Source organism: Phyllobates terribilis, unplaced genomic scaffold (genome assembly GCF_046119375.1).
Source record: "Phyllobates terribilis strain yellow unplaced genomic scaffold, ASM4611937v1 Scaffold_7__3_contigs__length_470593459, whole genome shotgun sequence".
NCBI lineage: Eukaryota > Metazoa > Chordata > Amphibia > Anura > Dendrobatidae > Phyllobates > Phyllobates terribilis.
In genome coordinates this window covers 160,124,176-160,268,354 of record NW_027362767.1, presented here as the reverse complement: position 1 = coordinate 160,268,354, position 144,179 = coordinate 160,124,176, and the positions used below count along the sequence as shown (strand labels likewise).

General features: G+C 45.4%; 2 protein-coding genes and 1 long non-coding RNA gene across 4 annotated transcripts; 1 reads left to right on the top strand and 2 right to left on the bottom strand.

The window, feature by feature from the left end:
* Window positions 1–60,877: 60,877 nt before the first annotated feature.
* Window positions 60,878–73,090, bottom strand: LOC141153004 (uncharacterized). Its single transcript, XR_012247214.1, has 3 exons — window positions 72,999–73,090; window positions 61,801–61,873; window positions 60,878–60,947 (listed from the first exon to the last, which is right to left on the bottom strand). It is a non-coding gene; the product is annotated as an uncharacterized lncRNA (long non-coding RNA).
* Window positions 73,091–73,471: 381 nt separating this feature from the next.
* Window positions 73,472–100,899, bottom strand: LOC141155416 (SLAM family member 9-like). Its single transcript, XM_073642283.1, has 6 exons — window positions 100,837–100,899; window positions 80,433–80,599; window positions 75,293–75,607; window positions 74,307–74,621; window positions 73,691–73,762; window positions 73,472–73,482 (listed from the first exon to the last, which is right to left on the bottom strand). The coding sequence occupies exons 2-6, from the start codon at window positions 80,476–80,478 to the stop codon at window positions 73,472–73,474; spliced, it is 759 nt and encodes a 252-aa protein (XP_073498384.1). The 5' UTR covers window positions 80,479–80,599; window positions 100,837–100,899.
* Window positions 100,855–126,498, top strand: LOC141154082 (SLAM family member 5-like). 2 transcript variants are annotated; one of them, XM_073639520.1, is made up of 7 exons: window positions 100,855–101,017; window positions 106,748–106,886; window positions 107,227–107,311; window positions 108,911–109,234; window positions 110,777–111,079; window positions 113,231–113,300; window positions 118,093–126,498. In XM_073639520.1, the coding sequence occupies exons 3-7, from the start codon at window positions 107,263–107,265 to the stop codon at window positions 118,127–118,129; spliced, it is 783 nt and encodes a 260-aa protein (XP_073495621.1). In that variant the 5' UTR covers window positions 100,855–101,017; window positions 106,748–106,886; window positions 107,227–107,262; the 3' UTR covers window positions 118,130–126,498. The 2 variants fall into 2 exon arrangements, with proteins under 2 accessions (XP_073495621.1, XP_073495620.1); XM_073639519.1 differs by lacking the exon at window positions 106,748–106,886 and having other exon boundaries at window positions 100,858–101,017.
* Window positions 126,499–144,179: the final 17,681 nt, after the last annotated feature.

Genomic DNA, 144,179 nt, shown 5'->3' with positions numbered 1-144,179 from the left:
CAAGCCCCGTCGAAAGGCCTGCACCACCAAGTCCAGGAGCTGACCAGGAGCGTCGCGGCGTTGACCAGGACCGTCCAGGCGTTGCAAGTGGACCCGTCAAGACCCATCGAGCTGGCTTCAAGTCCGGAGGATGTCCCGTGGCGTCGACAGAGGAGGATCCCGTCGTTCCGAGGGAGGCCCACAGACCGCTACGCAGAGGATGGACAGCCCATTTGCCGTCGATGCAACCAGCCCGGACACATTTCCAGGTACTGTAATTTAAACGGGTCCAACCTGGGGCAGAGGGCCGACCCCCAGGCATAAGATCACCAGGCCCTTATAATTGGCGTGATAAGTACGTTGGGGGGCGCCCGGTTTTACCCGTGGTGCTGGACGGTATCCCCATGAGCGCCTTGCTGGATACTGGATCACAAGTAACCACAATCCCTTATGTACTTTTTAAGCAGTATTGGACTGATGCTGATATCACACGGTATCCAGACAGTAACTTGAGCATCATCGCCAGTAATGGCTTACCCGTGCCGCAGATGGGGTTCAAGGAGATGACCATTAAAATTGGTAAAGTTGAACTGCCGGCACAGGGAGTGATTATTGTGGACATTGACCGTCATGAAAGTCACCCTAAAATAACTGTGGGTACTAACATAATTGAAAATTGTCTTTCAGAGGTAATTGTAATCTTACAACAGGTGGCGGTGAATGCTAGTTCCAGCCAACAGAGAGTCCTCAACAAGGAGATAAAAGCCCTGATGAGACGGCAGCAGGTAGAACTGTCTGGTGGTGAGATCGGTAGCGTAAGACTCAGTGATCCATTCCCCATTTCCATGCCTCCCAAAAGTGAAATGATGACCTGGTGTCGGACTGCAATCGGGTTGAGAGGTAGAGACTACCAAGCCATGGTAGAACCCGTGTACTCAGACAGCAGGCCCACCATTTTGACAGCCCGGGGGGTGGTTGATGTCCGTCATGGGAGGGTGCCCGTCCGCATCCTCAACATTGGGGAGAGGGAAGTACACTTACCCAGGTACGCTACACTCGCCAAACTGTTTGTCGTCGAACACAAAGCTATCAGGGCCGTGGAACCCTTGCCTCCATCTCCTCAGGCGGAGGGTAATGGCTCCCAGAAACAAAAGGAGGACTGGTGCCAGAAACTCCACGTGGGTGCTGACTCCACTCCCCTGCACCAAAAACAAGGAGTCTACCGGGTGGTACGGGAGTACGAGAGAGTCTTTAGTAAGCACCCGCTAGACTTCGGCAGAGTAAAAGGGATAGAACACCACATCCCCACAGGGAGCCACCCACCAATAAAAGAGAGGCACAGACCTGTACCCCCTGCACATTATCAGAACGCCAAGGGTATGCTAAGGGAGATGAAAGAAGCTGGGGTCATTAGAGACAGCTGTAGCCCCTGGGCAGCCCCCTTGGTTCTGGTCAAAAAGAAAGACGGCACCATGAGAATGTGCGTGGACTATAGACAAATCAACCGTATCACCCACAAAGACGCATATCCGCTGCCTAGAATAGAAGAGTCTTTAGCCGCACTAAAATCTGCTAACTTCTTTTCTACTTTGGACCTTACTAGCGGGTACTGGCAGGTTCCTGTGGCAGAGGCTGACAAGGAGAAGACCGCCTTCACCACCCCGATGGGACTGAGCGAATTCAACTGCATGCCTTTCGGGCTCTGCAACGCACCAGGAACCTTCCAGCGGCTGATGGAATGCTGTCTAGGGCACCGAAACTTCGAGACGGTCCTCCTTTACCTGGACGACGTGATCGTCTATTCGAAGACCTACGAGGATCATCTGAAGCACCTGGCCGAGGTGTTCGAAGCCCTGGCAGGCTATGGCCTGAAGGTAAAACCATCGAAGTGCCACCTGCTGAAACCAAAGCTCCAGTACCTAGGGCACGTGGTAAGCGCGGAAGGAGTGGCCCCCGACCCTGACAAGGTCACGGCAATCAAGAGCTGGCCAAGCCCCTCGAACATCAAAGAGGTGAGACAGTTTCTCGGGTTGGTAGGCTACTACCGAAGGTTCATCCCCGGGTTCACTAAGATGGCAGCTCCTATGCAGGACCTCCTGATCGGACAGTCCAAGTCCAGAAGTCAAAAGCCACCCTTCAAGTGGGATAAACCGGAAGAGGAGTCCTTCCGCCAGCTAAAGATGGCCCTCACAGGGGACGAGATCCTGGCCTACCCTGATTATGGCCAGCCTTTCATTCTCCACACAGATGCCAGTAATGTGGGACTGGGAGCCGTACTGTCCCAAAACCAACAGGGCAGAGAACGGGTGATCGCATACGCCAGCCGGAAGCTGAGGCCCACCGAGAGTAACCCGGAGAATTACAGCTCCTTCAAGCTAGAATTCTTGGCGGTGGTGTGGGCCGTGACGGAACGCTTCAAGCATTACCTGGCCTCCGCAAAGTTCACCGTGTACACGGACAACAACCCGTTGACACACCTGGACAATGCAAGACTGGGTGCCCTGGAACAGCGGTGGATGGCCTGTCTCTCCAACTATGACTTCGTGATCAAGTACCGGGCAGGCAAAACCAGCGCCAACGCGGACGCCCTATCAAGAATGCCTCACTTACCTGAAGGTGACGAAGACCCAGAAGAGCTGGAAGAGGTAGAACTCCCCGCGTTTCACCGGTATGGAGCCGCTCAACACTCTCACCGCGTGAAGGAGGAGGATCTAACAACTGTGATGATGAATCCCCTACCTCACCACAGCTGGACCGAGACCCAAGATAGTGACCCTGCCATCCGCCTGGTGAAAGATCTGTTGACCCAGGAAGACGCCCGCCTAGATCCAGATGCCCCAGAGGAAGCCAAGCAGCTATGGAAGGAGAAGAGCAAGCTGTTCCTCTATGAAGGCAAGTTGTGCAGAAGGATTGTTAACCACCGGACGCACGAGCTGACCTGGCAAGTCGTGGTCCCAAGGCGAGATGCAGCTATGGTCCTGGGTGCTTACCATGACAGAGCAGGACACTTCGGTTGGAAGAAACTGGAGTTCCTACTAAGAGGAAGATTCTTTTGGGTCGGCATGAGAGGAGCTGTAGAAAAATGGTGCAGAGACTGTGGCCCTTGTCACCTGAGGAAGAAGGACCGCACCAGCCAGAAGACACCCTTGAGGCCCATCGTCACCACGCAGCCTCTTGAGCTGGTAGCTCTGGACCACGTCAAATTGGCTCCAAGCCGGTCTGGATACATCTATGCCCTGACAATCGTGGACCACTATTCCCGTTTTCTAGTGGTGGTCCCGGTAAAGGACTTGACAGCCCAAACAGCGGCCAGAGCCTTCCAGCAATATTTCTGCCGTCCACACGGGTATCCGGAACAGGTCCTGACAGACCAGGGTCCAGCGTTCGAGGCTGAAATCTTCCAGGAGTTCTGCAACCTCTATGGCTGTAAGAAGATTCGGACAACGCCTTACCACCCCCAAACCAACGGGATGTGTGAGAAGATGAACAATATAGTCATTGATCTCCTGAAGACGTTGCCCCTGGAGGAACGCAGCCTGTGGCCAGAAAAACTGCTGGACCTGGTAGACATGTACAACAATATCCCGGTGAACGCTACAAACTGCACCCCGGCTTACCTGATGCGAGCCAGACCGGGTAAGCTGCCCGTAGACCTGGAGATGGGAGTTCTAACACCTGAGGACACCTCCCCGGATGCGGACTGGGATACGGAAAGGCAACTGCAGTACAAGAAGGTACAGGAGAGTGTGGAGAAGAGCCTGGCCCAGGTGAGAGAGAAGCAAGAAAGACTCTTCAATCAACACGCCCCTGCTGGTCCCCTAGAACCTGGTGAGCAAGTCCTAAAGCGGAAGAGAAGGCTACATAAGTTGGACGACCAGTGGGAAAGGGAACCCTACACCGTACTGCAGTCTGACCACGACAACCCAAAGGTGTGCGTAATCACCAAGGACGGAGGAGAAACCACTAGTGTCGTCTCCAGAGACCACCTCAAAAGGTGCCCCGAGCAACTCCGTAGTGCAGAAGAAGATCAGAGTGACCTTGAACCCGCAGAGGACAAGGAAGGAATGATCAGCACCGTTCTCGGAGAGTTCCCTCAGTCCTGGACTCGCATAAATGATGCTATAGTGGTACCCGTCCTGCATTTCCTGCAACCGGCCCAGCAACAACCAACACCAGAGCCGGAAGGTGAAGAGGAGCAAGCGGTTCCAGAGGCAGAAGAGCCCGTACCAGCAGCCCAGGAGAGTCAACCCTCTGCTGACAGTGAGCCTGCCATGCCTGCGGTAAGCCAAAGGACCCGCAGACAGCTGCCTGCCTTACCTGTACACCCAGCTGGTAGCTGTACCCCTAACGCTAGTGGGGAAAACCAGGTTGGTCCACCACCAGACAGTGGGTTAAGGAGGTCAACCAGGAGCACAAAGGGACAGATACCCGCTCGCTGGAGAATATAGTGTGCAATAAGATTGTAAATAACCCTGTTTCCAAATGTTGAATTGTTTGCCAAGTTACATGCTTGTTTGCTAATTCTGTGTTTCAGTTTCTTGCAGCTACCGTAAGGATTCACAGGTTATGGACTTTTTATAACCGGGACCTTGTATGGACTGCGTTCGGAGCCTAACCCAGGAATGAACTAAGACTGTGAAGGACTTGGGGTAGGACAGACCCCCACCTGGTTAAGGCTCTCGTTGTGTTGGTGATATGGACACCCGGTCACAGACCACACTGTGACCTAAAGAACTCAATTTGTGCGTCGTCTGTCTATTAATGTTTTATTGTTGTGCATATTGTCTTTGTTTATTGTTTAGTCCCGGAGTACTAAATTTCACTAGGGGGGAATGTGTCACCCTACCTGGATGCCACAAGTGTAATAAAGCTGTGTCTGAGAGCAAGGGGGAGGTTCTCTGGTTAGGGGAACATTAGCATGCAATGCCTCCTGTCTCAGGCCAGTAGGGGGAGCAGGCTGCCCCTATAAAAGCTGGTACTGGGGACAGGGTTAGAGAGAACTGGATTGCCTGTCTCAGCTCTGAGACGTGTCCCAGAGTGGAGCAGGGACAGAAAGTTGCATTGTAACCTAAGAGGAAGTGTGGCAGTAGAAGAGCCACAAGCCAGAGACAAGAGGCGAAGAGAGCCTGTCTTGGCAGAGAAAGGACTTAACTTTACCAGACTTTGGTGTCTGAGGCTGGAAGGATTCCACATCCCCCAGCAGAGAACCAGCCCGCAAGGGACTGTACATTCCTTGGCCTAAGAAGCCTGGAGGCCCTGCCACAACCAAAGGGACCAGTAAAGCCGTACAAGGCTGGGAGCAGAAAGGAACCCCCGTCGCAGGCCATACAGGCGAGAAAGCACGGAAAGCTCGGAAACGTGGGCTGTTATCCTATCAGGAGGAGATAGTCAGAAGGAGTGCAGAAAGCACGGTAGGCCTACACCCTCACCCTGACCAGGGCCAATTTCCCCGTTGCTCTCAGACATCCAGGTCCCCTCCTAGCTGGGACTGTTTGTGGGTCAGTTTACCTGTTTAGTAAAGACCCTGGACTGCAACCTGTTGTCTGGTTGCTCCTTACTCCTCCAGCACTATCAGCACTGGGACTCTCACTACCATCACTCCCACCATCCACTATACTGCCCTGGGGCCGCACTCTTCCCGTGGGGAGTCACACTACCATAGCTGCACACCTCATCAGCCCCAGCGGTCTGCATGCAGCGGCGGTTCCTAATAACCGCAATCCACGGGTGGCGTAGTCGGACATAATCAATATAACGGACTACCATTGGCCTGACCACCCTGAGCCACGGAACCGGGTTGCCACTACTACTCCCATCGTTCCCCCTATTGCCCGGATCCGAGTGCCCCACGGCCCAGGGGGCGAGTCAAATACATTATAAATATCCCAGAGCAATGGGTTCACCCCACAGCCCATTTTTTTTGCTAAATTATTTATTGTAAGTTTTTTGATGAAACCACCATGTTTTCTACGGCTCATGTTTGCTGTCTGGAGAGAAGGACGATCTGGATTGTGAGACGTGAGAAGTTCTGCTCCAGGACAGGAGGAGAGCGGAGGTAACTTCATCTATGTGCCTATATTTATACCCGATCCTGATTCAGGGGATTTTGGTGCAGATTGAAGCAGATGAAAAATAGGGAAACCAGCGCCTGGAATATTGGTGACTGGTGGGAACTTGCCTCCTACAAGGAGTAAGGGCAGTAACTTTTATATCTGCTTTTTTTTCTTCTCTTTTTCCGCTCTGTCAGTGTACAGCTAGGTGGGTGTGAGCGATCCCGATAAGATTTCCTTTTTTTTCTTTACTTTGCATATATAGCCTATAGGTCATTAATTTTCAAAGTAAATACTCCAGTCTCATCAGGTCTTTGAGGTCTATTTAACTCCTTCATGACTATAACCTACATTTACATCATATGTCGTGTCCCTGCCTTTCATGCGGGCTCGCACGCTGAGCCTACAGTTTTCCCAGCACATGACAGCAGATGTAAATCAGCCATCATGTGCCTTTCACAGCAGCAGATGGAGCGGTGCTCTGCCGGCGGCTAGTCATCTGTTAAATCCCATGGTCAATCTCAGACAGCAGCATTTAATACGCGCCAGAAGTGAACGCGTCGTTCCTAGCTGCCATCAGCACGCCTGTGATGTAATTGTGCGGCGCCGCTGGTTATCCTGACAGCTGGGAGTCTGCTGATGACCCCTATGCCTGTCATTATGATCCTCCTGTGAACGCTGGCTCGTGGCCGGCGTTCATAGGAGTTTGTCATTTCCACTATACATGGCAGGGCTGAAGCATTGCTATGTGTAGCACAGGCTATCAGATGATCACAGATTCAAGTCTCCTTAAAGGATTATTAAATACAGAGTAAAGTAAAAAATAAGTTTTAAAAATATCGAAAAATAAAAAAACACAAAAGTTCAAATCGCCCCCTTTTGTCCCATTGAAAATAAAACAATTAAAAAAAATACACATATTTGGTATCGCTGAGTTCAGAAATGACCAATCTATCAAAATATAAAGTAAATTAATCTGATCGGTACACAACGTAATGAAAAAAAAATTAAAAACATCAGAATTAAGTTTTTTTGGCCGTTGCAACATTGCAATAAAATGTAATAAAAAGCGATCAAAACATTGTATCTACCCCAAAATGGCATCAATAAAAATGTCAGCGCAAGGCACAAAAACAATAAGCCCTCACCAGCCCAAGATCCCAAAAAATAAAAACGTTACGGGTCTCGAAAAAAAAATAAATTATTCTATAAACTGTATTTCCGATTTTTTTTTTCACCATTTAAATAAAAAAAACTATAGATGTTTGGTATCTGCGTACTCGTACTGACTTGGGAAATCATATTACCACGTCAGTTTTACAATATAGTGAACGTGGTGAATAAAAAATAAGAAACAATTGTAGATTTGCATAGTTTGAATGGTGCGTCCTACATATTGTAGACCGCTGGGACATTCAAGTAGATATATTACATAGGATGATTGACACGTTACATTCTGATGAATGGGAAAACTTTCCCCTGCAACACACCTAAATGTCTCTGCTGTACCTCTATCAAGCATGGTGCTTCCACTTTTATTTCCCAGACAACAGGGGAAAGTTTTCCCATTCATCAGACTGTAACATGTCAATCATCCTATGTAATATATCTACTTGAATGTCCCAGCGGTCTACAATATGTAGGACGCACCATCCAAACTCTGCATGCTAGATTAAACAAACACGGGCAGAACTTTCGCAATGGATTTTTATTGCAGAGCATTTCGAAACATTTCTTCAATGTGCACCAGAGGGACCCAAAATTTCTAAAATTAACCATTATAGATCATATTGAGGACACATCACAGGATAGGTTGAGTCGCTTAATAAATAGGGAAAGTTATTGGATTTTTAAATTGGGCACTCTTGCCCCGGAGGGATTGAATTTAACTTTAGAGCATGTGGTAAATTAGATTTTTATTGTATTTTTTAATTTTGGTTTTACAATTTTGTCATTGTGGTTTGTTACAATTCACATATTGTTAGGCTTTTGGACCCCCGTGGGTTAATTATATCTCCTTTTCTCTGTATTTGCCCTGGACCCTTTGGGGTTAATTTTATTCCCCCTCCGCTTGTAAATGTCTTCAGCTGTATAATACTGTGCCTCTGTAATATCGCTTAACACCTGATGAAGGCATTTTTTCCGCCGAAACGAGTTGTGATTAATAAATAAAAAATTTTAATCCCACTTATTTGCCTCATCCTAGCTATTTGGCGCTCCTTCCAAACCGCCTTTTCTTTTTCTTTTTCCTTGTTGCCTACTTCCCTCTTTGAGGGTTGCGATGGAGCTGCCTGTTGCTTGGAGATTTTCTAGGACCTTGCCTTTACCCCTTGTCTCTCCAGGACCTTGCTGATGCTTGGTCACATGACTGCTGGAATCCAACCCTCCAGTGGTGTGTGAGCTGCCAGCGGCATGCGATCGCTCCAGGACCTGTGTTGACGCTGGGACACGTGACTGCCGGTCTACAGCCGTCCTGCGGTATGCGAGCTGTGTCAGCATCTCCCTCTTGTCTTGTCCGAGGTTGTGCAGGGGTGCACTACCTAGTAAGGTGAGCCCCACCAGTTTATTTTAATCCCTTCACATCCAGGTTTCACCCATTTGCGCCCCTTTGTCCTTTCTTCTTTTCCTGGGATCCCATCTGTCTCTCTGGAGCCTTCCCTCTGCTCCCGTCCTCTCTCAGTCTGTCCTCCTGGGCCTCTCAGTCTAGGCCCGCTCCTTCCTCCTCTCCTCCTGAGCAGAGCTCCTTCTGAGCTCCTGCTCCCAGCTCTCTCTCTGACTCTCTCTTCAGACTGAACTGTCTCCCTCAAGATGGTTCCCTTCTTATACTCCTACTGAAGTTGTTCCCTTGAACTACTTCCTCCACCCACACACACTACATGGTTCCCCCTCTCTCGGTTCCCCCCACTTCCAACGAGGGACAGGGCTCAGCATTGTATTCATGCATCTTGCTCCGCCTGCTGGTTTGGAATGGTGTAGTGTTGGATGCAGGTGGGTGGGTCCCGGGCAGTACTCCATCCTTACCTGAGAGTGGGATACCACACCTCTGGGTGAGATGCAGTGCCTCTGTGGCGACTGAACCCGCAGGGGCGCCACGTACCCCCCTGGTAAAATACAGCATGTCCGCGGGCTGGGACAGAGTAAAAACAAGGTATTTTAGACATACAAAATTTTTAGATGCATCACTTAGATGAATAATAGTGTTGAGCGAGCACTAAAATGCTCGGGTGCTCGAAACTCGGGCCGAGCTTGCCGTGATACTCGGGTGCTCGACCCGAGCAACGAGCCCAATGTTAGTCTGTGGGAGACCCGAGCATTTTTGCGGCGGCACCCCCGGCAGTCTGTAGAAAGCCTAAAAAGTGCCCAAAAGGATAGTGACAGTGCTCAAAAAACATGGGGACAGCATGGGCATCGCCCCAGGAAGCATTTCTGACCCCCAGGTCACTGCTGTCAACAACGTGGTCAGAGGTATTAAGCCACTTTAACGGGCTCACAATAAAATGTTCAAAAACGAAACTGAAACGGTTTTCCTGTGAAATATGTTAAGGAACTTCCTTTCCAGGCTAAAGACTTGTGTATAAGGTAAAATAAATAACCAAAAACATAAATACTCCTCCACACCTTGGGCTATGTTCACAAGTAGCATTTTTTATGCGTTTTTGCACTTTTGTATTGCTTTCAACCGTGACAAATGCATTTGTAGGGCCCCGAGGTTTTGGCCGCTACAGGGGTATTGCACCTCTGCCAGAGGTGTGATATTCCACTCCCGGGTAAGGGTGGAGTATGGACCAGGGCTCAGTTAGCTGCATGCATCACACACACCCCATTTCCGGGGGACAACTCAACGGTGCTCCCATTTATACAGTAATGCAGGCACGACAGACCATGTCCCTGGCTGGAGTGGGGAGGGGGAGGAAAACCCAGTGATGTAGGAGCAGAAGCGGACAGTTTCTGTAGCATAGGAAGGAGCTGGTCACCTGAGCTCACACTCAGAGGGGAGGTATAAAAGGTGGGCACCATCTTAGGACAGGAGTCAGTTCAGACAGGGAGCGGAGGCTCTGTAGGAGCTCTGCTCAAAGGCAGGCCTAGGGTGAAGGCCGGAGCCTGGGAGTAGAAGGAGAAGTAGGCCTGGAGAAGAGGCCGAGGGAAGGAGGAGAAGAAGGAACAGGAAAGGAAGAGAAGTGACAGAGAAACAGAAGGGCTCAGAAACAAGAAGGCAGAAGGGACCCTAAGGACCAACGTGAAATCAAGTGACGGGTCAGGCAAGAAAAGGGTACTGGATTCCAAATTGGTGGAGGTAAATTATCCCTCAGCCAAGAACCGGAGGTCGTGATCATCACTTGGTGCGACCCCCTGCTAAACCTTGCTAGGAATATAGGATAGCGGGAAACAGGGCCCACGTTTACCCGCATAGATTCGCGGCAGCTGGACAAAAGCTTGGTCACTGGTGGGGCACGAGCCAGAGGAAGGATAGAAGGGAGTCCTCACCTGGTGGACGCAGCACGGCTCGGGCAGTCATTACCGGTGGAAGTGACTTGGAGTATACGAACTGTGAGTAAAAGACCCTGGACTGCAACACGTTGTCTTTGCATTTCTTGCCGCGCCAGCACTACCGGTGCTGGGACGCCCTGCACATCAATCCCCACCATCTGCGCTCACTGCCCTGAGGCTACACTCTTCCCGTGGGGGGTTATACTATCTCAGCTGCACACACCATCAGCCTCAGTGGACTGCCTTGCAGCCGCGGTTCATAATAGCCGCAATCCACGGGTGGTTTAGTTGGACATTACCTAAAACATATAAAAGATTGCCACTGGTCTGACCACCCTGAGCCACGGGACCGGGTCGCCACTACTACTCCCAGCATCGCATAGAAGCCCGGTTCCGGATGCCCCACTGCCCAGGGGGCGAGTCACATTCACCGGGAAATGTCATTTTAACATTTTATAATCTTATCTGGCCATGTGCTGTGTGACACATGCATACAGTGCTGAAAAGACATGGGAACAGCATGGGGAAGACCCCTGGAAGCATCTCTGACACCCAGGTCACTGCCTTAAAGTGTGCCCATCAGAAGTGATCCATTCCGCATCAGTAGATGCAGACTTGCAACTATCCCCGTGCAAGTCCTTGTCCCAGAGCAGTGTTCAATTGTACCTCCCCCATTCCTTGCAATGCAAGCGCAAGTATGCAGCCTGAAGGCTGCAATACCATACTGTTAGCTTGCTTGCACTTGAAATGGGGCCTTTTAGTTTGGAGGAGGCCGAAGCTGGCCACTACCTCATGGCTGCTTCAGCTGCGAGATATCCATACTCAGTCCCCAGCCGCCCGGCGGCCGCGTGTCCATGCTCGGTCCCCAGCCGCCAGGGGGCGGCCAGGTGTCCATACTCGGTCCCCAGCCGTCCCGCGGCCGGGTGTCCACACATGGTCCCCAGCCACCCCTATTTCTCCTTGAAACTTCCCCTACACTTTACTTAGCCTGGCCTGCTTTAGGGCAGCATTGGACGAGCCCACCAGAGAACCAGACTCCTCCGGTGGGCCCTGGCTTCTCCATCAGGAAAGTTGAGAGTGCCAAGGTGAGGAGCATGATGATGATGATGATAGAAGTTAGCATCTGCTTTGTTTTCTTGGATTGCAAGCGCATGTATGTAGTAGCGGCTAGGCCTGAGGTGGTCAGCTTTTTGGCGCATATACTACCTCCTCCGAGGATTGCTGGATGTTTTCCTGCTACTATCCCAGTTCTATGACTCCCTTTAAAACAAAGCTTCAGGTGATGAATGATGGATGAGGTGGTGGCAAAGGAGAAAGAGCAGGAGGAACAGGGACCATTCACATCAATATCAGGCCAGTCAACCACACATGTCTTGTAGGATATGTTTCTGTACCAAAAAGAGCGGTTCGGCTACACAGTTTAAGGGCATGCAGTGAGTGAAATGCCTAACAAAAATATCGAGGCACTCCAATGCCCCTTGGAAGTGACATGGAGGTCAGAGGGCCTTAACTAAACCGTTTTTTCCATTTATAGCAACTGGGTCTCCTGTGCACTGTTGGCCTAAGCAGTGAATGGAAGGCTTTCCAAAAATTATGAGGAACTGCAATGCCCCTTGAAACAGATGTGGATTACAGCATACTAAAAACCTTCTACCCATTATTGGGGAGTGGGTCTCCCTTAGTGTTCTCCTATGCATTGAAAAGCGAAAGCTGACTAAAATTAGGAGGAAATGCAATGCCCGTTGGAAGAATGGTGGAGGTCGCAGAGGAATAAAAAGACAATATCAATGTCCCTTGGAAAAGTGGTGGAGGTCGCAGTAACTTAACAAGACGGTTTTAATGCCCCTTGGGAGAATGGTAGAGGTCGCAGTGGAATAAAAAGACAATATCAATGCCCCTGGGAAAAGTGTTGGAGGTCGCAGTAGCTTAACAAGACGGTTTTAATGTCCCTTGGAAGAGACGTGGAGGTCGCAGTAGCTTAACAAGATGGTTTTAATGCCCCTTGGAAGAGAAGTGGAGGTTGCAGTAGCTTAACAAGACGGTTTTAATGCCCCTTGGAAGAGATGTGGAGGTCGTAGTAGCGTAACAAGACTGTTTTAATGCCCCTTGGAAGAATGGTGGAGGTTGCAGTAGCTTAACAAGACGGTTTTAATGCCCCTTGGAAGAGTGGTGGAGGTCACAGTAGCTGAAAAAGACGGTTTAAATGCCCCTTGGAAGAGACGTGGAGGTCACAGTGGAATAAAAAGACAATATCAATGCCCCTTGGAAGAGTGGTGGAGGTCGCAGTGGAATAAAAAGACAATATCAATTCCCCTTGGAAGAGTGGTGGAGGTCGCAGTAGCTTAACAAGACGGTTTTAATGCCCCTTGGAAGAGACGTGGAGGTTGCAGTAGCTTAACAAGACGCTTTTAATGCCCCTTGGAATAATGGTGGATGTCGCAGTAGCTTAACAACACGGTTTTAATGCCCCTTGGAAGAATGGTGGAGGTCGCAGTGGAATAAAAAGACAATATCAATGCCCCTTGGAAGAGTGGTGGAGGTCGCAGTGGAATAAAAAGACAATATCAATTCCCCTTGGAAGAGTGGTGGAGGTCGCAGTAGCTTAACAAGATGGTTTTAATGCCCCTTGGAAGAGACGTGGAGGTTGCAGTAGCTTAACAAGACGGTTTAAATGCCCCTTGGAAGAGCCATGCAGTACAGCATATTAAAAACATTATTCCCATTATTGGGGAGTGGGTCTCCCATCGTCTTTGCCTATGCCTTCCAAGCAAAAGCTGCCAAAAATTAGGACCGAGGAACTTGCAATGCTGGCGAACAAGAGCCATGCAGTACAGCATCTTAAAAACATTATTCCCATTATTGGGGAGTGGGTCTCCCATAGTCTTTGCCTATGCCTTCCAAGCAAAAGCTGCCAAAAATTAGTACAGAGGAACTTGCAATGCTGGCAGCACGGACCACGGTCACCCTGGTGGTATTGTGGTGGTGGAGGCTGAGGATAAGGAGAAGAGCAAAATACAGAGGAAGCGTATACCCATGTGTGGGTGTGAAGCGGTGCATGGGAATACACCTCCCGAAATAACACAGTGGATTTGACTTTGTTACTCTGCTGTCATTTGGTGGTGATGAGAAGTCTGGCCCAATCCAGCCCTTGTTCATTTTGATAAGGGTCAGCTTGTCAGCATTGTCAGTTGACAGGCGAGTGTGCTTATCTGTTATAATTCCCCCAGGGGCACTAAAAACACGTTCCGATAACACGCTAGCGGCAGGGCAGGCCAGGACCTCCAAAGCATACAGAGCGAGTTCATTCCAAGTGTCCAGCTTGGATACCCAATAATTAAAAGGCACAGAGGAATCACGGAGGACGTTGGTACGGTCGGCAAGGTACTCCCTCACCATCTTTTGAAACTTTCCATTCCTCGTGAGAGTACCCCGCGCCTCAGGGCCTGTAAGCTGGGCGGGTCTCAGAAAACTGTCCCAGAACGTTGACAGTGTTCCCCTGCCTCTGCTGGATTGGAGTTGCGTCTCTCTCGCCTGTACGCCTTGGTTGGGCAACGAACTGTGACCTCTGCCGCTAGCGTGTTCAGATGGGAATTGTTTTAACAGTTCTACAGCAAGGGCCTTCTGGTACTGCCCCATTTTTGTAGACCTCTCCACCTCAGGAATAAGAGAGTGAAAGTTCTCCTAGTAGCGGGGGTCTAAAAGTGTCACCAACCAGTAATGACTGTCACCCAACATTTTGACAACGCGAGGGTCACGGTTAAGGCAGCGTAACATAAAGTCAGCCATGCGTGCCAGACTGGTAATGGGCAAGATTTCCGTGTCCTCACCAAGATGACGACTGACCATGCTCTCCTCCTCCTCCTCCCCCCTGTTCTCAGGCCACCCACGCTGAACCGTGGTTGTACAGGTACTACCGTCTACAGCGCATGATACCAGCTTCTGTTCTTCCTCCTCCTCCTCCTCCTCTCCCTCATTGTCCCGCAATGCATGTTGGGATGAGATGAGGCTGGGCTGTGTGTAATCGCCCATTACGGCTTCTTGATCCATCTCATCATACTCTGGCTGCAATGCCTCCTCTTTAATTCTCTGCAGAGAGCGTTGCAAAAGACAGACAAGTGGGATGCTGACACTAATGATGGCGTCATCGCCACTCACCATCTTGGTGGACTCCTCAAAGTTTGTCAGGATGGTACATATGTCAGACATCCAGGTCCACTCCTGAGGTCTTATGTGTGGAGTCTGACCTGAATATCGACGGCCTTGTTGCAGCTGGTACTCCACAACTGCTGTCTTCTGCTCACAAATACTTTGCAACATGTGGAGGGTAGAGTTCCAACGTGTGGGGACATCACACACCAGTCAGTGTGTCGGAAGCTGCAAACGCTGCTGCAACACAGCAAGGGCGGCGGAAGCTGTAGCCGACTTGCGAAAATTAGTTGACAGGCGGCGTACTTTGATGAGCTGATCTGGCAACTCGGGGTATGATTTAAGAAACCGCTCAACCACGAGGTTAAGCACATGAGCCAGGCATGGTACGTGTGTGATCTCGCCTCACCTCAGACCCGCCACCAGGTTATGGCCATTGTCACACACGACCATGCTTGGATGTAGGTTCAGCGGTGTCAGCCACAGATCTGTCTGCTCTTTCACAGCTGTTCACAACTCACAAGCAGTGTGAGGTTTATCACCTAAGCTTATGAGTTTCAGCACAGCTTGTTGCTGCTTGGCTGAGGCAGTACTGCAGTGCTTCCAGCTTGTAACTGATGTGGTGATATCTGAGATGGAGGCTGAACATGAGGAGGAGGATGATGAGCAGGAGCTGTACACTGTAGGGGCAACTCTGACTGACATAGGGCCCCAATCCTCTGTGTGGGGAGCATGTGTTCCGTCCCAAGGTCCGACTGGGTCCCGGCTTCTACTATGTTTACTCAGTGTGCCGTCAGGGAGATATACCGTCCCCGGCCACAAGCACTTGTCCACGTGTCCGTTGTCAGGTGGACTCTCCCAGTAACTGCGTTGTTGAGGGCACGGCAGATGTTTTGGGACACGTGCTTGTGTAGTGCGGGGATGGCACACCGGGCAAAATAGTGTCGGCTGGGGACCAAATACCAAGGGACGGCCACCGCCATAAGGTTGCGGAAGGATTCCGTCTCCACCAGCCTAAAAGGCAGCATTTCCAACGCAAGTGACGCTCTCCCAGGGCCGTGGGGTACTCGGCAGCCGGGCCTATGTATGCCGGTATGGGGAATATCACGGTGGCTTGCCCGGTCCGTGACCCTGGGCGGTCAATAAAGGGGGGGGGGAGTTATTATTTATAGGGGATTTGTGAAGTCTTCGGAAGTGTTCGTGAAGCCACCTGTGGAATGCGGCCAAAGGGAGCCGCCGCTGCGGAGCAGTCCCCTGGAGCTGGTGTTACGGCACCAGGGATGGTGTGGCTCTCCACAGGTAGAGCTAGCTTCAGGGCAGTGTAGGACGTGTAAGGTGCGCTTGGCGTTGTGGTGCCTGGAGGCAAGAGGGCGCAGATGAATGAATGGACGGAGGCAATACGGTGCAGTCATCCGAGTTTTTACTCACAGTTCTTATGGCAGTTCCACTGGTGCACTGTACGGGTGCCAGCCTCCCACGTCACACTGCGTTCGCCAGGCAGGGGTTCAGCTCTTCCTCAGGCAGATTAGGAGCACCTAACAGAACCCCACTTTATTGTGTTCCTAGCTAGATCGTCTTCACGCTGGGTCTTTCTCACTCCTGCCCTGCGCTTCCCCACTCTCGATCCCGCTCAGGTGCTCTGAGGTCCCTCCTGTCTTGCTGGAGTTCCCAGACCTGCTTGACCCTCACGGAGATTAGAATAGGGCTGTGGCAACTGGTCTATAGAATCCTCCAGTTTTTCCAGCCGAGACTTGGAGTTACACGACTGGTCCAGGGGCCGGTCCCCTTCTTGCGGTCTACGATCCCTCTGTCTTCTGACAGATTCGGGGCGTACGGGTGCCGTCCTGCACTCGCCGTACCCCCTGGGATCCCTTCTTGACTATATCGGAGCCTACTCTTCTGCTCCCCTCCTGGACCTCTAGGACTGGGCCCTACTTATGGAGCAGAGCTCCCAAAGAGCCTCTGCTCCCAGACTGACTTCCTGAACTGTTCTTCTGAACTGCACTGCCACCCTAAGATGGCTTCTCTTTATATACCTCTTTCTATAGTGCTCCGCTAAACTGCTTCCTCCACCCACACCCACTACTGGTTCCCCCTACCTCTGGGTTCCCCTCACTCCAGCCAGGGACAGGGCTCAGCAGCTGCGCACATGCATGTTGCCCTTCCAGCCAGCCTGGAGTAGTGTAGTGTTGAATGAGGATGTTGGGGTTCCAGGCAGCACTCCCTCCTTACCTGAGAGAAGGAGATACCACACCTTTGGGTGAGGTGCAGTACCTCTGTGGCGACTGAACCCTCAGGGGCGCCAAACAAGCAGTCGTGAAATGTGCGAATTTAGGACTGTGGCCTGTGGGGCGTTGGCTGCGAATTTGCGCTTTCGTTCAAAGCTCTGGGATATGGACAATTGAACGCTGTGGTGGGACGTGGACGTGGACGTTGATGCTGTTTCTTGAGAAACTGCCATAACAAGTGAAGACTGAGGACTGAGAGGAGGGGGCATCTTTGCATGCAGTATGGATGGGGGATTGCCTTGCACGCACAACAGGGGGTTCTATTACACGCACACAGCGGAAGAAGCAGTGGTGACACCCGCTGACACTGGTCGCGGACCCTGGGGTTTGCCCCATAAAGTCGGGTGCTTTGCTGCCATGTGCTTGATCATGCTGGTGGTGGTCAGGCTGGTGGTTTTGTCACCCCTGCTGATGCTGGCATGGCAGTTGGTACAAATGGCCTTTTTGGGGTTATCAGCAGAGTCTTTAAAAAAATTCCAGACTCTGGAAGACCTACAGATTGTACTGGCAACGTCCCTCGTGTTGGTGTTATGGGGAACTGTTGCCTTCCTTCTGTGTGCGGCCACCACACTGCTTCTTCCTGCCTGTTGGGGTACTCTGCCTCCCTCCCCCTATGTGCTGCTGGCCTCGCTCTGCGTGTCCACCTGCCACATTGGGTCAGTTACTAGATCATCCACCACCTCCTCTTCTGCCACTTGCGCACCACGATACTCCTCCTCACTTCGTGGCAATTGTGTCTCGTCATCGTCCACCTCTTGTGACAAATTGCCAGCGTCGACTTCCTGAGGCCGTGGCTGTTCAAATATTTGGGCATCGCTACATGGGATCTCCTCTTCCACCACTTCAAGCGGAGCAGGCGAGGGGCACAAATATGGAAATGGACCAGTGAACAGCTCTTCAGAATGTCCAAGTGTGGGATCAGTTGCTGTCTGACGACACTCGGCATAGTGGGATGAAGGAGCATCAGGGTGAGGAGGAGTATGCGGTCTATACTCACGGCTACTAAGATTTGACCGTGTGGAAGACAGACTGGAGCTGGTGGTGGTCAGGTAACTGGAAGTATTATCTGCTATCCAATTAATAACCCGTTCACACTGATCAGGTCGCAATACTGGTGTTGTTCTGTGCTTCCCTAGTAATTCGGTCAAGAACTTGGAGTGAGAAGATGTGGCTGTTGGTTGTGGCACATTTTCACCTTGGCCACGGCCCCGTCCTCTGCACGCACCATCACCAGAACATCCAGTTCCACGTCCCTTGCCACGCGCCTTGCCCATTGTAAATGAAGTAAAATAGCTTACACTCTCACAATCAATGGAAAAAGGGTAATAAAAAGTAGATTACGACCGTGGAAGAGGAAAACCACAGTTCTATTTCTCTGGCCTACACCCGACTCTTTTAAACAATCTGAACAATCAGGGAGAAACTATTACTGTTTTTCTTTACGGAAAAAATACCAAAAGCTGGATAATAGAGATTTTTTACTGTGGAACGGCAAAACCACAATTATAATTTACTGGTGTATACCAGACTCTTTTAAACAAATATATTGGTGTCTGAACAATCAGGAGACACTATTACTGTTTTTCTTTACAGCAAAAAATGCCAAAAGCAGGATAATACAGAGATTTGACGCATGGAACTGCAAAACCACAGTTCTATTTCTCGGGCCTACACCAGACTATTTTAAACAGATATATTGGTGTCTGAACAATCAGGAGACACTATTACTGTTTTTTTTACAGCAAAAAATGCCAAAAGCAGGATAATACAGAGATTTGACCCGTGGAACTGCAAAACCACAGTTCTATTTCTCGGGCTATTTGTGTCTGAACAATCAGGAGACACTATTACTGTTTTTCTTTACGGAAAAAATACCAAAAGCTGGATAATAGAGATTTTTACCGTGGTATGGCAAAACCACAGTTATAATTTACTGGTGTATACCAGACTCTTTTAAACAGATATATTTGTGTCTGAACAATCAGGAGACACTATTACTGTTTTTCTTTACAGCAAAAAATGCCAAAAGCAGGATAATACAGAGATTTGACCCATGGAACTGCAAAACCACAGTTCTATTTCTCGGGCCTACACCAGACTATTTTAAACAGATATATTTGTGTCTGAACAATCAGGAGACACTATTACTGTTTTTCTTTTTACAGCAAAAAATGCCAAAAGCAGGATAATACAGAGATTTGACCCGTGGAACTGCAAATCCACAGTTCTATTTCTCGGGCCTACACCAGACTATTTTAAACAGATATATTGGTGTCTGAACAATCAGGAGACACTATTACTGTTTTTTTTACAGCAAAAAATGCCAAAAGCAGGATAATACAGAGATTTGACCCGTGGAACTGCAAAACCACAGTTCTATTTCTCGGGCTATTTGTGTCTGAACAATCAGGAGACACTATTACTGTTTTTCTTTATGGAAAAAATACCAAAAGCTGGATAATAGAGATTTTTTACCGTGGGATGGCAAAACCACAGTTATAATTTACTGGTGTATACCAGACTCTTTTAAACAGATATATTTGTGTCTGAACAATCAGGAGACACTATTACTGTTTTTCTTTACAGCAAAAAATGCCAAAAGCAGGATAATACAGAGATTTGACCCGTGGAACTGCAAAACCACAGTTCTATTTCTTGGGCCTACACCAGACTATTTTCAACAGATATATTTGTGTCTGAACAATCAGGAGACACTATTACTGTTTTTCTTTACGGCAAAAAATGCCAAAAGCAGGATAATAGAGATTTTTTACTGTGGAACAGCAAAACCACAGTTATAATTTACTGGTGTATACCAGACTTTTTAAAATAGATATATTTGCGGCTGAACAGTGAGCGACACACTCAAACTGGTTTTTTTTTAGGTAAAAATGGCCCAAAAGTGGATAATACAGAGGTTTGAACGTGGAACAACAAAACCACACTTCTGTTTCTCTGGCCTACACCAGACTGTTTTAAACAGATATACTTGTGTCTGAACTGTCACAGACACACTTTTTTGGGGGGGGGGGCGCCCAAAAGGTTAATAAGACGGGTATTTGTACAGTGCGAAGGAGGAAAAAAAAAAGAGGATTTAGATGAAAAAAAAGGATTTTTCCTGGCCCCCGAGACCTGGAGCTAAGTCCAGAAATTTCAGCAACAGGAGCACACAGGACTGTAATGCAGCGTTTGCTGGTATAACCACTGCGTCTCCTATACAGTCTGCCTGCCTGCCTGATATCTGGGATGGATATTAGTCCTGAGAAGAACTGTTTGATTGATCTGGCAGCCTTTAGAGACCCTACATTACCTATTGTGCAGTATAAATCTCTCCCTAGCTCAGCAGCACTTTCCCTACACTAGCTAATCCCGGGCGTCTGTGTCCAAGATGGCGGCGCCCGGTTTTAAATTCTCGAGGTGACGCTGAGCGGCCAGCCAATCAATGTAATGCCCACAACCAACATGGCTGCGGCATTACAGTGACTGGCTGGCAATCCCTGCATGTTCATTGGCTCTGTAAAGAGCGCCAAACATGCAGGGCGGAGACCCGAGCTCCCGCCCGAGTAACCCGGAAATGCTCGGTGCTTTCCGAACATCCCGAGTAGCGTGATGCTCGGGCGAGTACCGAGCAGTGTCGAGCATGTTCGCTCAACACTAATCCTAATATGACCACTGAATAGTATGTGGCATTACAGACATTGATCCATGACGGCGATATCACCATCAAGTCTGTGGATAAGGGTGGTGCTGTCGTCATCATGGATACGTCCAAGTATATTGCAGAGATTGAACGTCAGTTGGGTGATGATAATGTATACTGTCTATTAATTGGTGATCCCAAGTTTGATATTTTGAGAAAGATCAAAATTATTTTGCAGGAGGCAAAAACGAGTGGGGTGATTGATAATGGCATCGCGGAATATCTATATTTAGAGTATCCTATTACTCCTGTAATATACAGTACAGACCAAAAGTTTGGACACACCTTCTCATTTAAAGATTTTTCTGTATTTTCCTGACTATGAAAATTGTACATTCACACTGACATCATCAAAACTATGAATAAACACATGTGGAATTATATACTTAACAAAAAAGTGTGGAACAACTGAAAATATGTGTTATATTCTAGGTTCTTCAAAGTAGCCACCTTTTGCTTTGATGACTGCTTTGCACACTCTTGGCATTCTCTTGATAAGCTTCAAGAGGTAGTCACCAGAAATGGTTTTCACTTCACAGGTGTGCCATGACAGGTTTAATAAGTGGGATTTCTTGCTTTATAAATGGGGTTGGGACCATCAGTTGTGTTGTGCAGAAGTCTGGTGGATACACAGCTGGTAGTCCTACTGAATAGACTGTTAGAATTTGTATTATGGAAAGAAAAAAGCAGCTAAGTAAAGAATAACGAGTGGCCATCATTACTTTAAGAAATGAAGGTCAGTCAGTCCGAAAAATTGGGAAAACTTTGAAAGTGTCCCCAATTGCAGTTGCAAAAACAATCAAGCGCTACAAAGAAACTGGCTCACATGAGGACTGCCCCAGGAAAGGAAGACCAAGAGTCACCTCTGCTTCTGAGGATAAGTTTATCCGAGTCACCAGCCTTAGAAATCGCAGGGTAACAGCAGCTCAGATTAGAGACCAGGTCAATGCCACACAGAGTTCTAGCAGCAGACACATCTCTACAACAACTGTTAAGAGGAGACTTTGTGCAGCAGGCCTTCATGGTGAAATAGCTGCTAGGAAACCACTGCTAAGGACAGGCAACATGCAGAAGAGACTTGTTTGGGCTAAAGAACACAAGGAATGGACATTAGACCAGTGGAAATCTGTGCTTTGGTCTGATGAGTCCAAATTTGAGATCTTTGGTTCAAACCACCGTGTCTTTGTGAGACGCAGAAAAGGTGAACGGATGGACTCTACATGCCTGGTTCCCACCGTGAAGCATGATGGAGGAGGTGTGATGGTGTTGGGGTGCTTTGCTGGAGACACTGTTGGGGATTCATTCAAAATTGAAGGCATACTGAACCAGCATGGCTACCACAGCATCTTGAAGCGGCATGCTATTCCATCCGGTTTGCGTTTAGTTGGACCATCATTTATTTTTCAACAGGACAAGGACCCTAAACACACCTCCAGGCTGTGTAAGGGCTATTTGACCAAGAAAGAGAGTGATGGGGTGTTATGCCAAATGACCTGGCCTCCACAGTCACCAGACCTGAACCCAATCGAGATGATTTGGGGTGAGCTGGACCGCAGAATGAAGGCAAAAGGGCCAACAAGTGCTAAGCATCTCTGGGAACTCCTTCAAGATTGTTGGAAGACCATTTCCGGTGACTACCTCTTGAAGCTTATCAAGAGAATGCCAAGAGTGTGCAAGGCAGTCATCAAAGCAAAAGGTGGCTACTTTGAAGAACCTAGAATATAACACATATTTTCAGTTGTTCCACACTTTTTTGTTAAGTATATAATTCCACATGTGTTAATTCATAGTTTTGATGCCTTCAGTGTGAATGTACAATTTTCATAGTCATGAAAATACAGAAAAATCTTTAAATGAGAAGGTGTGTCCAAACTTTTGGTCTGTACTGTATGTGCGACCGAAAATCCACAAAACATTAATAAATCCACCAGGGAGACCAATAGTCTCCGGAAGCGACTCAGTTTTCAGTCACATTGGAATCTTATTAGATAAGATTCTAGGTCCTCTTTCTAAATGTACTAGATCAAATATACAAGATACTATGGATTTTAGGGGAAAAATTAAAAAAATTAAGGTTGAAGAAAAAGATGCCATCATCATCGCCACATTTGATATTGTCTCACTCTACACGTCAATCAATCATGATAAAGGGCTTGCAGCAGTTCTAAGAAAACTATCTGAGACACAGTATACTTTGGAGTGTAAAAAAATTCATTATGGATATGTTGAGCTTTGTATTGAGGAATAATTATTTCTTATTTGGGGACAAATTTTATGGTCAAAAGCGAGGAAGTGCGATGGCCGCAAATATGGCGCCCGCGTATGCTAATTTAATGGTAAGTCCTTGGAGGAGGACCTTATCTATGTGTCCCACCACCACCGCCATATCATTGGGTGATAGAGATACATAGATGACGTCATCCTCCTATGGCGGGGTACCTTGGCTGAACTATTTGATTTGAAAGATTTTTTGAACAATTTGGACAATGATATTAAATTTACTTTGAATTATTCATATTCAGAGATACAATACTTGGATGTGCTTGTGAGGCGTCATTGGTGTGAATTTTCAACAGCATTATACAGTAAGCCCACTGATAAAAACAATATTCTGCGCTTTGAGAGTCAGCACCCTGGGCGAATGGTGGAATCATTTCCTTACAGTCAGTATACAAGGGCAAAAACAAACATAAAAAACATTGGACCATGTTGGGTAACTGTATATCAGGGGTTGAAGAATTCATGGTCCCACCTCTATTTTCATATAAGCGTTCAAAAAATCTGAAGGACAAGTTGGTCCGTTCATATGTCGGGTCTTCAAAAAGAAAGTGAGGGTACATTAACTGGGAGAATAAGGAAAGGATGTTTTCCCTGTTTATGTTTTGTCAATTGTTCACATATGTTGAAAGGAGATAATTTTGTACATCCCATCTCTAAGATAACATATGATTCCAAATTCTATTGGACATGTGATTCTGATCATATAAATCACTGTACGTAGGAGAGACGACCTGGGGATTTAAAACAAGAATCAATCATCATAGGTATACTATAAGAAAAAAGAGGTTAGATCTTCCAGTCCCTAAGCACTTTGTAGAATCGGGTCACAAAGAAAATGATTTAAAGTTTTATATTATTGACCACGTTCCGCCCCTGAGGAGGGGTGGGAACCGTGAGAAATGACTGAAAAAGAGAGAATTAGAATGTATCTATAGATCGGGAACTCTGAAACCAAATGGACTGAATGTAAATCTCAGGTTGCAGACGTTGATATCAGCTTAAACAGGTTCTTCTTGTCTGAAGTTGTATCAATATTTTAACTTTTTATTCACTTATTTTTATTCCCTGGTTTTATTCACTATTATTACACTATGAATTGTCTCACTTATTTTATTTTTACATATTTCTGCAGATCTCATCTTTTGAAGAATTTTTGGGATATGACTCACCCCATCACATGAAAACAGTCATGAATCATTGAATAACATCTTATGAATTGTCTACTATGGGTCCGCTGAACTTTTAAAAAAACACTATATGTATGAGGCAATATGAGACAGTGAGTATTAGAGTGTGGTTCGCTTTAAATAAAGGCAGAATTGCATAATAGGTGTGTTTTCCTTTAAGGACTAATATAATTGAATATTACATTGCAGGATACAATTCCTATGGAATGTGAAGTCTATTGTGCCATTGGAATGATTTATTATGCTATTCTAATAGTTGACCTATGATAATTTTGAGTCCATTGGGAGTTCTGGTATGGATTAGGTGGTCCCTTACTTAATATGGGGCTGTGAGTCCTGTTAGTCTATTGCACATGCGGACTGTGTGCTGAATCAGAGATGTTTTGTCTACCGGAAAATGGCGCTTGTGCGCTGTAGTTAGTCACTGCACTTGCCCAGTACCAGGGGAGACACGTCTCGTTGTTGGTCTGGTGCATGCGCAGCGCGACTCCCGGGACGCCGGTGTTTTGCCCTGAGGGATATACATAAGGCTGGTGGTATGGGGTCATGCCAATCACGGATATTATTATACACTAGATGGTGGCCCGATTCTAACGCTTCGGGTATTCTAGAATATGTATGCAGCCGACCGGCCGCGACTAATCAGCGAAGCAGTGTTTAAATGGGTTATGCACTACTTTAAATTAACCCCCCAATGTATCCCCCCGGGGCCCCTAATGAATTTTGTAATTACGTTATGTTGTCAATACTGCTTGTGACAGTTCATTAAACGTGACAGAAGTACATTACACACTGTGACTGACAAAACATGTTCAGTACGTCATAGGCAGTTGGTGAGTCACATGGCCACATGGGCGGAGTCAGCCCTGCTATCTCCCGACGGTGGCATACTTATTTTAAATCCGGCGCCAATTGTCCAGAGAGTGTGTTTAAATTTGGCGCCAAAATTGCTGATTGGTCGCGGCTGCCGGCCGCGACCAATCAGCAGAGCGGTGTTTAAATTTGGCGCCAATATCACCGATTGGTCGCGGCCGGCGGCCGCAACCAATCAGCGAACCATGTTAGTGAGGACCGGGGAGCGGCGCTGCCTGTGCGGGTACTTCCGCTGCTTCGCCGCTGACCTCCATGCGGCTACCGTCGGGAGATCAGCGGCTAGGGCCGTTGATCTCCCGATGGCAAGTGTGAAGGGAGGACTGGGGAGCGGCGTCGCCTAGGCCGCCGGTCGGGGTACTTCTGCTGCGAGCAGCCGGGAGATGACCGGCTAGCGCCCGTCATCTCCCGACTGCATCGCCGCTGACCTCCGTGCGGCAAATGAGCCGCTAACGGCCGCCATCTTGTTCTGAAATCCCGCGTCGCTGATTGGCCGACAGACAGATGGGATAAGACGATTATATAGTAGATTATATACATGTGGCAATTATTATATTACAAGAAGTATGTGTATGGTGTACACTGTATGAGATATGAAATATATTGGACAGATTATATGACATGTGGTGTGAATATATTGCACTATGCACTTTATATTGTTATGAATTCTGTAAAAATGAATTTATGAGCCACGACTGTGTGCTTGCCCCCCAGACTAAAAGTTGCCAGCCCCTGCATATATAGCCTAGTCCCCCCTCTCCCACATATAGCCTATATAGTCTAGTCCCCCCTCCCCCACATATAGCCTATATAGTCTAGTCCCCCCTCCCCCACATATAGCCTATATAGCCTAGTCCCCACCTCCCCCACATATAGGCTATATAGCCTAGCCCCCCCTCCCCACATATACTCTATATATCCTAGTCCCACATCCCCCACATATAGCATATATAGCCAAGTTCCCCGTCCCCCACATATACTCTATATATCCTAGTCCCCCCTCCACCACATATAGCATATATAGCCAAGTCACCCCTCCCCCACATATAGCATATATCGCCTAGCCCCCCTCCCCCACATATAGTCTATATAGCCAAGTCACCACTCTCCCACATATAGCATATATAGCCTAGTCCCCCTCCCCCACATATAGCCTATATAGCCAAGTCCCCATACTCCTACATATAGTCTATATAGCCTAGTCCCCCTTCCCCACATATAGCTAATATAGCCTAGTCCCCCCTCCCCCACATATAGCATATATCGCCACGTCCCCTTTCCCCACATATAGTATATATAGCCTAGTCCCCATCCCCCACATATAGCCTATATAGCCAAGTCCCCACTCTCCCACATATACTCTATATATCCTAGTCCCCCTCCCCCACATATACTCTATATAGCCTAGTCCCCCTCCCCCACATATATCATATATAGCCTAGTCGCCCCTCTCCCACATATAGCATATATAGCAAAGTCCCCACATATAGCATATGTAGCCCAGTCCCCCATCCCCCACATATAGTCTATATAGCCAAGTCCCCACTCTCCCACATATAGTCTATATATCCTAGTCCCCCCTCCCCCACATATAGCATATATAGCCAAGTCCCCACTTTCCCACATATAGCCTATACAACCAAGTCCCCACTCTCCCACATATAGTCTATATATCCTAGTCCCCCCTCCCCACATATACTCTATATATCCTAGTCCCACATCCCCCACATATAGCATATATAGCCAAGTCCCCCCTCCCCCACATATACTCTATATATCCAAGTCCCACATCCCCCACATATAGCATATATAGCCTAGTCCCCACCTCCCCCACATATACTCTATATATCCTAGTCCCCCCTCCCCCACATATACTCTATATATCCTAGTCCCCCCCTCCACCACATATAGCATATATAGCCAAGTCACCCCTCCCCCACATATAGCATATATCGCCTAGCCCCCTTCCCCCACATATAGCCTATATAGCCAAGTCCCCATACTCCTACATATAGTCTATATAGCCTAGTCCCCCTCCCCCACATATAGCTTATATAGCCTAGTCCCCCCTCCCCCACATATAGCATATATCGCCACGTCCCCCTCCCCCACATATAGTATATATAGCCTAGTCCCCATCCCCCACATATAGCCTATATAGCCAAGTCCCCATTCTCCCACATATAGTCTATATAGCCTAGTCCCCCTCCCCCACATATAGCTTATATAGCCTAGTCCCCCTCCCCGACATATCTCATATATAGCCTAGTCGCCCCTCTCCCACATATATCATATATAGCCTAGTCGCCCCTCTCCCACATATAGCATATATAGCAAAGTCCCCACATATAGCATATGTAGCCCAGTCCCCCTTCCCCCACATATTGTCTATATAGCCAAGTCCCCACTCTCCCACATATAGCCTATACGACCAAGTCCCCACTCTCCCACATATAGTCTATATATCCTAGTCCCCCTTCCCCACATATAGCATATATAGCCTAGTCCCCACTTTCCCACATATAGCCTATACAACCAAGTCCCCACTCTCCCACATATACTCTATATATCCTAGTCCCCCTCCCCCACATATACTCTATATAGCCTAGTCCCCCTCCAACACATATATCATATATAGCCTAGTCCCCCTCCCCCACATATAGCATATATAGCCTAGTCCCCTGTCCCCCACATGTAGCATATATAGCCTAGCCCCCCTTCCCCACATATAGTGTGACACCCCAGGGGTCTGGTTGCCACAGTGATAGAGATATTACGTCTGAGAGCAGGTGGGAGGTCTCTTGGTCAGGGATCCTATGCATGCCACACCTCCTGCCCAGTCCTGGGAGGGGAAGAACTTCCCCTATATAAACCTAGGGCTGAGGCAGGGTGAGTGAGTAGAGAAGAAGCAGAGAAAAGAAGCAAATATAGGAAGAAACAACAGGAGCTCTGTGGGAGCAGTGTTACAAGGAGTCAGGGGCTGGCAGCTGCAGAGCTCGCCCTGACTGAGAAGTATCACCGGACCCGGAGTCCGAGGCTGTGGGGACTAATCTCTACCCAGCAGCAGAAACCGACCGGCAGGGGATTGCAGGTCCTCTGGCCCAGAAACCCGAAGGCACGGTCACACGCGTGGGACCAGCACCGCCATCGTGGAGCGGAAGCCATTAGAAGGCCCCGAGTCACCGGCCATACGGGTGAGCACCACACGGTACACTCAGGGACGTGGGCTACTTTTACCTGCCCCTAGCAAGGTAGCCAGAAGAGTACAGTTAGTTGGGAAGGCCTACAACTCCGCCTGGCCAGGGGAGATCCCATCTGCTCAAGGACTGACCAGGCCCCGATTGCTAGCAAGTACTCCGGGAGGGTCTATCTTTGTCACCAGTAAAGACCCTGAACTACACCGCATCGTCTCTGAGTGGTCCCTGCTATCCCCATCATCCACGTCGGCTGCCCTGAGGCCATACCCCTCCCGTTGGGGGTTATACCATCCACGCTGCACCATCCTTCCACCGGCCTCAGCGGTCTGCCCTGCAGCGGCAGCTCCATAGCTGCATTCAACGGGTGGCGTAGTCATCCACCATCTACTGCTAATAGACTGCCAGCCACTCAGTTTGACTCCCTGGGCACGGACCGGGTCACCGCCACGAGACTACTACCCCCATCTGATCCGGATCCGGGTAAGCTCCCCCGTGCGCGCGATGCCGCGCGAAGCAGCAGGCCCAGGGGCGCGTCAATAGCATATATAGTCAAGTCACCCCTCCCCCACATATAGCATATATAGCCTAGTCCCCCTCCCCCCATATAGCGAAGTCCCCACTCTCCCACATATAGCCTATATAGCCAAGTCCCCATTCTCCCACATATACTTTATATATCCTAGTCCCCCCTCCCCCACATATAGCCTATATATCCTAGTCCCCTATCTCCCACATATAGCCTATATATCCTAGTCCCCTCTTCCCCACATATAACCTATATAGGCAAGTCCCCATTCTCCAAAACTGATGCATGCATAGCATAGACCCTCATCCCCCACATATAGCATACATAGCCTAGTCCCCCTACTCCCCAAAATGTATAGATCCACTTTTCTCATAAAATAGTATTTAAAAATGAAAACTGCTTCTCCTACCAGTCTTCTGGGCTCCAGGAAGGAGTCTTGTGGATTACTGGCAGCAGAAGAGGGAGGAGAGGAGGTCCAGCGCTGCTGCAATCACCCAGCACCAATCACATCACAGCCCCACCAAGCTCCTACTCTGAGGAGCAGAGCAGTGCGGTGTGCTGACTGCCCCAGCATGTGGCTGCTGTGGTAACAGCACTGATCCTCCACCCGCAGTCTCATCGTGTTGGGAGGTGAGGGCGGGGGACAATAAAGCTGGTCAGATTGGCATCTCTAGCACAGCTATGCACTGCCTTGTAATCTGCATCCATGGCCTCACACACCCTCCGCGTGGCTGTGCTGCTGGCGCCTGGTGCTGGAGTGCAGGAGAGGTGTAATGTCATTAGCACGTCTCCTGCACAGGTGTGGGTCTGACACCTAACACTGGCACAGCGGGGAAGGAGGGAGTCCACTGCTATACCTGCAGATAAGGTCAGCAGTGAATAGCTGTGCTGGTCAGTGTCACACAGAGCCCTGTACGCGCCACGGCAGCCCATGTCAGAGGAGAGCGTGTAGAGGGCCCCTAAGCAGGAGTTTTAAAGGGCCGGCGGTCCACTTTGCAGTTAAATGCCGCCGGCCCACTGAGCATCTGCCCGCCTCGGCAGATTGCCGGCCCGGCCTGACGGTTGTATTAACCTAAAAAAAAAGATTCAAAAAATCTTTCTGGATTCAATTAGTCATCCATACAATGTAACGGGCTTTGTGTTATATCATGGTTGTACTAACCTCCAAAAAAACACTTTGCCTTCTGCGGGTGACCAATTTTTTTTTTATTAAAAATAAACTTGGTTTCTAGAGACCTAGCAATTAGCAAATGTGTAAGGCATGTGGTAAGGGACGGGGACGTGGAAGTGCTGATGATAATGCACGCAGACTTCGAGGATGTGGGGCATGTGCGACTATGCTTGTTGCTGGAGCACAAGAAACACACCCATCCACGACACATAGCTTCCTGTCCCACTTTGCAGGTAGGCATGGGACACTACTTTTGAAGCCAGACCAGTTTGAACAGGTGGTCGGTTGTATAGTAGATAATGCTTCAAGAATGCTTTCCAGCACAACCCAGTCTTCCACACGGTCCTGTCTTACCAGTCTACAGTCTGGATCATTTAATCCTCACCCTGATACTCCTTCCTCCCACCGTGTTGAGTCCCAGGAGACTAGTGATCCCACACTAGGACACTCTGAGGAGCTCTATACGACATAATTTCTTGATTGTGGCCTCTTACCCTGCATGCTCAAGAGGTACAGGAGAACATGCTGTTTAGTGATGCACAAAACCTAGAGCAGCCACGGTCACAAGAAGATGTCAGTGGGGAACAGAAAATTTTGTCTAAGGAGGTAGATGATGATGAGGCACAGTTGCCGATAAGTCAGGTTGTTGTTAAGTCACCAAGTCAGGAGGACAAGTGTGCGGTGGTGGAAGACGAGGTGGTGGATGACGAAGTTACAGACCCAACCTGGGAAGCTGGCATGAAGAGCAAGGCCAGCAACACTGAGGAGGAGGGATTGGCAGCACCGAAAAGAAGGAAGGAAGGAAGAAGCTGCAGAGGGAGAAGGCGGCAACTGTTCCGCAAAGCATGGACACTTGTGAATTTCTCCATCAAAGAGTTAGGTGTTCCCCAGTCTGGGCCTTTTTTAAAGAGAGTTCTGAGACAAACAAAATGGTTATTTGCAACCTGTGCCATGCCAACATCAGCAAGGGCCTGACCACTAAGACCCTAGCCACCACCAGCATGATCAGGCACATGTCATCTAAGCACCCGACTCAGTGGGCCGAACATCTGGGTCTACGATTGGTGCCAGCGGGTGACACCTCTGCCTCTTCCCCTGTAATAAGTGCTTACGAATCCCCTCCCCATGACACTGGCGCAGATACCTCCCGCCCTGCACCTATCCTTGCACATTTTGAGGCACCATCATCAGAAACTTCCAAAAACTTGCCCTAGTACAGCGTTCAGCTGTCCATACCCCTAGGCTTTGAATGAAAAAAAAAGTACCCAGCCACTCACCCACAGGCCTAAACGCTAAATGGGCACATTTCCAGGCTGATTGCTGTAGAAATGTTGCCTTTTAGACTGGTAGTCACAGAGGAATTCTGCCGACTCATGACATCAGCCATCCCTTGGTACTCGGTTCCCAGCCGCCACTATTTCTTCTGTTGTTGCGTCCCCGCCTTGTACCAGCACGTGTTCAGGAACATCACCCGTGCCCTTTCCAACGCAGTTACTGGGATTGTATACTTAACGACCAACACGTTGACAAGTGCTTGTGGACAGGGACACTACATTTCCCTGATGGCACACTGGGTGAACATTGTGGAGGCTGGGGCTGAGTCCCACCCTGGCACAACACATGTGCTACTGATGCCGAGGATTGCTAGCCCTGCTTCTATCAGGGTTTCCTCCACCTCCTCCGCCAGTTCTTGCACCCCCTCCTGTTCCTCCTCATCCTTCATCTCCGATCTTAGAGCACGTCGTCCACATCTGCCGGAAGCTAGAAGCTCGACAGCACTGCTTCAGCAAAGCGGCAACAGGCTATGCTGAAGCTAAGTTGTCTAGGAGACAAACCGCACCTCAGCAGAATTATTGAAAGGAATAACAGACCAGACAAGTCTGTGGTTTTTGCCACTAAACCTGCAACCAGGCATGGTTGTGTGTGATAATGGCTGTAAACTGCTGCCGCCACTCTGGCAGTGCTGCAGCAGCGCATGCAAGTGCCAGCAGACCGACTATTGTGCGACATGACCACGAGCTGGAACTCCACACTGCATATGTTAGCAAGAATTTTAGAGCAGCAGAGGCCAGTTGTTGAATACCAGCTCCAACACACCCGTTGGTATTCTGGGCAGCCTCCGCAGATAACAACTGGAGAGTGGGCATGAATGTCTGACATTTGTGCGGTTCTCTAAGACTTTGAGGACTCCACAAAGATGCTCAGCTCAGATTGGGTAACAATGAGAAGGTGGAGGTTGAGGAAGAGGAACAGGAGCTGGTGGTTAGTGCAACAGAGACTAGTACCCACACAAGCTTCATCCCATCTCTCCTACATGGATGGGCTGAGAAAGAGAATGAGGAGTAAAAGATGGAGGAGGAGGAGATGGAGAGTAGTCATCATGGTTGAGACAGGGAAGTGTTGGCTGTAGGGAGCTTGACATATATGGCCAACTTTATGTACTGCTGCCTTTCCCATGACCCTTGCGTTACATTCATCTTGGTCAAAAAAGACTACTGGTTGTTCACCCTGCTAGACCCAAGCTACAAGGAGAAGTTTGTATCTCTCCTTCCTGAGAGATCTACAAAAATTGTCCTATACCAGAAGGCTATTGTGAAAACTATGTTGAAAAAATTTCCAAAAGACAATGCTAGTGGCAGGTGGCACACTTCCTTGCAAGGAGGAGAGACACACACCAGGTGTAGAGATATGAGGGTCAGTGAGTGCTCTCGTCCGCTGGCCCGGCTGTCTTTAGAAAGACCGCATGGACCAGGGCTCATCCCACTGAACGCCAGCATTCCTTTGCCATGGGCAGAATACTATATACTACTATTCTAGAGAGGAGGTATTGGCAAGCTTAGGAAGCTGACCGAGTTCAATGAGATACTGTATATGGCCAGGTGACCTGATTGTCCCAACCTGGATTCTCCAATTGTCTTTGAAGGTTCAGTGACGGTCAGTGGAGGAGATCTGTATAACTCCAGCTGGGGCCATGGTCTCTTAAGCTGACATCCTGTAGAATGTCTCACTGGGAACAGAGGCAGATCCCCCTTCTATAGTACACAACTGTAATTCAGGCATTTTCCACAGGTCAGAGGGAAGTTTGGATGAGGTAATTTCTCATTGTGTGAGTATTTAATAGTGATGAGCGAACGAGCTTGCCACTGCTTGGTACCCGCTCGAGCATCTCACTGCTCGACATGCTCTGCGCTCCTCGAGTTTTTCCGGGATGTTCGGGCGGGAGCTCGGGTCCCCTCCCTGCATGTTTGGCGCTCTTTAGAGAGCCAATGAACATGCAGGGATTGCCTGCCACACACTGTAATTGCCGTAGCCAAGTTGGTTGTGGCATTACATTGATTGGCTGGCCGCATAGCGTCATCGGGTCTATATAAGTTCTTGTGGCCCTATGCTCGGGACAGTCTAACCCGGAAACAGTCAGAATAGGGAGACATGCTGCTGAGCTAGGGAGAGAATTGGTGGTTTATTAGTTAGATATAGGTGTTCCCAGGGCCGGCTTCAGAACCCGGCGCACCCGGGCAAGTGCCGGGGCCCTGAGCAGGCAGAGGGGCCCACTGGCGGTCGTGCACCCCGCCGGGCTATGGGCGGAGGAGAGCGGTGTCAGCACCCGCCCTTCTCTCCTGCTTGCTCAGGGCCCTGGCAGCCGGATACTTACCTCTCCCCGTGGCTCCGGAGATCCGTTGTCTTCCTGCTCTGCGCTCCCTGTGACGTCTCAGGTCAGAGGGTGCGGTGACGTCTTTCCACCGCGCGCTCCCCTGAGCCGTCACAGGAGCGCAAAGCGGGAAGATACCGGCGACGCTGGAGTCCGGACCCGAGCAGCTGCAGCAGGTGAGGAGGAGTGAGGTGAGTATTTGATTTTTTTTTTAATGTATGGAAGCATGGGGCATAATATGGGCAGGTGACATCCTGCTTGGGGCATTATAAAGGGGGGGTGACATCCTGCATGGGGCCTTATAAAGAGAGGGGGTGACATCCTGCATGGGGCATTATAAAGAGAGGGGGGTGACATCCTGCATGGGGCATTATAAAGAGAGGGGGGGTGACATCCTGCATGGGGCATTATAAAGAGAGTGGGGGGGTGACATTCTGTATGGGGCATTATAAAGAGAGGGGGTGACATCCTGCATGGGGCATTATAAAGAGAGGGGGTGACATCCTGCATGGGACATTATAAAGAGGGGGGGTGACATCCTGCATGGGGCCTTATAAAGAGGGGGGGGTACATCCTGCATGGGGCATTATAAAGAGGAGGGGTGACAGCCTGCATGGGGCATTATAAGTGGGGGAACAGCCTGTATGGGGCATTATGTGGGGGGTAACAGCCTGCATGGAGCATTATAAGGGGGGGACAGCCTGTATGGGGCATTATGTGGGGGGTAACAGCCTGCATGGAGCATTATATGGGGACCAGTATCCTGTATGGAGTGTTATAAGGGGACCAGTATCCTGTATGGAGCGTTATATGGGGGCCAGTATCCTGTATGGAGCTTTATAAGGGGACCAGTATCCTGTATGGAGCGTTATATGGGGGCCAGTATTCTGTATGGAGCCTTATATGGGGGCCAGTATTCCGTATGGAGCCTTATATGGAGGCCAGTATTCCATATGGAGCCTTATATGGGGGCCAGTATTCCGTATGGGCCTTATATGGGGGCCAGTATTCCGTATGGAGCCTTATATGGGGGCCAGTATTCCTTATGGGACCTTATATGGGGGCCAGTATTCCGTATGGGGCCTTATATGGGGGCCAGTATTCCGTATGGGGCCTTATATGGGGGCCAGTTTTCCGTATGGGGCGTTATATAGGGGCCAGTATTCCGTATGGGGAATTATATGGGGGCCAGTATTCCCTGTGGAGCGATTCGCTGGTTTCTGAGCTATTGTGGAATCTACAATAGATATCACTCATGTAATGTAAGAAGTGAAATCTTTGCATTGTACTATATATATATATTTCTCTGCCGTATCTGTGCATCATGAATCGTGGTATGTATTAAAGGGGCCACTGAGACTCTTTCGCCCGGGGCCTAGAAAAACCTGGAGCCGGCCCTGGGTGTTCCACAGCAAGAAATATATCCTTCTGAACTAACAGTCCTTCAGAGGACTAATCCAGTTGCATATACAGTGGGTACGGAAAGTATTCAGACCCCTTTAAATTTTTTACTCTTGGTTTCATTGCAGCCATTTGGTAAATTCTAAAAAGTTCATTTATTTTCTCATTAAAGTACATTCTGCACCCCATCTTTACTGAAAAAAAAACAAAACTGTAGAAATTTTTACAAATTTATTAAAAAGAAAAATTGAAATATCACATCAGACATGATCCCATATTACTGACGTAATAAAACAGAAATTTTTGGGAACGTGTCAGATATTACACTGCATTTAAAGTATGGAAGCTGTGTGTTCAAACCTATTAACACTTGGATGCTGACAAATACTATACTATTAGGCAACTGCCTGAAACCATGGCCATCAGACTTGATCCCATATTACTGCCATAATAGTACAAACATTTTTGGGAACGTATCAAATATTACACTGGATTTAAAGTATGGCAGTTGTGTGTCCAAACCTATTCACAGTTGTTCGCTGACAAATACCATACTATTAGGCGACTGCCTGAAACCATGGCCATCAGACGTGATCCCATATTACTGCTGTAATAATACAGAAATTTTGGGGAAAGTGTCAGATATTACACTCTATTTAGTGTATGGCAGTTGTGTGTTCAAACCTATTCACATTTGGTCGCTGACAAAAAGCATATCTGTGAACAATGTTGTCAGAGTATTATACCACTTTTACGTAGTGACAATAAAACAAACAAAAACCAAGTTAAAATGGATTTTCCTGGAAAAATTTTTTTTAAAAAACATTCTTTCCAGGGTAATGACTTGTATATAAGGCCAAAGAAATAATAAAAAAAAAAGTTATGGACTGTGGAAGAGATTAATATGACCAGAATGAACACTCATCTGGAGCTGATGATAAGGCCTAGCACCTGTCCCTATTCTAAATGCATCTAACAGTGTTATAGATAGGGAATATAATTTTTTTTTTTGGCAGCACCAGCTGCACTCAGTATAAGGCAATAATACCTGGCTGGATTGGTGTAATAAGCTATGCATACTGCGATACCTCACCTGTAAACGAATTTCAGATAAGACAGGTAATATTCTAGAATATAGAATCTATTTGAATTGTCCTTCCCATTATTAAGGAGTGGGTCTCCTATGCTATTATTCCGTATATGAAGCAATTAGAAGGACTGGCAAAAATTAGGACGCACTCTAATACGCATTTGAAAAGAGTAGACGTAAAAAAAAAAAATTATAAAAACACAGCAGGATCTTAAATATAAAAACCAGACTCGACAATGTAACCTCAATGTAATCACATTGTACAGCTCCTGCACCTCCTCCTCCTCCTCCTGTTCGGCCTCCATCTCCGAAAAGACCACAGTCACAAGCTGGAAGCACTGCAGCACTGCCTTGGACAAGCGGCAACAGGCTGTGCTGAAGATAATATGCTTATGCTTCGGTGACAAACCGCACACCGCTGCAGAGTTGTTGAAAACTGTAACACAGCAGCCTGATCTGTGGCTTTCACCGCTGAACATACAGTCAGGCATGGTCGTGTGTGACAATGGCCGGAATCTGGTGGTGGAGAAATGACAGCCCGAGTAAATATGGTTTCCCTCTATTCCAATACTTTCATCCGACATAAAGAATATGGCTGTGGTGAAATACATCTCTCACCAAGAAGCAGCCCTGGCTAAGAAAAGTCTGTGTGAAGGCTACCGGACACTCTGTGACTGCTTTTTTACTGTGGACTGGCTCCAGAAATCTATAAGATTGCAATCTATAAGATCCCTTCATTGGCTTCCAACTGCCCAGCGTATCCAGTTCAAACTACTAACACTGACCTACAAAGCCATCCATAACCTTTCTCCTCTGTACATCTCTGAACTAATCTCCTGATATATTCCCTTATGTAATCTCCGGTCCTCCCAAGCTGGAGAATCTTGCACCTACTGTCACTCAGTATCATCAGCTCCTTTGTGAGAAACTAATGTTTGGGCAGCCACTCAGTCTACCAAATAAAATTCCTGAGAAGGAAATTGTGGATGGCTTCGCTTCTGGTACTGGATGCACTGCTAATACCATGGCATACCATAAGTCACTGGAAATATTCCTGGCTGGTTGGAGACAAGATCATTCCCACAGAAAAGTACCATAAAGCTAAGGAGAGGGTGGCCTCTATCATCATGAATAATTTGCTCGTTGTCTAGGAGACCAACCACTGCTGCTGTCTACCTTGTGAACATTGTGTTGAAGCTTGATTGACCCAGGGCCCGCAATCCTATGGGTCAGGAAGATGTGTTCCGCCCCAGGGGCCGACTGGGTCCCGACTTCCACAATATTAACCCAGTGATGCATCAGTGAGATGTACCATCCCTGGTCACAAGCACTTGTCCACGTGTCTGTGGTTAGGCGGTTCCTCCCACTAACTACGCTGTTGAGGGTACGGGTAATGTTCTGGGACCCATGCTTGTATAAGGCGGGGACAACACCGGGAGAAATAGAGGCGGCTGGGGACCGAGTACCGAGGGCAAGCCACCACCCTGAGGTTGCGGAAAGCTTCTGCCTCCACGAGCCTAAAAGGCAAAATTTCAAATGCAAGCAGAAATGTGGCAGTTTTGATTTGTGGCCTGTGGGTCGGTGGCTGTGACGCGCCCCTGGGCCTGAGTCGTGCGGCATCGCGCGCACGGGGGCTTACCCGGAGCCGGATCCGATGGGGGTTGTAGTCTCCGAGTGGCGGGGACTCGGTCCGTACCCAGGGTGGTCAAACCAAGTGGCAGTTATTGGTATGATGGTATTAGTGTCCGACTACGCCACCCGTTGAATGCGGCTATGGAGCCGCCGCTGCAGGGCAGACCGCTGAGGCCGGTGATATGGTTGTGCAGCGTAGATGGTATAACCCCCAACGGGAGGGGTATGGCCCCAGGGCAGCAGATGTGAATGATAGTGGTAGTGATGGTGCAGCAAGGAAGCTCAGAGATGTGTGGTGCAGTTTCAAGGCTTTTACTCACAGGTGTTGCTCCGGTCACTTCGGCCAAGGGTGACCACCCGAGCCGTGCTGCGTCCACCAGGTGCGGGACTCGGCCAACTCCCAGGCAGTTCCAGAGCGTGGTCCTGAGCTCCCCTCTCGTCCTTCCTACAGGCCGTCCTCACCAGGGACCCACCTATGTCCGGCTTCCTCGGGCCTTATGGGGCAAAACCTCTCTCCGGTTTTCCTGACCCTATGTGGCGTGCCTTCCTGGTGGATGTGGCGAGGGGTCGTGCCAAAGCTTGACCACGACCTCCGGTTTCTGGCTAAGGATGATTTGCCTCCACCAGCTTGGGATCCGGTACCCTTCTCTGCCAACCCCTCACCCGTTCTGGTTCACTCGTGGGATCTCAGGGTTCCCTCTGCTTGCGTCTCTGGGCCTTTCCTTGTGTTCCCTTTTCTTCCTCTCTCTGCTTCAGGCCTGGCTCTGGAGCTGGGCCCAGACGGAGCCACAGCTCCCCCTCAGCCCTCTCTGGCTGAGCTCCTCTCTGAACAGACTCTCCTCTGAACAGGACCCTGTCTAAAGATGGTGCCCACCTCTTATACTCCCTCTGACACCCGAGCCCAGGTGACTAGCACCCAATGGGCTCCTTCCTATGCCCAGAGTCCCTCCCCTGACTGCTCCTACACTACTGGGATGTTCCTCCCCCCCTCCCACTCCAGCCAGGGACAGACGCTGTCGTACCTGCACATCTATCTGGTGGGAGTACCGTTGTTCTGTCCCCTGGAAATGGGATGAGTGTAGTGCATGCAACTAGCTGAGCTCAGTTCCACCCTCCATCCTTACCCGGGAGTGGAATACCACACCTCTGGATCGAGGTGCAATACCCCTGTAGCAGCCGAGCCCTCGGGGTGCTACAGCTGCGTATTTGCGCTTGCGTTCAAAGGACTGGGATAGGGACACCTGAACACTGCGCAGGGACAAGGACGTGGACGTGGTTGTTGATAGTGATGGTGGCAAGTGTGCAACGACAGATGCAGGGTGGGAACAATTTTCGCCTGCATCATAGATGGGGGCTTGGCGTGCACGTACAACAAGGGAAAAGGCAGTTGTGTCACCCGCAGACACTGTTTCTGGACCCTGACATTCGGCCCATCGACTTCATCGTCCACCATCTCATCTTACACTTCTGCACCCTGGTTCTCCTCCTGATTTTCTGTCAATTGTGTCTCATCATCATCCACCTCTTGCGACAGTATTTGCACTTTTCCACTGCCACCTTCGGGTGACCATGGCTGCTCAAATATTTGGGAACCGCTACATGCAATCTTCTGTTGCCCTGCTTGAAGCGGGCCGGGCGGGAGGCCCGAATCGTTAAATGGGAAAATGAACAGCTCTTCGGCGTGTCCAAGTGTGGGATGAGTTGTCTCCGGGCACTTGGCATGGTGGGAGGAAGGAGGATCAGGTACTAACCAAAATCCCACAATGTCTGTCCGCTATGTTATCCTTCTTCTCTGTTAGATTTCTAAAACTTAACATGGATAAAACAGAATTCATCATCTTTCCACTATCTCATTCAACCCCCTTATCTGACCTATCTATCAATGTCAATAGCTGTTCACTCTCCTCAGTCCCTCAAGATCGCAGCCTTGGGGTGATCCTGGACTTTAACCCTTTAAGCCCCGGAGCATTTTTCGTTTTTGCATTTTCGTTTTTGCTCCCCTTGTTCCCAGAGCCATAGCGTTTTTATTTTTTGGTCAATATGGCCATGTGAGGGCTTATTTTTTGCGGGACAAGTTGGACTTTTCAACGCCTTTACTAGTTTTACCATATCCTGTACGGGAAAACGGGAAAAAAATTCCAAGTGCGGTAAAATTGCAAAAAAAGTGCAATACCACAGTTGTTTTTTATTTATTTTTTTTACCACGTTCACTTAATGCTAAAACTGACCTGCCCTTCTTATTCTACAGGTCATTACGAGTTCATAGACACCAAACATGTATAGGTTCTTTTATATTTAAGTGGTGAAAAAAAATTCCAAAATTTGGCAAAAAAATAAATAAAAAAATAGCGCCATTTTCTAATACCCGTAGCGTCTCCATTTTTCGTGATCTGGGGCTGGTTGATGGCTTAGTTTTTGCGCACCGGGCTGACGTTTTTATTGATAACATTTGTGGTAGATCTGATGTTTTGATCGCCCGTTATTGCATTTTATTGCAATTTTGCGGCGACCAAAAAACGTAATTCTGGCGTTTAGAATTTTTTTCTCGTTACACCGTTTACCGATTGGATTAATTCTTTTTTTATATTTATAGATCGGGCGATTCTGAATGCGGCGATACCAAATATGTGTATGTGGGTTTTTTTTTATATATATTTTATTTTGAATGGGGTGAAAGGGGGGTGATTTAAACTTTTATTTTTTATTTATTTTTTTTTTTATATTTTTAAAAACTTTTTTTTTTCCTTTTTGCTTGCTTCTATAGTCTCCATAGGAGACTAGAAGCAGCAACTATCCGATCGCCTCTGCTACATACAAGGGACGAGCAGGTCCCCTGCATGCAGCAGAAATGGTCCTGTGCTATGAGCGCCGACCACTAGGTGGCGCTCATAGCGACAAGATCATGACAACCACAGGCGTCTGCTGCAGACCCTGGGTTGTCATGCATGCCCATCGGTGACCCGCGATCACGTGACGGGGTCGCCGGTGGGCGGGGCTTATGACGCGCTACCCGGAAGCGCGCGTTAAATGCTGCTGTCGGAGATTGACAGCGGCATTTTACATGTTAACACCCGCGGGTGGATCGCGATTCCACCCGCGGCTGTTGCGGGCACATGTCAGCTGTAAGAATCAGCTGACATGTGCTCCGTTCAGTGATGGCTCAGCGCAGCAGCCCTCACTGAACGGGCAGTATGCAAATATGCGTACTAATACGTCCCCGGTATTTAAGGGGTTAATCTCTCCTTCAAACCACATATCCAAGCACTTTCTACTTCCTGCCGACTCCAACTCAAAAATATCTCCCAGATCCGCACATTTCTCAACCATAAATCAGCAAAACCACTAGTGCACGCCCTCATCATCTCCTGCCTCGACGAATGCAACCTCCTGCTCTATGGCCTCCCTTCCAACACTCTTGCGCCTTCCAATACTCTCGCACCCCTCCAATCTATCTTAAAATCTGCTGCCCGACTAATCCACCTGTCCCCCCGCTACTCCTCGGCCTCTCCTCTCTGTCAATCCCTTCACTGGCTCCCCATTGCCTGAGACTCCAGTTCAAAACCCTAACCATGGCATACAAAGCCATCCACAACCTGTCTCCTCCATATATCTGTGACCTAGTCTCCCAGTACTTACCTGCACGCAACCTCCGATCCTCACAATATCTTGTTCTCTACTCCCCTCTTATCTCCTCTTCCCACAATCACATACAAGATGTCTCCAGTGCATCTCCCCTACTCTGGAACTCTGTACCCCAACATATCAGACTCTCGCCTACTGTTGAAACCTTAAAAAGGAAGCTCAAGACCAACCTCTTCCGACAAGTGTACAACCTGCAGTAGCCCTCACTCCACCATACTGCTGCACGACCAGCTCTACTCTCACCTACTGCTCACTTACTGCTCACCTACCTCTACTCTCACCCATCCCTTATAGACTGTTTTTGCACCCTCACGGGCAGAGTCCTCTCTCTTCTTGTACCAGTCGGTGACCTCTTTTCAAATGTAAAGCGACAAGGAATAAATGGCGCTATAATAATAAATAATAATAATTATACTACTTGTACTCTGGGTCAATTGATGGCACTTTCCTGGTGTCTACCCCTAATTTGATGTGTTTTGGCATCTTTTTGGCCCATTTGAAGGTGCTGTGTATGCATTTGGTTTTGCCCCCCATTGAATCCAATGACGTTCGTCAATGTTCAGCGAATATTCGACAAATACTTTGGCAAATATTGCAAAACCGGCGATCGTAATCCAAAACGAATATTGAAATATTCGCTCGTCTCTAATCATAAACACCCTTAAAAAAATTATGTGGGCATGGCATGATGATCACCCTGGTGATATGGTGGTGGAGAATGAGGAGAAGGAGGAGGGCAACATAACATAGAAGAATTTCTGATGCGTATACCCATGTCTGGGTGTAAAGGGTTGCATAGGAATAGATCCCTCCCCAAAAAAACACTGGATTTGATTTTATGTTCCAATTCTATCTTCCGGTGGTGATGAGAAGTCTGGCCCAATCTAGCTCTTGTTCATTTTTATAAGAGTCAGACTGTCAGCATTGTCAGTTGACAGGCGGATGCGTCTATCAGTTATATCAGTTATAATGCCCGGCGGCACTAAAAACCATCTCTGACAAAACGCTAGCGGCCATGACTTCCAAGGTGTAGAGTAGTGTTGAGCCACCCCCGTAGTGTTCGAGTTCGGTTCGGTTCGTCGAACACCCGTGTGTTCGCCGAACTGTTCGTCGAACTGTTCGTCGAACACCTTCGAACACCGTTAAAACCAATGGCAGGCAAACAAAAACACATAGAAACACATAGAAAACACCTTCAAAGGTGTCCAAAAGCTGACAAACTGCTCAGAAGACACAACTAACACATGGAAAAGTGACAAGTACATATAGTCATGCGAAAAGAAAAGAGGTGGAGGAGTAAAAGGAGGGGGAGACACAGATATAGGCATGTCATGCCCTTCTAAAATCCAAAAAGTGAGAAGCCGAGACGGCCAGTCCGCTCCTGCCCGTGCCACCTCCGTGTCGCCGGGTTTGTGCCAGAGCCGCGGTGAACCCTGACGGCCAGCCCCCCTCTCCCAATACTGGTGCCTGTCCGCTGGTGGGTCGAGAGAGCCCCCCTGTGGTGAAGGCAGCTCTAAGCTTTTTAATTTAAATTGTCCCTCTAATTTGAATGAATACACTTTAAATCCATTTACAAGGATCTATTGGAGGGCAAGTCTCATGCCAGCAGCCGCGTAATTCCAGCTCCAGTAGCGTCCACTAAAGCTGCTGCAGTTAAAAAGCTTTTATAAGGATCGAGCTCGGCTGTCCACCGCAAGGCATCCTAGTGCCAGTCCCAGCCCCTATGCCTTGGGGTGCCTCCTGATGCTCTTCACTAAGTATCCCGTGGTCCCGAAGCATTTCCTTTGAAAAAATTAAGTGTCCAAACTACAGGTGGTGTAGCTTGCTTAACAGCCGGGATAATCCGCTGACTAGCAGACACTGCTACTAGGCACAAAGTATTTCCTGGGCTAGATGCAGTTAAAAATTTGTAAGTAGATACTCTCGTTGGATGCTGAGAAAGCATTCCATAGAGTCTCCTGGCACGCCATATATGATTCTCTTAAAAAGCTTGGGGTAGGGGTCTAGGGGACCCTTTTATAGCCAAAATCACGGCCCTGTATCACAATACGTCACCTAGGCTGAAGATAAATGGAACTGTAGCACCGAGGGCTCGGTTGCTACAGACGTATTGCACCTCACCCAGAGGTGTGATATCTCACTCTCAGATAAGGATGGAGTGTGGATCAGGACCCGACACCTGCATGCATTACACCACATTGCCGTGGGGCAGGGCGACCAATATGCCCCTGAGATGGGCACGACAGTCCCTGTCCCTGGCTGGAGTGGGGGGAGGGAACACTGAGGAAGGGGAACCCTGTAGTGCAGGAGCAGGGAGGAAGCAGTTCCTGGGTGCATTGAGAAGGGAGTATAAAAGGTGGGCACCATCTTAGTTCAGTGCAGAGAAGTCTGAGCAGAAGTGGCAGGGAGCAGGGGCTCTGCATGAGCTCTGCTCCGGAGGCGGGCCTAGTAACAGAGGCCCAGGCCTGCAAGAGGGAGAAGGAAGGAAGAGGAGCGGAGAAGGCTCCAGGAACGAGGAATGAAGGGATCCCAGGGGTGCGGACGGGCGAGTCGCCACCGCACGCCCGAATCCACCTGCGTGGAGGGGTCAGGCCAAAGGGGGAGACCGGTCCCCGAACTAGTGGAGGCAGGAAACGACCCTCAGCTAGAAACCGGAGGCTCTGACATTTTATGTGGCGCAGCCCCTTGCTCCACCCGCTAGGAAGGCACCACATAGGGTCAGGGAAACTGGCGCCAAGTTTACCAAGAGGAGGCCCGAGGCAGCCGGACAGAAGTGTTGGTAAGAAAGGCCAGACAAAGGACACACAAAGGGGGTCCTGTGAAGCGCTCCAAAGTTATCTGGGAGTTGTCTGAGCCCCTCACCTGGTGAGCACAGTACGACGTGGGCAGCCGTTACCTGCAGACGTGGTCTGGATAATAAGAACTGTGAGTAAAGGCCCTGAACTGCATCACTGACTCCGTGTCGTTACTGCTGCTGCCCTGCACCATCACCCCCATCCTCCGCATACACTGCCCTGAGGCTATACTCCTCCCGTGGGGAGTTATGCTACGCTCTGCTGCACCCACAACACCAGCCTTAGCGGTCTGCCCTGTAGCGGCGGTTCACTCTGACCGCAATCCACGGGTGGCGTAGTCGGACATTTAAACATCAAAACCACATAAATAGTTCCGCCACTGGTTTGACCGCCCTGAGCCACGGAACCGGATCGCCGCCACGAAGACTACAACCACCAGCATCCACCAAAAAGGGTCCGGCTCCGGGTGTCCCAAGGCCCAAGGGGTGCGTCAGAACATTTTCATCACCTTTCACAATCACCAATGGGACAAGGCAGGGATGTCCTCTGTCCCCTCTCTTATACATCCTAGTGACGGAGCACCTGCTCTCATCAATTCGCCATAACCCCAATATTAGGTGGATTGAGGTGGGAGGCACCGAGTACAAGTGCTCTCTATTTGCTGATGATGTCCTAGTATATATCACTCAATCACATATATCCATCCCTGCTGTTATGGCTGAAATAGATCACTTTGTTACATGGTAAAATTTTAAAATCAATGCAGCGAAGTCTGAGGCCCTCGATGTCTCCCTCCCTAAATCCATATAGGATTCCATCCAGTCCAACTTTCCCTTTGCCTGGCCCTCACAGGGTATCAAATACTTAGGAATTACTATTCATAGAGACCTCTCCCATCTATGTTATCTTAATTTTGGGCCCTTTATTGAACAATTCCATACAGACCACGGTTGGCAAGTTAGAACTGTAAGATTCACTACGTGAACCACTGGTGTTTTGTGGAAAAGCACATGTACACCGTGTTCCAAATTATTATGCAAAAAGTGTTTAGGAGTGATAAGGGAAGAATTTGTTTGTTTGTCAGTTAAACTCATTGATGGTGATGTGTGTCAGGGCTCTTTATATCACTGTAAGCAATTGCAGACACCTGTGCTAATTAGTTTGGCAGGTGTGTCCAATGAAAGGCAAGACTACTTAAGAAGGCTCTCTCACATTATTAAGCAGCCTACATTTTCTGCCAAAATGGGAAAGAAAAAGGATGTGTCGGCTGCTGAGAAGCAACAAATTGTGGAGTGTTTAGGTCAAGGCATGACTACAATCAACATTGTGCGATGATCAGGATGAAGTGTCTTGGCAATCAAGAAGTATGTAGCTGATTCACAGTACACACGTGTGCGTGCTGATAAGGGCAAATTGAGGACTCTTTCCTACAGGCAATTACGTCAGGTTGAAAGAGCAGCGGCAAAAAAGCCTTGTCATAGCAGCAGACAAGTTTTTGAAGCTGCTTGTGCCTCCAACGTCCCCCGAACAACAAGATGCAGGGTCCTTCAGAGGTTTGCAGCTGTGCATACGCCATCCTGTCGACCTCCTCTATCCACTTCACACAAGCAGAAACGGCTCCAGTGGGCCAAACATTACATGAAGACTGATTTCAAAACTGTTTTGTTCACGGATGAGTGCCGTGCAGCGCTCGATGGTCCAGATGAATGGAGTGGAGGATGGCTGGTTGATGGACACCCCACGCAAACACGGCTACAGCGCCAACAAGGAGGAGGTGGAGTAATGTTTTGGGCTGGAATCATGGGGAGAGAGATTGTCGGCCCCTTTAGGATCCCTGAAGGCGCTAAAGATGAACTCCATAATGTATGTGGATTTTCTCAAACAGCACTTCCTGCCATGGTTCAAGAAGAAGAACCGTGTATTTCACAGCAAGATCATTTTTCTGCATGATAATGCACCATCTCATGCTGCACATAAAACATCTGCATCTCTGGCTGATATGGGCATAAAAGGGGACAAACTTATGGTGTGACCCCCATGCTCCCCTGACCTCTACCCCATTCAGAACCTTTGGAGCATCATTAAAAGGAGTGTCTATGATGGCGGGAGGCAGTTCACATCTAAGCAACAGCTCTGGGAGGGTATTCTGTCCTCATGCAAAACAATTGAAACAGAAACCATCCAAAACCTGACAAATTCAATGGACGAGAGAGTTCAGAAGCTCCTTTCGAACAAGGGGTCCTATGTGAAAATGTAACATCACCTAGAATAAAGTTTTGAGTTGAAAACTGTTTGATTTCAGTTTCTAACAACCTGCTAATGCTTATAATTTCAAAAATGACCATTTTTTTGGTCTTTATTAAAATGAAAAGGTTGATCGAAAAGTTTGGGGGATCTAAGAGTGTGGCAACCCAGTAGTCATGATTACTTCGAATTCTGACAATATGAGGGTCATGCTGCAGGTAGTGCAGCAAGAAGGCACTTATGTGTCTTGCGCATCTCGGAGCCCCAAAATTATTTTCCGGGCTAGATGCAGCTAAAAATTATTATTAATTTTAAATCTGGTGAAGCTTATTATAGATGGCCTAATAGGATCAGTGCTGCACACTGCTACAAAGCCCAAATTATTTTCCAGTCAAGATACAGATAAACATGATTAGTAATTTGAAAGCTTAAAACGGTTGGTAGGGTGATTTTAACCAATCATCAAGCTTTTACTCTCCCCAGGATGACACAGGGGTAGAAAAGTCGTTTCGGATCCATGATTTGTTCATCTTTATGAACGTGAGTCTGTCTACATTATCAGTGGAGAGCCGCGTGCGCTTATCTGTCAGCACACCACCAGCAGCGCTGAACACACGTTCAGACAGAACGCTGGCTGCGGGGCATGACAAGATCTCCAAGGCGTAAGTGGCTAGCTCCGGCCATTTATCCAGATTGGAAGCCCAAAAAGAGCAAGGGTCCAGTGACACAGTCGTGGCTTCAATGTTTACTTGGAGATACTCCTGTACCATCGTCTCTAGGCGTTGACTATGTGTCAGACTTCTTGTCTCCTGTGGCCTTGCAAAGGATGGGCTAAAAAAGTGGTGAAATGATTCCGCAAAATTGATGTTACCAGCAGATACTGTGGTTCTGTTACGGTTTGAGTGCTGAACACTTGACGGTCCCACGGTTGGCAAGTTGGAACTGTGAGATTCACTACGTGCACCACTGGTATTTTGTGGAAAAGCACATGTAAGATTCTGCAACAGTCTCTGCTGATACTCCTGCATGCGTGCATCCCTTTCTATGGCAGGAATAATTTCTGCAAATTTACTTTTGTACCGGGGATCTAACAGTGTGGCAACCCAGTAGTCAGGATTATTTCTAATTCTCACAATTCGAGGGTCATGTTGCAGGTAGTGCAGCAAGAAGGCACTCATGTGTGTTGCGCATCCAGGAGCACCAAGTCCCTGTTGTGTTGGTGGCGAGGTAACAATCATGCTTCCTTCCTCTGTCCTCTCCCCCCAACCTCGCACAACAGAAATGTGATCAAGGTCTCCCTCATCTGATGAGTCTTCCATCAGTTCGTCCTCCACTTCTTCCTGGGCTCCTGCACCTTCCTCACTAGTTTGGCTGCTACCATGCGCCCTGGTAAAATCATCTCCCCCACCCTCACATGCCTGCCGCCCTGGTGCTGCCGACCGTCTGGACCTTGCAGATGTTAGCCCTTCCGCATACAACTCCTCCTCCTCTACTTCCTCCACCTCCTCTTGTGCCACCACCTGACTCCGAATTCTGTTTAACATGTGCTCCAGCATGTAAATCACCGGAATAGTCATGCTGATAATGGCATCGTCAGCACTAAACATCTTCGTCGCCATTTCAAAACTGTGCAGAAGGGTGCATAGGTCCCTGATCTGAGACCACTCCTCCAGCGTGATTTGCCCCACCTCTGAATCTCGTTGGCCCAGGCTATACGTCAGAACGTATTGCACCAGGGCTTGTCGGTGCTGCCACAGTCGCTGCAACATGTGCAGAGTTGAATTCCACCGGGTAGGCACATCGCATTTTAGCCGGTGAAGTGGCAGGCCCAACGACTTCTGTAGAGATGTAAGTCGCTGAGCTGCGGGATGCGAACGGCGGAAGTGAGCACACAGCGACCGTGCCCTCTGCAGAAGGCCATCTAGTCTGGGATAGTGGGCTAAAAATTGCTGGACAACCAGGTTCAACACGTGAGCCATACAAGGCACGTGTGTGACATTGCCCCGGCGAAGGGCCGCACCCAGGTTTGCAGCATTGTCGCACACGGCCTTCCCTGGTTTCAGGTCCAGTGGAGACAATCATTCATGAAATTGGTTCTCCAGAGCTGACCACAACTCCTCAGCTGTGTGACTCACATTTCCCAGACATTTCAATGTAAAAACCGCCTGATGACGTTGAGCCCTACTGCCAGCATAGTAAGGAGGTGTGCAGGATCCCTTCTGCGCAGTTAGAAAGCTTGTGGCATGACCAGACAGGCTTTGGGTGCAGGTGGAAGACCGAGAGGAGGTTGAGGAGGCAGAAGCAGTGGAGGAAAAATGACATAAAGAGGATTGACGCACAACTCGTGGGGACGGCAAGACTTGGACAGCAGCCCCTTGTCCTGCTGTCACCATAGTTACCCAGTGCCCAGTCAGCGACATGTAACGCCCCTGTCCATGCCTACTCGTCCAAGTGTCTGTGGTGAAATGCACCCTGTCACACACAGAGTTTCTCAAAGAAGCGGTGATGTTGTGTGCGACATGCTGGTGGAGCACAGGCACACCTTTCTTTGAGAAGTAGTGCCGACTGGGCATCTGGTACTGGGGCACTGCGACGGACATAAGGTCTCGAAAATCCTCTGTGTCCACCAGGCGGAAAGGCAGCATTTCTGTAGCCAAGAGCTTGCAGATGGTGAAATTCAACCTCTTAGCTTTCTCATGGCTAGGAGGAAATGGTCTTTTACTTGTCCACATCTGAGGGACCGAGGGCTGGCTATTGTGCTTAGACGGGGTTGATAAGGGTGTCCCCGGCAAACTGCCGGTCTGTGAGGAAGATGCAGGCGGACATGTTAGGTTGCCTTGATCCAAAGGTGGTGCTATCGATGTCGGACAGCGCTCAACACCAGCTGGTGTTACCACCTCCAAAGAAAATGATGACCTGCCAATCACGCTGGCTGTTGCGGGTAAAGAGGTGGCAGGTCTGCGCCCCAAAACAGGTGTGACTGCTGTCCCCCCAGTCACAGAGGATGAAGAGGCCGCGGATGCACAAGATATGGCAGACGGTGGTTGGCCCGGCCGGCTAGACCGCATTGTAGCACACTGAGCTTCCCACTGCAACTTATGCTTCATGTCCATGTGCCGGTTCATGCATGAAGTACTCAAACTATGTATTTTTTGGCCTCTACTTAGCTTTTGCTGACAAATGTTACAGATAACACGAGTTGGGTCATCTTTATCGATCTGAAAAAATGCCCAGGCTATGCAAGGCTTAGCACCCATGCGACCTGAAGAGCCACCACGACTTGTGGTGAGAGGCAGAGTTGTGTTTGAGGATGCAGTTGTTGACGTGCTTCCAGTACTACGTCTCTGTCCAGGAAGGCGCAACCTGACCTTGTCGTCACTAGCATCTTCCTCCACCTCCTCTGCTGACCTCATCACTTGGCTGACTGTGGGTTGACAGTAAGTGGGATCTCCGACCTCATCATCATCACCCTGTGCGTTATCACACCCGTCGTCCTCAGAGCCAACCTGTTCCTGCCCTGACAAAAAACTAAAGTTGTCGCTCCAATCAGGTATTTGAGTCTTATCATCGTCTTCCTCATTGTCTCCACCAACAGGAGTTACAGTTTGGGAATGAGGGTCTACATTATGGTCAGAACCTTCTGCGTCTGGTCCTGGATCCGACTCATAAAGATTGTGGGCATCAGTGCAGATCATTTCCTCGTCTGGATTCACAGAAGCGCTGGAGTCGACCTCTGATTCCCAGGCTATAGTATGAGTAAACAGCTCTGCAGACTCAACCATCTGTTCTACCTCATACTCAGACGGGCAGCTGGAGATTTGGGAGCTGTGAGGAAGCAAGTGCGATTTGGGTGACACCTTTGAGGACTGGAGTATTTGTGATGTTGAAGTTGATGTGGAGGAGAGCCCACTTAAAGGAGCACTTGATATCCGTTGAAGCACCTGCTGTTTTTGTGCCTCATCTGGAATTTGTAGCGATTGGCGTGGCCGTAAGAAAGGGATCTTATCACATTGTCCGCTAAAAGAAGTAGACATTTTAGTTTGGCTGGAAGATGGTCTTTCTTCTGCACCTACCCCACGGACACAACCTTTTTTCCCCTTCCCAACACGCCTATTCCCCTTTCCACCAGCAGCAGGCCTTTTTCCACTCATTTTGGTGGTTAACTAATTCACAACTCTGGAGTTGTTTGCACAAAAAAACAATGGATGGTAACCGAGCAGAGCTGAGTGGCCAAACTGTGGTATTAGGCCAAAACTATTGGCTGGGTTAGATGCAGAAAAAAATTATTTTTAATTTGCAACCTGATGGAGGTCAGTATAGATGGACTAATAGACCAAGTCCCACACACCGCTAGAAGCCCAAATATTTTTTCAGAGCTAGATGCAGAAAAAAATTATTTTTAATTTGCAACCTGATGGAGGTCAGTATAGATGGACTAATAGACCAAGTCCCACACACCGCTAGAAGCCCAAATATTTTTTCAGAGCTAGATGCAGAAAAAAATTATTTTTAATTTGCAACCTGATGGAGGTCAGTATAGATGGACTAATAGACCAAGTCCCACACACTGCTAGAAGCCCAAATATTTTTTCAGAGCTAGATGCAGAAAAAAATTATTTTTAATTTGCAACCTGATGGAGGTCAGTATAGATGGACTAATAGACCAAGTCCCACACACCGCTAGAAGCCCAAATATTTTTTCAGAGCTAGATGCAGAAAAAAATTATATTCAATTTGCAACCTGCTGGACGTCAGTATAGAAGGACTAATAGAACAAGTCCCACACACTGCTAGAAGCCCAAATATTTTTTCAGAGCTAAATGAAGAAAAAAATTATTTTTAATTTGCAACCTGATGGAGGTCAGTATAGATGGACTAATAGACCAAGTCCCACACACTGCTAGAAGCCCAAATATTTTTTCAGAGCTAGATGCAGAAAAAAATTATTTTTAATTTGCAACCTGATGGAGGTCAGTATAGATGGACTAATAGACCAAGTCCCACACACCGCTAGAAGCCCAAATATTTTTTCAGAGCTAGATGCAGAATTTTTTTTTATTCAATTTGCAACCTGATGGAGGTCAGTATAGATGGACTAATAGACCAAGTCCCACACATTGCTAGAAGCCCAAATATTTTTTCAGAGCTAGATGCAGAAAAAAATTATTTTTAATTTGCAACCTGATGGAGGTCAGTATAGATGGACTAATAGACCAAGTCCCACACACTGCTAGAAGCCCAAATATTTTTTCAGAGCTAGATGCAGAAAAAAATTATTTTTAATTTGCAACCTGATGGAGGTCAGTATAGATGGACTAATAGAACAAGTCCCACACACCGCTAGAAGCCCAAATATTTTTTCAGAGCTAGATGCAGAAAAAAATTATTTTTAATTTGCAACCTGATGGAGGTCAGTATAGATGGACTAATAGACCAAGTCCCACACACCGCTAGAAGCCCAAATATTTTTTCAGAGCTAGATGCAGAATTTTTTTTTATTCAATTTGCAACCTGATGGAGGTCAGTATAGATGGACTAATAGACCAAGTCCCACACATTGCTAGAAGCCCAAATATTTTTTCAGAGCTAGATGCAGAAAAAAATTATTTTTAATTTGCAACCTGATGGAGGTCAGTATAGATGGACTAATAGACCAAGTCCCACACACTGCTAGAAGCCCAAATATTTTTTCAGAGCTAGATGCAGAAAAAAATTATTTTTAATTTGCAACCTGATGGAGGTCAGTATAGATGGACTAATAGACCAAGTCCCACACACCGCTAGAAGCCCAAATATTTTTTCAGAGCTAGATGCAGAAAAAAATTATATTCAATTTGCAACCTGCTGTAGGTCAGTATAGAAGGACTAATAGAACAAGTCCCACACACTGCTAGAAGCCCAAATATTTTTTCAGAGCTAAATGAAGAAAAAAATTATTTTTAATTTGCAACCTGATGGAGGTCAGTATAGATGGACTAATAGACCAAGTCCCACACACTGCTAGAAGCCCAAATATTTTTTCAGAGCTAGATGCAGAAAAAAATTATATTCAGTTTGCAACCTGATGGAGATCAGTATAGATGGACTAATAGAATGATGCTATGCCCAAAAGATTTTACTTCACTAGGTGCAGTAAAAAAATTGGTATTCTATACACAGGTGTTATATCTTGCAACACAGATAGGCTACTCCACTGACTAACACACTCTGCAATAGGCCAAAAAGGATTAGCTTTGCTAGATTCAGCCAAATGCTGTGAAAAAAACTTGCACAGCACTGGCACAGACCTGCCTGGCAAAAACTGATACGAACTGATGTAACCTAGTCCTGAAAAGGACTCCAATTACAATTAGTCTTTACTCCCACAATCTATCTATTTAAGAGCACAGACCTGCCTGATAAAAGTCGTAGGAAATGCTGTAACCTAGTCCTTAAAAGGACTGCAATCACAACTATTCCCTACTCCCAAGCTATCTGTATATTTGTGCGAAAATTGGCTTGAAATTAACAAGGTATAGCGCACACAGCAACAGCGGTGCCGTCTAACACGCAGCTGCAGCAGTGAGAAAATGGTGGCGACGGGGAAAATGGCTTGGTCTTATAGGGCAAGGACATGTGACATACACTGCCAATCACACATGCCCTTGCTTGTGTGAAAAAAAGCACTTCGCTCCGTGTGTGCGCTGCTGATAGGCTGACAGATTGCACCTCCCCACTGCAAATGCGGGAAAGAGAAAAAAAAATGGAGATCTTCATTGTTCCTGCAGAGATCCATCCCCTGCCCCTCCCCCCGCCCCGCTGTACACTCAAACTGCGTATTAACATTAATTTTCATCATTACTGAGAAAAAATCCAGTTATGATTTTGGTGCACGAACAGTTATCGAACATAACCTCGAACAGCCGAATTTTTCTCAAATTGTTCGTGTTCGCCGACCGGCTCGAACACCGCCCAAAACAGCTCGAATTTGAGATTGGCGAACAGTTCGAGTAGAACAACGCTCATCTCTAGTGTAGAGAGACAGTTCATGCCACGTGTCCAGCTTGGATACCCAACAGTTGTAAGGCACAGAGAGGAATCATGGAGGACGCTGGTACAGTCGCCAAGGTAGTCCTTCAGCATCTTCCAAAACGTCTCCCTCCTTGTCAGAGTACCCCAAGTATCAGGGCCTGGGCGCTGGGAGGGTCTGAGAAAACTGTCCCTGACCTTTGATAGCATTCCCCTGCCTCTGCCGCATCTGGTTTGTGTCTCCCTCGCCTGTACTCCTTGGTTGTCCAGTGAACTGTCTGTGACCTCTGCCGCTAGCGTTGTCAGGTGAGAATTTTTTTTTTTTATAATTCTTCAACAAGGGCCTGAACTGAAAATCTCCAAAAATGAACTCCTTCTGTTTCCTCCCTCCACTAACTTACCTATGGAAAAATAGGCCAGAAACATCACAGAGCACAACACGGTGTGATCGGCCTAGAAAAGTGCCGGTAACCGCATATGAGGACCAACTCCAAATGTCAATAAGCAAAAGGAGAACAAGGAGTTTGAATGGCATAAAAATATTATTTATTATTATAAGTATAAGACATAAAAAAGTATCAGGATGTAGAATAGAGAAGTAAATAAGTGACCACATAAGATACCACAAATGGAGTGAACCCTAAAGGAAATAAAACACCCTCTAATTGCTGTCAAATAAAGTGCAGTGCAGGTAGGTTTGAATCACAAAAGGAGTCCTCACAGTAGAAAGTAAGATTGCTGGGACTGAATAGTACAGAAGGTTAATCAATTAAGTGAGGAACCCTGCCCAAAAAAACCTTACTTAAAGTCAGGCACCACAAGATGCAGCAAAGAGGGTGAAGATGATGGTCAAAAGCTGCCTCAACGCGCGTTTCGCGACACGGGTGTGTAGCTTTCTCAAAAGGCTGACTTTTACTAACCTACCTATATCTGACTTTTACTAACCTACCTTTACCTGGCTTTTACTAGCCTACCTACATCTGACTTTTACTAACCTACCTATACCTGACTTTGCAATTTTCTTTAGGTGGTACCACCATAACTCCCACTCGGCACGTCTGCTGTCTTAGAGTTATATTTGATACACAACTTTCCTTTATTCCCCATGGAAAATCACTCACTCGCTCATGTCAGCTGCACCTTAAAAACATCTCCAAAATCCGACCTTTTCTCACCTTTGATACTGCAAAAACTCTTACTGTGCTCTTATTCACTACTGCAACTCTCTTCTAATCAGTCTCCCTGTAAACAATCTCTCTCCTCTGCAATCCATTCTGAATGCAGCATCCAGGGTCGTATTTCAAACTGCTTCACTAACGCCTCTACCCTGTGCCAGTCATTGCACTGGTTAGGTTACCCATTCACTACAGGATACAATACAAATTCATCTCTCTCACCCACCAAGCTCTCCACAGTTCTGCACCGCTCTATATCTCATCCCTCATTTATATCTATCACCCCTCCCATGCCCTCCGTTCTGCAACTGATCTCAGACTAACATCCTCCTTAATCCGAACATCACACCTCCATCTCCAAGACTTCTCTCGTGCCGCACCAGTTTTCTGTAATGCCCATAATATGTACAACGTGAGGGTCACGGTAAAGGCAACGGAACATAAAGTCAGTCATGTGTGCCAGACTGTCAACAGCCAAGACTTCCCTGTCCTCAGCAAGAGGATGACTGTCCATGTTCTCTTCCTCCTCCTCATTATCACCCAATCCACGTTGAAATGAGATGAGGCTGGGCTGAGTAGCATCACCCTGTATAGTTCCTTGCTCCGCCTGCAATGCCTCTTCTTTAATTGTGAGCAACGAGCGTTTCAGTAGACAGAGAAGTGGGATGGTGACGCTAATTATGGCATCAGTGCCACTCACCACCTTGGTGGAGTCCTTAAAGTTTTGGAGGACAGCACAGATGTCAGACATCCATGCCCACTCATCAGCTCTTATGTGCGGAGGCAGACCTGAATGCCAATGGGCGTGTTAAAACTGGTACTCAACAACTGCCCTCTGCTGCTCACAAATCATTCCAAACATCTGCAACGTTTATTTTCAACGCGTGGTCACATCGCACACCTGTCGGTCAGCTGGAAGCTGCAAACGCTGCTGAAGCACTGCCAGGGCAGCAGAAGCTTTAGCTGACTTTCTGAAATGGGCGCACACGCAGCGTACTTTCACAAGCCGCCCTGGCAGATCCGGGTAAGTTTTAAGAAACCGCTGAATCACTAAGTTGAGCACATGGGCCAGGCATGGTACGTGTGCGAGCTGGCCTAGCTTCAGAGCCACCACCAGGTTCTGGCCATTGTCACACATGACCATGCCTGGCTGTAGGTTCAGTGGTCAGAGCCACAGATCTGCCTTATTTGCTACAGCTTTCAACAACTCTGCAACAGTGTGCGGTTTGTCACCTAAGCATACAGTCCTGCTCTTTGTTATTGGCATCCATGAAGTTTAATGACATAATCTGGAATATCTCCTGAAAAAAATGAATCAAGTGATGGAGATGGAGGCTGAAGGGGAGGAGGTGCAGGAGCTGTAGAATGTGAGGGCAACCCTGATTGACCGAGGACCCACAATCTTCTGTCTCGCAAGGACATGTTCCGTCCCAGGGTGGGTCCGACTGGGTCTGGGTCGCGGCTTTTACAGTATTAACCAAGTGATGCATCAGTGAGATGTACCGTCCCTGGCCACAAGCACTTGTCCACTTGTTTGTGGTTAGGCGGTCCTTCCCAATAACTGCGTTTGTGAGGGCACGGGAAATGTTCTGGGACATGTGCTTGTGTAAGGTGGGGACACCACACCGGGAGAAATAGTGGCGGCTGGGGACCGAGGGCCAGTTGCCGCTATGAGGTTGCGGAAGGCATCTGCCTCCATGAGCCTAAAAGGCTAAATTTCTAGTGCAAGCAGTCGAGAAATGTGGCAGTGTAGTATTGTGGCCTGTGGGTGGTTGGGTGGGTGGATGGCTGGCTGCATATTTGCGCTTGCATTCCAAGGACTGGGGTAGGGACAACTGAACGCTGTGCTGGGACAAGGATGTGGATGGTGACAGTTGCAAGTGTGCAACGACAGGTGCAGGGTGCGCCATGGACAGGGGATTGGCGTGCATGCACAACAGCGGAGCAGGCAGTGGTGTCACATGCAGACACTGTTTCTGGACCCTGGTGTTCGGCCAAACTAGTCAGGTGCTTTGTGGTCATGTGCCTGAGCATGCTGGTGGTGGTCAGGCTGGTAGTTTTGCTGCCCCTGCTGATGCTGGCATGGTAGATGTTGGAAATAGCCTTTTTGGGGTGAACTGGACAGTCTTTAAAAAAGAGCCAGATTCTGGAAGACCTAACAGTTGTACTGGCAACTTCCCTGGTATTGGTGTTTTGGGGAACAATTGCCCGCCTTGTGTCTGTGGACTCCCCTCTATTTCTTCCTGCCCGTTGTGGTGCTACCCTCCCTGCCCCTGTGTGCTGCTGTCCTCCCTCTGCATGTCACCTTGCCAGGTTGGGTCAGTGACTTCATCGTCCACCACCTTGTCTTACACTTCTGCTCCCTGGTCCTCCTCTTGACTTTCTGTCCATTGTGTCTCATAATCATCCACCTTTTGCGACAGTAATTGAACTTTCCCACCATCACCTTCATGTGACCGTGGCTGCTGAAACATTTGGGCATCACTACATGCGATCTCCTGTTGCCCTGGTTGAAGCGGACTGAGCGAGAGGCCAGAATCTTTAAATGGAAAGATGAACAAAACAGCTCTTCGGAGTGTCCAAGTGTGGGATCAGTTGTCTGAGGGCACTCGGAATGGTGGGAGGAAGGAGGATCAGGGTGAGGAATATGCCAACTCCAAGTAAAAACAATCTCCCGGATCCGCACATTGTTTAAACAAGAATCTGAAGAATCTGCAAAAACACTAGTGCACGCCCTCATCATCTCCCGCCTTACTGTAACCTCCTGTTCTGTGGCCTCCCTTCTAAGGCTAAGTGCCCACGATGCAGAAATGCTCCAGATTTTTCCTGAGCGTTTCTGCATCTCCCCTGGCAGAAAAAACGCATGCGGATTGTACATGTGTTTTTCCTGCCAGGGACAAGCGGATGTGAAGTGGGTTGACAAGCGCTTTCCAAGCGATTTTAGCATCACTTGGAAAGTGCTTGTCAACTTGGTCACACTATACGCAAACGGCATGGATTTATATAGTGTGACCGTAAAGAATGGTTAAAAATAAAAAAATAATGTATACTTACCTTCCGATGGCCCTCGCAGTCTTGCTTTGCTCCATCCAGGCTGCCGGCAGATCGCGGTACACTGCACTAGGACCTGCCGTCACATGACTGTGATGTCAGCGCAGGTCCTACAGTCCACCGCGATCTGCCGGCAAGCACAGGAAGGTGAGTATAATATTTATTTTTTATTTTATTCTTTTTTTCACAGTTTCTATGGTACCCAGGTCTGGATGAGAGTCTCTTCTCCTCCAGACCTGGGTACCATCCGCACATTGAAACGTGTGGATTCCGCTTGTGCACATGTAGTAATGCGGAATCCAAATGTTCCAATGCAAGTCAATGGCGGCGATTACGCTGCGTGTCTGCAAAATTAATGGACATGCTGTGGATTTTTGAGTGCAGCATAAATACTACGGAAAAATCCACAGCATGGGCACTGACATTGCGGCTTGTCATTGGGGACCATGGGGGGTGGATTACCAAGCGTTTCCCAAGCGTTTATGCCGCGGAAATTCCGCAGCATAAACACTTGGAAAACGCATAGTGGGCACACAGCCTAACAGTCTCGCACCCCTCTAATCTATCCTAAACTTTGCTGCCCGACTAATCCACCTGTTCCCTCGCTATTCCCTGGCCTTTCCTCTCTGTCAATCCCTTCACTGGCTTCCCATTGCCCATAGACTCCAGTTCAAAACCCTAACCATGGTATACAAAGCCATCCACAACCTGTCTCCTCCATACATTTGTGACCTAGTCTCCCGGTACATACCTGCACGCAACCTCCGATCCTCACAAGATCTCCTTCTCTCCCCCCTGTTATCTCCTCTTCCCACAATCGCATACAAGATTTCTCCTGTGCTTCCCCCCTACTCTGGAACTCTCTACCCCAACACATCAGACTCTCGCCTACTGTTGAAACCTTTAAAAGGAAGCTGAAGACCCACCTCTTCCGACAAGTGTACAACCTGCAGCACCCCCTCGCTCATTTATACCACTGCATGACCAGCCCTACCCTCACCTACTGTATCCTCACCCATCCCTTGTAGACTGTGAGCCCTCGCGGGCAGGGTCCTCTCTCCTCCTGTACCAGTCACTGTCACATTTTTGTTCAAGATTATTGTAATTGTTTGTGCTATGTATACCCCTTTTTCACATGTAAAGCGCCATGGAATAAATGGTGCTATAATAATAATAATAATATGGTCCAGACTCACAGATACTGAGACTGGACCGTGTGGAAGACAGGGTGGTGGTGGCAAACTGACTGGAAGCATTATCCGCTATCCAACCAACAATATTTTCACACTGCTCTAGTGGTGTTCCGCCACCCCATAGAAATTGGGACAGGAAGGTAGTTTGACATGACGTGGGTGTTTGTTGTGCTCCCTCAGCAGGCACAGTTTCATCTTGCCCACGGCCTCTGCATGCACCATCACCATCACCATTACGCCCACTTCCCCATCCCTTGACAGACACCTTGCCCATTTTAAATGAAGTTCAATATTTAATTTAATATTTTGTGGTGGGGCCTAGCTACATGGTATTTATATAGTATTTATTCCTCCTTATGTGTTTATTTGGTTACCTTTAATTCATTTCATTTAGCACTCTAATTTATATACATCCACTGTAATTTAATTTATTTATATTTTTGGGTTGCTGCTATATGTATTTATGGCACTATGCCCTTTAACACATAGTCTGGATTTGCCATTTATATTCTTCTTTTTATTGATCTATGCCCCACAGCAAATTAATTCTTGGGTATTTATTATATATCCCTGAGTCTGTTTTTCAATAATCATGTTTTTTTATTTATATATGTATGTATTTTTAATATAAATTTATTAAATGAATAATTTTAAAATGATTGTCTGGTTTTTCATTGTTTATCTGAGTGGGTCTTGTAGTTAAGATTAATGAATAACCCATTATAAATATACTATACTACTTCTAGATAGTCGTGTTGAAGTTTAATATTTGTCACGTTGCCAAAAATGTCTGTATTATTATCGCAGTAATATAGGATCACGTCTGATAACCACGGTTTTAGGCAGTGATCTGGGAGTCAGAAATGCTTCCAGGGGTCTTCCCCATGCTGTTCCCATGTCATTTGAGCACTGTTCCCATCGATTTGAGCAATTTTTAAGCCCCCTGCAGACCGCCGGGGGGAGCCGCTGGAAAAATGCTCGAGTTTCCCATAGACTTACATTGGGCTCGTTACACGGACCGAGCACCTGAGTATTCCAATGTGCTCGACCCCAGCAATGAGTACCCGAGCATTTTAGTGCTCGCTCATCACTATTGATGACCAATCTATACAAAATTGGATCACCGATCAGCTGTTATCTGTTCCAGAGACTGTTCTGTAGCACTCAGCAGCTGCAGCTACACATTCAATAGAGCTGCACTGATTGGTGGGGGTGCTGGGTGAAAGACCCTTACCAATGCCATATTGATGACGTATCCTGTGGATACGTCATCAGTTTATAGTGTCTTGACAACCCCTTTAAGAATTTGTTTCCACCGCTTATTATGTTTACTGGTAATATTTACCAATTCTAGTTTTACCCACAAAATATATGAAAGGAGAAGAGTGACCACATCCTTTATGTACTCTGTAACTAATGTTTAGCAGGACCTAGACTTAGCAAAACATGTTACTTTACTTCATATCCTTTTGTAGGTAGTAGCACCTTTAATAAAATTGAGATCTTTTATCCAAATATTTCACTAGTTTTGATCAGTTTGGAGCGCCAATACTTTCATCTTCTAACGTGCGTTAGCTGTAGGTGCAAAAATTTGGGTGACTCAAAGGTCCAAGTCATGTAGATAAATGGTAATTTGGCAAAAGAGTCATCCCTGGACTGTGAACCAGACCAGAAAGGGCAGCGCGTAGCAAAACCACAGCAAAGTAGGTGTTACGGGGACTTTCCGAGGTGGACCTGGTGGTGGGGATGAAATGTCTAGAGTTTTGTATTGTAAACTGGAAAGTATGAACATGTGATGTTAGTAGACATAGAAGAAAGAAAAAGCGAAATATAAAACATATGCTTTATATATATGTATAAAACATGTATATAAAATATATATAAATTACAATAAAACAATATATAACAATGTTATTGTCACTGGTTTATGACCTGGAGCGACTGGCTGATCTCTTGGCCAGAGTACAAAATACGTGACCCGGAACGTGTTCAAGGCTCCAAGGCGATGTAGGAACTGATTCCTCTGCAGCTCTTTAAGCTGCACCTGTGTCTATGAATTAAAAAAAAAATTCATACAGGGTTCCAAAAATATTAGGTTCCTATCATTGTCATTCCTTCATTTCTGTTCTTGCATAACAATTTGGGAGTTGGAGATATTCTTTAGTGCACGGATGTGTCTTCAGTCCTGTATACAGAGATAGGGAATGATGAGCTTGTAATAATAAAACTGTCATTATACCATAACCAAGTGTCAGTGTCATTATCCTGTACCCCAAGTGTCAGTGTCATTATCCTGTACCCCGAGTGTCAGTATCATTATCATGTACCCCAAGTGTCAGTGTCATTATCCTGTACCCCGAGTGTCAGTGTCATTATCCTGTACCCTGAGTGTCAGTGTCATCATCCTGTACCCTGAGTGTCAGTGACATTGTCCTGTACCCCGAGTGTCGGCGTCATTGTCCTGTACCCCGTGTGTCGGCGTCATTGTCCTGTACCCCGAGTGTCAGCGTCATTGTCCTGTACCCCGAGTGTCGGCGTCATTGTCCTGTACCCTGAGTGTCGGAGTTATTGTCCTACTGTATACCCCAGCTGTCGGCGTCATTGTCCTATACCCCGAGTGTCTGCGTCATTATTCTGTACCCCGAGTGTCGGCGTCATTGTCCTATACCCCAAGTGTAGGCATCATTGTCTTGTACCCCGAGTGTCGGCGTCATTGTCCTGTACCCCGAGTGTCGGTGTCATTATCCTGTACCCCGAGTGTCGGCATCATTGTCCTGTACCCCAAGTGTCGGCGTCATTATCCTGTACCCCAAGTGTCGGCGTCATTATCCTGTACCCCGAGTGTTGGCATCATTGTTCTGTACCCCGAGTGTCGGTGTCATTATCCTGTACCCCGGTGTCATTATCCTGTACCCCGAGTGTCAGTGTCATTATCCTGTACCCCGAGTGTCGGCATCATTGTTCTGTACCCCGAGTGTCGGTGTCATTGTTTTCAGCATAAAAGAAGAGCATGTTTGCTAATATAGAGGATAACCGACCTGTATGTGACAGTATCAATGTTGTAAATGTCATTGAGTTTCCAAAAAAATCCTTCTTCATCCTTTGCTGAAGCTGAAAATGAAGGAAAACAATTTTTTTTCTTACTTTATCTTACATCACCTGACTCCCCATAAAGAAGCACAGAGATAAGCAGTAGGAAGAGGGAGCAGTGGTGTACTGCCAATGGTGGCAGGCCACCCCACTGCTATGGGGTCCATGAGCCGGGGTGGGCCCTGAAGCAGTGGGGGAACGAGGAGGATAGGTGAGTATTGTATTTACCGGGGAAGGTTGCGGCGGTGGAGTGGGGCACTCGCAGTAGCCGCTGCAGCAGCTACCACGTGTGCCCACTGCTAAAGGGAAATGAATATTCACTCTTCTCCACTCCCATGGGCGTGGAGAAGAATGAATATTCATTCTCTTTAGTAGCACGGAGGAGCGCTGAGCCGCAGCTCCTGCTGACAGTGCCCCCTGCTAAAGAAAATGCATATTCACGCTTCTCCGCTATAAAGTGCCGACGTGGAGAGGAGTGAATATGCCAACAGCAGCAGCTCACCTCGGCGTCTTAGAGCGCACGCTGCTCAGATGCCGACATGAGCTGCTGGCAGACAGGATGCAGCGCTGGAGCAGAGGGCAGGAAGGAAGGTGAGTATAAGTGTTTTTTTTTGTGTGTGCAGTGATGGGGCCACACATACCCAGATTTGGGGATGAGGGAACCACACATACCAGGATTGGGGGATGAGGGGGCCAAGCAATACCAGGATTGGGGGATGAGGGGGCCAAGCAATACCGGGATTGGGGGATGAGGGGGCCACGCATACCAGGACTGGGGGATGAGGGGGCCACACATACCAGGACTGGGAGATGAGGGGGCCACGCATACCAGGATTGTGGGATGAGGGGGCCACACATACCAGGATTGGGGGATGAGAAGTCCATACATACCAGGATTGGAAGATGAGGAGTCCATGCATACCAGGATTGGGGGAAGAGGGCCCATACATGCCAGGATTGGGGGAAGATGGCCCATACATACCAGGATTGGGGGCTGAGGAGGCCATGCATACCAGGATTGGGGCTGAGTGGTGCCATGCATACCAGGATTGGGGGTGAGGGGTGCCATGCATACCAGGATTGGGGATGAGGGGGGTCATACATACCAGGATTGGGGATGAGGGGGCCATACATACCAGGATTGGAGGATGAGGAGTCCATGCATACCAGGATTGGGGGTGAGGGGTCCATGCATACCAGAATTGGGAATAAGGGGTGCCATACATATCAGGATTGGGGGAAGAGTGTAACATCCCTGGCGGCGTGCTTGCATGGTGCACCACCTCCCACCATGCAAGACCGCAATCTTACCTGTCAGTCCATGCTGCACTCTTTGCTCCAGTACCTGCTGTGTCCATGTCTCTTGTCTGATTGCTTAGGGCATCAGCGCGGCTTTCTGCTTGTTTCTTATAGCTACTGTGTGCACAGTCCTAACACGTCCCCAGCCTATTGCTGTGAGTCACTGGATACTTAAACCCCCTCCACCCAGTGGGAGGTGCCTGAGCAACACTTTCACTCAGTTTGTCTTTTGCAACTGAGGTGCCAGGTCCTGTCCTGACTCTAGTCTATCTGCCACCCTGGGGGCTGAGTACCCAGGGCCTTTTCCTGTACCTGTGACTTCTAGTCTGTTTCCGCCACCCTGGGGGCCGAGTACCCAGGGCCGCTACCTGTATCTCTGACTTCTAGTCTGTTTCCGCCACCCTGGGGGCTGAGTTCCCAGGCTCGTTCCTGTATCTTGATCCCGGTTCAGTTCCTGTCTCAACAGTGTCCTAGCACGTTACTTGTTTCTCTCTATGTCCGTACCTTCCCTTTGCCTGCAGTGTCTGAACCTGCACCTAACTCCAACTCGTTGTCTCTGTGCTTCTGTTTGTGAGTTTTGTGTCCACTTGCTACTTCATTGTAACTACCTTGTGTGTATCTGGTTCTGCTTGTCCCCTTTCCCTGCCTCCGTATCTACCTCCTGTGTTCTAACCATCTTCCTGTATTTTCCAGTCTGTTCCATGTGAACAGAGCCCTGTCCTGTCTGCCTTCACCTTCTGCTCTGTTCTGCTCTGCTTGTCCACTGCTCCGGCGGTTCCGCTCTGCTCCGCTTGTTTACCGCACCTGCGGTTCTGTTCTGCTCTGCTTGTTCACCGCTCCGGCGGTTCCGCTCTGCTCCGCTTGTTTACCGCACCAGCGGTTCTGTTCTGCTCTGCTTGTTCACCGCTCCGGCGGTTCCACTCTGCTCTGCTTGTTTACCGCACCTGCGGTTCTGTTCTGCTTTGCTTGTTCACCGCTCTGGCGGTTCCGCTCTGCTCCGCTTGTTTACCGCACCTGCGGTTCTGTTCTGCTCTGCTTGTTCACCGCTCCGGCGGTTCCACTCTGCTCTGCTTGTTTACCGCACCTGCGGTTCTGTTCTGCTCTGCTTGTTCACCGCTCCGGTGGTTCCGCTCTGCTCTGCTTGTTTACCGCACCTGCGGTCTTGCTCTGCTCTGCTTGTTCACCGCACCTGCAGTTTTGCTCCGCTCTGCTTGTTCACCGCACCTGCGGTTTTGCTCCGCTCTACTTGTTCACCGCACCTGCGGTTTTGCTCCGCTCTGCTTGTCCACCGCTCCTGAAGTTTTGCTCCGCTCTGCTTGTTCACTGCACCTGCGGTTTTGCTCCGTTCTGCTTGTTCACCGCTCCTGCGGTTTTGCTCTGCTAGTCCACTGCACCTGTGGCTCTGTTCCTGTATCCCAGTTTGTACTAGTCCCTATCCAGCCTGCGTTCATACCTGCCAGTATCTGCCTGTCTGCATTCCAGCCGTGCCTGTCAGCACCCACCTGTCTGCATACCAGCCGTGCCTGCTAGTACCCACCTGTCTTCATACCAGCCGTGCCTGCTAAGTACCCACCTGCCGTCATACCAGCCGTGCCTGTCAGTACCCACCTGTCTGCATACCAGCTAACCTGCCTGTTCCTGCATTCCCCGGTGTGGGTCAACAGCTGTGACCGGGGTCTGACCTGGAGTAGTACCTGGTCCCTCGGCTCGGTTCCTCCCTGGTTCACAGAGTTGACTGAGCCGCTGTGCGACCTTGGTCAGACCGGGTTGATACTTAGATATGCCCCTCCAGGCACTCCTCGGTTCATGGTCCAGTGGGATTACTAATCACGCTCATGCCAGTCAGTCCGGGCATGAGCGTAACAAAGAGGACCCATACATACCAGGATTGGGGGCTGAGGAGGGCATGCATACCAGGATTGGGGATGAGGGGGCCATACATACCAAGATTGAGGGATGAGGAGGCCATGCATACCAGGATTGGGGATGAGGAGTACCATGCTTACCAGCATTGGAGGTGAGGGGAGGAAGGAAGGTGAGTATAAGTGTTTTTTTTTTGTGTGTGCAGTGATGGGGCCATGCCTACCAGGATTGGGGGATGAGGGGGCCACACATACCAGGATTGTGGATGAGGGGTACCATGCATACCAGGATTGGGGGTGAGGGGAGGAAGGAAGGTGAGTATAAGTGGGTTCTTTTGTGTGTGCAGTGATGGGGCCATGCCTACCAGGATTGGGGGATGAGGGGGCCACACATACCAGGATTGGGGAATGAAGAGGCCATGCATACCAGGATTGGGGATGAGGTGGCCATGCATACCAGGATTGGGGAATGAGGGGGCCATACATACCAGGATTGGGGGATTAGGAGGCCATGCATACCAGGATTGGGGGATGAGGAGGCCATGCATACCAGGATTGCGGGATGAGGGGGCCATGCATGCCAGGATTGGGGGATGAGGGGGCCATGCATACCAGGATTGGGGGATGAGGGGGCCATGCATACCAGGATTGGGGGATGGGGCGTGCCATGCATACCAGGATTGGGGATGAAGGGAGCCATGCATACCAGGATTCGGGGTGAGGGGTGGCATGCATACTAGGATTGGGGGATGAGGGGGCCATGCATGCCAGGATTGGGGGATGAGGGGGCCATCAATACCAGGAACAGGGATGAGGAGTGCAATATGTACCAGGTTTTGGGGGGATGAGGGGTGCCATAAGTACCAGGATTGGGGTATGAGAGGGCCATACGTACCAGGATTGTGGGATGAGGGGTGCCATACGTACTAGGATAGGGGGATGAGGGGTGCCATACGTACCAGGATTGGGAATGAGGGAGCAATGCATACTAGGATGGGGAAATTTAACAGTAGCTGCATTTCCCACCCTAGGCTTATACGCGAGTCAATTAGTTTTCCCAGTTTTTTGTGGTGAAATTAGTGGCCTCGGCTTATACTCAGGTCAGTTTATTTAAAATATACGATATTTTAAAATCAGTGAGTATGTGGTGCACATAATACTGCAGGACTGTGGGGTGCATCATACTATATGGGGGCTGCATTTTACCCTATGGGGTGTGTAAATTACTGTATGGAGGACTATGGGAAGTGCATTATATTCTATGGAGGACCATGGGAAGTTCATTATACTATATGGAGGATTATGGGGAGCGCATTATACTATATGGAGGATTTTGGGGGGCGCATTATACTATGTTAGGCTATATGGGGCCATTATAATATTTTGAGGGCTATGTGGAGGGCCATTATACTGTATGAAAGCAATTATACGGTGTGAAGGTTTGTGTGGGGTCTATCACACTGTTTGTAGGGCTGTGTGGGGCCATTATACTGTTTGGAGGGCTAGTGCAGGCCATTATACTGTATGTAGGCCCATTATACAGTGTGGAGAGCTGTGGGGGGTCACAGTTGAGGGATCATACTGTGTTAGGGTCACCATACTTTGCCTTGGGAGTTGAAGTGGGGTACAATAGGGTCATTATACTGTGCATGTGGAGGAATGCACCATGGGGTATCATACTGTGTTCAGGGGGCACTTTTATTGGCATCATACTTTATGGGGGCAATGAAAGAGGAATCTAGGGCTTCAGCAGGAGGAAAATTGCTATGTAAAGGCTGGAAAGTTGTGAGATCTGCTCTTCTGTGACACAGACAAATATATATTTTTTATTTTTGGGGCAGGGGGGCCCAATTAGAGCTTCTGCTATGGAGCCCCATGATTTCTATGTACGCCCCTGAGAGGGAGACTAACCACTTGCAGACAACCTAGGTTATGTTTATTCCTCCCAAGAAACAAAACTTTGGGTGTAACAAAACCCCAATGTCTGCTGTTGATGGACAGTCGGACTGCCCTCATCTACGCAGGACCGCCATCAGGACATTACTGCCCTCACTGGCGTATGTGGCCTGATGAACAGAGGGGACCTGAACCCTCTATTTGCTTCTGCTCACCTGGTACTAAGCCGGGGCGCTGTAATGCCGGGTATCCGCGGAGCCATGCGCACTGGTTCTCTGCTCCTTCACTCTCTGAATAGTGAGGAGCAGAGCGCGGGCGGTGCACGCGGCCATGCAGAGAATTGCCAGCTGCAGCGGAGGGACGCGCTGTGACAGCAATGCTCACCCTCCAGTCTGCAGTCAGCAGCAGAGTCAGGAGCTGAGCAGCCGATCCCTTCCACCCAGCAGAGTCACAGCTATCAGACTGTGGAACAACATGGAGGGGTGTGGCTAAATGGTGGGGGTGGAGCCACATACAACCAGGGAGAAAGAAAGAAAAGAGCGGGAGAGAGAAAAGATGGAAGAATTGAGAAGAGAGAGAGACAGGAAACATGACAGAGAGAGGCAAAAGACATAAGATAGATATAGGTGAGAAGGTTATATATAAGACACTGGCAGCAGTGGTGGGATTCAGGGGGCTCTCCCCGGTTTGATGGAACCACTTGTTATAATAGCAGGCGGTTACCCGAATCGGCAAGAACCGGTGCTCCCATCCGGTTACCTGGCCCACAATTTTCAACTGAATGTGCATCCAAGAACTAACATTCAGTTCCAGTACAGAAAGCCATCGGCTCCCTGCACAGCAATAGTAAAAAGCCGCCAGCCAATCACAAGCCGGCAGCTGACGTCGGTGTTACAACTCTCCTGTTAGTTTTTTTTTAGTTTGCTGGTCACATGACCATTTTGCCTATTTAATCCGGCTCCGCCCTCCTGGCTTTGCTGGACTTCATTTGTATTTACTACTCTTGAGCTAGCTTGTTGCTCTATTTGCCGTTCCCTGTTAGTTTTGCTAGGTCTTCTGACCTCTATGCTTTTTGTTGTGTGCTTGTCTTTGACTGCTTCTATTTCTGCTAGGAGGTGTCCAACTAAATCCCAGTCCTTAGATCTTGTAGGGATCCCTCCCCCACATCTATAGGTCTGCGTTCAGACTAGCCGAGGACTTTAGCGGGTCTGATCGCAGGATCAGGTTCCCCGTTACATCGTAGGGATCTAGTTTAGTTCTATTGTAGGGACAGATCTCCTGCCTTTCCTTAGTCTTCTAAGCAGATCATAACAGTCGGTGCACACGTCGCCGGCATATGACATCATTGTCAAGCGCCTGTGCATCCGCACCTCTAATGAATGAGGGAGAGGACGCTGCTGGACCACCGCCAGGTAAGGAGAAACTTTTTTTTGTACTGAAAGCCGCAATATGAGGGCAGGATAGGAGAACATATGGGGCCAGGAATGAGACACAAGGGGCCATAATGTAGGATATTATTACTGTATGGACTAATTATGGATATTATTATTGCTGTGATGTATTTTATTTTTGACAATACTGTTTTTAGTGGAGGGGGGTCCTGTTACTGTGCAAGGCGACACTATGTTGCTTTTTAGTGTAGAAGTTGGGGAAAAATTGGGGAACGCGCTCAGGAAGCGGTGGTCTAGATAGCTGTGTTATTTTATGCAGAGACGAGTCGTGGCTGGAAGAAGTGATGGCGGTCTGCGCTGAATGAAGAAGAAAAGTGAAGATGAAGGACTTCAACTCGAGTCGCCACCAATGAGTCAGTGTATTATCTGTACAGATTGACACTATACACTGTATACTATATACAGAGCTCCTTTGTATAATGTCACTGGTGATCCCTGTATTACCTGTACACTGACACTATATACAGAACTCCTGTGTATAATGTCACTGGTGATCACTGTGTTACCTGTACACTGACACTATATACAGAGCTCCTGTGTATAATGTCACTGGTGATCACTGTATTACCTGTACACTATACACTATATACAGAACTCCTGTGTATAATGTCACTGGTGATCCCTGTATTACCTGTACACTGACACTATATACAGAGCTCCTGTGTATAATGTCACTAGTGAGTCTCTGTATTATCTGTACACTACAGTATACACAGAGCTCCTGTGTATAATGTCACTGGTGATACCTGTACACAGACACTGTATACAGAGCTCATGTGTATAATGTCACTAGTGAGTCTGTATTATCTGTACACTATACACAGAGCTCCTGTGTATAATGTCACTGGTGATCCCTGTATTAACTGTACACTACAGTGCTGCTCACCATTATTGGCACCCTTTCATTTTTTTCATAGAATGTACAATATCTTCAGAAATAAATGGAAATGTACCAAAGTTATATCCTCAGGATTTTTTAATTAATGGTCCAAAGTAATATAACAATAAAACATTGTTTTTCAACTTCTATGTTGCAATTTCAAAAAAGAAACAGAATAAACAGCATGTGCAGCAATAAGGACCCCCCTAATTAATACTTGGCTGCACACCCTTTGGCATTGCTGACAGCCTCCACACGTTTCTTGTAGCCATCTATAAGCTTCTTGCACTCCTCAGCTGGAATTTTTCCCCGCTCTTCCTTTGCAGTCTGTTCAAGCTCTTGAATGTTTACAGGGTTCTTTTTCCCAATGGCAGATTTCAGCTCACCTCAAAGATTTTCAATGGGATTGAAGTCAGGACTCATTGCTGGCCATTTTAAAACAGTCCATTATTTTCTTTTTCAATCATTCCTGTATACTTTTGGATGTGTGCTTTGTGTCATTGTCTTGCTGGAAAACCCATGATCTTCGACTCAAACCAAGTTTTCTTACACTGGGTAGGACATTTCACTGTAAAATCTCTTAATAATTCTCTGATTTCATGATTCCTGTGATACGGTCAAAGCCTCCAGTGCCGGATGCAGCAAAGCAACCCCACAGCATTATGGATCCTCCACCATGCTTAACTGTTGGTAAGGTGTTCTTTTCCTTATAAGCTTCATTGTGCCGTCTGTAAACAAACTGTTGCTTTTCATTGCCAAAAAGCTCTATTTGTGGATTGTGGTTTGTCAAGGTACTCTTTGGCAAAGGTCAGTCATTCCTTTTTATGTCTTTTATTCAGCAATGGTTTCTTCCTTGGCGTTTGCCCATAAAGCTCTGCTTGGTTTAGTGTGCGGCGCATGTTACTATGACCCCAGACTGTTCCAGGTTGGCCTTCAGGTCTTTGGATGTTTGACATGGTGTTTTTTCCACCATTCGCACCAACCTTCAAAGACATCTCTTGTATATTTTCTTCTTTCCCCCACATCCAGGGAGGTTCTTGACAGTTCCATGCTTGTTAAACTTCTTAACACTATAGTGCACTGTTGAAACTGGGATACCAAGGTCTTTGGAGATGGCCTTATGCCCTTTAGAAGTCTTGTGTTTGCTAATAGTAATAATAGCAGATCTGATGTACTCAGACAGCTCCTTTGTCTTCACCATTGTGATAATGGAACAGGGCCTATCATGTGACTTTTTAAAGCACTGAAGTCATCATTCATTGGCTAATTCATGTCACATGGGCACCGACAATTAATCACAGGTGAATCTCTTTTGTAAAATGTGTTCCCTTACTAAATTAATGTAAAGGGTGCCAATACCAGTGACACAGCAGCTTTAGGGTTTTCTATTTTCACTCCCATTGTTTTTGGTTTTAAATTATTGTTTCTCATTTGCTCTTTTGTATTTAACACGAGTCTCTATACAAAAAAACTGTTTCACCTGATTCATTTTTTTCAGGAGATATTTCACATTATGTACTTACACTTCATGGGTGCCAATATCGTTGAGCAGGACTGTATATACTATATACAGAGCTCCTGTCTATAATGTCACTGATGATCCCTGTAATATCTGTACACTGACACTATATACTGTATACTATGTACAGAGCTCCTGTGTATAATGACACTTATGCTAATATTAGTATTGTGTTTTTTTTATTAGTGATCAGTATTGTATTCAGTCACTATGTGGTGGAAATATTATAATAATAATCTTTATCTTGATATAGCGCCAGCAAATTCCGCAGCGCTTTACATACGTTATCATCGTTGTCCCCATTGGGGCTCACAATCTACATTCCCTATCAATATGTCTTTGGAGTGTGGGAGGAAACCGGAGAACCCGGAGGAAACCTACGCAAACACAGGGAGAACATACAAACTCCTTGCAAATGTTGTCCTTGGTGGGATTTTAACCCAGGACCCCAGTGCTGCAAGGCTGCAGTGTTATCCACTGAGCCACCGTGCTGCCCTAATATGTGATCTGGTCATGGTGTGGCGGTATTCATCCCCTGTACGTGATATTATTTGGTCGCTATGTGTTAATTATATGTGGTCCAGTCATGGTGTGACGATATTTGTCCCTTGTATTTGGTATTATTTGGTCATTATGTGGTGGTAATATATGATTTGGTCATGGTGTGGCGGTATTTGTCCCTTGTGTGTGGTATTATTCGGTCACTATGTGGTGGTAATATGTGATCTTGTCGTGGTGTGGCAATATTTGTCCCTTGTATGTGGTATTATTGGTCATTTTAAAAAAATGTATGTGACACATTCCCTTAAAGAAAAATAAAGAAAAATATGCCTAAAAAGAGTATTACATTTGTTAAGAAATGTTTAATAGGTTACAGTAGAGCAGGGCCTGGCCAGAAGAGTCTCCTTGTCTTGGTGGCTGCCTAACAACTCTTTTGGCCAAAACAAAAGCTGATGGCTATGTATGTGATCTGGTGATGATTGGAGCTGTTAATGTGTGATTGGTGAAGACGTGGTGAAGAAATGGAGTTTTTCCAAAAGTGGGCGGTGGGATTTGGGAAGGTTCGAGGGGTGAAGCCTGGGCAGAGTCTCAAGGGGACCTGAAAATTTCGCCAGTATGGGGCCCTGAAATTACTTGTGGCAGCCCTGCATCTACAGCTGGCTGCTACAGAAAGGCATGTCCCGCCACTATTGGTTCTTTGAGCCATGCCCTTTTCTCATGCGTCAGCAAGGGGATGGCCATGGGCTTAGGTGGTTTGATTGGTTCTTTTCACTGCAGAAGAGCTTAATCTGCTGTTTTTGGCTTATTGAGACGAGCTTCTCCTCCCTGGATTTGCCCTTGTTGGAGTCCAGGGGTGGAATATGTACCTTCATATTGTTTTTTTGAATTCTGGCTATTTTGGGGGTACCTTCTTCATGCTTTTACCAACAGTGAAGCTCATAGCTATTGACGAACACAAGAAATAAATTTAATGGGGTTGTTCACTACCGTACAATAACCCATTATTGTCCTCAGCATGGTGGTCAAAAGAAAACCAAATCAATACTCACCTCCTGCACCGGCACTCAGTGTCGGACTGGGGTGCCAAGGGCCCACCTGTAACCAACTCCAGGACCCACTTTTCAGCTACATACAAATGTGACATTATCTTCAATCGCAAATTCATATAACAATGAACTGGGCAAATTGTTACATGAATAAGATGCCACCTTTTGTCTGTGCATAGTGATTCATGTGTATTGTGCCAAGTACTACTGACATAAGAGGGTGGTGGCCCACCGGAGGATTCTCCTGTTCTCCTATGGGCCAGTCCAAGCCTGCTGGCACTGCTCTTCCATATTCAACATTGCGTCATTGCTGGCAGTGGACGTCATGTGACTCCTGCAGCCAATCAGTAGCTGCTCAATGGCAGAGAGATGGCTGCTATTCCATAAGGTAAGTATATTTTTTATTCCCATCCACTTTTGGCCAATAATGAGCATTTATTTGCTTTTTTTCCACTATGTTTACCTGCAGAAACCCAAATAAAATTTTATTTTTTTTATAGCTGTCATTTATGTGTCTGAGGAGGGAGAAGTAATGGAGTTTTTGGCTCAAAGTCTATTTTGCTTTCACTATGGAAGTCCCCTAATTTTAGTCTTCACCATCAGCATCATCAAGTAAAATATAATATTAAAAAATCGAAATAAATCACGTATATAAATGATAAAAATATAATAAATAATAACGGCTCACTTACTATTGATTGGAGGATTGCCAGACTTACACATATGTTGTAGACTTAATTTTTGATGGCATCGATACATCAGGATAGCACTGAGGATTACTACCAGAATAACGACGACCGGCACTACTTTTGTCAGAAAATGACGGTGCCCTCCTGTGAGAATGAAGACAAAGTTATTACTTAATGGAACTTTGATTGCTATAGGACTAAACTACTGGACACCAAAACCATGAGCGATGATGGGGTTGTTCACCCCTTGTCTTCTTTCTTTCTTTTTCGGAAGAAACGATGCAAAGAAATCACCGAGTAACATCGGCAGTGCTGTAGAGAAACCGAAAAAGTCCGGAACGTATCTTTTTTTTTTTTATTACTACTCTACCCTGGAATGAATTGTAATGTAAAAAACCTTCAAAAAATACTGGAAATCCAGAAATTTCAACACTAAACCACTTGACTAGAAGAATTGGAAACAATGAACTACTTACCTACTTAACCACTGGAAACAAAAAAAAATTGAACACTTTACAACTGGAATATCGAAACCCCAGCCATTATTGATACTGGACGGGAAGGACTGGAGCACGGCCAGAACATACATATTTCAGATGTACTGCACAGTCTGTAGCTTTGCAAACAAAAAGTAATTTTAGCTTTAAAACATACTTGAGAAACTCTTTGCACTTATCTGTCTGTGGTTTTCTCACCTGTAGACACCGAGCTTGAGCCGTCAGAAGTCGAAGTTGTGCTGCTATTTGAAGTGCTGTTCTGCGGCTTATCTACAATAAATCAGATGCAAAAATGTAGATAAATAACTTGACCCATATGAGTCACTTTACTTCTAACTGGATATATGATAAATAGATAACTTTAAAGGGGATTTTCAAGAGACAAAAATTATTCTCCAAATGATCCCGACCAGTGAAAAGTAATAAAAGAAGCAATATTCACCCACAACGATCTTACACAGATTCACCGTTATGACACAGGTCTCTTCTCCAGCATTTACCGGATCTCTGCTGGTTTCTTCTTCCTGGTTCTGTCCAAGACGCATCACAAAAAGTTGTTCATCCAATCAGTGGCTGAGGCGGGTCACTGCTGCGGCTAGTGATTGGCTGAAAGGGCACATCTGGTGTGTTATGGACAAGACCATCAAGTAGAGATTGTTAGGAACCAGGCAAAAGCTGGAGCAGAGGATCCGTGCCGATGTCTATAACCTGTTTTGTTATTTTTAACCGTTCTGTTCCCTTTTATGAATCATTTTTGTTAACATAAAAAACAAACCCTTAAGAAATAAGTGTTAAGAACATAAATAAAACTCACCGTACACAGTAAGATTATACTCCTGAGTACATTGACTGGATCTCTTTATATTTGCTATATAAGATCCTTGGTCATCTCTGGTCAGATTGGTAATTACTAAGGAGCCGTTACTTGTAGCGTTCAGTCGTCCTCTATAAGAGCTTATTATATCTTCGATGACATTCCCTGGTTTTGTTTTAGCAATTGGATCCAAGTTGTTTCGAGTTACCCAGGTGATGTCGTTGATCTCAGTAAGGTCCACCTGAAGAGTCACCTCTTCTCCGTCCACACCGGCCACGTTCCTGCTCTCTCCGCAAAATGATTCAGGTGCCACATCTGAGGAGGGGTTTCCATTATTACTACAATTTCGGCTAAGGTTACATCTAGACTTTAATTTCTATATATTATTCAAAGCCTTAAAAAGTGTTTTTAAAGAGAACCAACCAGGCTTACATTCTGAAGTCACCACTCAGGCCAGTGATTGGCTGCAAAGGTCAATGACTGATGGGTGAGACATCATCACTTCCTGTACTACAGGGAACCCTGAGCAGCGGGGTATTTAAAGGGTTATTATTGCTTATTTCTTTTTTCATTAGATAATTCTCTATTTAAAAATCCGAAAAACTATTAAAAAAAGAACTACTTTTTAAAAAGAGCATTGAATCGACTGCAACGTCCTGCAGTTCCAGTTCCTTCGCTTACCTGACCTTTGCTGATCTCTACTTCCTGGTCTGATCCTTAACACATCAGAAATGGTCTCAGCCAATCACAGGCAGGGGTGGATCACCACTGCAGCTAGTGATTGGCTGAGTGGGCGAGAACCAGGAAGTAAAGAATAGCAAGGAGGAAGTGTATGCTGCAACAGGATTTGTGTAGGCTTGGTACGGGCTAATCTAATCTTTTCTTATTGGTAACTTTTTAACTGTTCTGAGCCCTTAAAGAATGTTGTGTTTTTTTGCTTAAAACCCCCTTTAAGAAGAAATGTTAAAAATGTTAATTTAACTCACCGTACACTGTAAGATAATACATCTGAGTACATTGCTTGGATAACCATATATTTGCCTTATAGGATCCCTGGTCTTCTCTGGTCAGATTGGTAATTACTAAGGAGCCGTTACTTGTAGCTCTCAGTCGTCCCTTATATGATCCTTTTATATCTTCAATGACTTTCCCTGGTTTTGTTTTAGCAATTGACGACAAGTTACTTTGATTTACCCAGATGGCGTCATTGAACTCAGTGTGGTCCACTTGTAGTGTCACTTCTCCTCCCTCCACACCAGTCATGTTCTTACTCTCTCCACAAAATGATTCAGTTCTCACACCTAAAAGAAAAGAGGGATTTTAATCACTATTACTACTTAGTTTGGGTGATTTTTTTTTTTCATATGTTTTTTTTTTTTTAAATCAATTAAAACCTTACAGGAGTTGTCCACCTTTTTTATTTCTTTGGTCTAAAAATAATTAAAAAATTCTCAATTTACCGATTGATCTTCCTGTGCTCCTCTGTAGTGCTACCCCCGTTCTCCCATTGGTCTTTTTTTCCCTTTTCTAGCAGGAACGGCATTTGATTGTTTCAGCCAATCAGTGGCTGCACAGACCAGCTCCGCCCCAAGAGGAGGCAAATAGATCACCAGGGACCAGGGCAGCACCACTAAGGAGCAGCGGAAGTCACATTGTGAATATTAATTATTTAAACATTTAGACCATAGTTACATAGTTACATAGTTAGTAAAGCCGAATAAAGACTTGCGTCCATCAAGTTCGACCTGTTAGTTCTGTAATTGCTAAAGTTGATCCAGAGGAGGGCAAAAACCCCAAATGATTTGGCCAATCTTCACCTGAGGAAAAATTCCCTCCCGACTCTGAAACCAGCAGTCAGAATAAATCCCTGTATCAACCTACTATTTTATTCTATTTTTAAGTATACGCTGAAATCTGCCTGGTATCTAGAAATGCATCCAGTCCCCGCTTGAACTGGTTTAGTGAATCCGACATTACCGTCTCCTCACTCAGTGAATTCCATATTCTCACTGCTCTTACCGTAAAGAACCCCTTCCTATGCTGGTGCTGAAACCTTTTCTCTTCCAGTCTTAGTGAGTGCCCTCTTGTTACCGTAATATCCCTCCTTTTGAACAAATCCCGGGCAAGGTCTCTATACTGTCCCCTAACATATTTGTACACATTTATTATGTCCCCCCTCAACCTTCTCTTTTCCAGGCTGAATAGTCCTAGTTTTGCCAACCTCTCTGGGTATTGCAGTCCCTCCATTCCCCTTATTAATTTTGTTGCCCTCCTTTGTACCTTTTCAAGCTCATTTCTATCCTTTCTATATATTGGGCCCCATAACTGAGCACAGTATTCCAAGTGTGGTCTGACCAGTGCTTTGTACAGTGGAAGAACAATGTTCTCCTCCTTTGCAGCTATACCTCTTCTGATACATCCCATTACCCTGTTTGCCCTTACAGCAGCCGCCTGACTTTGGGCACTCCAATTTAGTTTGCTATCACTCAAGATGCCCAAGTCCTTCTCCATCTCTGAATTCCCCAATGATTTCCCATTCAGTGAGTACTGGTGACTTCCATTTTTCCTTCCCATATGTATGACCTTACATTTCTCCTCGTTAAACCTCATTTGCCATTTAATGCTCCACCTACCCAGCTTATCCAAATCCCTCTGTAGGTCTGCACTGTCCTCTTTTGTATTAATTGTTTTACATAACTTTGTGTCATCTGCAAATATTGATATTTTACTATTTATCCCGTTGACTATGTCGTTAATAAAGATATTAAATAACATTGGGCCTAGTACAGACCCCTGTGGTACCCCACTAGTGACGCTTACCCAATCTGAGAATATTCCATTTATAACCACCCTCTGCCTTCTATCCTTTAGCCAGTTAGCTACCCACTTGCAGACATTTTCCCCCAGTCCCATCATTCTCATTTTGTATACCAACCTATTATGTGGCACGCTATCGAACGCTTTTGAGAAGTCGAGATACACGACATCCACTGGTTCCCCCTGATCTACTCGAGAGCTAACCTCCTCGTAGAAGTCAATCAGGTTTGTTTGGCAGGAGCGATTCCTCATGAATCCATGTTGGTTCGGGGTTAATAGATTATTAGCATCAAGATGCTCCGTAATTGCCTCATTAATAAAGCCTTCAAAAATTTTGCCCACAACGGACGTCAGACTCACCGGCCGATAGTTTCCGGCGTCACTTTTCGCTCCCTTTTTGAATATTGGCACTACATTCGCCTGTCGCCAATCAAGTGGCACAGACCCAGTCTCAACAGAGTCCTTAAATATAAGATATAACGGTCTGTCTATCACATTACTTAGTTCCCTTAGTACCCGTGGGTGTATGCCATCAGGTCCTGGTGATTTGTTTATTTTAATGTTACTGAGGCGTTTCTGTACCCCAGCTTGGGTTAGATTTGTCATACTTAGTGGAGGATTAAGTTTGTCACTTCTCATTTCTCCTGTTAGTTCTTTTTCCTTTGTGAAAGTTGACGAAAAAAAATTATTTAATAGATTAGCTTTATCCTCATCTTTCTCTATGATTTTGCCTTCATCACTTTTTATCGGTCCAATATTATTCGATTTAATCCTTTTACTATTTATATACGTAAAGAACAGTTTGGGATTTGATCTACTTTCCCTAGCAATACGTCTCTCTGTTTCCTCCTTCGCTATTTTTATTTGTTTTTTTGCAGGTTCTCGTTTTTTCCTTGTAACACATTAGTGCCTCCTTACTGTTTTCCTGTTTTAATCTCTTGAATGCCTCTTTTTTGCTATTTAACGCCCCTTTTACGTTCTTGTTCAACCATATTGGTTTCCTCTTATTTCGGGCCCTTTTATTCCCATACGGTATATACCTCTCGCACTGAGTATTCAGAATTATTTTGAAGGTTTCCCATTTACTGTTCGTATTTCCTTGATTAAGAACTTTGTCCCAGTCTATAAGTTGAAGGTTTTCTTTCAGCTGATCAAACTTCGCCCTCCTAAAGTTTAATGTTTTTGTTGTTCCCTTATTGATAACCCTACTGAAGGGCATTTTGAAATTGATAATATTATGATCGCTATTACCTAGGTGCCCCCCTATCTGTACCTCAGTTATTCTATCAGGCCTATTAGTCAATATTAAGTCCAACACGGCCTTCCCTCTCGTTGGTTCCTGCACCACTATGAGTCTGAGTGTAAGAGACCCAAGCCATACAAGCAAACATCACTGCTTAGGCCAGTGATTGGATGCAGCGTTTAGTTGACTGATCAAATAGGACTTAATCCCTTTCAGTACAGGAGCGGTAGAGCTGGTGCATCAGGGAATTCGAAGAGTAATAGAGATTAGTGAATTGATGCAAATAATCAAATTTGTGTTGAATTTTAGGAATTTGGCGAACCTATTGAATTCAAACCCTTTACTATTTGATATATGCGAATCACCTAAAATGCTGCCCGGGCATCCATATCCACATCACATGGTATAGTGCAGAAAATCAGAAAGGAATATCAAAGCCAGTATAAAAGCAGAGGCAGGGAATGCAGAAGCCAGTGTAAAAGCAGAGGCAACTAATATATCAGCCAGTATAAAAGCAGATGCAGGGAAGTCAGTAGCCAGTGTAAAAGCAGAGGCAACTAATATATCAGCCAGTATAAAAGCAGAGGCAGGGAAGACAATAGCCAGTGCAAAAGCAGAGGCAACTAATATATCAGCCAGTATAAAAGCAGAGGCAGAGAAGGCAGTAGCCAGTGTAAAAGCAGAGGCAACTAATATATCAGCCAGTATTAAAGCAGAGGCAGGGAAGGCAGTAGCCAGTGTCAAAGCAGAGACAACTGATATATCAGCCAGTATAAAAGCAGAGGCAGGATAGGCAGTAGCCAGTGTAAAAGCAGAGGCAACTAATATATCAGCCAGTAAAAAAGCAGAGGCAGGGAAGGCAATAGCCAGGGTAAAAGCAGAGGCAACTAATATATCAGCCAGTAAAAAAGCAGAGGCAGGGAAGGCAGTAGCCAGTGTAAAAGCAGAGGCAACTAATATATCAGCCAGTATTAAAGCAGAGGCAGGGAAGGCAGTAGCCAGTGTAAAAGCAGAGACAACTGATATATCAGCCAGTATAAAAGCAGAGGCAGGGAAGGCAGTAGCCAGTGTAAAAGCAGAGGCAACTAATATATCAGCCAGTATAAAAGCAGAGGCAGGGAAGGCAGTAGCCAGTGTAAAAGCAGAGGCAACTAATATATCAGCCAGTATTAAAGCTGAGGCAGGGAAGGCAATAGCCAGTGTAAAAGCAGAGGCAACTAAAATATCAGCCAGTATAAAAGCAGAGGCAGGGAAGGCAGTAGCCAGTGTAAAAGCAGAGGCAACTAATATATCAGCCAGTATTAAAGCAGAGGCAGGGAAGGCAGTAGCCAGTGTAAAAGCAGAGACAACTGATATATCAGCCAGTATAAAAGCAGAGGCAGGGAAGGCAGTAGCCAGTGTAAAAGCAGAGACAACTGAAATATCAGCCAGTATAAAAGCAGAGGCAGGGAGGGCAGTAGCCAGTGTAAAAGCAGAGGCAACTAATATATCAGCCAGTATAAAAGCAGAGGCAGGGAAGGCAGTACCCAGTGTAAAAGCAGAGGCAACTAATATATCAGCCAGTATAAAAGCAGAGGCAGGGAATGCAGTAGCCTGTGTAAAAGCAGAGCAACAAATGTATCAGTCAGTTTAAAAGCAGAGGCAGGGAAGGCAGTAACCATTTTGTGGCGAATCTGGATAGTGAGAGGGTATTACTGCTCAGCAATATAGATATGGAGAGAATGCATTTAAACACTGAAGAAACTGTACAGACATCTGTTTACTCGTAGCCATATATGTAGAGGTCATTTTTATATTATTACAGCTAAGAAAAAGCTTGAAATCAGTTGATACAGTCCTAGGAGATGTCACAGTATTACGCACGTCTTGTAAGGGCAAATTAAGTAATTGTGATTCGCCACTAATTGATAATCACTTACTGTATCTCTAGTAAGTCATCATTCTCTGCCAATGAGAAATTAAGTTAAAACTGTTAAGCTCTTTACTCTTTATGAAGTCCTCCGAAGAAGTCTTCATCTGGATCACAGAAAGTCACATTTTCATGAGTACAACATGATATTACTTACCAGTATGAAAATGAAGAAACCCGATGCAAACGAAGAGCTTCTCCATCACCCCCAGATGCTTCACCTTCCTGTGTCACTGATAAATGATGTTGAAACCTCAGAATTGTTGTGAACAGTCTGTGATTCTGCCGGTAAGACGCGCGCTGTGAATGTAGTGAAACTTTGTTCTGTACAGTTTAGTAAAGACAAAAGAAACCACATTGAAAGTTTAAGAACCCTTTTGTCACCCAGAGTTTATGAGTTTATGTTCATACAATTACGACCTGAACTCAGTGTTGGACTGGGGTATCAAAGACCCACTTGTGACATTGATCCTGGGGGGCCACTGTTCAGCTTTATGCAATATTACCTGACCCTTGTTCACAAATTTGCCTATGGCTCTATATAATAGTATGTTGAGATATTGAATTGTCTGACCATGTTGAATTAAGTGTACTGTACTAAACATTGCTCATGTAGTGGTTGTCCACTCTTGCACAGGGGCCCACCAGTGGATTGTCTGGATCTCCTGAGGACCAGTCAGAGACTGCCTGAAATATACCACAATAATGGTAGATACAGTGGGGAAAAAAAGTATTTAGTCAGCCACCAATTGTGCAAGTTCTCCCACTTAAAAAGATGAGAGGCCTGTGACGCGCCCCTGGGCCTGTGTCGCGCTGCGTTGCGCACGCGGGAGCTTACCCGGAGCAGGATCTCTTGAGGGTTGTAGTCTCGTGGCGGTGATCCGGTCCGTGCCCAGGGAGTCAGACTAAGTGGCGCTGTATCAGCGGTAGATGTTGGACGACTACGCCACCCGTTGAGTACAGCTAAGGAGCTGCTGCTGCAGGGCAGACCGCTGAGGCCGGTGGTAGGATTGTGCAGCGTGATAGTATAACCCCCAACGGGAGGGGTAAGGCCTCAGGGCAGCCGACGTGGATGATGGGGGTAGCAGGAACCACTCGGAGACGGTACGGTGTAGTTCAGGGTCTTTACTGGTGACAAAGATAGACCCTCCCGGAGTACTGGCTAGCGATTGGGGCCTGGTCAGTCCTTGAGCAGATGGGATCTCCCCTGGCCAGGCGGAGTTGTAGGCCTCCCAAACTGACTGTACTCTTCTGGCTACCTTGCTAGAGGCGGGTATAAGTAGCCCACGTCCCTGAGTGTACCGTGTGGTGCTCACCCGTATGGCCGGTGACTCGGGGCCTTCTAGTAGCTTCCGCTCCACGACGGCGGTGCTGGTCCCATGCGTGTGACCGTGCCTTCGGGTTTCTTGGCCAGAGGACCTGAAATCCCCTGCCTGACGGATTCTGCTGCTGGGTAGGAGTTAGTCCCCACAGCCTCGGACTCCGGGTCCGGTAAGAAATCTTCTCAGTCAGGGCGAGCTCTGCAGCTGCCAGCCCCTGACTCCTTGTAACACTGCTCCCACAGAGCTCCTGTTGTTTCTTCCCATAGCTGCTTCTCTTCTCTGTCTCTACTTCTGGCATGGCCCAGGAGCTGGGCCCAGCCGGAGCCACAGCTCCCTGTCAGCCCTCCTGGCTGAACTCTCCCTCTGAACTCCCTAACCCTGCCTCAGCCCCAGGTTTATCTAGGGGAAGTTCTTCCCCTCCCAGGACTGGGCAGGAGGTGTGGCATGCATAGGATTCCTGACCAAGAGACCTCCCACCTGCTCTCAGACATAACATTGCCGTTACTGTGGAAACCAGACCCCTGGGGTGCCACACCTGTAATTGACATCATAGGTCGACCTCAACTATGAGAGACAAAATGAGAAAGCAAATCCTGAAAATCACATTATCTGATTTGGAAAGAAATTTTTTTTCAAATTTTGGTGGAAAATAAGTATTTGGTCAATTACAAACAAGCAAGATTTCTGGCTCTCACAGACCTGTAACTTCTTCTTTAAGAGGCTCCTCTGTCCTCCACTCATTACCTGTAGTACTGGCACCTGTTTGAACTTGTTATCAGTATAAAAGACACCTGTCCGCAACCTCAAACAGTCACACTCCAAACTCCACTATGGTGAAGACCAAAGAGCTGTAGAAGGACACCAGAATCAAAATTGTAGCCCTGCACCAGGCTGGGAAGACTGAATCTGCAATAGGCAAGCAGCTCGGTGTGAAGAAATCAACTGAGGGAGCAATAATTAGAAAATGGAAGACATACAAGACCACCGATAATCTCCCTCAATCTGGGGCTCCACACAAGATCTCACCCTGTGGAGTCAAAATGATCTCAAGAACGGTGAGCAAAAATCCCCAAACCACAAGTGGGGACCTAGTGAATGACCTGCAGAGAGCTGGGACCAACGTTACACAGGCTACCATCAGTAGCACACTATGCCGCCAGGGACTCAGATCCTGCCGTGCCACATGTGTCCCCCTGCTTAAGCCATTACATGTTCGGGCCCATCTGAAGTTTGCTAGAGAGCATTTGGATGATCCAGAAGAGTATTCGGAGAATGTCATATGGTCAGATGAAACCAAAGTAGAACTGTTTGGTAGAAACACAACTCGTCGTGTTTGGAGGAGAAAGAATGCTGAGTAGCATCCAAAGAACACCAGACCTACTGTGAAGCATGGGGGTGGCAACATCATGCTTTAGGGCTGTTTCTCTGCCAAGGGACCAGGACGACTGATCCGTGTACATGAAAGAGTGAATGGGGCCAAGTATCATGAGATTTTGAGTGCAAACCTCCTTCCATCAGCAAGGGCATTGAAGAAGAAACGTGGCTGAGTCTTTCATGACAATGATCCCAAGCACACCGCCAAGGCAACGAAGGAGTGGCTTCGTAAGAAGCATTTTAAGGTCCTGGAGTGGCATAGCCAGTCTCCAGATCTAAACCCTGTAGAAAACCTTTGGAGGTAGTTGAAAGTCCGTGTTGCCCAGCGACAGCCCCAAAACATCACTACTCTAGAGGAGATCTGCATGGAGGAATGGGCCAACATACCAGCAACAGTGTGCGCCAACCTTGTGAAGACTTACAGAAAACATTTGATCTCTGTCATTGCCAACAAAGGATAAATAAAAAAGTATTGAGATGAACTTTTGTAATTGACCAAATATCTCTTTTCCACCAAAATTTGAAAAAAATTCTTTCCAAATCAGACAATGTGATTTTCAGGATTTGTTTTCTCATTTTGTCTCTCATAGTTGAGGTCGACCTATGATGTCAATTACAGGCCTCGCTCATCTTTTTAAGTGGGAGAACTTCCACAATTGGTGGCTGACTAGATACTTTTTTTCCCCGCTGTATACGGCACTCAAAAAGGAGATGTGGGTGCTCAAGCAAGGGTTCCACTCCATGCAACAGAAAATATAACAAGATATTCGGCACTTCAAAATATATGATGTGTATTTTATTTAGGCAATCCAAAAAAAGGATCAGTGACGTTTTGGCCCTTAGACATGGGCTTTCATCAATCTCAGATTGCTGATGAACTATGGCAGTCTCTTGAATTGCAGCGCTATAGGAGAGCAATACTAAGTTGCGTGGTACTGAGCGCTTCAGGCGCCTTGGCCACCAACCTCTCCTTGAGGCTCACTCTTACATTGGTCATTATTGCAGCTCTCCACACCACTCTCACCGCTCTCCTCACAGCGCCCACTCACACAACCGGATTGTCCTCTCCTGGTTACCAGAACTGCCCTCCATGCCATCATCCTTACAGTGCTCATACGCAAAACTGGATGGTTCACTCCTGGTCCCCAGCACTGTCCTCCATGCCCTTGTGCTCACAATGCTCACTCTCACAACTGAGGGGACCCATCTTGGTTCTCAGCACTGCCACCCATGCCCTCATCGTCAGAGTGCCCACATACAAAACTGAACAGTTCACTCCTGGTCACCAGCCCTGTGCACTATACACTTGTCCTCACAGTGAACACTCAGGCAACTGGTCGGTTCCTTCTAGCTCACCAGCACTGCTCTCCGTGACCTCATCCTTACAGTGGACACTTCCTTCTTCATCACTTTGTTACTCCCTACAAGTCTCTACCTCTGGTTTCTTTCTCTATGGTTACCGACTGTACTTCACTTGCTTTGGGTATGGAAGCTACTTCGGATAGTGTGTGCAGATATGTCCACATTCACACTGGCCTGGCCTATCACCTCAGACCTCATTTTACCGACAATCCACTTCTACGCCAGGGATACAGCGGTTCCACACTCCTCTCCTTATACCGGCAGCCACAAAACAGCGTAGCACCGTTCCACGGACGGACTACATTCCGGTGGTGAAATTCCCACTATACTGTCACAACACCCATCTGTTCTATGGGTTCACTGGAACTCAAGCAGCATTTGATTAACCCCACACCTGCCGCACTCCCAGTGAGGATCAGATCCTCCATCCTTCACTACTGAACCAACCATAGCTTTACTGAACCAAACCCATGTTATCATAGGACAGTCTATGGCACGATGGCCAACTTCTAATCTCGCCCAATGTTTTGCTCTGTAAGTCACAGGCATATCCGGGCTCGTAGTTCTCTAACAGCCGGAGTGCGGCAGTTTGCTGATCCGTGGTTGGCCATTATTGCTAACTCTATCACCCCTTCACTATGGCCTAATGGGTGAGCTGGCAAACTTCTCGAGGCTCAATGAAACCAGGATGGTTGTTGTGCTCCGGCGATGGCGTAAACCATCACTGCATCTTATGTGGCTGGTACCCAAGAGGAACTTGTCCAGGAGGGTTGGCAAATACGGTCTATGAAAGGGGGTAAGAAACCGGACCCCAACGTGAAATATAGAGTTAGAGACTACAAAAATATCATTTAAGGGGAATTGAAAAAATTGTCATTAATGAGTTGATTTTTTTAACACAATATAATAATATTAATAATATGCATAAAATATATATATATATATATAAATAAATGAATATATTTCGTGTATATAGGGGTGTGTTAGAGGCCATACACTGAACAGACATTTCAGATTTTATAACATTTTTCAAGCTGGTGTTATAAAGTATTCTAATTTACTGAGATAATGACTTTTGTGTTTTCATTGGCTGTAAGCCATAATCATCAACATTAACAGAAATAAACACGTGAAATAGATCCCTCTGTGTGTAATGACTCTATATAATAGATCCCTCTGTGTGTAATGACTCTATATAATAGATCCCTCTGTGTGTAATGACTCTATATAATAGATCCCTCTGCGTGTAATGACTCTATATAATAGATCCCTGTGTGTAATGACTCTATATAATAGATCACTCTGTGTGTAATGACTCTATATAATAGATCCCTCTGTGTGTAATGACTCTATATAATAGATCCCTCTGTGTGTAATGACTCTATATAATAGATCCCTCTGTGTGTAATGACTCTATATAATAGATCACTCTGCGTGTAATGACTCTATATAATAGATCCCTCTGCGTGTAATGACTCTATATAATAGATCCCTCTGTGTGTAATGACTATATAATAGATCCCTCTGTGTGTAATGACTCTATATAATAGATCCCTCTGTGTGTAATGACTCTATATAATAGATCCCTCTGCGTGTAATGACTCTATATAATAGATCCCTGTGTGTAATGACTCTATATAATAGATCACTCTGTGTGTAATGACTCTATATAATAGATCCCTCTGTGTGTAATGACTCTATATAATAGATCCCTCTGTGTGTAATGACTCTATATAATAGATCCCTCTGTGTGTAATGACTCTATATAATAGATCACTCTGCGTGTAATGACTCTATATAATAGATCCCTCTGCGTGTAATGACTCTATATAATAGATCCCTCTGTGTGTAATGACTATATAATAGATCCCTCTGTGTGTAATGACTCTATATAATAGATCCCTCTGTGTGTAATGACTCTATATAATAGATCACTCTGTGTGTAATGACTCTATATAATAGATCACTCTGTGTGTAATGACTCTATATAATAGATCCCTCTGTGTGTAATGACTCTATATAATAGATCCCTCTGTGTGTAATGACTCTATATAATAGATCCCTCTGTGTGTAATGACTCTATATAATAGATCACTCTGTGTGTAATGACTCTATATAATAGATCCCTCTGTGTGTAATGACTCTATATAATAGATCACTCTGCGTGTAATGACTCTATATAATAGATCCCTCTGCGTGTAATGACTCTATATAATAGATCCCTCTGTGTGTAATGACTATATAATAGATCCCTCTGTGTGTAATGACTCTATATAATAGATCCCTCTGTGTGTAATGACTCTATATAATAGATCCCTCTGTGTGTAATGACTCTATATAATAGATCACTCTGTGTGTAATGACTCTATATAATAGATCACTCTGTGTGTAATGACTCTATATAATAGATCCCTCTGTGTGTAATGACTCTATATAATAGATCCCTCTGTGTGTAATGACTCTATATAATAGATCCCTCTGTGTGTAATGACTCTATATAATAGATCCCTCTGTGTAATGACTCTATATAATAGATCGCTCTGTGTGTAATGACTCTATATAATAGATCCCTCTGTGTGTAATGACTCTATATAATAGATCGCTCTGTGTGTAATGACTCTATATAATAGATCCCTCTGTGTGTAATGACTCTATATAATAGATCCCTCTGTGTGTAATGACTCTATATAATAGATCGCTCTGTGTGTAATGACTCTATATAATAGATCCCTCTGTGTGTAATGACTCTATATAATAGATCGCTCTGTGTGTAATGACTCTATATAATAGATCCCTCTGTGTGTAATGACTCTATATAATAGATCGCTCTGTGTGTAATGACTCTATATAATAGATCCCTCTGTGTGTAATGACTCTATATAATAGATCGCTCTGTGTGTAATGACTCTATATAATAGATCCCTCTGTGTGTAATGACTCTATATAATAGATCGCTCTGTGTGTAATGACTCTATATAATAGATCCCTCTGTGTGTAATGACTCTATATAATAGATCCCTCTGTGTGTAATGACTCTATATAATAGATCCCTCTGTGTGTAATGACTCTATATAATAGATCAATCTGTGTGTAATGACTCTATATAATAGATCCCTCTGTGTGTAATGACTCTATATAATAGATCACTCTGCGTGTAATGACTCTATATAATAGATCCCTCTGCGTGTAATGACTCTATATAATAGATCCCTCTGTGTGTAATGACTATATAATAGATCCCTCTGTGTGTAATGACTCTATATAATAGATCCCTCTGTGTGTAATGACTCTATATAATAGATCCCTCTGTGTGTAATGACTCTATATAATAGATCACTCTGTGTGTAATGACTCTATATAATAGATCACTCTGTGTGTAATGACTCTATATAATAGATCCCTCTGTGTGTAATGACTCTATATAATAGATCCCTCTGTGTGTAATGACTCTATATAATAGATCCCTCTGTGTGTAATGACTCTATATAATAGATCCCTCTGTGTGTAATGACTCTATATAATAGATCGCTCTGTGTGTAAGGACTCTATATAATAGATCCCTCTGTGTGTAATGACTCTATATAATAGATCGCTCTGTGTGTAATGACTCTATATAATAGATCCCTCTGTGTGTAATGACTCTATATAATAGATCCCTCTGTGTGTAATGACTCTATATAATAGATCACTCTGCGTGTAATGACTCTATATAATAGATCCCTCTGCGTGTAATGACTCTATATAATAGATCCCTCTGTGTGTAATGACTATATAATAGATCCCTCTGTGTGTAATGACTCTATATAATAGATCCCTCTGTGTGTAATGACTCTATATAATAGATCCCTCTGTGTGTAATGACTCTATATAATAGATCCCTCTGTGTGTAATGACTATATAATAGATCACTCTGTGTGTAATGACTCTATATAATAGATCCCTCTGTGTGTAATGACTATATAATAGATCCCTCTGTGTGTAATGACTCTATATAATAGATCCCTCTGTGTGTAATGACTCTATATAATAGATCCCTCTGTGTGTAATGACTCTATATAATAGATCCCTCTGCGTGTAATGACTGTATATAATAGATCCCTCTGTGTGTAATGACGCTATATAATAGATCCCTCTGTGTGTAATGACTCTATATAATAGATCCCTCTGCGTGTAATGACTCTATGTAATAGATCCCTCTGTGTGTAATGACTCTATATAATAGATCCCTCTGTGTGTAATGACTCTATATAATAGATCCCTCTGCGTGTAATGACTCTATATAATAGATCCCTCTGCGTGTAATGACTCTATATAATAGATCACTCTGTGTGTAATGACTCTATATAATAGATCACTCTGTGTGTAATGACTCTATATAATAGATCCCTCTGTGTGTAATGACTCTATATAATAGATCCCTCTGTGTGTAATGACTCTATATAATAGATCTCTCTGTGTGTAATGACTCTATATAATAGATCACTCTGTGTGTAATGACTCTATATAATAGATCCCTCTGTGTGTAATGACTCTATATAATAGATCCCTCTGTGTGTAATGACTCTATATAATAGATCCCTCTGCGTGTAATGACTCTATATAATAGATCACTCTGTAATGACTCTATATAATAGATCCCTCTGTGTGTAATGACTCTATATAATAGATCACTCTGTGTGTAATGACTCTATATAATAGATTACTCTGCGTGTAATGACTCTATACAATAGATCACTCTGTGTGTAATGACTCTATATAATAGATCCCTCTGTGTGTAATGACTCTATATAATAGATCCCTCTGTGTGTAATGACTCTATATAATAGAACGCTCTGTGTGTAATGACTCTATATAATAGATCCCTCTGTGTGTAATGACTCTATATAATAGACCCCTCTGTGTGTAATGACTCTATATAATAGATCCCTCTGCGTGTAATGACTCTATATAATAGATCACTCTGTGTGTAATGACTATATAATAGATCGCTCTGTGTGTAATGACTCTATATAATAGATCACTCTGTGTGTAATGACTCTATATAATAGATCCCTCTGTGTGTAATGACTCTATATAATAGATCACTCTGTGTGTAATGACTCTATATAATAGATCCCTCTGTGTGTAATGACTCTATATAATAGATCCCTCTGTGTGTAATGACTCTATATAATAGATCACTCTGTTTGTAATGACTCTATATAATAGATCGCTCTGTGTGTAATGACTCTATATAATAGATCACTCTGCGTGTAATGACTCTATATAATAGATCCCTCTGTGTGTAATGACTCTATATAATAGATCACTCTGTGTGTAATGACTCTATATAATAGATCCCTCTGTGTGTAATGACTCTATATAATATATCCCTCTGTGTGTAATGACTCTATATAATAGATCCCTCTGTCTGTAATGACTCTATATAATAGATCCCTCTGTGTGTAATGACTCTATATAATAGATCGCTCTGTGTGTAATGACTCTATATAATAGATCCCTCTGCGTGTAATGACTCTATATAATAGATCACTCTGTGTGTAATGACTCTATATAATAGATCGCTCTGTGTGTAATGACTCTATATAATAGATCACTCTGTGTGTAATGACTCTATATAATAGATCCCTCTTTGTGTAATGACTCTATATAATAGATCACTCTGTGTGTAATGACTCTATATAATAGATCCCTCTGTGTGTAATGACTCTATATAATAGATCCCTCTGTGTGTAATGACTCTATATAATAGATCCCTCTGTGTGTAATGACTCTATATAATAGATCCCTCTGCGTGTAATGACTCTATATAATAGATCCCTCTGTGTGTAATGACTCTATATAATAGATCCCTCTGTGTGTAATGACTCTATATAATAGATCACTCTGTGTGTAATGACTCTATATAATAGATAACTCTGTGTGTAATGACTCTATATAATAGATCCCTCTGTGTGTAATGACTCTATATAATAGATCGCTCTGTGTGTAATGACTCTATATAATAGATCCCTCTGCGTGTAATGACTCTATATAATAGATCGCTCTGTGTGTAATGACTATATAATAGATCACTCTGTGTGTAATGACTCTATATAATAGATCCCTCTGCGTGTAATAACTCTATATAATAGATCGCTCTGTGTGTAATGACTATATAATAGATCACTCTGTGTGTAATGACTCTATATAATAGATCCCTCTGTGTGTAATGACTCTATATAATAGATCCCTCTGTGTGTAATGACTCTATATAATAGATCACTCTGTTTGTAATGACTCTATATAATAGATCGCTCTGTGTGTAATGACTCTATATAATAGATCACTCTGCGTGTAATGACTCTATATAATAGATCCCTCTGTGTGTAATGACTCTATATAATAGATCACTCTGTGTGTAATGACTCTATATAATAGATCCCTCTGTGTGTAATGACTCTATATAATATATCCCTCTGTGTGTAATGACTCTATATAATAGATCCCTCTGTCTGTAATGACTCTATATAATAGATCCCTCTGTGTGTAATGACTCTATATAATAGATCGCTCTGTGTGTAATGACTCTATATAATAGATCCCTCTGCGTGTAATGACTCTATATAATAGATCACTCTGTGTGTAATGACTCTATATAATAGATCGCTCTGTGTGTAATGACTCTATATAATAGATCACTCTGTGTGTAATGACTCTATATAATAGATCCCTCTGTGTGTAATGACTCTATATAATAGATCACTCTGTGTGTAATGACTCTATATAATAGATCCCTCTGTGTGTAATGACTCTATATAATAGATCCCTCTGTGTGTAATGACTCTATATAATAGATCCCTCTGTGTGTAATGACTCTATATAATAGATCCCTCTGCGTGTAATGACTCTATATAATAGATCCCTCTGTGTGTAATGACTCTATATAATAGATCCCTCTGTGTGTAATGACTCTATATAATAGATCACTCTGTGTGTAATGACTCTATATAATAGATAACTCTGTGTGTAATGACTCTATATAATAGATCCCTCTGTGTGTAATGACTCTATATAATAGATCGCTCTGTGTGTAATGACTCTATATAATAGATCCCTCTGCGTGTAATGACTCTATATAATAGATCGCTCTGTGTGTAATGACTATATAATAGATCACTCTGTGTGTAATGACTCTATATAATAGATCCCTCTGCGTGTAATAACTCTATATAATAGATCGCTCTGTGTGTAATGACTATATAATAGATCACTCTGTGTGTAATGACTCTATATAATAGATCCCTCTGTGTGTAATGACTCTATATAATAGATCGCTCTGTGTGTAATGACTCTATATAATAGATCCCTCTGTGTGTAATGACTCTATATAATAGATCGCTCTGTGTGTAATGACTCTATATAATAGATCCCTCTGTGTGTAATGACTCTATATAATAGATCGCTCTGTGTGTAATGACTCTATATAATAGATCCCTCTGTGTGTAATGACTCTATATAATAGATCCCTCTGTGTGTAATGACTCTATATAATAGATCCCTCTGTGTGTAATGACTCTATATAATAGATCCCTCTGTGTGTAATGACTCTATATAATAGATCCCTCTGTGTGTAATGACTCTATATAATAGATCACTCTGCGTGTAATGACTCTATATAATAGATCCCTCTGCGTGTAATGACTCTATATAATAGATCCCTCTGTGTGTAATGACTATATAATAGATCCCTCTGTGTGTAATGACTCTATATAATAGATCCCTCTGTGTGTAATGACTCTATATAATAGATCCCTCTGTGTGTAATGACTCTATATAATAGATCACTCTGTGTGTAATGACTCTATATAATAGATCACTCTGTGTGTAATGACTCTATATAATAGATCCCTCTGTGTGTAATGACTCTATATAATAGATCCCTCTGTGTGTAATGACTCTATATAATAGATCCCTCTGTGTGTAATGACTCTATATAATAGATCCCTCTGTGTGTAATGACTCTATATAATAGATCGCTCTGTGTGTAATGACTCTATATAATAGATCCCTCTGTGTGTAATGACTCTATATAATAGATCGCTCTGTGTGTAATGACTCTATATAATAGATCCCTCTGTGTGTAATGACTCTATATAATAGATCCCTCTGTGTGTAATGACTCTATATAATAGATCACTCTGCGTGTAATGACTCTATATAATAGATCCCTCTGCGTGTAATGACTCTATATAATAGATCCCTCTGTGTGTAATGACTATATAATAGATCCCTCTGTGTGTAATGACTCTATATAATAGATCCCTCTGTGTGTAATGACTCTATATAATAGATCCCTCTGTGTGTAATGACTCTATATAATAGATCCCTCTGTGTGTAATGACTATATAATAGATCACTCTGTGTGTAATGACTCTATATAATAGATCCCTCTGTGTGTAATGACTATATAATAGATCCCTCTGTGTGTAATGACTCTATATAATAGATCCCTCTGTGTGTAATGACTCTATATAATAGATCCCTCTGTGTGTAATGACTCTATATAATAGATCCCTCTGCGTGTAATGACTGTATATAATAGATCCCTCTGTGTGTAATGACGCTATATAATAGATCCCTCTGTGTGTAATGACTCTATATAATAGATCCCTCTGCGTGTAATGACTCTATGTAATAGATCCCTCTGTGTGTAATGACTCTATATAATAGATCCCTCTGTGTGTAATGACTCTATATAATAGATCCCTCTGCGTGTAATGACTCTATATAATAGATCCCTCTGTGTGTAATGACTCTATATAATAGATCACTCTGTGTGTAATGACTCTATATAATAGATCACTCTGTGTGTAATGACTCTATATAATAGATCCCTCTGTGTGTAATGACTCTATATAATAGATCCCTCTGTGTGTAATGACTCTATATAATAGATCTCTCTGCGTGTAATGACTCTATATAATAGATCACTCTGTGTGTAATGACTCTATATAATAGATCCCTCTGTGTGTAATGACTCTATATAATAGATCCCTCTGTGTGTAATGACTCTATATAATAGATCCCTCTGCGTGTAATGACTCTATATAATAGATCACTCTGTAATGACTCTATATAATAGATCCCTCTGTGTGTAATGACTCTATATAATAGATCACTCTGTGTGTAATGACTCTATATAATAGATCACTCTGCGTGTAATGACTCTATACAATAGATCACTCTGTGTGTAATGACTCTATATAATAGATCCCTCTGTGTGTAATGACTCTATATAATAGATCCCTCTGTGTGTAATGACTCTATATAATAGAACGCTCTGTGTGTAATGACTCTATATAATAGATCCCTCTGTGTGTAATGACTCTATATAATAGACCCCTCTGTGTGTAATGACTCTATATAATAGATCCCTCTGCGTGTAATGACTCTATATAATAGATCACTCTGTGTGTAATGACTATATAATAGATCGCTCTGTGTGTAATGACTCTATATAATAGATCACTCTGTGTGTAATGACTCTATCTAATAGATCCCTCTGTGTGTAATGACTCTATATAATAGATCACTCTGTGTGTAATGACTCTATATAATAGATCCCTCTGTGTGTAATGACTCTATATAATAGATCCCTCTGTGTGTAATGACTCTATATAATAGATCACTCTGTTTGTAATGACTCTATATAATAGATCGCTCTGTGTGTAATGACTCTATATAATAGATCACTCTGCGTGTAATGACTCTATATAATAGATCCCTCTGTGTGTAATGACTCTATATAATAGATCACTCTGTGTGTAATGACTCTATATAATAGATCCCTCTGTGTGTAATGACTCTATATAATATATCCCTCTGTGTGTAATGACTCTATATAATAGATCCCTCTGTCTGTAATGACTCTATATAATAGATCCCTCTGTGTGTAATGACTCTATATAATAGATCGCTCTGTGTGTAATGACTCTATATAATAGATCCCTCTGCGTGTAATGACTCTATATAATAGATCACTCTGTGTGTAATGACTCTATATAATAGATCGCTCTGTGTGTAATGACTCTATATAATAGATCACTCTGTGTGTAATGACTCTATATAATAGATCCCTCTGTGTGTAATGACTCTATATAATAGATCACTCTGTGTGTAATGACTCTATATAATAGATCCCTCTGTGTGTAAAGACTCTATATAATAGATCCCTCTGTGTGTAATGACTCTATATAATAGATCCCTCTGTGTGTAATGACTCTATATAATAGATCCCTCTGCGTGTAATGACTCTATATAATAGATCCCTCTGTGTGTAATGACTCTATATAATAGATCCCTCTGTGTGTAATGACTCTATATAATAGATCACTCTGTGTGTAATGACTCTATATAATAGATAACTCTGTGTGTAATGACTCTATATAATAGATCCCTCTGTGTGTAATGACTCTATATAATAGATCGCTCTGTGTGTAATGACTCTATATAATAGATCCCTCTGCGTGTAATGACTCTATATAATAGATCGCTCTGTGTGTAATGACTATATAATAGATCACTCTGTGTGTAATGACTCTATATAATAGATCCCTCTGTGTGTAATGACTCTATATAATAGATCCCTCTGCGTGTAATGACTCTATATAATAGATCGCTCTGTGTGTAATGACTATATAATAGATCACTCTGTGTGTAATGACTCTATATAATAGATCCCTCTGTGTGTAATGACTCTATATAATAGATCCCTCTGTGTAATGACTCTATATAATAGATCCCTCTGTGTGTAATGACTATACAATAGATCCCTCTGTGTGTAATGGCTCTATATAATAGATCACTCTGTGTGTAATGACTCTATATAATAGATCCCTCTGTGTGTAATGACTCTATATAATAGATCCCTCTGTGTGTAATGACTCTATATAATAGATCGCTCTGTGTGTAATGACTCTATATAATAGATCCCTCTGTGTGTAATGACTATGTATAATAGATCCCTCTGTGTGTAATGACTCTATATAATAGATCCCTCTGTGTGTAATGACTCTATATAATAGATTCCTCTGTGTGTAATGACTCTATATAATAGATCCCTCTGTGTGTAATAACTCTATATAATAGATCACTCTGTGTGTAATGACTCTATATAATAGATCCCCCTGCGTGTAATGGCTCTATATAATAGATCCCTCTGTGTGTAATGACTCTATATAATAGATCCCTCTGCGTGTAATGACTCTATATAATAGATCCCTCTGTGTGTAATGACTCTATATAATAGATCCCTCTGTGTGTAATGACTCTATATAATAGATCCCTCTGTGTGTAATGACTCTATATAATAGATCCCTCTGTGTGTAATGACTCTATATAATAGATCCCTCTGTGTGTAATGACTCTATATAATAGATCTCTGTGTGTAATGACTCTATATAATAGATCACTCTGTGTGTAATGACTCTATATAATAGATCACTCTGTGTGTAATGACTCTATATAATAGATCCCTCTGTGTGTAATGACTCTATATAATAGATCCCTCTGTGTGTAATGACTCTATATAATAGATCCCTCTGTGTGTAATGACTCTATATAATAGATCCCTCTGTGTGTAATGACTCTATATAATAGATCTCTGTGTGTAATGACTCTATATAATAGATCCCTCTGTGTGTAATGACTCTATATAATAGATCCCTCTGCGTGTAATGACTCTATATAATAGATCACTCTGTAATGACTCTATATAATAGATCCCTCTGTGTGTAATGACTCTATATAATAGATCACTCTGTGTGTAATGACTCTATATAATAGATCACTCTGCGTGTAATGACTCTATATAATAGATCACTCTGTGTGTAATGACTCTATATAATAGATCCCTCTGTGTGTAATGACTCTATATAATAGATCCCTCTGTGTGTAATGACTCTATATAATAGATCGCTCTGTGTGTAATGACTCTATATAATAGATCCCTCTGTGTGTAATGACTCTATATAATAGACCCCTCTGTGTGTAATGACTCTATATAATAGATCCCTCTGCGTGTAATGACTCTATATAATAGATCACTCTGTGTGTAATGACTCTATATAATAGATCGCTCTGTGTGTAATGACTCTATATAATAGATCACTCTGTGTGTAATGACTCTATATAATAGATCCCTCTGTGTGTAATGACTCTATATAATAGATCACTCTGTGTGTAATGACTCTATATAATAGATCCCTCTGTGTGTAATGACTCTATATAATAGATCCCTCTGTGTGTAATGACTCTATATAATAGATCACTCTGTTTGTAATGACTCTATATAATAGATCGCTCTGTGTGTAATGACTCTATATAATAGATCACTCTGCGTGTAATGACTCTATATAATAGATCCCTCTGTGTGTAATGACTCTATATAATAGATCACTCTGTGTGTAATGACTCTATATAATAGATCCCTCTGTGTGTAATGACTCTATATAATAGATCCCTCTGTGTGTAATGACTCTATATAATAGATCCCTCTGTCTGTAATGACTCTATATAATAGATCCCTCTGTGTGTAATGACTCTATATAATAGATCGCTCTGTGTGTAATGACTCTATATAATAGATCCCTCTGCGTGTAATGACTCTATATAATAGATCACTCTGTGTGTAATGACTCTATATAATAGATCGCTCTGTGTGTAATGACTCTATATAATAGATCACTCTGTGTGTAATGACTCTATATAATAGATCCCTCTGTGTGTAATGACTCTATATAATAGATCACTCTGTGTGTAATGACTCTATATAATAGATCCCTCTGTGTGTAATGACTCTATATAATAGATCCCTCTGTGTGTAATGACTCTATATAATAGATCCCTCTGTGTGTAATGACTCTATATAATAGATCCCTCTGCGTGTAATGACTCTATATAATAGATCCCTCTGTGTGTAATGACTCTATATAATAGATCCCTCTGTGTGTAATGACTCTATATAATAGATCCCTCTGTGTGTAATGACTCTATATAATAGATCTCTGTGTGTAATGACTCTATATAATAGATCACTCTGTGTGTAATGACTCTATATAATAGATCACTCTGTGTGTAATGACTCTATATAATAGATCCCTCTGTGTGTAATGACTCTATATAATAGATCCCTCTGTGTGTAATGACTCTATATAATAGATCCCTCTGTGTGTAATGACTCTATATAATAGATCCCTCTGTGTGTAATGACTCTATATAATAGATCTCTGTGTGTAATGACTCTATATAATAGATCCCTCTGTGTGTAATGACTCTATATAATAGATCCCTCTGCGTGTAATGACTCTATATAATAGATCACTCTGTAATGACTCTATATAATAGATCCCTCTGTGTGTAATGACTCTATATAATAGATCACTCTGTGTGTAATGACTCTATATAATAGATCACTCTGCGTGTAATGACTCTATATAATAGATCACTCTGTGTGTAATGACTCTATATAATAGATCCCTCTGTGTGTAATGACTCTATATAATAGATCCCTCTGTGTGTAATGACTCTATATAATAGATCGCTCTGTGTGTAATGACTCTATATAATAGATCCCTCTGTGTGTAATGACTCTATATAATAGACCCCTCTGTGTGTAATGACTCTATATAATAGATCCCTCTGCGTGTAATGACTCTATATAATAGATCACTCTGTGTGTAATGACTCTATATAATAGATCGCTCTGTGTGTAATGACTCTATATAATAGATCACTCTGTGTGTAATGACTCTATATAATAGATCCCTCTGTGTGTAATGACTCTATATAATAGATCACTCTGTGTGTAATGACTCTATATAATAGATCCCTCTGTGTGTAATGACTCTATATAATAGATCCCTCTGTGTGTAATGACTCTATATAATAGATCACTCTGTTTGTAATGACTCTATATAATAGATCGCTCTGTGTGTAATGACTCTATATAATAGATCACTCTGCGTGTAATGACTCTATATAATAGATCCCTCTGTGTGTAATGACTCTATATAATAGATCACTCTGTGTGTAATGACTCTATATAATAGATCCCTCTGTGTGTAATGACTCTATATAATAGATCCCTCTGTGTGTAATGACTCTATATAATAGATCCCTCTGTCTGTAATGACTCTATATAATAGATCCCTCTGTGTGTAATGACTCTATATAATAGATCGCTCTGTGTGTAATGACTCTATATAATAGATCCCTCTGCATGTAATGACTCTATATAATAGATCACTCTGTGTGTAATGACTCTATATAATAGATCGCTCTGTGTGTAATGACTCTATATAATAGATCACTCTGTGTGTAATGACTCTATATAATAGATCCCTCTGTGTGTAATGACTCTATATAATAGATCACTCTGTGTGTAATGACTCTATATAATAGATCCCTCTGTGTGTAATGACTCTATATAATAGATCCCTCTGTGTGTAATGACTCTATATAATAGATCCCTCTGTGTGTAATGACTCTATATAATAGATCCCTCTGCGTGTAATGACTCTATATAATAGATCCCTCTGTGTGTAATGACTCTATATAATAGATCCCTCTGTGTGTAATGACTCTATATAATAGATCACTCTGTGTGTAATGACTCTATATAATAGATCACTCTGTGTGTAATGACTCTATATAATAGATCCCTCTGTGTGTAATGACTCTATATAATAGATCGCTCTGTGTGTAATGACTCTATATAATAGATCCCTCTGCGTGTAATGACTCTATATAATAGATCGCTCTGTGTGTAATGACTATATAATAGATCACTCTGTGTGTAATGACTCTATATAATAGATCCCTCTGTGTGTAATGACTCTATATAATAGATCCCTCTGCGTGTAATGACTCTATATAATAGATCGCTCTGTGTGTAATGACTATATAATAGATCACTCTGTGTGTAATGACTCTATATAATAGATCCCTCTGTGTGTAATGACTCTATATAATAGATCCCTCTGTGTAATGACTCTATATAATAGATCCCTCTGTGTGTAATGACTATATAATCGATCCCTCTGTGTGTAATGGCTCTATATAATAGATCCCTCTGTGTGTAATGACTCTATATAATAGATCCCTCTGTGTGTAATGACTCTATATAATAGATCCCTCTGTGTGTAATGACTCTATATAATAGATCGCTCTGTGTGTAATGACTCTATATAATAGATCCCTCTGTGTGTAATGACTATGTATAATAGATCCCTCTGTGTGTAATGACTCTATATAATAGATCCCACTGTGTGTAATGACTCTATATAATAGATTCCTCTGTGTGTAATGACTCTATATAATAGATCCCTCTGTGTGTAATAACTCTATATAATAGATCACTCTGTGTGTAATGACTCTATATAATAGATCCCCCTGCGTGTAATGGCTCTATATAATAGATCCCTCTGTGTGTAATGACTCTATATAATAGATCCCTCTGCGTGTAATGACTCTATATAATAGATCCCTCTGTGTGTAATGACTCTATATAATAGATCCCTCTGTGTGTAATGACTCTATATAATAGATCCCTCTGTGTGTAATGACTCTATATAATAGATCCCTCTGTGTGTAATGACTCTATATAATAGATCCCTCTGTGTGTAATGACTCTATATAATAGATCCCTCTGTGTGTAATGACTCTATATAATAGATCTCTGTGTGTAATGACTGTATATAATAGATCCCTCTGTGTGTAATGACTCTATATAATAGATCCCTCTGTGTGTAATGACTCTATATAATAGATCACTCTGTGTGTAATGACTCTATATAATAGATCGCTCTGTGTGTAATGACTCTATATAATAGATCCCTCTGTGTGTAATGACTCTATATAATAGATCCCTCTGTGTGTAATGACTCTATATAATAGATCCCTCTGTGTAATGACTCTATATAATAGATCCCTCTGTGTGTAATGACTATATAATAGATCCCTCTGCGTGTAATGACTCTATATAATAGATCCCTCTGTGTGTAATGACTCTATATAATAGATCCCTCTGCGTGTAATGACTCTATATAATAGATCCTCTGTGTGTAATGACTCTATATAATAGATCCCTCTGTGTGTAATGACTCTATATAATAGATCCCTCTGTGTGTAATGACTCTATATAATATAGGAGTTTCACTTTTTGCCTTGAAGAACTGAAATAAATGAACTTTCTGATGATATTCTAATTTAGTGAGATACACGTGTGTGTATGTGTGTGTATATATATGTGTGCATAGGATAACAAATATCTACCCATACAGATACACACATACCTAGAGAGAGATATGTTCATATATAAATATCTTTTGCATTTTAATCTGTACAATCTTAAGTGAAGCCTTTAGTACATTTGAGGCACTGCAATACACGTTTCGACCATTAAGTGGCAGTGTAGCATTACTTTTCAGTTGTATTTGTTATACAGACGTTCCCAAATCTTACTCCGTCTCGCCTGCTCCGCAGGAGGACCTTTGCGTTCCAGCTTGAAGAGCACGCTGGTAACTCGCAGCTGGGAAAGTCCCTTATTTATTTACATTTGCGTTTCACGCTGGAGCGCAGCAGTGTACTGTGCTGTGATTGGAGGATTATTGGTACAGTGTCCTGACGGCGTCAGACGGGAATAGTGAGTATGACGCTCCTGTGCTGTAGATGTGACAGTTATCTCCACCTTTTGTTCCATACAGCGGCTGTACCCCGGACACTTCTGCATGTGATGGGCTCCCTGTAGGGATTCAGTAGATTTGCACGGCTGGCCCTCTTCACGTGACGGTTTATATGCGATTCGCTGCCGCGTTCTCCTCCGCTTTTATTAATGGTGTCGAGAACCGAAGAGAAAGTGCAAAATGGCAAATGGGCCTTCTGGGTTTTCACAGAACCGTCTGACAGCAGCACCTCACCCCCATAAACAATGCAATAAACAGCGATCAAAACATTGTGCGCACCCCAATACAATAGCGCGAGAAGCCCCGGCACATAGGAGCGAGGGCACGGAGGAGCCAGGGCACGGAGAAGCCCCAGCACAGAGGAGCCAGGGCACAGAGGAGCCAGGGCACGGAGAAGCCCCAGCACAGAGGAGCCAGGGCACAGAGGAGCCAGGGCACAGAGGAGCCAGGGCACGGAGGAGCCCCAGCACCGAGGAGCCAGGGCACGGAGGAGCCCCAGCACCGAGGAGCCAGGGCACGGAGAAGCCCCAGCACCGAGGAGCCAGGGCACGGAGAAGCCCCAGCACAGAGGAGCCAGGGCACAGAGGAGCCAGGGCACGGAGAAGCCCCAGCACAGAGGAGCCAGGGCACAGAGGAGCCAGGGCACGGAGAAGCCCCAGCACCGAGGAGCCAGCGCACGGAGAAGCCCCAGCACAGAGGAGCCAGGGCACAGAGGAGCCAGGGCACAGAGGAGCCAGGGCACGGAGAAGCCCCAGCACAGAGTAGCCAGGGCACGGAGGAGCCCCAGCACCGAGGAGCCAGGGCACGGAGGAGCCCCAGCACCGAGGAGCCAGGGCACGGAGAAGCCCCAGCACCGAGGAGCCAGGGCACGGAGAAGCCCCAGCACAGAGGAGCCAGGGCACAGAGGAGCCAGGGCACGGAGAAGCCCCAGCACAGAGGAGCCAGGGCACAGAGGAGCCAGGGCACGGAGAAGCCCCAGCACCGAGGAGCCAGGGCACGGAGAAGCCCCAGCACAGAGGAGCCAGGGCACAGAGGAGCCAGGGCACGGAGAAGCCCCAGCACAGAGGAGCCAGGGCACGGAGGAGCCAGGGCACAGAGGAGCCAGGGCACAGAGGAGCCAGGGCACGGAGAAGCCCCAGCACAGAGGAGCCAGGGCACAGAGGAGCCAGGGCACGGAGAAGCCCCAGCACAGAGGAGCCAGGGCACGGAGAAGCTCCAGCACCGAGGAGCCAGGGCACGGAGAAGCCCCAGCACCGAGGAGCCAGGGCACGGAGAAGCCCCAGCACAGAGGAGCCAGGGCACAGAGGAGCCAGGGCACGGAGAAGCCCCAGCACAGAGGAGCCAGGGCACAGAGGAGCCAGGGCACAGAGGAGCCACAGCACAGAGGAGCCAGGGCACAGAGGAGCCAGGGCACGGAGAAGCCCCAGCACAGAGGAGCCAGGGCACAGAGGAGCCAGGGCACCGAGGAGCCACAGCACGGAGGAGCCAGGGCACGGAGGAGCCAGGGCACAGAGGAGCCAGGGCACGGAGAAGCCCCAGCACAGAGGAGCCAGGGCACGGAGGAGCCAGGGCACAGAGGAGCCAGGGCACGGAGGAGCCACAGCACAGAGGAGCCACAGCACAGAGGAGCCAGGGCACGGAGGAGCCCCAGCACCGAGGAGCCAGGGCACAGAGGAGCCCCAGTACAGAGGAGCCACAGCACAGAGGAGCCACAGCACAGAGGAGCCACAGCACAGAGGAGCCCCGGCACAGAGGAGCCACAGCACAGAGGAGCCAGGGCACGGAGGAGCCAGGGCACAGAGGAGCCAGGGCACGGAGAAGCCCCGGCACAGAGGAGCCAGGGCACGGAGGAGCCAGGGCACGGAGAAGCCCCAGCACAGAGATGCCAGGGCACGGAGAAGCCCCAGCACCGAGGAGCCAGGGCACGGAGAAGCCCCAGCACCGAGGAGCCAGGGCACGGAGAAGCCCCAGCACCGAGGAGCCAGGGCACGGAGAAGCCCCAGCACCGAGGAGCCAGGGCACGGAGAAGCCCCAGCACCGAGGAGCCAGGGCACAGAGGAGCCAGGGCACAGAGGAGCCAGGGCACGGAGAAGCCCCAGCACAGAGGAGCCAGGGCACAGAGGAGCCAGGGCACAGAGGAGCCACAGCACAGAGGAGTCAGGGCACAGAGGAGCCAGGGCACGGAGAAGCCCCAGCACAGAGGAGCCAGGGCACAGAGGAGCCAGGGCACCGAGGAGCCACAGCACAGAGGAGCCAGGGCACGGAGGAGCCAGGGCACAGAGGAGCCAGGGCACGGAGAAGCCCCAGCACAGAGGAGCCAGGGCACGGAGGAGCCAGGGCACAGAGGAGCCAGGGCACGGAGGAGCCACAGCACAGAGGAGCCACAGCACCGAGGAGCCAGGGCACGGAGGAGCCCCAGCACCGAGGAGCCAGGGCACAGAGGAGCCCCAGTACAGAGAAGCCACAGCACAGAGGAGCCCCAGCACAGAGGAGCCACAGCACAGAGGAGCCACGGCACGGAGGAGCCACAGCACAGAGGAGCCCCAGCACAGAGGAGCCCCAGCACAGAGGAGCCAGGGCACGGAGGAGCCCCAGCACCGAGGAGCCAGGGCACGGAGAAGCCCCAGCACAGAGGAGCCAGGGCACAGAGGAGCCAGGGCACGGAGAAGCCCCAGCACAGAGGAGCCAGGGCACAGAGGAGCCAGGGCACGGAGGAGCCACAGCACAGAGGAGCCAGGGCACGGAGGAGCCACAGCACAGAGGAGCCACAGCACAGAGGAGCCAGGGCACGGAGGAGCCCCGGCACAGAGGAGCCCCAGCACAGAGGAGCCCCAGCACAGAGGAGCCACAGCACAGAGGAGCCACGGCACGGAGGAGCCACAGCACAGAGGAGCCACAGCACAGAGGAGCCACAGCACAGAGGAGTCCCGGCACAGAGGAGCCACAGCACAGAGGAGCCAGGGCACGGAGGAGCCCCAGCACCGAGGAGCCAGGGCACGGAGAAGCCCCAGCACAGAGGAGCCAGGGCACAGAGGAGCCAGGGCACGGAGAAGCCCCAGCACAGAGGAGCCAGGGCACGGAGGAGCCACAGCACAGAGGAGCCAGGGCACGGAGGAGCCACAGCACAGAGGAGCCCCGGCACAGAGGAGCCCCGGCACAGAGGAGCCACAGCACAGAGGAGCCAGGGCACAGAGGAGCCAGGGCACGGAGAAGCCCCAGCACAGAGGAGCCAGGGCACAGAGGAGCCAGGGCACGGAGAAGCCCCAGCACAGAGGAGCCAGGGCACGGAGGAGCCAGGGCACGGAGGAGCCAGGACACGAAGGAGCCCCGGCACAGAGGAGCCCCGGCACGGAGAAGCCCCGGCACGGAGGAGCCCCGGCACGGAGAAGCCCCGGCACGGAGAAGCCCCGGCACGGAGGAGCCCCGACACATAGCCAGGGCACGGAGGAGCCCCGGCACATAGGAGCCAGGGCACAGGCAATCCCGGGCACAGGAAAGCCTCGGCACATAGGAGCCCAGGCACGGGGAAGCCAGGGCACAAGAAAGCCCCGGTACAGAGGAGCCAGGACTCAGGAAATCCCGGGCACATAGGAGCACGGGGAAGCCAGGGCACAGAGGAGCCCGGGCACGGGGAAGCCCGGGCACAGAGGAGCCCGGGCACAGAGAAGCCTGGGCACTGGAAGCCCCGGCACATAGGAGCCAGGGCACGGAGAAGCCCCGGCACATAGGAGCCTGGGCACAGGAAAGCCGCGGCACAGAGGAACCAGGGCACAAAGAAGCCCCAGCAACGAGCCAGGGCACGGGGACGCCCCGGCACAGAGGAGCCAGAGCACGGAGGATCCAGGGCACATAGGAGCCAGGGCACGGGGAAGCCCCGGCACATAGGAGCTAGGGCACGGGGAAGCCCCAGCACATAGGAGCCAGGGAACATAGGAGCCAGAGCATGGGGAAGCCCCGGCACATAGGAGCCAGGGCACAGGAAAGCCCTGATACAGAGGACCCAGGGCACGGAGAAGCTGCGGCACATAGGAGCCAGGACACGGAGGAGCCTGGGCACGGCGAAGCCCCAGCATGGAGGAGCCTGGGCACGGAGTAGCCGAGGCACGGAGGTCCCTAGGCACGGAGTAGCCGCGGCACGGAGGAGCCTGGGCACGGAGAAGCCGTGGCACGGAGGAGCCTGGGCACGGAGAAGCCCCGGCTCAGGGAATCCCGGGCACAGCTCCATCAACGGTTTTCAAGTTTTTTTTTTTACAAAATTAAGGTTTTTTTTTAATGAAAAACGTCTCAGATTTTGTGTGACCCAGTCATTTAACGGCTGCTGTAAAAAACAACCCAAAAACGATGGTGGAATAACTTTTTTCTTTTTATACATTTTATGGTAAAATGAAAAATGACAACTTGTCCCCCCCAAAAAAATGGAACCCTCGTACAGGAACGGGGACAGAAAAATAAAAAACGTTGTGGCTCTTGTGAGAAGGGGAGGAAAAATAGAGAAAGAGCAAAAACACAAGGAAGGAGTTAACCCTTTAACAACATATGATGTACAAGGTCAAAGTGTTGCCATGACAGCAGTGCTGTGGTATCACTGTATATCGGACAGGCAATCGGACGATCGCAAGATCAAGTCCTCTGATGGGAATAACAAATGCACTACAAAAAAATGAATTAAAAAATACAAAAGTTGAAATCCCCTCTATTTAAAATGAAACGAAACACACTACATCTGAACAGTTCAATTTATCTAAATGTCATTAAATCAATCGGTAAATGGCGTAGCAAGAAGGAAAATCAAAACCCCAGAATTGCTGTTTTTCGGCTGACGGACCTGCACCAAATAATGCAACAAGAGGCGATCAAAACATATCTACCCCAAAATGGTATCAAAACGTCAGCTCAGGGCACAACAATAAGCCCCACCTAGCCCCTGAGCCCGAAAAATGGAAACGTTACGGCCCTCAGAAAATGGAGTCACAAGCAAAGATTATATATTTTAAAAAAATATATTTTTTTTACACTTAAAAATTATACATGTTTGGTATTTGCCTAATCGTACTGACCTAGAGTATTCTATTGCCCTGTCATTTTTATAGTATATTTAATAAATCAGGTTTTTGGGTTTTTTTTGCTTTTATTACTCACTTGGAATTTTTTTTCCAGTGCAGTCTCGGGGCGCCGGTGTGAGTGGCGCTGGCTGTCTCGGGGCGCCGGTGTGAGTGGCGCTGGCTGTCTCGGGGCGCCGGTGTGAGTGGCGCTGGCTGTCTCGGGGCGCCGGTGTGAGTGGCGCTGGCTGTCTCGGGGCGCCGGTGTGAGTGGCGCTGGCTGTCTCGGGGCGCCGGTGTGAGTGGCGCTGGCTGTCTCGGGGCGCCGGTGTGAGTGGCGCTGGCTGTCTCGGGGCGCCGGTGTGAGTGGCGCTGGCTGTCTCGGGGCGCCGGTGTGAGTGACGCTCGCTGTCTCGGGGTGCCGGTATGAGTGACGCTCGCTGTCTCGGGGTGCCGGTGTGAGTGGCGCTCGCTGTCTCGGGGCGCCGGTATGAGTGGCGCTCGCTGTCTCGGGGCTCTGACTACTGATGTCCCATGTACACAAGTCTGGGGTGTTTGCGGTGTCCCCACATATTCCCCTTGTGCTTGCCGTATACTTTATTTGCTAGATAACTTTGGAGTAAGGGCGTGTGCACACCATGTGTTTTTCAGGCATTGTGAGATTGTTTTATGATTATGCACCGCTCAAAGTCACCCAATCACAGGCTGCAGCGGTCGGGCGGCTGATGGAACGGAGACATCACTGCTTTCTATCCTTGTGCCGGCGCTGGATCCAGGTGGGTGCTGAGAGGTATGTGTTTTATATATTTTATGTGTTACCGTGGAGGGGCAGCCCGTGTGCAATACCTTCTGCCTTATTCATTCCCTATGTTATTGCTGAGCTCTGCACTCATGAATGGATGGGGCGACCATCAAGCTTCTGACCTGCCGCTCCATTTTGTAAAGGAGATAAGTGCCCCATGAGGGATAAAATATCCATGCCCTGCCAATCGATGTGGGTCCCAGCAGTCGGACCCCCACCGATCAGAAAGTTATCATCCATCCTATATAGGGATGGTTGACAACCTGTTTTCAATGGACAACCCCATAAGGGACCTTAATGGTTGTCTTTTTTTTTTGTTCTTTTTCAGTTTGAGCTCAGTCGCATAGAAAAACTGAAGAAAAAAATGAGAGATCTTTTGTGCTGGCTCATAATACTTCTTCATCTTCAGTGCTGTGAGTGTCATCATTTTGTTTCTACATACTTAAAGGGTTATTCCTTTCTGAGCCTCCCATAGGCAAGATGGGAATGGCTTCCAGATCCTGTCCGCCAGACGGACCTAGAAGATTAGGTCCCATAGAAATTATTGAGAGTTAAGGACACGGTGTAGCCCGCTCTGCTGCTGTGTTTCCGGAGACTCAGGAATTTCACCAATGCCATAGCTATAGCTTTGCTCGGTCATGGTTTTAAAAAAATCAAAACTGGCAAAAATCACAGAGCTCTGCCGCAACTTTACCTCTGTGTAAATTCACATTAAACTTTTACCACCGATTCATATAGTTTCTTCCATAAACGGAAAATCAAAGGCAACAGGAAAATAGTCACCTTCTCTTTTAATAATAGGTGGTCGGTTAAGACAGTCTCCTTTTCTATGACTTATGTGGTCAAATTGACATTATAATCGGGGGATCCCCAAATAGGATTTCTCTGGGCTATCGCAGGCAGCTGTTAGCATAGAGAAACCAAAGACAAGAAAAATACCCAAATGACTAAAAGTAAATATATAAATCGTACAGTGCAAAAATAATAAATAATAAAGGGTATTTAGTTAACATAATTTTGATCAAAATAATGTAAAAGCTGTCCCGCCACGTCACGGCATCCCTTGTGGGACAGTCCTAACTCTAATATTAAAAACCTTACCATTTGTCAAGTGACATACATATGGACAAGGACAGAGAGACTGGATCCCTGGTGCAAGCATAAAACCGAGGCAGGATCAGCGTCCCAGCCCAGACAAAGGGCGGCCACACCCTTTTATATGCACTCAAGCATACTAACTGCAAAGAAAAAACCTGAAGGTGTGAGCTGTTGGCATGTAGCGGGTCGTCCATTGGCAGATCAGAGTTAACCATGTCTTTCATAGATGAACAGTGATATAATTGGACGCCTTATAGAATTACTGTACTACAGAAAATGCCGGGTAGCGGAGTGCCGGGTGTCACGTGCCGGGTAGCGGAGTGCCGGGTGTCGCGTGCCGGGTAGTGGAGTGCTGGGTGTTGCGTGCTGGGTAGCGGAGTGTTGCGTGCCGGGTAGCGGAGTGCCGGGTGTCGCGTGCCGGGTAGCGGAGTGCCGGGTGTCGCGTGCCGGGTAGCGGAGTGCCGGGTGTCGCGTGCCGGGTAGCGGAGTGCCGGGTGTCGCGTGCCGGGTAGCGGAGTGCCGGGTGTCGCGTGCCGGGTAGCGGAGTGCCGGGTGTCGCGTACCGGGTAGTGGAGTACCGGGTGTCGCGTGCCGGGTAGCGGAGTGCCGGGTGTCGCGTTCCGGGTAGCAGAGTGCCGGGTAGCAGAGTGCCGGGTAGCAGAGTGCCGGGTAGCGGACTGCACAGAGACGTGTCTCAGTAGCAGATGAGTGTTGCCTGTGATGGCAGGGAGTATCTATAGCAATATCTAGCACCTTATAATAGTGACGTTAGAGGAGATTGGTAATCCTGACCATAGCAGGCATTGAAGCAGAACTGGACAGTACCATGAAAATGAGAAATATCTCCTTCTGAGTTATGGCGGCTTTTTTTTCCCTCCAGGTTTTCAGCAATAATGAAATGTTTGTGTTGACAGTTCTACCCGCAAAGCACTGTGAAGAAACCGGCCAAGTGACTGCCGTGTTAGGAGAACCGGTGACTCTGCAGGTGTCTGTGGTTGAGGCACAGCAAATTCGAAAAATCCTGTGGGTGACTTCTCGCGGGGTTCTTATCGCCACATCATATCCTGGTCGTCAAGTTGAGATCCGAGAAGATTTTTATGCAAACAGATTGGACGCGACCAGCGATGGCTCCATAATTATAAAAGATGTAAAAAAGGAAGATGGCGGAATCATGAAAGCGACAATATACTTATTGGATGAGGACGACTGCTCACAAACCTATAACCTCAGCATCGTAGGTAAAGTATTATTTATCGCGTGATGACCAAGTCATAATGATACGGTCTGTATTTGGACCCCTTGTATGGAGCCAACATTTGTCCTTAACACCAGCGACCGGAGTCAGCTGCAGCCGCTGCTATTTAACCATTGAAATGATGTGATTGTTCCGATGGGTCATTATGGCAGCCAGGGACTTGACATTTTAGCTTCCCTGTAAAGCCCAGCCTCGGCGGGAAGTGGGGTAACCACGATGTTGACAAAGACCATTGAAGTGGCGCCAAGTTTTAGACTAAATGTCATAGGTTTATATTGCTATACAGACAAGAATCGTTTGGATCTTTAACCCCTTCACGATCTTTTGATTTTCCTTGTTTGTGGGATGGGTTGTCCTTTTGAACGTCACCGTTGATTTCACCATATCGTGTACCGGGAAACGGGGAAAAAAATTCCAAGTGCGGTGAAATTGCAAAAAAAGTGCAATTCATCAATTGTTTTTTGGGCTTTTTTTTTAACCATGTTCACTAAATGCTAATACTGATGATTCCCCAGGTCATTATGAGTTTGCAGATATCAAACATGTATAGGTTCTTTTTTTTTTTTTAAACTAAAGTTTGTAAGAAAAAACAAAAATGGCGCCATTTTCCCAAGACTCGTAGCGTCTCCATTTTTCGGGATCTGGGGCTGGGTGAGGGCTTTTTTTTTTGCCGAGTTTACATTTTTATTGATACCATTTTGGGGTAGATATGATGTTTTGATCGCCCTTTATTGCCTTTCATTGCAATGTTGTTGCAACCAAAAAAACTAATTTTTGGTGTTTTTGATTTTTTTTCTCGTTACGTCGTTTACCGATCGGATTAATTTACTTTATATTTTCATAGATCGGGCGATTCTGAACATGTATTTTTTTTTTTTTTGAATGGGGCAAAAGGGTGATTTTGAATCTTTTTATTTGTTTTATTTTTTAAAACATTTTTTTCCTACTTTTTATTTGCTTCAATTGTCTCCTTAGGAGACTTGAAGCTGCTGCGATCATCTACATAGTAGGAGATCTGCAATCACAAGCACAGGGGTCTTCTGTAGACCCCCATCTGTCATGCCAAACCATCGGTGCCCCTCGATCACGTGACGGGGTGCCAATGGTCGGTGGTTGTGACGCGCTTCCGGTGCATTTAACATGTTAACAGCAACGGGTGGATCGCGATTTCACCCTCGGCTGTTAGAGGCACACGACAGCAGATCAAATCAACTGTCGTGTACTGGGAAAGATGCGGGCTCAGCGCAGGAGCCTGCATCAAAAGGGGGGTGGGGGTAGATGACTTTAAATGTACCTATATGTCCAATTTCGTAAAAGAGTTAAAAATGACACAGACTCCCTCATTCTGTTATGTGAGTAAATAAAAAGAGAAAATGAAACCTAGAAAAAGTTCCCTCCACAAGTGAATATTGATGAATATAAAGTTGTGAAAAAATAACATAAGAAATAAAAGTATGGTCTGGAGATATAATAAAACCAAAAAAGTCCTGATATTGGTGAATTACGTGTTTTGTGATTTGAACAGATAAATGCGGCAAGAGCAAAAATGTGTCCGCCAAGGTTGGAGGAAATGTTACTTTACAAGTTGAAGAAAAGTACGTTGGGAACTGGTTCTGGGAAAGACCAGTTGGAGTCCATTTCGCTACAACAAAACCAGACGGATACTTTGATCCCCGAGGAAATCAGTATAATGGAAGGCTGATGGGGTCTCACGATGGCTCCTTGACCCTAACCAAACTATCTGCCAAAGACAATGGAGACTACAGAGCAGTAATACTCCCACCGGATGGAGGTGGCTGTGCACAGATCTATAATGTCTACGTTTCAGGTGAGGTTTCAAAGATTAAAATAATGTTATGCAATGGTTACCCCAATGGGTTCTTTACAACTTTTCATCTATGAGCTGTAAATCTGTAACTAAATATAATACAGCAGCAAGGGCAGATACTCCCCGCATCATTTCATGTAGCTCACAGGGATACATGCGTTGGAAGTAGATCGCAATGACTCATATGGCGGAAGTGGGTGTGCCACAAGTAGATTGCAACAACACTTGCAGCGGAAGTGGATCCTAACAACGCATGTGCTGGGAGCAGATCACGACGACTTATGTTCTGGGAGCAGATCACGACGACGTATGTGCTGGGAGCAGATCACGATGACGTATGTGCTGGGAGCAGATCACGACGACGTATGTTCTGGGAGCAGATCATAACGACGTATGTACTGGGAGCAGATCACGACGATGTATGTTCTGGGAGCAGATCACGACGATGTATGTTCTGGGAGCAGATCACGACGATGTATGTTCTGGGAGCAGATCACGACGATGTATGTTCTGGGAGCAGATCACGGCGACGTGTGCGCCGGGAGCAGATCACGACGACGTATGAGCTGGGAGCAGATCACGACGACGTGTGCGCCGGGAGCAGATCATCATGACGTATGTGCCGGGAGCAGATCATCACAACGTATGTGCCGGGAGCAGATCACGACGACGTGTGTGCTGGGAGCAGATCACGACGACGTGTGTGCTGGGAGCAGATCACGACGACGTATGTTCTGGGAGCAAATCACGACGACGTATGTTCTGGGAGCAGATCACACCAACGTATGCATCGGGAGCAGATCACGCCGACGCATGTGCTGGGAGCAGATCACGACGACGCATGTGCTGGGAGCAGATCACGACGACGCATGTGCTGGGAGCAGATCACGACGACGCATGTGCTGGGAGCAGATCACGACGACGTATGTGCCGGGAGCAGATTACGACGACGTATGTTCTGGGAGCAAATCACGACGACGTATGTGCTGGGAGCAGATCACGACGACGTGTGTGCTGGGAGCAGATCACGACGACGTATGCATCGGGAGCAGATCACGACGACGTATGCATCGGGAGCAGATCACGACGACGTATGCATCGGGAGCAGATCACGACGACGTGTGCGCCGGGAGCAGATCATGACGACGTGTGCGCCGGGAGCAGATCACGACGACGTGTGCGCCGGGAGCAGATCACGACAACATGTGCCGGAAGTAGATCGCAGGTATGCGATCACCAGAAGTAGATTGCTGTAATAAGTGCACAATAAGATCACAACAATACTTACATCAGCAGATTGCAAAGATGCATACCCAAGAATTGGATAGCAGCGATGTATGCTCAGACTCTGTTAGGCGTCTTGTGATTTACTTTCCTGTTTATCAAACCAATTATGGTAGGTGTGGGCTGTGCACATATCGACTTTACTTGCTAGTGTTCTTTTTTCCTTGACTTGAAAGATCTCATTAGTGTATGACACACTCGAGGACACCTTTGTAGACTGTAAGATAATTCTGTTCATCAGATAATGGTGGTGGTTTGGCAAAAACCTTCTGACAAGTTTCATGTAATGTTAGTAAAAAGTGAAATGTTGCCCAAAAAGTCATAAATTATTTGCAGTATTGTCGGAGATCTGGTCAGAAGGAAGGATTGCTGGTGGCATGATAGGAATTATCCTAAAGAGCCTTTAACTGATATAATGGAGGGTGACGCCAGCTGTTACCAAAGACAAGGAACTGAAGGAACTGCCGATGAGAACGGCTTCTACTCTGGGGCATTCCGTAGGATCATTTATTTAATTGAAGGGGAATTTGTAGCTGCCTACAGCTAATCTTCAGGATGGGTAACTCCTTTAAATGAACCAAGATCACATTGGAAATGTATTGTGTATAATTAATTAGTAGAGATGAGCAATTTGATTTGAGCTGCCCTGGTCCAGCGTCCAGTTCTTGATGGCAGCCGTTCTTCTGCATCCAGCATCCTGTTCGCCACTTTCAATTTCTAGGCTCCGCTTGACTCCACAAGGCCTAACAAGCGCTAGAGGTGTGAAGACCGGCTGCCATGGAGAACCGTACTGGACACTGGACCAAGGCAGCGCAAATCAATTTTGTCATCCCTATACATTAATTGTTTCTAAATCTTTTGTTTCAGATGCATGTGCGGGTCGGAGAGCCGGTGTAGATGTGTACGTGATCACTGGAATAACAGTGTTGGTCACAATGTATGTAATGTTTCACTTCTCATCATCTGTTACTTATATTTGACTCTCTAGTTCCAGTAGTTGTGTTCCTCTCCATTGTAGTCGGAGAGGGCCTAGCATTTCTAAACTCCTAGGAACTACAAAAACGAAAGCGACATGCCTTCATGACTAACTCTTCACCTCATCTACTCCTTTGTGGGTATAAAGAGAACAAGATGATCCCGACATTGGTGGTCCCACAGCTAGCTCCACAGTACCCCAGTAGTGCTTACGGAAAAGGTACATCTGTGTCCAGATGGTTGAAGGCCACACAAGTGGTTTTGTAGTCCACAGACTGTGCACTCCTAAAGTCAGTGGTCAGCTTTGGAAGGGGTATTCATATACCCTGGCTAAATGGTAAATTTCATAGTATAAAGTTGCCAAAATAGTATAAAGTTGCTGTCCTTTTGGCCGAGGATTCATCACAATTCCCAGCAGTGGTGAAGATCAGGGGCACAGCTGGTGTTTTTCAGATGGTCTCGTGGTTAGTATTCATTTGGTCTGGCATTCACTGATTTGGGTGCTTTAGTTGGTACTCTTGGGCACAGTTGCTTTCATTTTTCCGGAGGCAATATTGATGGCACTGTGATGGAGGGAGGCTATTTTAAAGAAGCACTCCTCCCATAATAGTATTTAGCCTGTTAATTGTTTAGCAGTCATCATATTATGTAGCACTTTGCGCTTAAAATTGCTCGTTATTCCTTTCTACCCAGTTAATTCTTCTCTTTTCCATTAGGTCTATGACACCAGGTGATTAAAGACTGACGAGCTGAATGCTTCTAAGCTCTATGTAGAAACAGGAGATCAATTTTCTCTATATAAGTTGTAAGTCACTGCAAAAGTCTATGGCAGGGGGAGGAGGGAGCAGCCGGGTCAGAAGTTGAAAAGGGACATAGGGACATGTGTCTTGCAGGGACGAGAGACTTCCTGTTTCTACATAGAGCAGAGGAAAGAGAAGAATTAGCAGAGTAGAAAGGCAAAATGAGCAATTGTAAGTACACAGTGCTGTATAATAATATGACTTCAATATATTAAGAGGATAAAGACTTTGATGGGAGGAGGAGTGGTTCTTTAACCCCTTTACCCCCCGAGGGTGGTTTGCACGTTAATGACCGGGCCAATTTTTACAATTCTGACCACTGTCACTTTATGAGGTAATTACTCTGGAACGCTTCAACGGATCCTCCTGATTCTGAGATTGTTTTTTCGTGACATATTGTACTTCATGAATGTGGTAAAATTTCTTCGATATCACTTGCGTTTATTTGTGAAAAAATTGGAAATTTGGGGAAAATTTTGAAAATTCTGCAATTTTCGAAATTTTAATTTTTATGCCCTTAAATCAGAGAGATATGTCACACAAAAGAGTTAATAAATAACATTTCCCACATGTCTACTTTACATCAGCACAATTTTGGAACCAAAATTTTTTTTTAGTAGGCAGCTATAAGGGTTAAAAGTTGACCAGCGATTTCTCATTTTAACAACAAAATTTACAGAACCATTTTTTTAGGGACCGCATCACATTTGAAGTCACTTTGAGGGGCCTTTATGACAGAAAATACCCCAAAGTGACACCATTCTAAAAACTGCATCCCTCAAGGTGCTCAAAACCACATTCAAGAACTTTATTAACCCTTCAGGTGCTTCACGAATTTTTGGAATGTGGAAGAAAAAAATGAACATTTAACTTTTTTTCACAAAAATGTTACTTTAGACACCCCGTATGTGAGGGAAAACCACTGTTTGGGCGCACGGCAGGGTTTGGAAGGGAAGGAGCGCCATTAGACTTTTTGAATGTAAAATTTGCTTGAATAATTAGCGGACGCCATGTTGCGTTTGGAGAGCCCCTGATGTGCCTAAACAGTGGAAACCCCCCACAAGTGACACCATTTTGGAAACTAGACCCCTTAGGGAACTTATCTAGATGTGTGGTGAGCACCTTGAACCCCAAGGTGCTTCACAGAAGTTTATAATATTGAGCTGTAAAAATAAAATTTTCACATTTTTCCCACAAAACCGTTTTTCATCCCTTAATTTTGCATTATCATAAGGGTAATAGGATAAATTGCACCATGAAGTTTGTTGTGCAATTTATCCTGAACACGCCGATACCCCATATGTGGAGGCAAATTACTGTTTGGGCGCACGGCAGGGTTTGAAAGGGAAGGAGCGCCATTTGACTTTTTGAATGTAAAATTTGCTTGAATAATTAGCGGACGCCATGTTGCGTTTGGAGAGCCCCTGATGTGCCTAAACAGTGGAAACCCCCCACAAGTGACACCATTTTGGAAACTAGACCCCTCAGGGAACTTATCTAGATGTGTGGTGAGCACCCTGAACCCCCAGGTGCTTCAGAGAAGTTTATAACATTGAACCGTAAAAATAAAATTTTCACATTTTTTCAACAAAAATGTTTTTCAGCCCCCAATTTTGCATTTCCATAAGGGTAACAGGAGAAATTGCACCATGCAGTTTGTTGTGCAATTTCTCCTGAGTAAGCTGAAACCCCATATGTCGTGAAAAACCACTGTTTGGGCGCACGGCAGGGTTTTGAAGGGAAGGAGCGCCATTTGACTTTTTGATTGTAAAATTTGCTTGAATAATTAGCGGATGCCATGTTGCATTTGGGGAGCCCCTGATGTGCTAAACAGTGGAAACCACCCCCCCCCCCCCCCGTCCCCGTCCCCCAGTGACTCAATTTTGGAAACTACACCCTTCCAGGATTTTATCAAGGGGTATAGTGAACATTTTGAACCCAGAGGTACAACACAGAATTTGATAACATTAGGTCATCATATTGAATAAGTTGTCATTAGTCTTGAGTGAAAGTGATCGCTATTTGAGTTTGCATCGGGTACTCAGGTATGCACCATGTACTGCATGCTCGAGAGACATGCTCGAGTCCCCACTCGCATGTTTCACGGTTATTAGACACCCAAAAAAAAAAACATGCGGGGATCGCTCGTGCATGGCAGGCAATCCCCGCTATGTTTTTTTGGCTGTATAACAGCTGCAAAACATTTGGGGAGGAGACTCGAGCATGTCACTCGAGCACCCGCAATACTCGGTGCATACCCGAGCTCCACATGCAAACTCAAATAGCGAGCACTTACGCTCAACATTAGTCACCATATCGTCATCATTTTTTTTTCTTTTATTTTTACTGAAAAAAATCCCAACCCCAACCCTAACCTTAGCCCAACCCTAACCTTACACTAACCCTAGCCCAACCCTAACCTTACCCTAGCCCAACTCTAACCCTAACCTAACCCTAGCCCAACCCTAACCCAAACCCTAGCACAACCCTAACCCTAGTATTTTTTACGCTGTTCCTCTTGCAGTATAAGTGATTAGATGTCTTTATTCTTCGGGTCGGTGCAATAACAGCGATACCAGAATCATATCGGGTTTTTAGGATTGACAGCTGTCACACACTAAAAGACGCATTTTTTTGCAAAGACTAGTTTTTGCATCGCCATATTTTGAGAACTATAATTTTTCCATATTTCGGCTGAAAGAGTCATGTGACGGCTTGTTTTTGACGTTTTTATTGGTACCATTTTCAGGCACGTGACATTTTTTTATCGCTTTCTATTCTGATTTTTAGAAGGCTTTTTTTATGCCGTTCTGCGTGTGGTAAAATTGATAAGGCCGTTTTATTCTTCGGGTCAGTACGTTTACAGCGGTACCGCATATTTTTTTTTTTTTTTTAAATATTTTGGCGCTTTTACACAATAAAAACTATTTTATAGAAATAAGAATTGTTTTTGCATCGCTTTATTCTGAGAGCTATAACTTTTTTATTTTTCTGTTGTTGGAGCTGTATTGTGGCTTGTTTTTTGCGGGACAAGATGACGTTTTCAGTGATACCATTTTTATTTGCATTCATCTTTTTGATCGCGTTTTATTCCATTTTTTGTTTGGCGGTATGATGATAAAACATCGTTTTATGTTTAGTTTTTTAGTTGTTTTTTTTACCGTGTTCACTAAAGGGGTTAGCTAGAGGGACAGTTTTATAGGTCAGGTCGTTCCGGACGCGGCGATACCAAATATGTGTACTTTTATTGGTTTATTTTTTTTTCATAAGATTATTTATTTATTGGTACAATATATTTTTACTTATTTTTTTCATTTTCTGACATTTTTATTACTTTTACACTTTGTCCCACTATGGGACTTTCACTTTTTGCAGCCTAATCGGCTGCATAGTACAGGAATGCAGAGGCATCCCTATGCCATGCAGCCTGTCAGCGCTGCACAGGGAGAAGTTACTTTGGTCGTTCTCTGCTTATGACCAAAGCAACTTCCTGCCTCCTGGTGTCCCGGATGTTGTCATGATGACGTTGGGTCACCATGGCAACATCCGGACTTGGACGCCGGCACAGAAGGTAAGTATCGCGCTTACCTCCTCTTGCCACCGGAATACTGCGATCGATTTCGATCGCAGCATTTCGGGGGTTAATGTGCCGGGAGCGGTGCGGGACCGCTCCCTGCCCATAGCACCGGGTGTCAGCTGTAACAATCAGCTGACACCCGGCGGCGATCGCCCCGCACCGCTTGTGTCCAGGCGAAATCGCCAGGGCATATTAATACGTATCAGGCCCATAAGGCCCAGGGCACGATACGTATTAGTACGCCTTGGGCCGGAAAGGGGTTAATAATGCCAGGCTTGGGCATTCGTTGAGGGAAACTTTAGTTCTTTCTTTCTTCTGCCATAACAAGTAATAATAGAAAATGATTTCTGTTCCTTTTTTCTTTGTCTTTCATCTAGAAAGTCTAGAGCGGATAAAGTAGACCTCCAGATATGAAGACATTTGGCGGAGAACTGCATTACTATTTACGATAACACAAGAAAAAAAGCCTATAGTACTAATTCTTTGCGCGCTTATATATGTTTATTTAAGCTAATATCATTTAGACTTATTCTTTAGTGACATTTTGGAGATGCCAACAGTTCTGGCTGTAGGGAGACGAGATCTCTACAATTGCTTGAAAGAAGATTATATTGAGCGCTGCTCTCAATAAGTTTGACTTGATGTAACGTGAAGTCTACCATATCTCTGAGTTGGCCTTTGAGTAAAAACCTTATGTTGAGACTCCATTCACTCGAGCGAAGCCAGAATACCATCGTTGTAGTCTCCATCTAGGTGGTATGTGTTGGGAATCCATTTTTCGACCGTGTAGGATAGAATGGCAGGCTGTGCTTTTCTTGTTTCTATTATACCTTCTCTCTGATTGTTCCTCACCTGGTTTTGGCTCCAACTCCTGAAAAAAAATACTGACCAAATGCTGATCGTGGGGCCGTTGCCTAAGAAGAAAAAAGATCTACTCGAAAAATGACTAGTGGTGAGTTCAATTTACAACGCATAACTTTACAGAGAAAAGAAATTGACAGAAGATATACATAATCATCCAAAGATATGGACAACTCAGAGAGCACAAAGTGATAAAGCTAACTCAATCGACCAATTGACTCCCACCCTAGAAACTGGTGGAAGCAGGGCCGGCGTCAGCACCCGGTGCACCTGGGCAAGTGCCGGGGCCCTGAGCAAGCAGGGGGGACACTGGCGCTATGGGGCCAGTAAGTCGGGGGGGGGGGCCCAGTGCTAGCTCCCCGCTTGCTCAAGGCCCCGGCACTTGGAATACTTACCTCTCCTCGTTCCCCGCAGCTCCAGCCTCTTCCGCGTCTTCTGACTTGTGACATCTCAGGGCAGAGGGCGCGATGATGTCACTACAGCGTGCCCTCTGCTATGAGTGTCACAGGGCAGAGAGCAGGAAGACGGCGACACTGAGGAGTCCGGAGCTGCAGCCAGCAAGGTACGAGGAGAGGTAAGGATTAGATTTTTTTCCTGTACACAGCATTATATGGGACCCATTTTGTATGGAGCATTAAATCGGGCCCATTATGTAGGGAGCATTAAATGGGGCCCATTATGTAGGGAGCATTAAATGGGGCCCATTATGTAGGCAGCATTATATGGGGCCCATTATGTAGGCAGCATTATATGGGGCCCATTATGTAGGGAGCTCTATATGGGGCCCATTATGTATGAAGCATTATATGGGGCCCATCATGTAGGGAGCATTAAATCGGGCCCATTTTGTATGGAGCATTATATGGGGCCCATTATGTAGGGAGCATTAAATGGGGCCCATTATGTAGGGAGCACTATATGGGGCCCCTTATGTAGGGAGCACTATATGGGGTCCATCATGTAAGGAGCATTAAATGGAGCCCATTATGTAGGGAGCACTATATAGGGCCCATTATGGAGGGAGCGTTATATGGGGCTCATTATTCTGTATGAAGCATTATATGGGGCTCATTATACTGTATGGAGCATTATATGGGGCTCATTATACTGTATGGAGCATTATATGGGGTCCATTATTCTGTATGGATCATTATATGGGGTCCATTATTCTGTAGGGAGCATTGTATGGGGGCCAATATTCTGTATGGAGCATTATATGGGGTCCATTATACTGTGTGGAGCATTATATGGGGCTCATTACACTGTATGGAGCATTATATGGGGTCCATTATTCTGTATGGAGCATTATATGGGGTCCATTATTCTGTATGGAGCATTATATGGGGTCCATTGTTCTGTATGGAGCATTACATGGGGTCCATTATTCTGTATGGAGCAATATAAGGGGCTCATTCTGTATGGAGGACTATGTGGTGCCCATAATACTGTATGGAGCAATATATGGGGCTCATTATACTGTATGGAGGACTATGTGGTGCCCATAATACTGTATGGAGCAATATATGGGGCTCATTATACTATATGGAGGACTTCACTGTCTGGTCTAAAATGAAAACTTTTGGATCCCCCCAGGTCACGCACTGTGCTCTGCGAGGATTCGCTGGTTTCTGAGCTTTTTTAGAATTTACAATAGATATCACTCATGTAATGTAAGAAGTGACATCTTGGCCTTGTACTATATATATATTTCTCCGCCGTATCTCTGTATCATGAATCGTGGTATGTGTTAAAGGGGCCACTGAGACTCTTTCGCCCGGGGCCATGAAAACCTGGAGCCGACCCTGGGTGGGAGCCTCAACTTACAGAAACAAAAAAATGACATCTTTCACCACATTGACCGAATGAAAAAATGCAGCAAGATGTCCTGCAGGACTTGCTCCATACAGTATTTTCCTAATACTGACCAGATCTAGGCTGCCCAATGTAAAGATTCTATCTCAAGCATGGGTGAATGGCGGGAGTTTCAATTCAATCAAGATATAGATGTTCTTCATTCTTCCTCAATATAATACCTGACTATATCTGCTGTTTGAAGGGGTTGTCCATACCTAGACAACTCCATTTTAAAGAAAGTAGTCCCCCTCGTAAAATAAAAATAACATATTCTCACCTCCCATACCAGCACTGTTCAAGAGATGTGTTTTTTTTCACCTGAGCCCTGAAGCCAATCATAAGAGCCTCAGCCTTGTTTCATAAGGGGCACTGCGTTAGTTGTGCAACAGCAACAACAGACCTCAGGTCTGGTGTGAAGACACGGGGTCTTACGTTGGAGTCATACTATTCAGACAACACAGGGTGAGGGTAAAACAGTGTGGCAATACTTTATTGAACCACAAAACAGGCAATAAACAGATAGAACAGTCCCAGTATATACCCAAGATGGTACAACATTACACAGTCTCACCCTTCCGCTGGCCCGCCTGGGATAGAACAGCTGCGACTTTGGGACTTCCAGGGCCAACTACCTTAACCAGTGGCACACTGCTTCTGGCGGAACCCCACAGAGAGAAGGTAGCGGCAAGCTTAGGAAGCTACCTGTCCATCAAGGTACAAGGCCGGGAGAGCCGAAGGTCCCACCCTGGCCTCTCCGAGAGCTACCATGGGGCCAGGTGACTGGGTGGTCCCAATCTGGCTTCTCCAAATGTCTCCATAGGTTCCAGGCGACCAGAGGGTCCCACCTGGCAACCCCAAACAACATATCCATTGGGCCAGGTGACTTCATCGTCCTAACCTGGTCTCCCCAAATGTATCCATGGGGTCTCTGATGGTCAGTGGAGCAGATCCGTATGTTTCCAGTCAAGGCGAGCCATATACCCTTAGATCGGAATCATGTAGAATCCAAATTTGTGTCTCTTTGGATGGAGCCGCCATGCTATCCACCTACTGTTCTGAAGGTTGTGTCTCATTTTCCTTGTAAAGTCTTTCTGATTCTCCTTGATTCTGTTTGCAGCACTACAGACATCCCTGTTTATATTTACATCTGTGTAAGGTCATCATTCACAGGTCAAGGGTCAGGGATGAAGGTGGAAGGGGCTCGTGACTCATTGTTTGAGCATTTAATCAACTTGCATAGTTTGTATCCATCCTGCTCTTTACATCAACATCTATGTGGCTTAGTACAATATTTCATTAGCATATTAACAAACTTCATTGTTTACAGACCCAAGAGGAGACAACAATCAGGGTTATACAAATAATCATATGTCCTTCTTGACCAGCCACAGAAATACTCATACATTCACAAGTCAACACAAGCACAATAGTGTATTTCTTTTTACCTAACAAATCTAAACGTCTGGCTGATTAAGATTAGAAGCTGTATTGTCACATCTGGTGGTCTCTGCTGTCAACCAGACCCAACCCAAAACCATAGGTGGTTCTTCTGGACCAGTTTTCTGCTGGGAGTGAGAAGTTTGCAGTGTTGAGGGAAACCTGCAAGCTTTATTTCAGGCTGTGCCCTCTTTCCTGTGGGAGTGAGAAACAGCAGGTAGGGATTGTGGCTTCACTACTTCAAGGGGATCTTCAATCCTGGGCCTTTTCCCTTCTGGCCAACTCCCAGGCCTCCGGTCAGGCCCTTGCTGAGTCTAAGCTACGTAAGCTACAGCAGCAGGGGGATCGACCAGCAGAAGAATTTTGTTCGGAGTTCCGCAGATGGGCCACTGATACCAGGTCTGTCAGAAAGGCTAAAGGATGCCCAGGTCCTGTATGAAACTCCTGAGTCATTAGAGGCCGCTATGGCTTTAGCCATTTGGATTGACAGACGTCTCAGGGATAGTCCTGTGTTGACACCTTCTCCAGTAGTACTCTTTAAGGGTAAAAGCTCTCCTGTGTGTCCTGAGGAACCCATGCAGTTGGAGAGGGCCTCTTTTCGGTCCGAGCCTCCTGCGGTTCTCTGTAAGACGGGTGTGTTTTTCTTTTGTGGTCAGAGGGGTATCTTCATTGGGGTCTGGTCTTCCACATGTAAACTGGAAAAAAAAAAACTACGGGAAATTTATGACCTCAGGATGTGTGGAGAATTACAACCTGAGCGTATATATTTCCTCTGTATGTTGCATCTCAGTTTGTCTTACCTGCAGACGTAGTAGGTACAAAAACCGAAAACGTTTCTATCCCTTTGGATAGTGCGTCAGGGACCAATATGGTGGATTCTTGGTTTGCCCAGACTCATGATCTCTCTTGTAACATTCTGGCGAAACCCATCCCCTTATTTGCTATTGACTCTGTGCTTCTTGTTCAGGGGTGTTTCACGCAAATTATGCCTAATCTAAATCTTCGCATAGGGGCCCTCACATGGAACTAATTTTGTGCTATGTTCTTGAAGGCCTTCCTAGTCCTGTTGTAGTAGGCCTCCTTTGGCTGGTTATGCATAATCCTGTGGTAGAGTGGCAATCCCGAGAGATAGTTAGATGGAGTGATTTCTGTAACAATAACTGCCTGAATACCAATCTCTCTACCGTCTCCACCAGAACCCTACCCCTTTTTCTATACAGTTTTGAGGATGTATTTTCTGAAGAGGGGTGTCAGGAACTGACTCCGCAACGTACCTATAATTTCCCCGTTAACGTGCTCCCTGGAGCAAAACTGCCTAAAACCAAGTTATACAATATTTCTGGCCCTGAAAGGCAGGTTATGAAGGATTACATCTCCAAAAGCTTTGCTAAGGGACACATCATACCCTCCTCTTCTAGAATTGCTGCAGGGTTATTTTTTGGGGGGGGTCTGCATCCATGTTTAGATTTTCGGGAGTTAAATTCGGATTACCATCTGAGACCCTTATCCCCTTACATTCATTCCTGATTTGTTTAATCAGATTGTTGGTACAAAATGGTTTTCCAAGTTGGACCTTAGGGGGGCCTATAATCTGATTTAGAATAAGAGCTGAGGATGAGTGGAAAATGGCCTTTAACACTCCAGAGGGGGGTTAGAAAAATCTCGTCATGCCATTTGGTCTGACTAATGCTCCCGCCGTTATTCAACGGTTTGTCAATTATATCTTTCATGATCTGGTGAGCAAATTTGTGGTGGTATAACTCGATGACATTCTGATTTACTCGCCCGATTTTGGGACTCATCAGGTACACGTCAGGCAAGTTTTACAGGATAATAAACTCTTTGGTAAGCTGAATAAATCCTTGTTTGCTGTACAGGAGGTGACTTTTTTAGGATACCTGGTGTCGTCTTCGGGGTTCTGGATGGACCCGGAGAAAGTCCTTTCAGTGCTGGAAGGGGAAAATCTGAAAAAGCCTTACAGCGCTTTCTTGGGTTTAATAATTACTTTATTCATAATCTTTCATAGATCATTGCTCAAAAAGTATATTGCCTTGTCTGATCTGTCACTCTTGCCACCACCTCCAGTCATGGTGGATGGTAATTTAGAATTTCAGGTAGCTAGAATTGTCGACTCTCATCTTGTCCGTAGCTCCCTCCAATAACTGGTGAATTGGAAAGGTTATGGTCCGGAGGAGAGAATGAGTACCGGTGTCTGAAGCTAATGCCGGTAGATTGGTTCATTCTTTACATGTTGCTCATCCGGATAAACCTGGTCTTGAGGGTCTGGAGACCCTTCGTAGAAGGGGGGATACTGCCACAAATGTGCCGCAGCCTACACCTGTGGTGTGTCTGGGATTAGAAGATCACAGAGATTAGTTGATCACGGGTGATCTTTGGAGTCTACGCTGTCATTCACATGAGTGGTGCAGGTTTATTGTTTCTTATGGTACAAAATGAGTTAAGGCTGTGCGCCCACGATGCGTTTTTTAAGCGTTTCCGCAGTGGCAAAAACGCTGCAGTAACGCATGGTAGAAGGTCTGCCATGTTCTCCAATGATAATCTGCATGTGCTGTGCACATGCTGTGGAAATTTCCGCTGCGGATTATCATTGGTTAAAAAAACGCAGCACTACCAATTATTTTACGGAAGCGCTGCGTTTTCGCCGCCATTGACTTGCATTGAAACGCATGGATTACGCATCACTGTATATGCTCATTCCATGCGTTCCAATGTGCGGATGGTACCCGGGTGTGGAGGACAGGAGACTCTCCTCCGGACCCTGGTACCATAGAAACTGTGAAAAAAAAGAATAAAATAAATGTTATACTTACCTTCTGATGGCCCCCGGTGCGCTCGTCCTCCAATGCCGGCAGCTAGTGATAGACTGAAGGACCTGCGCTGACGTCATAGTCATGTGACGGGTCACGCGATGCTGACGTCGGCAGGTCCTTCAGTGTACCGCTGCTGGCAGCCTGGATGGAGCGAAGCAAGACTCCGGGGGCCATCGGAAGGTAAGTATAGATTTATTTTTTTACTTTTAACCATTCTTTTACGGTCACACTATATATGCCGGTTGCATGGATTTATATAGTGTGACCAAGTTGCAAGCACTTTCCAAGTTATGCTAAAATCGCTTATCAACCCGCATGCAGAAATGCATGTGAAGAACGCTTCACTTCCGCATGTCCCTGGCAGGAAAAACGCATGGACAATCCGCATGCACAATCCGCATGCGTTTTTTCTGCCAGGGAGATGCAGAAACGCTCAGGAAAAATCGGGAGCATTTCTGCATCGTGGGCACATAGCCTTAGAGTTCCTGGAATAAATCTGCTGAGATTACATTTGGTTTTGTCTCAGCTGCTCCTCACTGGGACCACTGCACCTTCATTATTTAAACCCACTCCATGTTGTGTCTTCCATTAATGCCATGGAGTTCTATTTGTTTGTGTGTTTTCCCCTTCTTGTCTCCTTCACTGTGTTATCTTGCTGCCCATCTCGCTAGCCAAGGGAAAGCCCAGGGTCTGCCAGGGCTTAGGCACGTGATGGAAAATGGGGGGACGGACCCTTCTATGGCGATAGGGAACGCAGGGTTCAGCATTAGGTAAGTGTTGAGGGGTCACCATTTCCCCCTCTCCCTATCGTCAGGGCCTTCCTTTACCTGTTTCCCCCTCTTCCTTTACGCTGGTCACCAGGCATCTCCCTGTCCCGGCGTGACAGGTTATCCATGTAATGGACAATCTCTATAAGGTCCATATACTCCTTATATTAAACATCATGCAAACCCAATGGGGTCTAATTTAGAACGGTTTTACTTTTAGAGGTTACTACTATTAATACCTTGACATGAACAAATTCAAAATTTTACTTGAGGCAAGAAGAGACTGCTTAATTTATCAGAACACCTTAAAGGGTTTATCATATAAAGAACATTTAGCACTGGCGCACTGAATAATTGATATCATTGCTGGGGAAGATGTCCAACCACTAGAATCCCCGTCGATAATGAGAACAGTGATCCCAAAGTCTCGTTATGAATGGAATAGTACTGAGCCTGTGTGACCACTGCTGGATTCTCTGGGCCGGACTGGTGGTCGCACATCCTCACTACAGCTCCATTCACACAGAGGTCTTCTCAGGATCAGTATATAGCTGAAATTGAGGTTAGACCATTTTCATTGAGACATTAACATTTTAGTGGCTGGACATGGCATCTTGGGCATTTAACCACAAAGTATTCATACTAGGCCTCTTCTCCCGTTTACATGAGTGAGGACCCTGATGCCTGATCTACACTTTTGTATATCAATACTATAGAGTCCCAATAAGAATTGAAGACTATCCCTTTGTGAATGGAAGCTGGTGATCTCAGGTTCAGCTGGTCATCTCAGGTCCAGCTTTTCTGACACCGGGCTACTTCAGGCAACTATTAACCCTGCATTGATCTTCATGGAAACCATTGATTGGCCCCTCTATGATATGCATAGCTCCAAGTAGGACATATGGACAGGCTTGTCTCAACGTGTTGTTATCGAGCGTGATGGCAGATTTACCGCAAAATGTCACTTTATTTGTGATAATTTTTGCATTTTTGTTATTTGCATGCTGTTATTAAAGAAATATACTAAACGTTCTACATGTCTGGAGTGATATTCTGACATCATGTAACTGTGAAGTGCTGCCTTGTGAACCCTTCTTGGCCATTTAGGGGGTCGTTAAGTGGGGTTAACTATACCCTATTAGTATAATTTGTCCTATTGATTGGACTTCTTGACAGGCTTTGTCTGTTTTAAGGCCCCCTATATTGGACATTAAACTAATGTCGGTTGAACCCACTAATATCAGTGAGTTCACCTGACGGTCTGATGTGTGTGGGGGCCGGCCGACTGATTGTCCTGGGAGACTTCGATCTTGCATGTCCGATTGCATTGCATTCCTGGAGATAAGTCGGCAGCTTTCTCATAGAGAACACAGGAGCACTTGGCCGTCGAGTGTTCTTGTGTATGGGAGGGTCGGCTGAGGTGGCTATTAGCCAAGCGGTCGGCCGAAGCATCATTCAGCCAACAGCCATCTCATGAGTGTGGCCAGCTTTAGAAAACCCATTTTCATATACACTTCTAAGAAATACTTATTTAATAGAGGAAGACTCTCCTTGCCCGGACCCTCATGTAGAGGAGAGCATCAAGAAAGAACATATCTCACTCTAGAGGTCCTAGACAACCCATTGGTTTCAATACCATTTTCATGTCTCCTGTGGTGCTGATGACAGGGAAACTAGACATTTAGTGCCGAATTCACTCACAAATTACAGGGAACCACTGTTGGTTCCAGTAGTTGGGAAACCATGTAATCAGCTTATCATTGGGGGCCTGATAACAAAAAGTATTTTCTAAAGTGGACAATGCAAATCACATTCTGGTTTGTGGTGTAAGAAGTGGGTGGAGGAGCTGTGTATGCTTCTTCCATGGTAGGTTCCCTCTGTGTTACACAGTCCGCACCCTTCTCCAACTGCAGTAATTAGAGATTGAACTCTGATCAATGCAGTTTAATTGGTTACATGTTGTGGTGAGTAGTGACCAAGATATCTAAGTGATTAGGGACTGCAGTGCGATCATGGTGGTGAATGTCTCTGTGGTTGCTGTAATGTACCATTACAAAATAATACCGATAAAACTTAGTTTGCCCTGGAAGAAAAAGCCCTTGCACGGCTCCCATTGACTAAAAATAAAAAGTTGACGTACCATTTTTACCACGCAGTGATCACCATAAAAACCCATCCTAAGCATCAATGGCGGAATTTCATCTTTTTCACCATTCCACCCCACAATTATTTTTTTTGCCTTTCGTCTCTCTTTCAAAACTGCTGCTAAGACGGTTTTACATATCCGACATCCGCAGTCCAAGGGCAACCCAGATAGAGTCTTCTGACCTGAATTCAACCCCCTCATTGGCAAATATGATTTATTCATTTAGAGTCACGAGACCTGCGGCCGGTCCATAGTCACACCATGAATGTCAGACGTGAAGCCGGCCTTCTCCAGCAAAAGAGCCCAGTTCTCATATGTCAATGAAAAAAAAGTTTAAGCTATTGGAAGACAGGAGCAAAAAAAAAACAAAGAGAAAAGCCACATGGGAAGAGGTTGTAGTCGGCTATTGCTAGACGGACGAAAAGCCAAAATGAAAAGCCACGTTGGGAAGATATTGTTGTTGGCTCTTGGAAGACTGGTCGAAAAACTAGAGTGAAAAGCCACATTGGGAAGAGGTTGTAGTTGGCTATTGTAAGACGGGCCAAAAGCCACGTTGGGAAGAGGTTGTAGTTGGCTATTGTAAGACGGGCGAAAAGTTACGTTGGGAAGAGGTTGTAGTTGGCTATTGTAAGACGGGCAAAAAGCCACGTTGGGAAGAGGTTGTAGTTGGCTATTGTAAGACAGGCGAAAAGCCACGTTGGGAAGAGGTTGTAGTTGGCTATTGTAAGACGGGCGAAAAGTTACATTGGGAAGAGGTTGTAGTTGGCTATTGTAAGACGGGCAAAAAGCCACGTTGGGAAGAGGTTGTAGTTGGCTATTGTAAGACGGGCAAAAAGTTACGTTGGGAAGAGGTTGTAGTTGGCTATTGTAAGACGGGCGAAAAGTTACGTTGGGAAGAGGTTGTAGTTGGCTATTGTAAGACGGGCGAAAAGTTACGTTGGGAAGAGGTTGTAGTTGGCTATTGTAAGACGAGCAAAAAGCCAAAGAGAAAAGCCACGTTGGGAAGAGGTTGTTGTCGACTCTTGGAAGACGGGTCGAAAAACTAGAGTGAAAAGCCACATTGGGAAGAGGTTGAAGTCTAAAGATTTTTAATATGTCTATAAAAATGTGAAGAAATATGAGATGAGGCCAACATCATGAAATCCTTGGTCTTCCTCCATGGCAGTAGAACGTTGGATACATTGGCATTTCACCGCTTTGTGGTATCGTCCTGTCCGGTTGCATGTAGTCGCCAGTGTCTTCAGTGCCGGGCTCTCTGTGGAACACTTCATTTATCAGGTGGTGAATCAACACACAGCAAATCATAAGAAACACACAGGCTGATAGTATCAGGCGCACAAGATTCAATGGTGCGTAATCTGTCAGATCTGCATCTGGAAGTAGAAAAAAAATGTCAATGGTAGATCTGTGTATTAGCTATATACCCAGTACAGCTCGGTACAGTTAATGTAGTATTTTACGGTGTTATCGGACCTATGCCCCATAAGGCATCTGTTTACTGCAATGCAGCAATGTGTAAACGCATGTCCTTCACATTTCTAACACTAGGTGGAGTATTGTACAATGTATTTGATTGACGTGCCTATTCCTTTAACGCCTTTTTGCCACAGCCTACTTTTGTTTTTGCAATTTTTCCCCCTCTTGCATTTATATTGTTCCACCAACTTTCACCAACTTATTTATTTTGTGGGGCGAGCTGTAGTTTTGATTGACACCACTCACTTTACAATATAATGTACTAAAAAAAATTGAAAAAAAAATCCAAGTGAGATGAAATTTTACAGCATTCATTATGTGGTAAAAATGACCCGGTAACATGACTCTCCAGGTAAATACGATTACAACGATACCAACATTGTATAGCATAATTGATGGCACCTGGAGATTTTGGTAGGCATCCAGATACAGTACAGACCAAAAGTTTGGACACACCTCATTTAAAGATTTTTTCTGTATTTTCATGACTATGAAAATTGTATATTCACACTGAAGGCATCAAAACTATGAATTAACACATGTGGAATTATATACTTAACAAAAAAGTGTGAAACAAGTGAAAATATGTCTTATATTCTAGGTTCTTCAAAGTAGCCACCTTTTGCTTTGATGACTGCTTTGCACACTCTTGGCATTCTCTTGATGAGCTTCAAGAGGTAGTCACCGGAAATGGTTTTCACTTCACAGGTGTGCCCTGTCAGGTTTAATAAGTGGGATTTCTTGCCTTATAAATGGGGTTGGGACCATAAGTTGTGTTGTGCAGAAGTCTGGTGGATACACAGCTGATAGTCCTACTGAATAGACTGTTAGAATTTGTATTATGGCAAGAAAAAAGCAGCTAAGTAAAGAAAAACGAGTGGCCATCATTACTTTAAGAAATGAAGGTCAGTCAGTGCAAAAAAATTGGGAAAACTTTGAAAGTGTCCCTAAGTGCAGCTGCAAAAACCATCAAGCGCTACAAAGAAAGTGGCTCACATGAGGACCGCCCCAGGAAAGGAAGACCAAGAGTCGCCTCTGCTTCTGAGGATAAGTTTATCCGAGTCACCAGCCTCAGAAATCGCAGGTTAACAGCAGCTCAGATTAGAGACCAGGTCAATGCCACACAGAGTTCTAGCAGCAGACACATCTCTTCAACAACTGTTAAGAGGAGACTTTGTGCAGCAGGCCTTCATGGTAAAATAGCTGCTAGGAAACCACTGCTAAGGACAGGCAACAAGCAGAAGAGACTTGTTTGGGCTAAAGAACACAAGGAATGTACATTAGACCAGTGGAAATCTGTGCTTTGGTCTGATGAGTCCAAATTTGAGATCTTTGGTTCCAACCACCGTGTCTTTGTGCTACGCAGAAAAGGTGAACGGATGGACTCTACATGCCTGGTTCCCACCGTGAAGCATGGAGGAGGAGGTGTGATGGTGTGGAGGTGCTTTGACACTGTTGGGGATTTATTCAAAATTGAAGGCATACTGAACCAGCATGGCTACCACAGCATCTTGCAGCGGCATGCTATTCCATCCGGTTTGCGTTTAGTTGGAGCATCATTTATTTTTCATCAGGACAATGACCCCAAACACACCTCCAGGCTGTGTAAGGGCTATTTGACCAAGAAGGAGAGTGATGGGGGGCTACGCCAGATGACCTGGCCTCCACAGTCACCAGACCTGAACTCAATCGAGATGGTTTGGGGTGAGCTGGACCGCAGAGTGAAGGCAAAAGGGCCAACAAGTGCTAAGCATCTCTGGGAACTCCTTCAAGATTGTTGGAAGACCATTTCTGGTGACTACCTCTTGAAGCTCATAAAGAGAATGCCAAGAGTGTGCAAAGCAGTCATCAAAGCAAAAGGTGGCTACTTTGAAGAACCTAGAATATAAGACATATTTTCAGTTGTTTCACACTTTTTTATTAAGTTTATAATTCCAGATGTGTTAATTCATAGTTTTGATGCCTTCAGTGTGAATGTACAATTTTCATAGTCATGAAAATACAGAAAAATCTTTAAATGAGAAGGTGTGTCCAAACTTTTGGTCTGTACTGTACTATGGCAGCCCATTGGCACCTTGCATCTGCATTGCACACTGGGCGAGTGTCAGTGATGGACGTCCCACCCAGATCTCACCACTTTAATGCCACTCTAAGAGATTGACAGTGGGGTTTGAGTGGCTAAACAGCAGCGATCAGATCTACCTCAGCTCCCATTGATATGAATGGGGTCTGAGCTGTAGTACCCAAGAACAGCCACTACTCGGTGTACGGAGCTGTGGTGATCTGGCTCCTTTCAGAAAATGCCGTCTAAAACCTCTGAAGTTTTAAAGGAAGTGTGTCATCAGAAAATTACCTAGTGTTTAAATCAGGCTTTTGTGTTAAACATATTATTATTATTTTATTCATTTTTGCAATGTTTTTCATCCCATATCACAATCTTTATTAAAAATAATAATTAGACATTTTGCAAATTTCACACTGATCTCTGGAGCTTTTTTAGACTTTAACTTCCTGTTGTTTCAATAAATGCACATGTACATTAGCAGCAATAAACAGGCTGACCCTATTTTTTACATTGAAGCATTTAATGTGTGTGTACAAAGGTCAATGTGATAGGAGTGGGAGGCTGTGACATCACCTATTGTGAATGGTGGATCGTGTGTTATCTGCTGTGTATAGAGGTGTTATCAGTCATTGTACAGGAGGAGGAGGTGAGCTGTGACATCACCTATTTGTGAATGGTTGATCCTGTTATCTACTGTATATAGAGGTGTTATCAGTCATTGTACAGAAGGAGGAGGAGGTGAGCTGTGACATCACCTATTGTGAATGGTGGATCCTGTGCTATCTACTATATTTAGAGGTTTTATCAGTCATTGTACAGGAGGAGGAGGTGAGCTTTGATATCACCTATTGTGAATGGTGCAGCCTGTGTTATCCACTGTATATAGAAGTGTTATCAGTCATTGTACAGGAGGAGGAGGTGAGCTGTGACATCACCTATTTGTGAATGGTTGATCCTGTTATCTACTGTATATAGAGGTGTTATCAGTCATTGTACAGAAGGAGGAGGAGGTGAGCTGTGACATCACCTATTGTGAATGGTGGATCCTGTGCTATCTACTATATTTAGAGGTTTTATCAGTCATTGTACAGGAGGAGGAGGTGAGCTGTGACATCACCTATTGTGAATGGTAGATCCTGTGTTATCTACTGTATATAGAGGTGTTATCAGTCATTATACAGGAGGGGGAGGAGGTGAGCTGTGACATCACCTAATGTGGATTGTAGATCCCATGTTGCTGTATATAGAGGTTAGCAGTCGTTGTACAGGAGGAGGAGGGGGTGAGCTGTGACATCACCTATTGTAAATGGTGGATTTTGTGTTATCTACTGTATATAGAGGTGTTATCAGTCATTGTACAGGAGGAGGAGGTGAGCTGTGATATCACCTATTGTGAATGGTGAATCCTCTGTTATCTGCTGTGTATAGAGGTGTTATCAGTCATTGTACAGGAGGAGGAGGTGAGCTGTGATATCACCTATTGTGAATGGTGAATCCTGTGTTATCTGCTGTGTATAGAGGTGTTATCAGTCATTGTACAGGAGGAGGAGGTGAGCTGTGATATCACCTATTGTGAATGGTGGATTATGTGTTATCTACTGTATATAGAGGTGTTATCAGTCATTGTACAGGAGGAGGAGGTGAGCTGTGATATCACCTATTGTGAATGGTGGATTATGTGTTATCTACTGTATATAGAGGTGTTATCAGTCATTGTACAGGAGGAGGAGGTGAGCTGTGACTCACCTATTGTGAATGGTGGATTATGTGTTATCTACTGTATATAGAGGTGTTATCACTCATTGTACAGGAGGAGGAGGTGAGCTGTGACATCACCTATTGTGAATGGTGGATTATGTGTTATCTACTGTATATAGAGGTGTTATCACTCATTGTACAGGAGGAGGAGGTGAGCTGTGACATCACCTATTGTGAATGGTTGATCCTGTGTTATCTACTGTATATAGAGGTGTTATCAGTCGTTGTACAGGAGGAGGAGGGGGTGAGCTGTGACATCACCTATTGTGAATGGTGGATTATATGTTATCTACTGTATATAGAGGTGTTATCAGTCATTGTACAGGAGGGGAGGAGGTGAGCTTTGATATCACCTATTGTGAATGGTGCAGCCTGTGTTATCCACTGTATATAGAGGTGTTATCAGTCATTGTACAGGAGGAGGAGGTGAGCTGTGACATCACCTATTTGTGAATGGTTGATCCTGTTATCTACTGTATATAGAGGTGTTATCAGTCATTGTACAGAAGGAGGAGGAGGTGAGCTGTGACATCACCTATTGTGAATGGTGGATCCTGTGCTATCTACTATATTTAGAGGTTTTATCAGTCATTGTACAGGAGGAGGAGGTGAGCTGTAACATCACCTATTGTGAATGGTGGATTCTCTGTTATCTACTGTATATAGAGGTGTTATCAGTCACTGTACAGGAGGAGGAGGTGAGCTGTGACGTCACCTATTGTGAATGGTAGATCCTGTGTTATCTACTGTATATAGAGGTGTTATCAGTCATTATACAGGAGGGGGAGGAGGTGAGCTGTGACATCACCTAATGTGGATTGTAGATCCCATGTTGCTGTATATAGAGGTTAGCAGTCATTGTACAGGAGGAGGAGGAGGTGAGCTGTGACATCACCTATTGTAAATGGTGGGTTTTGTGTTATCTACTGTATATAGAGGTGTTATCAGTCATTGTACAGGAGGAGGAGGTGAGCTGTGATATCACCTATTGTGAATGGTGAATCCTCTGTTATCTGCTGTGTATAGAGGTGTTATCAGTCATTGTACAGGAGGAGGAGGTGAGCTGTGATATCACCTATTGTGAATGGTGAATCCTGTGTTATCTGCTGTGTATAGAGGTGTTATCAGTCATTGTACAGGAGGAGGAGGTGAGCTGTGATATCACCTATTGTGAATGGTGGATTATGTGTTATCTACTGTATATAGAGGTGTTATCAGTCATTGTACAGGAGGAGGAGGTGAGCTGTGACTCACCTATTGTGAATGGTGGATTATGTGTTATCTACTGTATATAGAGGTGTTATCAGTCATTGTACAGGAGGAGGAGGTGAGCTGTGACATCACCTATTGTGAATGGTGGATTATGTGTTATCTACTGTATATAGAGGTGTTATCACTCATTGTACAGGAGGAGGAGGTGAGCTGTGACATCACCTATTGTGAATGGTTGATCCTGTGTTATCTACTGTATATAGAGGTGTTATCAGTCGTTGTACAGGAGGAGGAGGGGGTGAGCTGTGACATCACCTATTGTGAATGGTGGATTATATGTTATCTACTGTATATAGAGGTGTTATCAGTCATTGTACAGGAGGGGAGGAGGTGAGCTTTGATATCACCTATTGTGAATGGTGCAGCCTGTGTTATCCACTGTATATAGAGGTGTTATCAGTCATTGTACAGGAGGAGGAGGTGAGCTGTGACATCACCTATTTGTGAATGGTTGATCCTGTTATCTACTGTATATAGAGGTGTTATCAGTCATTGTACAGAAGGAGGAGGAGGTGAGCTGTGACATCACCTATTGTGAATGGTGGATCCTGTGCTATCTACTATATTTAGAGGTTTTATCAGTCATTGTACAGGAGGAGGAGGTGAGCTGTAACATCACCTATTGTGAATGGTGGATTCTCTGTTATCTACTGTATATAGAGGTGTTATCAGTCACTGTACAGGAGGAGGAGGTGAGCTGTGACGTCACCTATTGTGAATGGTAGATCCTGTGTTATCTACTGTATATAGAGGTGTTATCAGTCATTATACAGGAGGGGGAGGAGGTGAGCTGTGACATCACCTAATGTGGATTGTAGATCCCATGTTGCTGTATATAGAGGTTAGCAGTCATTGTACAGGAGGAGGAGGAGGTGAGCTGTGACATCACCTATTGTAAATGGTGGGTTTTGTGTTATCTACTGTATATAGAGGTGTTATCAGTCATTGTACAGGAGGAGGAGGTGAGCTGTGATATCACCTATTGTGAATGGTGAATCCTCTGTTATCTGCTGTGTATAGAGGTGTTATCAGTCATTGTACAGGAGGAGGAGGTGAGCTGTGATATCACCTATTGTGAATGGTGAATCCTGTGTTATCTGCTGTGTATAGAGGTGTTATCAGTCATTGTACAGGAGGAGGAGGTGAGCTGTGATATCACCTATTGTGAATGGTGGATTATGTGTTATCTACTGTATATAGAGGTGTTATCAGTCATTGTACAGGAGGAGGAGGTGAGCTGTGATATCACCTATTATGAATGGTGGATTATGTGTTATCTACTGTATATAGAGGTGTTATCAGTCATTGTACAGGAGGAGGAGGTGAGCTGTGACATCACCTATTGTGAATGGTGGATTATGTGTTATCTACTGTATATAGAGGTGTTATCACTCATTGTACAGGAGGAGGAGGTGAGCTGTGACATCACCTATTGTGAATGGTTGATCCTGTGTTATCTACTGTATATAGAGGTGTTATCAGTCGTTGTACAGGAGGAGGAGGGGGTGAGCTGAGACATCACCTATTGTGAATGGTGGATTATATGTTATCTACTGTATATAGAGGTGTTATCAGTCATTGTACAGGAGGGGAGGAGGTGAGCTTTGATATCACCTATTGTGAATGGTGCAGCCTGTGTTATCCACTGTATATAGAGGTGTTATCAGTCATTGTACAGGAGGAGGAGGTGAGCTGTGACATCACCTATTTGTGAATGGTTGATCCTGTTATCTACTGTATATAAAGGTGTTATCAGTCATTGTACAGAAGGAGGAGGAGGTGAGCTGTGACATCACCTATTGTGAATGGTGGATCCTGTGCTATCTACTATATTTAGAGGTTTTATCAGTCATTGTACAGGAGGAGGAGGTGAGCTGTAACATCACCTATTGTGAATGGTGGATTCTCTGTTATCTACTGTATATAGAGGTGTTATCAGTCACTGTACAGGAGGAAGAGGTGAGCTGTGACATCACCTATTGTGAATGGTAGATCCTGTGTTATCTACTGTATATAGAGGTGTTATCAGTCATTATACAGGAGTGGGAGGAGGTGAGCTGTGACATCACCTAATGTGGATTGTAGATCCCATGTTGCTGTATATAGAGGTTAGCAGTCGTTGTACAGGAGGAGGAGGAGGTGAGCTGTGACATCACCTATTGTAAATGGTGGGTTTTGTGTTATCTACTGTATATAGAGGTGTTATCAGTCATTGTACAGGAGGAGGAGGTGAGCTGTGACATCACCTATTGTGAGTGGCGGATCCTGTGTTATCTACTGTATATAGAGGTCTTGTCAGTCATTGTACAGGAGGAACAGGAGGAGGTGAGCTGTGACATCACCTATTGTGAATGGTGGATCCTGTGTTATGGGAAATTTTTAAAAATGAGATTCTCAAAGCACAATCATTAACAATTCCGAAAAGTAGTTAAAATGGGAAGCATTTAAGGAAACCAGGATGGATGAACACAGAACTTAAACTCATGCTAAAAAGAAAGAAAGAAATGTTTATCAAATGGAAAGAGGGAGGCATATCTAAAGAAGATTATAATGCAGTCTGTAGAACCTGCAGGGCACGCAGCAGATTAGCTAAAGCTGACAATGAATTAAGGTTTGCAAGAGATGTCAAAAGCAATAAAAAAGGATTTTGGGGGTATGTCAAAAGTAAAAGAAAAGTCAAAGATGCTATAGGATTTTTAGAGGATGAAAATGGTGAAATGGTAAGAAAGGATGTTGAGAAGGCCAAACTTTTTAATTCCTATTTTGCATCTGTTTTCTCTCAGAACGAAAATGTAACATCAACTGATCTTCACTGTCCTATTAAAGGAATAGAAGAATCCAAGTTATCTGTAAACAGAGAGATTGTGAGGGAATATTTAGCTAACATAAATGAGTTCAAGTCTCCAGGTCCAGATGAATTACACCCCAGAGTACTGAAGGAGATCGTAGAAGAAATTTTAGAACCACTCTCCATAATCTTTGAAAATTCTTGGAGAACAGGAGAAGTCCCAGAAGACTGGAGAAGAGCAAATGGTGTTCCTATCTTCAAAAAGGGGAAGAAGGTGGACCCAGGGAACTATAGGCCGGTGAGTCTGACTTCTATACCAGGAAAGATCTTTGAACAAATTATTAAACAACATGTATGTAAGTACCTGGATAAGAATGAAGTGATTAACCAGAGTCAGCATGGGTTTGTAACTAACAAGTCATGTCAGACTAACTTAATTTTCTTCTATGACAGAATCACTGACTGGGTGGATCAGGGAAATGCTGTAGATATAGTGTATCTTGACTTCAGCAAAGCATTTGACAAAGTATCTCGCACCATCCTTATTGAAAAAATGACCAAGTATGGAATGGACAAGGCAACTGTTAGGTGGATTCATAACTGGCTTAGTGATCGGACTCAAAGAGTGGTCGTAAATGGCTTCACATCCAGTTGGATGAATGTCTCAAGTGGGGTACCACAGGGCTCTGTCCTGGGACCTGTATTGTTCAACATCTTTATCAATGATTTAGATGAAGGAATTGAGGGTAAAGTGATTAAATTTGCTGATGACACAAAGCTAGGAGGGATAGCTAATACTAGAGAAGAGAGAGAGAGGATTCAAAAAGACCTAAATAAACTGGAGCAGTGGGCAGCAACTAACAGAATGGTTTTTAACAGGGAAAAATGCAAAGTACTACATCTGGGCAATAAAAATGAAAAAAGCCAATACATAATGGGAGGAATAGAACTAAGCAACAGTACATGTGAAAAAGACTTAGGTATACTAATAGATCATAGACTGAACATGAGTCAACAGTGTGATGCAGCAGCAAAAAAGGCAAATACAATTCTGGGATGTATTAACAGAAGCATACAGATCACATGAAGTCATTATCGCACTTTACTCCTCTTTGGTCAGACCTCATCTGGAATACTGCGTCTAGTTTTGGGCACCACATTTTAAAAAAAGACATTGACAAACTGGAGCAAGTTCAGAGAAGAGCGACCAGAATGGTGACCGGTCTGCAAACCATGTCCTATGAGGAACGGTTACAGGATTTAGGAATATTTAGCTTGCAAAAAAGAAGACTGAGAGGAGACTTAATAGCTGTCTACAAATATCTCAAGGGCTGTCACATTGTAGAAGGATCATCTTTATTCTCATTTGCACAAGGAAAGACTGGAAGCAATGGGATGAAACTGACTGGGAGGAGACACAGATTAGATATTAGAAAAAACTTTTTGACAGGTAGGGTGATCAATGAGTGGAACAGGCGGCCACGAGAGGTGGTGAGTTCCCCTTCAATGGACGTCTTCAAACAGAAGCTGGACAGACATCTGTCTGAGATGATCTAGTGAATCCTGCATTGAGCAGGGGGTTGGACCAGATGACCCAGGAGGTCCACTCCAACTCTACCACTCTATGACTCTATGATTCTACTGTATATAGAGCTGTTATCAGTCATTGTACAGGAGGAGGAGGAGGTGAGCTTTGACATCACCTATTGTGAATAAGGGATCATGTGTTATCTACTGTATATAGAGGTGTTATCAGTCATTGCACAGGAGGAGGAGGTGAGCTGTGACATCACCTATTGTAAATAAGGGATTCTGTGTTATCTACTGTACATAGAGGTGTTATCAGTCATTGTACAGGAGGGGGAGTAGGTGAGCTGTGACATCTATAGTGAATGGTGGATCCTGTGTTATCTACTGTATATAAACGTGTTATCAGTCATTGTACAGGAGGGGGAGGAGGTGAGCTATGACACCACCTATTGTGAATGGTGGATTCTGCGTTATCTGCTGTGTATAGAGGTGTTATCAGTCACTGTACAGGAGGAGGAGGTGAGCTGTGACATCACCTATTGTGAATGGTGGATCCTGTGTTATCTACTGTATATAGAGGTGTTATCAGTCATTGTACAGGAGGGGGGGGGGGTGAGCTATGACACCACCTATTGTGAATGGTGGATTCTGTGTTATCTGCTGTGTATAGAGGTGTTATCAGTCACTGTACAGGAGGAGGAGGTGAGCTGTGACATCATCTATAGTGAATGGTGGATTATGTGTTATCTACTGTATATAGAGGTGTTATCAGTCATTGTACAGGAGGGGGAGGAGGTGAGCTATGACACTACCTATTGTGAATGGTGGATCCTGTGTTATCTGCTGTGTATAGAGGTGTTATCAGACACTGTACAGGAGGAGGAGGTGAGCTATGACACCACCTATTGTGAATGGTGGATCCTGTGTTATCTGCTGTGTATAGAGGTGTTATCAGTCACTGTACAGGAGGGGGAGGAGGTGAGCTGTGACATCACCTATTGTGAATGGTGGATCCTGTGTTATCTGCTGTGTATAGAGGTGTTATCAGTCACTGTACAGGAGGAGGAGGTGAGCTATGACACCACCTATTGTGATTGGTGGAGCCTGTGTTATCTACTGTATATAGAGGTGTTATCAGTCACTGTACAGGAGGAGGAGGTGAGCTATGACACCACCTATTGTGAATGGTGGATCCTGTGTTATCTGCTGTGTATAGAGGTGTTATCAGTCACTGTACAGGAGGAGGAGGTGAGCTATGACACCACCTATTGTGATTGGTGGAGCCTGTGTTATCTACTGTATATAGAGGTGTTATCAGTCATTGTACAGGAGGAGGAGGTGAGCTATGACACCACCTATTGTGAATGGTGGATCCTGTGTTATCTGCTGTGTATAGAGATGTTATCAGTCACTGTACAGGAGGGGGAGGAGGTGAGCTATGACACCACCTATTGTGAATGTTGGATCCTGTGTTATCTGCTGTGTATAGAGGTGTTATCAGTCACTGTACAGGAGGAGGAGGTGAGCTATGACACCACCTATTGTGAATGTTGGATCCTATGTTATCTGCTGTGTATAGAGGTGTTATCAGTCACTGTACAGGAGGAGGAGGTGAGCTATGACACCACCTATTGTGAATGGTGGATCCTGTGTTATCTGCTGTGTATAGAGATGTTATCAGTCACTGTACAGGAGGAGGAGGTGAGCTATGACACCACCTATTGTGAATGTTGGATCCTGTGTTATCTGCTGTGTATAGAGGTGTTATCAGTCACTGTACAGGAGGAGGAGGTGAGCTATGACACCACCTATTGTGAATGGTGGATCCTGTGTAATCTGCTGTGTATAGAGGTGTTATCAGTCACTGTACAGAAGGGGGAGGAGGTGAGCTGTGACATCACCTATTGTGAATGGTGGATCCTGTTTTATCTGCTGTGCATAGAGATGTTATCAGTCACTGTACAGGAGGAGGAGGTGAGCTATGACACCACCTATTGTGAATGGTGGATCCTGTGTTATCTGCTGTGTATAGAGGTGTTATCAGTCACTGTACAGGAGGAGGAGGTGAGCTATGACACCACCTATTGTGAATGGTGGATTCTGTGTTATCTGCTGTGTATAGAGATGTTATCAGTCACTGTATAGGAGGAGTAGGTGAGCTATGACACCACCTATTGTGAATGTTGGATCCTGTGTTATCTGCTGTGTATAGAGGTGTTATCAGTCACTGTACAGGAGGAGGAGGTGAGCTATGACACCACCTATTGTGATTGGTGGAGCCTGTGTTATCTACTGTATATAGAGGTGTTATCAGTCATTGTACAGGAGGAGGAGGTGAGCTATGACACCACCTATTGTGAATGGTGGATCCTGTGTTATCTGCTGTGTATAGAGATGTTATCAGTCACTGTACAGGAGGAGGAGGTGAGCTATGACACCACCTATTGTGAATGTTGGATCCTATGTTATCTGCTGTGTATAGAGGTGTTATCAGTCACTGTACAGGAGGAGGAGGTGAGCTATGACACCACCTATTGTGAATGGTGGATCCTGTGTTATCTGCTGTGTATAGAGATGTTATCAGTCACTGTATAGGAGGAGGAGGTGAGCTATGACACCACCTATTGTGAATGCTGGATCCTGTGTTATCTGCTGTGTATAGAGGTGTTATCAGTCGCTGTACAGGAGGAGGAGGTGAGCTGTGACATCACCTATTGTGAATGGTGGATCCTGTGTTATCTGCTGTGTATAGAGATGTTATCAGTCACTGTACAGGAGGAGGAGGTGAGCTATGACACCACCTATTGTGAATGGTGGATCCTGTGTTATCTGCTGTGTATAGAGATGTTATTAGTCATTGTACAGGAGGAGGAGGTGAGCTGTGACATCACCTATTGTGAATGGTGGACCCTGTGTTATCTACTGTATATAGAGGTGTTATTAGTCATTGTACAGGAGGAGGAGGTGAGCTATGACACCACCTATTGTGAATGTTGGATCCTATGTTATCTGCTGTGTATAGAGGTGTTATCAGTCACTGTACAGGAGGAGGAGGTGAGCTATGACACCACCTATTGTGAATGGTGGATCCTGTGTTATCTGCTGTGTATAGAGATGTTTTCAGTCACTGTACAGGAGGGGGAGGAGGTGAGCTGTGACATCACCTATTGTGAATGGTGGATCCTGTGTTATCTGCTGTGTACAGAGGTATCATCAGCCATTGTACAGGAGGAGGAGGTGAGTTGTGACATCACCTATTGTGAATGGTGGACCCTGTGTTATCTGCTGTGTATAGAGGTGTTATCAGTCATTGTACAGGAGAGAGAGGAGGTGAGCTGTGACATCACCTATTGTGAATGGTGGATCCTGTGTTATCTGCTGTGTATAGAGGTGTTGTTATCCTGCTAGAAACTTTTCCTGAAGGGACAGGAAATATGAGTCTAAAATAGCATCAGTGGCGTTTGTGAATATTGCAAGATTACTCATTTTGTTTTTTAAAAGGGCAGCACGGTGGCTAAGTGGTTAGCACTGTATGGTGGCTCAGTGGTTAGCACTGTATGATGTCTCAGTGGTTAGCACTGTATGATGGCTCAGTGATCAGCACTGCACGGTGGCTCAGTGGTTAGCACTGTACGGTGGCTCAGTGGTTAGCACTGCAGCCTTGCAGCTCTGGGGTCCTGGGTACAAATCCCACCAATGACAACATCTGCAAGGAGTTTGTATGTTCTCCCCATGTTTGCCTGGGTTTCCTCCCACACTCCAAAGACATACTGATAGGGAATGTAAATCATGAGCCCCAATGGGGACAGTGATGATAATGTCTGTAAAGCACTGTGGAATTAATGGCGCTATATAAGTGAGTGCAATAAATAAAGATTTTTATATAAAAACATATTGCTTTAAACTGATTTTTATGCTGTAAGTCCTTTTCTGATGACACGTTCCCTTTAATGATCGGTCCCAACTTACCGGTCACCTTGAGATCATACAGCTGTACGCACTGACTCCATGGTGTTTTCTCTATTTCCGCTCTGTAAATTCCTTGGTCTTCTTCGTTGACTTTGGTCATCATTAAGGATCCATTGGCTGTGACGTCAATACGTCCTTTATATGGATTGCCGTGGAGTAGATGATGTCTACTTGGCGCTGTTCTGGCAATGTAGGTCGGGTCACTTTCTCTCCTCCAGGAAACCATTCTCAGCTCACTCTCCTCTACAGGTAGTATCACCTCCGCTCCTTCTGTAGCCGATACTTTTATTATTGCTCCACAGGAATCTTCACTTAATGCTGCTAAAAACAACCAAAAAGGAGATCTACGTTCAGTATGCTTCTGGTATTAATGGATCATTCATAAAGGATCTGAGCTACCTTTGATCTTAGCAGCTAAACCCCTTAAATGCAGCAAATAGTGACCACAGCATCTAAGCGGTTAGACAAAAATAATAAGTCATTTTTACCTCTCAATGCAAATCCTGAAAATAAAACCTAAAATACATTGGTGCAATTTTAGTTTTGTTTTATCTTAAATTCTGAAGCACAGATATATTTACTTTCAATATATCCTTACGTTATATAGAGAATGGACTTGACCTGCAAAAAAAATGACCGTAAAAAAAAAAAAGGTACTGACCATAAACTGTTAGAATTAAAAAACTAAAACCAAACATTGCTGTGTCCTCAAGGGTTTTGTGCAATTTGACAGACTCTGATTTGCTACTTTTTTTTTTTTTTTATTTCCCATGATATTATGTAAAAATAAAACCGCTAATATAAAATATATATCAGAAAAAATGTTGCATGACATGAAAAAAAGGACTAAAAAAAATTTGTGCTGGATCTGAATTTCATCCATTTTTGTCCTTTCTTACCATCAATGTGGAATCTGTTTCTTACATATGCACCTAAATAAATCCAGGTTCTCCTCCCCAACTGCAGATGTTACATAGAGGCAGAAGGGTTTTTTTTTTACCTATTTTTACTAGGTTTTCAAATCTATATGTTTCTGTATTAAAGAAATTTTAGTCACACGGTAAATACAGATGGACGTAAGACTTACCTTTCTGAAGAGACAGAAATAAGAAACTGGACAGCAAAGAAAGTCTCATGGTTTCCTAGAGGTTCTCACGCGGACTCGGCTCCTCACCATCTACAGTACCTTGCTAATAACACTGCTCTCTGCGTTGGGAACAATTTTTCATTTCCACTCCTAGAAGAAGGATTGTGATCTCTGAAAGCTGGTACGGCTCTCCTACAGGCTGTGCTTCTCGTCTGGCTCAAAATGGAAAATGAAACAGAACTTCTCCTACGGAGGAAGACTGTAATATCTACTTCATGGTCGGTGAAGTTCCCACTTGGGACTCAATTCTGAGGTCAACTTAGGTGGTCACTTTCAGTATCCACATGTGACAAGAGCTCGCAAGTCCATGACCCCACTATCAGTATTTGGTCAGCATTTTTCTCAGGCGTGGAAACCAAAACCAGGTGAGGAACAATCAGAGAGAAGGTAGAATAGAAACAAGTCACCAATTCTGGACCAGCTTGCTGTTGAATATCTACATCTGCTATTACCCTCTAATATCTGCTGGGGAATACTTGATCTTATATCACTTTATTGTTTAGTTCGTCACTTTTAGATTTTTCATTGATGTTGGTATTTTTAATCTATCAATAAAAGTTAAA

What these genes read in the sequence shown, in the direction of transcription:
- LOC141155416 (XM_073642283.1), bottom strand. Translation starts at nt 80,478, where the DNA reads ATGGAGAAGCTCTTCGTTTGCATCGGGTTTCTTCATTTTCATACTG. An exon ending in GTTTCTTCATTTTCATACTG is followed by an intron (nt 75,608 to 80,432) that starts GTAAGTAATATC and finishes CTTTTCTTTTAG; the next exon opens with GTGTGAGAACTGAATCATTT. An exon ending in GTATAATCTTACTGTGTACG is followed by an intron (nt 73,763 to 74,306) that starts GTGAGTTTTATT and finishes GATTTATTGTAG; the next exon opens with ATAAGCCGCAGAACAGCACT.
- LOC141154082 (XM_073639520.1), top strand. Translation starts at nt 107,263, where the DNA reads ATGAGAGATCTTTTGTGCTGGCTCATAATACTTCTTCATCTTCAGTGC. An exon ending in CTATAATGTCTACGTTTCAG is followed by an intron (nt 111,080 to 113,230) that starts GTGAGGTTTCAA and finishes CTTTTGTTTCAG; the next exon opens with ATGCATGTGCGGGTCGGAGA. An exon ending in ATAACAGTGTTGGTCACAAT is followed by an intron (nt 113,301 to 118,092) that starts GTATGTAATGTT and finishes TCTTTCATCTAG; the next exon opens with AAAGTCTAGAGCGGATAAAG.